The 144,179-nt window shown below is 43.2% G+C and overlaps 2 protein-coding genes and 1 long non-coding RNA gene across 4 annotated transcripts; 1 reads left to right on the top strand and 2 right to left on the bottom strand.

The window, feature by feature from the left end:
- Window positions 1-938: 938 nt before the first annotated feature.
- On the bottom strand, window positions 939-26,072 carry LOC121232899 (protein fem-1 homolog C-like). Of its 2 annotated transcripts, none has more exons than XM_041121396.1 (3): window positions 26,020-26,072; window positions 24,269-24,994; window positions 939-9,656 (listed from the first exon to the last, which is right to left on the bottom strand). In XM_041121396.1, the coding sequence occupies exons 2-3, from the start codon at window positions 24,810-24,812 to the stop codon at window positions 8,347-8,349; spliced, it is 1,854 nt and encodes a 617-aa protein (XP_040977330.1). In that variant the 5' UTR covers window positions 24,813-24,994; window positions 26,020-26,072; the 3' UTR covers window positions 939-8,346. The 2 variants fall into 2 exon arrangements, with proteins under 2 accessions (XP_040977330.1, XP_040977329.1); XM_041121395.1 differs by lacking the exon at window positions 26,020-26,072 and adding an exon at window positions 25,861-25,981.
- A 12,918-nt stretch (window positions 26,073-38,990) lies between these two features.
- Window positions 38,991-116,223, top strand: LOC115336570 (geranylgeranyl transferase type-1 subunit beta-like). The gene is given in 11 exon segments (XM_041121410.1): window positions 38,991-39,223; window positions 51,089-51,101; window positions 51,103-51,208; window positions 76,122-76,189; window positions 86,508-86,659; window positions 90,054-90,186; window positions 91,089-91,134; window positions 110,429-110,613; window positions 110,887-110,995; window positions 115,273-115,404; window positions 115,407-116,223. Coding segments are annotated over 11 exon segments (1,125 nt in total). The 5' UTR covers window positions 38,991-39,089; the 3' UTR covers window positions 115,454-116,223.
- A 901-nt stretch (window positions 116,224-117,124) lies between these two features.
- On the bottom strand, window positions 117,125-125,066 carry LOC121232908. Its single transcript, XR_005931756.1, has 2 exons — window positions 124,821-125,066; window positions 117,125-117,667 (listed from the first exon to the last, which is right to left on the bottom strand). It is a non-coding gene; the product is annotated as an uncharacterized LOC121232908 (long non-coding RNA).
- Between the last annotated feature and the right edge of the window lie 19,113 nt (window positions 125,067-144,179).

The raw sequence follows: 144,179 nt of genomic DNA, 5'->3' as shown, positions 1-144,179 counted from the left end.
CTCCCATGGGAGGGACCCCATGCTGGAGCAGGGGAAGAGCATAAGGAGTCCTCCCTCTGAGGAGGAAGGAGCAGCAGAGACAAGGTGTGATGAACTGACCACAACCCCCATTCCCATGCCCCTGTGCTGCCAGGGGGGAGGAGACAGAGAAAACCAGGAGTGGAGTTGAGCCCAGGAAGAAGGGAGGGGTGGTGGGGGGGAAGGTGTTTTAAGATTTGGTTTTACTGATCATTATCCTGCTCTGATTTGATTGGTAACAAATTAAATTGATTTGGGTCCCCCCCCCCCAAGTTGGGTCTGGTTTTGCCTGTGACCATAATTGGTGAGTGATCCCTCCCTGCCTTTGTGTCGATCCACAAGCCTTTTGTTATATTTTCTCCTCCCTATCCCCCCAGCTGGGCTTAAACCACAACAGCAATGAACTATATACACACATCTTTTGATTTAATACAGGCACACTTGCTGGGCTCTGCCTTGTTAACTGCACTGGAATAGCTTAAGCTTCTTAAGTTGTTGTTTGGTACCCAACATGCGTTCAATTTTAGCTAAGTCCAAGAGGATACCTTTCAGTAGTCTGCAGTGTTTAAGTGCTTGGGCAGGAGACAAAGACTACAAATTATAGGAAGGTTTTTGTTTCTTAAGTTTGGTGGGAGTTTTTTGTTTGGTTGGTTGTTTTTTTTCTATCCTTGATTAATAAAATACCCACCTCCATCCAAAAGCAGCTAACTTCCTCAGTTTGAATAGTAACAGCAACATTCTCAGAACTCAACCATCTGAACAATTATTGAATTGCCTCTCACTGTGAGCTAAGAAATCCTTTATTGGAAGATGCATCATCAGCCATCTTTCAAAGAACATATAATAATAATGAAAGATGTGAACAATGTCACTTGACCTTTTCTTCTTGAGGTCTTCATTCAATTTTTTATAGATAAAGGAAAGGGGTTGTTTCAGTTGTCAAGAAAGAATTCCCAAGTTAAGAAAAGGATGTGCATTCCTTCCCCGTTTCTGAAGTTACTTTCTTGAACAAGAATTTATTCAGCATCAAGTTTTCTGAAATTGTTGCACAATGCCTAGAACATTTTTTGTTTGTTTCTGTCCCTGCTGGAGTATTTCCTCACTTCAGGAGTTCTCTTTTATCTGAGTAGATTGCTGAAGAGCAGACAGTGCAGATTAACTCTGTCTATAAGATACAAAGTTTGTACTGAGAGGCCTTTTATAAAAGACACTTCAGTGAATTCACATCAAGCACAGAAGGAGATCACAGAAGTTTTTAGCACCATGCCAGAGAATGCTTCAATGACTATACATAAGTTCTTAACTACTAGGAAGAGACAAAGCTACCATCTCTACTTTTGTTTCTTTTCCTGGGGTTGAAGTTTGCTAACATTACTGAAGTGTTATTTCAGATTTCTTTTCCAACCTGGGACTTGATGATATGTAAGTACAGACATTGATGCTTTACCTATAGTAGTTGCCTTGCACTGCTTTTTGCCACTGATATAGTAGGGATAGTTCATTTTCCCACTGAGTATTCTTCTAACATCTCGCCACCATCACCCCCCAAATAAAATTTACTATTGCCTTGTAAGTGATCCTGGTTTTGCAGTAGCAGCATGCCCTTCTTTCATCACTGAGAACTTTTCTTCCTGGCTATTTTTTTCTGCCATCATAGAAAAACATCACACTGTTGAAGACTAAATGGAGCAGGGTTCAAGGAGTTAAGAAAGAGTGGCACCCCACCAGCTTGTCTCTGTACCATTTATGATTAGAACAGTACATTCAGACACCTAGACTGGTACTCATCCTAGCTCCCGATCATGGCCCAACTCAAAGCAGGCAGCTGCCTAGATCAACACCCTGCTGCTCACTTCTGGAGAACAGGAGCACCTATTGCATTCTATATAGCTTACTCACCAGATTCACTGCCCCCTGCCCTTATTGATACCACTGATGGAAAGATCAAAGTGTGCAGGAGGGTGATGGCTGCTATGTACAGGGGAAGGAAGGGGCCTTCTAGCAGCAGCATGAAACAGCAACCTGATGGATAAACTAGTGGAACTTGAGAAGACACTGGGGAAGTGACACATTAAAGGCAGATTTTTCAGAAGCCACAAACTGCAAAATCAGCATGTTTGAAAGAACCAAAGCATATGAAAAGGTGCTTAAACAAATGCAAAGCTTTTAAATACCTTCTGCATGGGAGGAAATCTAGTGTTACTGATTCTATGACGAGATTTGCTTAGACTTATAACAGCTTACACCACCAACAATTGCATAGTACTCATCCACAACCTCACCTAAGACAAAATACATTGTGCAGAGTGAATAGGAAAGCCTAAATTTCACACTAATGAGGAGACTAAGCAACAATGTAAGCATCCTTACCTTGTTTAAAGAACCAGACAGATGAATAATAGGCAAGCAAGCTGAACCCTGCATTTCTTCTAATCCTCTTATTTCCTAATACCATTTAGAAATAGCACAAACTGCTTAAGGCATGGTAAGGGCCAAATCTTCCCAAGTGCTTCCCATTTCAACATGGGCTGAGTCAGCCACAGCTGTGGCAGAGGAAGATTAGGAAACAGGAAACACCTGGGAGCAAATGGGAACAGTGAAGAGACAGAGAACACAATGTGAAACAACAATGGAATGGCTAGAAAAGGGTCATCAGAGGTGGGGGGAAATTTGAACTCCTAGGGTTTTATGTATGTTTGAATAGCCACCATTCCTCATCCTCTGCACCAGACTTTCACAAAGAACTGCACATCACTGGCAGAAAGGGGCTGACTTGTTTGGCAGCTGATTCCAACTAGCAGTGTAACACAAGGGCAGATGGAAGAGGCAGAGTGGACAGCTGAGTTCAGTGGGGGTGAAGGCAAGTCATCACAGCTGGAGAAACACTTCTGCACAAAGATAATCAGAGAGAGTTAGAAAATTAATCCCAGGCATGGACAGAGATGACAGATTTTGCAGAGGCATAGTTTAGATAGCCAGCAGACACTTCTGGACTGAACATTTATCATAATCTGCAACTGCAGAGAGATGAATAATGATAGGAAACAAAGAACTTGAATCACAATTAAGAGAATCTGTACTTGATTCATTAAGTCATTCATGTAACAATTATCTTACTGTGAAAGCTCTGGACCAATTATCCTCACACAGTGCCTCATCTTCTTGATGCTGTTTGTTACCAATTAAGAATAAATCTAAATAAACTCTGAAATAAAGTGTACACTGCCTTTTAAGTATGACTACTGTGCATAACTATAAAGATCTCAAAATTCTGATGGTAACGTTTAGAACGTAAGACTTCTGAAGACCTCTTTAATAAGGATCTTGCCATAATTCTCTTATCCTTGGAGTATTTTTTTTTTTCTCTTTTTAAATTATGGAAGCAATAGGGAAGAGACTTCAAAAGCTATACAAAAAATTTAATTTGTCCAACTTCCTTGGAAAATTGTCTGTTGCTTATTTATTACAAGATCTTGCTAGTTACTTTTGTTTATGCTATAAACAAACACTACTATGTTTTAACGGAGTTAATAGCATAACCAACTGCATTTTCTAGAAAAACTGTGAAAGTGTCTCCTGTATCCTCCAGTTTAAGCCTTTTCCTTACTACTGCCCATCACCAGAATTCAAAGGTTTGGCTGGACCATCATTTCATAGTAAGAGAATGAAACATGATAGTCTATTTAAGGTATAATAATTAACAACAAGAAGATCAAAGTCTAAAGCTGCAGCATTCACATTTAACTATTCATACTCAACTGAAAAAGAGGTTTAGCAACCAGCATTACAGTAACCCTAAAGAAAACAAATATATCGACTCAGACAGGTGTTATCCAAAACATATTTTTAATGCAATCTGCATTTAGAGCCTAAAGAGAGTAAGAGCAAAGAAATATATTTGTTATTCCTTTTTTTACATTATCATTGAAGCTAAATTAAAAAAAGAAAATGCAGTATTTTGAATTTATAATTGAAATATTTCAATTACATGGAATTTCCCTGCACAGGAAGTCTTTGTGATAGAATGGAACAGAGTTAGTTAAAAACCAAATGAACAATAACTTTTCATTCTGCTCACTGAGGGTTCAACATTTACTTTCACACCCAAAGCAAAGATTTGAACAATGTAAAACAAACTATATTTAAGTCTAGTATGTCTCCATCATATTCCTCAAAGTTACTTTGAGGCATTAAATACCATTTCATTGTAGTCACAGAACTTAGTGTTAAGTCTTTGTACTCGTATTTGTCAATATTTTAGAGTATAGCAGGCATTCCACTCTAATTCAAAGCATGAGGAAGCTATTTCCAGAGTAGTCATATCCTGACACTATTAACTTGCAGTTGATGCAAAACTGAGGCGGCACATTGTCTTTCCTATTAAGGTTTTTATCCTTTTTTTAATCCTTTAGTAAGAATTTTGCTATGGCATTCCATTCCTTCTATAAGATAGTGTTTTATAGAAGCAGAATGAGTAATTTCAACCAGTTTCAAAACAGTTATTAAAAGAGAACTTTTGGTATTTAGGTAATATATAAAAATACCTCCTATCTAAGGACCGTTGCAGAGTATGCATGGAAAAAATAACCATACTCTTGCCTTGCATTTTAAAAAGTGCCTTTATACCATGTGCTTAACAATCAGAACCTCAGAGACACCACAGACAGCTGGAATCTCGTTACTGACGTAAGCAATATAAAAATAGGAATCTAATTTTAGAATTTGGCAAGAACAGCTTTTTTTTTTTTTAAACCACAATACTTTTCATCTTCCTGGCTGAAATATTTTCAGTAGAAGCCAAAGAAGATTAGAAAGAAGAGTGCTTTGAGTATTTATTAAAAAAAAAAAAAAAAAAAATAATCCAACTTCAGAGATCTCAACAAGCAAGGGGGTATCAGTATCCTTGTCTTTAAAAGTACATACCTGCAAATTATTTAATCAATTTTTAAATCTATTTCACCCCCACAAGGCATACAATTATTTCCTCAATGTTCTCAATATCTTTATGGGTTGGCAGCTCTGAAAAAGCACTTTTAATCAGAAAAAAACAAATGGGAAGAACAGAAAAAGAATGAGTTAATAATATGACAAAAAAGGATAACAGTTCTGTGTGTTCTGAATGCTCTTCAGTTCCTTGTCCTTACTATTGTTTGTGTTCAGCTAGCAACACTACTGCATTTAGTATCAACATGTTTCACTAAAATAATCTTATTCCCATCTCTGAATGGGTAATAAGACTAAGAATTAAAACAAAACAACCAAAAAAAAAAACCCAAAACACACCACACAAACAAAAACCAACCAACCAAAAAAACAAAAAAACCAACCAAACAAAAAAAACCCCCAACTAGTCCAGAAAGTTGGTATCTATACTTAAGTGGAGACATTCCTGGTTTGAATTAGGGGCTGAGGGGGCAAAACTGCTACTACCCATTAGCATTGGCCATAGTGGCACAGACATCTCAGACAGGGCCTACTGTCCTTACCCTCCTTCCCAATCAGCAAATCCTTAACTAATCCCTAACACATTACCCAACATACGCTCTGTACCGATTTCTTTTAAAATGAAGCAAAAATTAAATGGGGGTAACATACACATACAGGGTTAAATAGAAAGTGGAATTAAATGCATTAACTTATCCATCTGGTCACCTAAGCTTGAATATCTGACATCATCACAGTTAAGAATTCAGCAGATAGCCTCATGACCTTGCAAAATTAAATTCTGAATGTAGGTGATAATCTTTAGGATTGATGTGTATTGGCAGATATTTAGACAGAACTACATACAGTAAATCAGTACTTCATAAGTTAAAAATAGAAAACCCCAAAACCTAAGTAGCTAACAATAAGCCCTGTAAGGCCTGGCAATTTTCACTAGATTTACACATATTAGATAGTGATATGCTTTCTATTCTGGGGTGTTTTCCATTCAAAACTTTGCTAACAATAGCAGCACACACTACCATAATTTTTTAGTTCTATTTCTGGACTAATAATCTCTAAGTAACTAACTTTAAACAGGATATTATACAGTTATAAAGACGAATTCAAATCGCAAACACTAAAGAGCAGTACAGATTCCAGAGTATAAAACAGTAATCTAAAAATCCCTTTCTCTGTGACCTATAGAAAGATGACTTTTTTATTACTTGAAGTATAATGCTTTTTATGGCTTGAAGTATAATGTGGACCATTTCTAGCGTGGTATGATTTGATTACACCAACTTACAGAGTAGTAGAGAAGCATATAAAAAATAAGAAATACAAAATCAAACTACTTGTTCTCACAACTGACAACTTGGGTGGCATGTAGTTTAATCATTACAAATCAGAAAAAAAAAATCAGCCAACGTAATAGAAGTTTACTGCTGCACATTTGCAAGAGAAACAAATAAGATTTCCTTATGCTCAGAATTTCATACAATATAGGTATGCCATGGGATAAACAGGTGAAAGTTATTTCAAAATAAGAGTTTGAAAGTGGCAGTATACAAATAGCACTACTTTCAATATATCTTTGTTTAAAAGCATCCAAATATTTTCCCCAAGAACAGCTAAGCTTGTTGGCTCCACACTGTACACTAAGAGAAAACCTGAAACAGCCAAGAAGCAAGGATGATTTTTTTTTATATATATACACTCTTTTATACTCTCAAGACATTCTTCATCACCTTAGTTCACAGAAGAAAAATACTCCAACATCAAATTTAAAAAACCCCTCCTAAATAATTTTTTTCCTTGACTTAATTTGGCTTTTAAATATCTCTATCACCAACAAAAGCCTAAATCAACTTGTTGAGTTTCTGGAGCAAGAAACACATTTACTGCCCATCACTGAAATGAAACATCAAGTCAACAATATCTAATATGCTAGAATACTAAACTGTATTCTACTCAACACAAATTAATTTCACTTAGACATCTGCAGGGCTAATGTGCCATAATAAATTCTACTATTAATCAACAGTAAAGTGTTGAATTATATTAAATACCTGAATCTCACTCTCCTTTATGAAATTCTTTTATAGATTTCTTATCAAGTCAAAAGAGCCCTTTCTGTTGTAAAAGTTAAGCTATTATGCAAATATTATAAAAATAGTTACATTTAATTAGGAGATATATACACAACAGAACTGCTTTTTCTTTAAGTACAGCTGACAGATAAGAGAGATGGAAAAAACATGCATTTATAAAGATATTTAAAACAAAGAGAAAATACTGCTATAGAATTTCTATTACTCTGACATACAGCCACTTACTATGTTATAATGATATTGATGATGCCTATATTTCTGGACTGATAAGCATCGCACCACCAACATGCTTTAGTTTCTTTTGTAGCTAAAGAAGTTGATTTGTAAATTGAAACTATGGCATGCATTTCATCTATTTCTCATTAGAGTGTATCATTGAGTTTGAGGTTCAACTTTAAACAAACTTTACATCTAGTCACATAACCAACACAAGCAAGACATTAGTGCAAAAGGAAAGCTGTCAGTTGTACACGATGAGGACTCTTCCCCTAACTGCATGATGTGAGAACGATTATCAGATTAAAAATTCAAGTAGATTACCATGAGAACAAGAGAGATTTTCTTCTCCCAAATTTAGCACAGATTTCCAAAGGATAAAGAGGAAAGCAACCCTCAGTTACAGCTAGAATAAAAAAGTTAAACCCCAGTTCAGAAAGGTGATATGTAGCTCCAAAATTTGTCATGCTATGAAGGCAGCATTCTCAAAAAGAGCTCCAAACAAAACTGCAAATCAAAATGGGCATTTAAGTTGAAATTGGCCAACTGCTGCATAGAAATATGTTCACACACAACAGTCACATTTAAGTCAGTGCATAGAGAAGATAAAAAGCACTTATGGTAGTTGCAAACGTTAACAAGTCTATACAACTCGCACAGTTTAACAAGTCCATAGAAAAAGAATAGGAGTAGAAATACTCAAGCAAAACAAAAAAAAGATGACCCTCCAACCGTATAAAATCCACACAGTTGTAGTAAAAAGACATCAGTGGAAAATATTCAACTCAGTCCTAAACACCCAACAGGCAAATAAGACCAGGATGGACAAGCCTTTGGCAAACAATTTTAAGAGTCTAAATACAGCACTGCATTTCTAAATAATCCACAAAATATAATAATATGGTATATTCAAATATTGGTTAACCAACTCTGCAGATGCGATGCTAACAACATTTTAGCCAATGAGAGCAAGATAGAGCAAACTAAGGGAATACTGTTATATCGCAATAGTGCTCAAGAAAAAACATTGTCACCAAGTCATGCTTCAACAACAGCACTCTGGGACTGCACACTATTATCTATGGAGCAAAACAAATTTCTCTAGTTTTTCAGGAATGTGCCCTGCATAGCATATGTTATGATTCACTATAACACGAGCAGCAAGACACTGCAATGTAGTATGATTTATAGGCTGGATTAAGTTTTTTGCTATTTTCTTTTCATCCAGCAAATCACTAGCAGTTTGTTTATGCGAGTTTGTGGCATCAAAGTGTGAACCTGACTTGATAAGAAAATTCATGATGCCTGGATGGTTGTTCAGTGCAGCAATATGTAAAGGACTATTGTTATCAGAATCTCTGACATTTATATTAGCACCACATTCCACCAGGATAGCAGTAACTTGTAGAGAGGGGAATTTACAAATTGGGTAGCGACCCACACATGTAGTATTCTTGTCAACAGCAAGGTGAAGTGGACTGAAGTTATTCTTCCCTCTAGGCTGAAGCTTAAGAAACTTGTAAATAGTCTGTTTCTTAAAATGCTCCTGTTCTGAGCTGCAAGGTACTTTTTCCAACAAGCAAATTAAATGCAAAATGATTGAAAGGGCTTTGTTCAGCTGTATTGGATCAGGAGGGCACTGGATTTGTTTCATGGCCCGCTCTATTTCAAGAACACTTTTGCACAGTATACCCATGAGATCATCAAATGTAACAGTAGTGCCTAGCAGGCCTTTTGCCCTGTCCTGCAGCATGAAGGAGAAGAGTTCAGCAAATGATAGTAAACTGCTGGCTGTCATAGGGCTCAGCGGATCTAGATTACTCTGCTGCATGTCCAAAGCATATTTCCATAAGTTGATGCATCGCTTAAAGTTTCCAGAGTCTGCACAGACAGCACCTCTATATCTAATATAGTAGGATGTATCTGGGTGAGAAGGACCAAGAATACGTTCTCTAATTAATAGTGCTTGCATTCTCATCTCATCAGGATCTGCAATAAGATTTTCTAGCTCTTCTGAGCTGTTTACCTCTTTAGCATAATCATAGGCCATAATTAGTGTTTGTGACACAGGTTTGTTCAGGATACTAGTCCTATCACTGTATCTCATTTCCATAGCTCGCTTCCAGTATTTCAAAGCGCCAAGCAGATCTCTCTTTTTGTCCACAAATGTTGCTCCTAGAAGTTCCAGAGCATTTATACATTCTATCTTACTGGTCTGTTCATGTTGGGTCAGAAAGTCCACAATATTTGTGTGGCCTGTCACACTGGCTGACAGAAGGGGAGTCATTCCATAGCCATCCTTTTCCATCTTAGCACAATACTTGAGAAGCATCTTCATGATCTCTAAACTTCCAGATTCTGCACAGTCATGTAATGCAGTATTTCCTACCAAAAGAAGAAAAACAATTACATAAATCATAATCAAATTATAGTCCAAATATCACCACACTAATAGTTAAAAAAAATAAAAATAAAATCTGTTTTGACATCTATAGACTATGAAAAGCTTAAACAACAAGTTAAAACATTCAAGACCTGATTAAAACATCAAGGCTACCAGGCAGTTATACAAATCAAAATGCTTGACATTATTACCCAAAAGAATTAAACAGATTTTAAGGACACTTATGTCTCATTATTCAAAACTTAAACCAGAATTCTCTACTACATGAGCAATTTTGTATCTGCTTTCAAGTATAAAGCAGAAACCTAAGCTTGCCATCTTAAGCAGTTATATTTTCCCTTCTTCCCTTGTCAAATTTCTTTCCTCCCTATCTCCATCCATGATAAAAAAAAACCAAACCAAGATCTGTATAAAAATTAAAGCTGTGCTAACTCAACATTGGCCTTGCTCACCTCTACACTGTACCTCTTCCTCTCTCTTTCATCCAAAGCCTTTGATTAAAGTGTTCCAAGGTAATAATCGTACACAAAGGCAAATACAACTCATCACAACAGGCCCTTCATCTCAGCTGGGGCCTCGGAGACTTCCAGAATATTCTGAGGGACCTGCTTATTTTGTCAAGCCTATGTATACACAGACAAACTATTCTTAGTACTTTTAGGTCTTTATCCTGAAGTCCCACATTAACCCCTCTGCTCAGGATTCCCAAAAGAAAAAAAAAAAAAGCCACCCAAAAAACCACACCCACAAAATCCATAATGCCTTCAACACACAACATGCAGTCATTTGTCTTATCATTTACATTAAGATTATTTCTCATTAAGAGAATGTGCAATGTCACACTAAAGGCATTCAGGTAATGCTCGCACTACGTGGTGAAATTTCCAGCAAGCACTAGTGCCACCTGACTGAAAAACATATTTGCAGCAAATTAAAATGAAAACATTGGACGCCACAGTTAAATACTTAACTACTATGCTTCAAGTAGAAGAAAGTTTTGCTTAAGAACATATATGAGTATTTCACTGGGGGAGACAGGAAGATGGATGACCAATAACTCCCCCCCCTCCCCCCTAACATAATAAAGCCTCTGGTTGATTGCTTTTAAAACTACACAATTTAAACCTAGCTTCTTTTTCATATATAGTACAGATTCAGGCATACCAACTTTTCAGTCTCCCACTACATTAACATAAAAATAATTAACAGCACACCCATGTAAGAATCCCACCCCCCAATTAAAATGTCTTACACCACTAGCCTTGCAAATTCTGGTTTACTGGCCATCAGATGATCAGTATCTTGATATAGAGAACGAACTGCTTATTGCTTAATGATTGTCTCTCTGTAACTTTACATACCAAGGACTGGTGTTTGTCAAGGATAAAGCCTGTCAGAGACTGGTGCTTGGGAATGATGAGCAAGAAGGAACCAAGAACAATCACAAAACTTAATTGTTTGATGAATTTACGATCTTGTTGAGAAGACACAAGTAGATGCCTTGCTTGAATAGATAGGGCCGGAAAAGATAAGAACTCCTGCCTTTGTTCTCATCCTCGTAGATAATTTAGCTTAAACTAGCCATATGGTTTTACACCACTAATGAAAACTTAGATAATAAGAGCACTAACAAGCATTGATGTATCAAAACATGTAAAGGACCATACTGCGCAGAATCACCTGAGGAGGGTCAAGTAGCAGACAAGTGAGGAAGACTATGGAAGACCACCAGAGGACTCCTGAAGACCACCAGAGACCTTCAATGCGCCTGCGTAAAGGACATTTGCATATGCTAATAGTTTCCCGGAAAACTAATGAATATGTATAAGATTTCTTGGAAATCTAGTGAATATGTAAGTAGAACATGGGCCTAATTGTGCAGGTTAAGTACGACAGTGTGCACAATAGGTGGAGCGATCCCCCGTGCATCCAGCGCTGCCAATAAAGAATACCTACTTAATAGTTAATCAAACTATTGTGTTAGTTTCTTTGAATCAATCTGTTACACCATCAGCAAGTTTCCACATTCTCAAATGAGACCTCCTTTTCCAAGGATTCTGTACATTCATAGTCATCTGATTTGGCTTTTTAAAAGTTCAGAGAGAAAGTTTCCTAAAACTTCCTCATTTGCATTTTTGGCAGGCTTTTTTCTATGCCAACAAGACACTGATTTGCAGTGGGCTTTGCTGTTGTATTTCTAGATTTATAACAGAACTGAAGTAAGTAGGGAAACAAAGCAGTAGTCTTAAAATCTTCAGCTGATGTTTGGGAAAAGTGCATTTTTGTAGGTATACAGCCTCCTGATCTCAACAGTTTAGATTTACCTTCATACATTTTCTTAATGTGCCCACCCCCCCCCAGCTCTGATATCTAGAATGTGCAGTTCACTCTTTATATTAGAGTGTTTAGTCAGTAAAACTCAAATCAGTCCCTAAAGCATGCCTGAGACTTGTCATAAAAGCTGAATGCTACATCAAAATAAACTGAAAATAAGATGGAGATAAAGGCTTTCCATTAACAAATTCTTTTTGCCCAGAATGTATTGTTCATGCTGTCTTAAATAGGTTAAATTCAAATGCAAAAATATTTGGAGTTGGTACATGCATATATCTACAAGAAAAACAAAAAAGAGACTCATATTTGTTAAATACATTTCAGAAATAGAAATTTTGTTCCTCGTTCTCATTCCAATTATAAGAATCTGAATTAAGTTTATGCAAATAATCTTGGTATCTTCTAGCTTTTGACTTCACAGCATTCTTATTTCCTTTTTAATGAGAAACTTGGTAAGGGGATATGAAGTCAAAGTTTGATGAAAAAAAACCCCAAAATTCAGAAATATCTGGTGAAACAATGACAACTGTCCTATAAATTCAATACCTACTTGTCACCAGCAGAACCAGATGCTTTAGACCCACAATGCAAACCTCTTATCCTATCTTGAGTTAGATTATCAAGTAGTAGCTTACTTTTATCTTCTGTAGATAAACCACTAGGATGAGAACAAGCATATCCAAGAGTTCTACGAGTTTTAGTATATAGCAGAAGGATGTAGAAACTCAAGGTCTATTTAGATGAAAGGGTTCTAATGGGCACAGAACATTTTGCCTCTTTTCCCCTGCTAGTATTCCAACAATCCTCTCCTCACTTTCTCTTCCTGAAACTTTACATGTAAATTAATCTGCTGCTTCTTCCTTAAACTTGCTTGTGGACCATCAGAGGAAGAATTGACAGCACATTTCAAAACTTGCTTATCGCTCTCAATTCCAGTAACCAGAAAGACAGTAGTAAGGAGGAACAGTAGTTATTCAAGACAAACCAAGTCTCAATCTAAGCACACTGGATAATAAGAATTTAGCTACCACACTAATCAAATTCATACCAAAGGCGTGCAAAAAGCTATTTTCAAAAGATTATGACTAAAGGTTAACAGGTTTTTACAATTACAGTAGAACAGGAACTGTGATCACATTTTGTCCCCTCAAACAATTTTTTAAATGCAAGTTTCAAACATTAAAAAAAATCCAACCCACAAAACATTAGATTGTTTATTAACATACAGTGAGCTTAACTTGCTGTCATGGTTTAACCCCAGCCAGCAACTAAGCACCACGCAGTCACTCGCTCACTCCCCTCCCCACCGAGTGGGATGGGGGAGAAAATCGGAAGGAAAAAGGTAAAACTTGTGGGTTGAGATAAGAACAGTTTAATAGAACAGAAAAGAAGAAACTAATAATGATAGTAATAAAAATAGTGAAATGACAAAAATAATAATAAAAGGATTGGAATATAAAAAACAAGTGATGCACAATGCAATTACTCACCACTCGCTAACTGATGCCCAGTTAGTTCCTGAGCAGCGATCCGCCCCCATCCCCACTCCCCCCCAGTTTATATACTAGATGTGTCATCACATGGTATGGAATACCCTGTTGGCCAATTTGGGTCAGCTGTCCTGGCTGTGTCCCCTCCCACCTTCTTGTGCACCCCAGCCTTCTTGCTGGCTGGGCATGAGAAGCTGAAAAATCCTTGGCTATAGACTAAACATTACTTAGCAACAACTGAAAACATCAGTGTGTTATCAACATTCTTCTCATACTGAATCCAAGACATAGCACTGTACCAGCTACTAGAAAGAAAATTAACTCTATCCCAGCCAAAACCAGGACACTTGCCAAATGTTCTTTTTCCAATACATTTCTGAATAGTGACCAACTATTTTACTATCACTTACAAAAAAAGTAAGTTGAGGAAGACACCCCACACAAAGTAGCACCCAAAATCATCTGTTAGATCAAGACTCATGAAATTAAAACCAGGTCTTAATAGGAAATGATTTTCAGTCTGAAATACCCTAGGCAATCTTTGTCACTAATGGAGCGTTAAGTCAGTGACAGGAACCTTCACCTATAAACTGGTCTGGTCACGCTACAGTTTCTACAGAGACCAACAAAATTTCCAGTTACAGGAACAGATATTTTTCCAAATCTAGGTGGATTAAAAGTTTGGTTTGTCAACTGTAGTTTATTAACTGTAACTCCTTTCTTTATTACAGAAAACTCTTCATACCACCAAATTGACAAGCATGAGGCCTTTAAATTCCTAAAATGGATAGGGATCAAAAGCAGACAAATACACAAAACCAGCTTGCCAATACACAGACACGTTATAAAAGTCACCTTGCTATGCTGGAGAAAGTCTAGTTAAAACTTAAGTATAGCTGTCAAACCAGAAGCAAATACTGACTGGCTCCTCAGGCCATCTGCACTTATGGAACGCTCAGTGATGAAGCCAAAACCAGATCCATCTGGGTGTAGGCTGAGCCACCAGTTAGTGTAGTCAGTTTAGTTCAAGTCCATACTACCTCACTCACAGCAGAGCTCTGAAACACTAGAAAGGTCTTTTAGAGGGTGCCAACTCCAATACCAATCTAGACATGGCCTGGGATGAAAAAGATTCAGAACTACAAGCGTTTGCAGCAATGTATGTCAGAATCTTGCGTTAGCTGGGCAAATTTAACTTTAATATTTAAATTTCAAAATATTAGTGTACATAGCTTCAGTTATATTTGAGGTATTACTTGATTTAAAAAAAATTGAAAACTCTCAAAAATGTTTTATTACAGACCATACTGTACTTGTTAAAATACTAGAGTCATCCTTAGGTCACAACTATTTTATCTTTACATATTATCATTCACAATCCTTTATTTTCTACCTTCAAGTCAATATTTAAGATATTAAGAGAGTCATAACATAAAAGCATATTAAAGACAAACAAATCAAAATGCACTAGTGACAACCAAAGTTCTTACAATTGCTTCACAACTATTGATATACATCTTGCTAGCTTTGACAACAGGATCAATAGCAGCTATTCATATTACACACTGTAGATCCATCACCACATAATGTTGCCCTTTACACTCTTTTATCAGTTACCAGACATGTATGCTATAACACACTGATAGTGCAAAAATTCACACAAATTAAGCTTAGCCATTGTCTGCATAAATTCAGGTACAAACCAACAGCTTATATGTCATTAATTTACAATGCAGCTATGCAGAAGACATGGAAATATTCCTAAGCCACCAAGGATTTTCAGTACTCTCTCTCCACCTGGATCGCCTTCATTAAAAGATTTGCTTTTTTATTAGTATTATAGTTATTTACTCAAACTATGGTTATTAACAGCATATCAGAATTAGGGTAATTTTTTAGCTACTTATATTGTAGTAGGCCTTAGAGACCACAATTATTTCACACAATGCACAAACTAAAAGGAAAGCGATCACCACTAATTTTTAGTGGCTGCACCTCACTTCAGTTTGACTGGATGGAACAGCAGCAGGAAGGAAATATTATAATATAAGCTTCCATAAACTAAAAGTAGACACGGGCAGATAGATGGATATAGAACTGCCAACTTAAAAAAATCCCCCCACCCAACAAAACACACACACATAAAACGCAACCTTAAGAAATAACAAGAATTCCAGTCATCTACCTCGCAATTATCAAGTGTTAAATTTGAGGAAGAATTTAAGAGGACATGGCAGTTAGCCTTGATATCCAACTCAAGAACTATGTTCCACATTACCCATAGATTCAACTGTTCAAATATAAGGATAGCAAATCAACTATTATCCACTTCAAAAATACTATATTGTCTATAGTGACAAGAATAAACAGTGCCTGAACACTATCTATGCAATTCTGCAGTTAAGCCAATCCAATTTTTGTAACAAATTATTTCTTCAGTAAGAAATTAAAATCAACATTATATCTACTGCTGCATTAAAGAGGAAATAGGCTGAAAAGAAGCAAACACTCTTTGAAAGTCATTCTCTTTGATAAGCAGCTAAGAGAAACATATACAGAGATGTTAGTCAAACTTTTAAAGAATTCTTTAAGTTAAAGATGATTATTTCAAAGCAGACTTCATTAAAATTTTCTTAATTCATTTCTAATTCTTAAGTGATCTGCTGAAATTTGATCACATGTAGAAGATAGCTAATATTAGAACATGAGAAACTTCTCATTCTTGCACAAGAACAAAATTGGACTGGAAATATACTAATCATAACACTTCTCTGCTAGAGGAGGTACTGTTATATTGCAATATATTGCATTGTTAATACTGTTTTCTATCTATATAAAACTCTACTATTTGCACTACCTAATAATGTTCTCTAATTAAAAACAAGAGCAAAATGGAATAATCCAAAACTCAAAGACACATTTGGAAAAAAAAAAAACAAACGTTAAACTGATGTCATATTTTCATGTTTCATTCTTTCATTATAGTCCTACTTTAACAGAGGTAGTATAAACATCACAGAACTAATTCCCTAACTATCCAGTCTTACAAAAACAAACAAACAAAAAAAAGGCAGCTCATCTAGGGAGGTGTGTCTAATGAGGTTGTGTCTTTCTATGTCAAAAAGAAATTATTCTCAAAATAGGCTGGTAGCTTGTAACATGGAAAAGAAAGTGAAGCAGTGACACAAAGTGATTTGGCTTGATTTGCAACCAATATTAGCTACATCTACTTCCTAAAACTTGCAAAATGCTTAATCAAATTTCTGGATAGCAAAACTTCTTAAATTTAAAATTTGATTTTTTAAAATATGATAGCAGTGTGATATCATACCAAAGATCTCTTCCCGAAAATACACACTTAGCTGCTGAACTTTACACACTGGTCAATCCTTCAAATTAATTTCTTCTGTGAGGCTGCAAAAATATATACATGTAGTTTATTTTAAACATATAAAAAAAAATATTTAATCACCTTCATAAAATGAAGCTGTTCATAAAACACTGAATTTTTTTTTTTAAGCAGAGCACTTGAAGTAAATAAGTCCTCTAGCAGCTTTACTGATCTTTAAAAAAAAATTTATTGATACATACATACAAATATAGGCAGTGCAAAAGAAAACTGTTTTACATCTCTACATTTAATAAACATGACAAAAGAAAATTAAAGTTATGCCTTCCTTTTAAAAATAAAGTAAAAATTGCAAATAACCGTTATCCTCAACAAGTTGTTCCATGTTCTGTAATGGAATAACTGTTCCCTTGGTCACAAAACTCCTTTTGTTAATAAAGGTTTTGGTAGCAGCAAGGGGGCTAGAGGGGTGGCTTCTAGGGGAAGCTTCTAGCAGCTTCTCACGTGTCCAACAGAGCCAATGCCAGCTGGCTCCAAGACAGACCCGCAGCTAGCCAAAGCCGAGCCAATCAGCGATAGTGGTAGTGCCTCTGCGATAACATATTTAAGAAGGAAAAAAAGAGTTGCTGTGGAACAGAAACTGCAGCCAGAGAAAGGAGTGAGAATATGTGAGAGAAACAACCCTGAAGACCCCCAGGTCAGTGAAGAAGAAGGGGGAGGAGATGCTCCAGGCACCAGAGCAGAGATTCCCCTGCAGCCCATGGTGAAGACCATGGTGAGGCAGGTTGTCCCCCTGCAGCCCATGGAGGTCCATGGTGGAGCAGATATCCACCTGCAGCCTGTGGAGGACCTCACGCCAGAGCAGGCAGGTGCCCGAAGGAGGCTGTGACCCCATGGGAAGCCCACACTGGAGCAGGCTCCTGGCAGGACCTGTGGACCAGTAGAGAGAGGAGCCCACGTTGGAGCAGGTTTTCTGGCAGGACTTGTGACCCTGTGGGGGACCCATGCTGGAGCAGTTTGTGAAGAACTGCAGCCCATGGGAAGGACCCACGCTGGAGAAGTTCGTGGAGGACTGTCTCCTGTGGGAGGGACCCCACACTGGAGCAGGGGAAGAGTGTGAGGAGTCCTCCCCCTGAGGAGGAAGGAGCGGCAGAGACAACGTGTGATGAATTGACCGCAACCCCCATTCCCCATCCCCCTGCGCTGCTGGGGGGGAGGAGATAAAGAATCCAGGAGTGAAGCTGTGCCCAGGAAGAAGGGAAGGGTGGGGGGAAAGTGTTTTAAGATTTGGATTTATTTCTCATTACCCTACTATGGTTGATTGGTAAATTAAGTTAATTTTCCCCAAGTCGAGTCCATTTTGCCCATGATGGCAATTAGTGAGTGATCTCTCCCTGTCCTTATCTTGACCCACAAGCCTTTCATTATATTTTCTCTCCCCTGTCCAGCTGAGGAGGGGAGTGATAGAGTGGCTTTGGTGGGCACCTGGCATCCAGCCAGGGTCAACCTAACACAACTAAACCACGCCGGTCATACAGCAAAGAGTGTGCATCTACATAATCCCCCTACTTCTGGGTCTGCCAAGTCTGTAAAAAAATTCCACCCCCAGTAGGTTTGAGTATTATGCTTTTCAGTTTCCCACATAAATAACACTGAAATAGTGCTAGTCCTTGATATAGTACTACTATATGTATAACCTTGATAAGGTACTCAGAGACTGAGGTCTATATACTTCTAAACTTTCCAAAATGAGCAAGTAAACTGAAGAAGCCTCATCCTCCGCATTATTTTACAAAGCCATTATAATCAAATACTGCACCATAGCTAATGGTATTTAAGAACATCAAGACTTCAAATCATAGCATTATTTTGCATTTTCAAAATACATGATTCCCTCTAACTTTTATGGTCATATGGAGTATGACAGACAACAAAAAATAGGGTTTCCAACCCAACGTTCCTGTGCAGATCTCGAGATACCTAAATGAATGCCTAATCCAGCAGTTCTCAAATTTTCTAATACTGGGGGGGGGAATCAGTCTTTTGGCTAGCAGATGTGTCTGTTAACAACTGAAGGGAGACAGAGGTAGTAAAGACCATCAGTGAAACCCAGGAATATCATCTCAATGAGAAAGAGACCACATTCCAAGCAACTCAGCAATGGAGTTACAAGCCACATTCAGAGAGGGGGAAAAAAAACAAAACAAAAAAAAACCCCCTGCCTTTCAAGTAATTATTTTTGGAAAAAAGAGTCCTTATTCCCTGCACCATTACGTACACACCATCCTGGCTATCAGAGCTTGTGTACTTTATCTATAGTTTAACTTCTTAATTGCAGAAAGAAGGAGAATGAACCTCCATTATTAGAGCAGGTCTGATGGAGAAGGGATAAAGCATAATGCAAAGTATCAAAACACGCATTGTGATTTCTCAAAGTACAAGATCCAAGTATGTCTGGCATTCGACTAGAGGTGTAACATCCCTTTAAAATGGTTTGCACACAAAATATCTCTGTTATGGAAATTAATTTAATTTTAAATAGAAAATCCAATTCCAACAACCACAGTCTCAGGTAGATCACCAACAAATCCCAAATCCGTAATTACGAGGCCCAGCAAAGACTGCTATCGCTTGAATTACAAGAGCAAGCATCTCCCCCACCCTCCCACACCACACAAACACTGACTAGCCAAAAGAAAACTGCACAGAAACACATCAGCAAAACACTGATCAAGACTCCAGAAGTCTATTAACAATGTAAGGGAGCACTAACCTTTAACTACAGATCATTGGCAGGCTTCACAATGCAGCAGAATAGAAAACTGCATGCAGCCAAAATGCAGAATGTTCCTCCTGATCCAAGCACATGAATAGATGGTCTGTACCTCATTCAGAGTTTAGTTCTAGGGTTCTTCCTCCTCATGAAAAAAACTCAGGTTTCTGCTACTACAGTATTATCCGTACTATTCTTTATTTTAAGAGAAATTTTTTTTTTAAATTAAAAAAAAAACCACACAACCAAAAAAAAACTAATTTGCTGTTAGAGACCTCTGTTTCATACCAGTGAAATATATCAAGCCCTGTTAGTTTTAACCTGCAGCTTCTCAAACCAGGAGTAATCTACTGGAAAAGCCTCTGAATTAGGAAGACTATACTGAATTAACTCACATTGGAAGCATTGCTTTAACTACTGTCTGCTTTTCTAAAAAAGTCTTTAATTCTACAGGTATCTTTGCTATTTTCCACAATTCTAAAAGAAAAAAAAAAAAAAAAAAAAAAAGATAAGAGTTTTCTTATCCTGTTGTCATGGTTTAAGCCCAGCCAGTAACAAAGCACCACAAAGCCACTCGCTCACTCCTCCCCCACCCCAGCCCCAGTGGGATGAGGAGGAGAAAATATAAAGAAAAGCTCATGGGTCGAGACAAGGACAGGGAGGGATCACTGACCACTTACGGTCATGGGCAAAAGACAGGCTCAACTTGGGGGAAAAAAAAAAAAAATCAATTTAATTTACTACAATCAAATCAAAACAAGGATACTGAGAAGTAAAACCCAAATCTTAAAACACCTTCCCCCCACCCCTCCATCCTTCCCAGCTCAACTCCACTCCTGGTTTTCTCTACCTCCTCCCCCCCCAGCAGCACAGGGGGACAGGGAATGGGGGGTTTCGGTCAGTTCATCACACCTTGTCTCTGCTGCTCCTTCCTCCTCAGGGGGAGGACTCCTTGCTCTTCCCCTGCTCCAGCATGGGGTCCTTCCCACAGGAGACAGTCCTTCACAAACTTCTCTGGCATGGGTCCTTTCCGCAGGCCGATCTCCTGGCACAAGCTGCTCCAGCGGTGGCTTTCCCATGGAGTCACAGCCATCTTCGGGGGCATCCACCTGCTCCGGCATGGGGTCCTCCACAGGCTGCAGGTGGGCATCTACTCCACCGCTCACCTCCATGGGCTGCAGGGGGACAGCCTGCCATCTCACCACAGGCTGCAGGGGCATCACCTCCTCCTGCAGGGGCATCACCTCCTCCAGCGTACCTCCTCCCCCTCCTTCTTCACTGACCTTCAAATCTGCATAGGTGTTCCTCTCACATTCCAATCCCCTCCCCCACTGTAGGTTCCCCTTCTTAAATATGTTATCCCAGAGGCATTACCACTGTCGATGATGGGCTCTGTCTTGGCCAGAGTGGGTCTGACTTGGAGCCAGGGGAGCTTCTAGCAGCTTCTCACAGGAGCCATCCCTGCAGCCCCCTCCCCTGCTACTAAAACCCCACCACACAAACCCAACACACCTGTTTATCACTGGGGTTTTTTCCTCACTTGCACTGTTCACATGACAAAGTATTAAGAAAATCCTTTGTTTCCATTTCTGTGGCTCATATGTTCTTCATAAAAGTTTGGGGAAAACATAAAAGTCAGATCTGTAAAACAGTGGCAAGAACAAAGACAACTAAATGCTCATATTTTAAATTCAAAACTATTGACCATCTTCTGCAGTATAGCACTTGTCTAACCCCAAACATCTCATTACCTCCTTCTTCACCATCATCTCCTGTTAGATGGTGCTAGACCTATACTTTACATCAGCATAGTATCCTACCTGAATCAGACTCAGAAATCATATTCTAGCTGTACTTTTGCACTTCCACAACTCTCCTTCCAAAACATCTGCATTCTGAATTTCAATAGTCCAAAACACAGTTGCTGGATTATGTCTGTATTTTAGAAGCAGGACTTGACTGCGTGTTTTTAAACTACTCTTTTATACCCCTGCCTCAACTGTCATCCTGGCTTTTAGATCTCTCTGAATTTACCCATTTTGTCATCTCCAAGTATTTGGATTTTTCCCTGGAACTATCAACACCTGAAAACATATTTTCACATTTTTCCCAGCTCTAGAATTCTCCCCATTTTTTAAATGTGAATGAAGTCCTATCTTACAATAAGAAAATCTACTGGAAAAGCCTAAGGGATAGTTTGAGTAATTTTACCCTCTCACTCTTTCCCTGGTTTCAAGAATAGCTGGAAGAGAACCTCTAGTCATCTCCCATAACAGCATTTTTCTAAACACAGTAAAATTACATTAGTTTTGTTCTTATAAGAAGCTTTATATTTTAAAATGCAACAAAATTGACAGTAGCTAAAGCTTTTGCATCTTTCACAGGGCAGTAGGCTTTTCCATGAATGGCCCAGAAAGGGGTCTAGTTTAGATACAAGGATAGCAACAACTTTAACTATTTGAGCAGAGCACTAAGTTCTCTTCATCTCCCTACCACAAGCACCCCTACTCTCTGTCAAGAGTTGTTAGACAACAGGGAAGAGTAGAAACTGAAAGCAATAGACAGAGACTTTGAGGCGGAATATGACAACGTAGAATGAAACCTATTGGAAACATTCATTTTGAAATTAATAGCTAGTGAGCATTCTTGCAAAACAAAGTTCAGAAGGTTAGTTGTTGAGCCTCAGCCATTGCAACACCCATACTGTTGTAATATTTAAGGCTACCAGTTTTGGTCAGTTCTGCCTTTCCACAGCTGACTTTCAGGGTTTATAGCACTTTCTTTCTCTCTTCCTTTAGCTTGTCACTGCTTATTTAGTAACTTCAGAGACCAGACTGCCTCACGATGCCAAAAAAGTATGCTCACATCATATCAGAGAGGAGCATTTGTTTCCAAACACAAAAAGGCAGCGCATACTTGACCAATAGATATATGTATACATGTGCATTTGTACACACTGTAGTCCAAAAGATAAAATGAATTTTTATGAGCTAAAACATATCCAATCCAACTTTTTTTTATTATTCAAAAATAAGGATCAGTTAATACCTTAGGAAGTTTTGCTCATGTGCCTAAGTTGTAAGTCACAGAAACTGAAGGAAGCAGAGAGAAGGAGGAAATAAGATAATAAAAAAACCCAAGAGCAGTGAGAAAATCCTCAGGAGTGCACAGCTGCCATTCAGTCATTTAAACAATAAATAAAAATAAAATTAATGCACTAGTAAAGTGAATAATAAGGATGAGTAAATTAAAGCCTACTCCACTGACACAAAAATGAGGAATAAGAGATCCACAGATTTTTTTCCTGTTACAGCAGATATTTAGCAGCTCTGCTCTGTTCATACCTACCATATAAAGGGATGAGTTTTAAACTAAATATATATTTTCATATTTAGCTTGTTATTCCAAGAACCCAGTCTAGAAACATGACGTTTTTATCCTATCACAAGTCCATGATTCATAGGCAACCTTAAATCCTTACAAATAAAGATTTATTTTGCTCTGCCCACTTCTATGACAAATTTTTAGTTTAGCTTGCTTTATATTAAACCCACATAACTCCATGACTTGCAGAAAAAACGCATATTTAATTGAACAGCTTTTTCAAAGAGATTACTCTCATATTTGGCATTTAACAATATTGTGCAGTAAGCTAAGTACTACAGGTTTTTCTGTCAAAATATACTTGAAGTATATTATACTGTTAAAATTTTAATTAGCCAGAAAAGGGCAACTGAAGTATTATGCTACAGAAAGATTTATTAGCAGATTTATTATTAATAAACATATATAAAAAAAATAAGCTGCTGAGACACAATCCTGGCTCAACAAGCTAAAAAGTTAACTATAACCTGCAATAATCAATATACTTTTTAGGCCAATATCATAATCACATACAAGTTTGAGATGTAACAAAAGCCAGCAATTAGAATAAGAGGTCCACATAAATATGACCACAGCAAAAAGGACATAAGTCTTCACTTCGAACAATGTGTCAGGATAACTGTAAACAGAGGCAAACAGATGTTCTTTGTGATCTGTGCACCACTGGAAATCTTTCTGTTGTGATCACAGTCACATGAAGCTTCATTTCCTTAATTCTAAAATACATTTTTGTTTACCAACATTGAAAAAAGGTCCAAAAGATTCAAGAATTTGAGGGAGAGGAGGAGTAAAGAGCAAAGTGAATTCTTTTCTACATGGGAAATGAATAATCTTCTCCTTTATGCATCTTTCCCTATTCTAGTCTTAGTGGCACAGGCAAATTTTATGTACAGCATGTTTGGTTTGTTAAGAAACAGTATGAAAAACATCCTAAATTTTTACACAATATACGCTCATATATTTATTACTACACAAACCTGCTACAAATAGGAGTTCTCGGCAAAAGTCAATTAACTTTTTGCACATGCATAAATACAAAGTCTTTAGATTAAAATGTATCAATTTAGAATTACATTTTACAGCCAGTATTAAATGAGTATGCTGAAAAAACTTGTAAAAACATAGCTAAATACACTTCATCTCTTACTAGAAAAAACATTCACATTATGAGACTAGAGGAATATTTTTGGATGTCAGTCTCCTAAAGAACACGAGTAACTTCACCCCTATTTACTACAAGAAAAAATGAAACATTGAACTTACCTTTAACACTTTTTCTGTTAACATCAGCTCCTTTTTCAAGTAAATACTGAGCAATTTCTTTGTGGCCTTTGTAACAAGAGATCATCAAGCATGTATGCCCATGACGGTTTGATACTTCCAAGTCTGCTTTGTGCTCCACAAGATATTTTACTATTTCCAGGTGACCATCAAAACAGGCAGCTCTAAGCGGAGTTGAATTTGTTAGAGTTGTGTTGTTAACAGATGCACCATGATCTAACAGACACTGAACCACCTTCAAGTGGCCAGCAGCTGATGCTGCCCATAATGGCGGAGCTCCCTCAATGGTCTCACCATCAAAATTAACCAAACCACCAATTTCTATAGAAGCAGAGCAATAGTCCAACAAGTATTCCACCAAGTCAACGTGCCCATAACGGGCTGCCATCAAAAGTGGTGTGGCACCATTGGTTTTTTCTGACATTAGTAAGGCCACCTCTTCTCTGGTTTTGCTTGCCAGTAACTTGGAAAGGAGCCGCAGCTTGCCATCACGAGCTGCATTGAACACTGCTGTCTTTAGATCCATTTAGTCTGTACCTCTATTTCCTGAAGGATACACACCTGCCTTTTTCAGAGTCGCAAACAAAAGCTTATTAGAAACACACAGCCCAAACAGAGCATCCCCAACTTTTTCTCAGATCAGGCAGATGGGACAACACGGAGACTCTGAACGAGGTCCTGACAAAGCACAGGCTGCACTTGATAAGTCTGCAAAAGAAGAGAATTCTGGATGTTTTTACCTTCTACTTCTCAAAAAAGTATATACAATTACATTTTTCTACAGCTATACTCAAACAAACCACTGGTTGTGGTGCACCAACATCCAGCTGCCTTCCATAAGGACTTCCCTGGACTGCACAGTGCCCCTTAAGGAAAGATGTTGAGCAAGAAGCCAGACCCTAGCAGTGCGCTATCCGTACCATTTGCAGGAAAACACTTTCCCCTCACAACATAACAAACCGTACACTTGTATCAACTTCTGCTTTTAAGCACAGCCTAAGCAAAGAACCATTAGCCCCCCCCCCATCCCCTCAGGTCCTCTGCGGAGCCCCACGCTCACAGACACGCGCCCCCGTGCTACCTCCACCCTACTGGCAAGGGAGCAAATTCAGAGCCTGAACGGAAAGACAAAACACGTCCTTGCCACAGTCGTTTGATTTAGTATCAGACACCGCCGAAACCCTGAACTTGCTCTTCCACCACAACCACCCTCAGCCTGCCCAAAGGCCCCCCCGACCTACAAATCTCCTCCTTCAAGACCACACTATGTTTGCCTCCCACCCCAAAGCCACCTACTCCCCCAGGATTATCCCCCCATGCCTCCCTTCAGATCGCCCCCCTCTTTTCCACCCCTAGTCCAACAACCACCCGCCCCCACCTCTGGGCAACCCCCCCATACCACCCCAGGGTCCCCAAAAACCCCTTCCCAGCTCCCTCAGAGACGCTTCCCACACGACCGCTGCGACAGAGTGGCTGGCCTCCACCGCCTACCCGGAGACGGAGAGGCGGCGGCAGCACCACCACCACCACCCAGAGAACATATCGGCGAGGAAGGACCCAAGGGCGCGGGCTACCTTCCCAGGACGCCACCGGCTCTCTCCCGCCGAAGCCACCCTCCCGCGGAAGCACCCGCCACCTCCCGCACTCCGCCCAGCTGCTCCATAACAAACCAGTTCCCACAGCGACTAGCTTCCTCCACCACCAGCCCTACACCTGGGCGCAACGGAACCTACCAATCATATCCCGGCCACCGCCAGGCCCAATGAGAAACACGCCTGAGCGCTGTTAGCCACTCGGAGCAGGGTGGGGGGAGGGATTACGCCGCCGCTCAAGCTACGCTGAGAGGGGGGCGGTGCTGGCGTGCGGTGGTGATGCGGTAGCTGTCCGCTAGGGAGAGGGGGGGCGGGTGAGTCCCCTCGCACCACCATCCGCTATAGTGCGGGTGAGCTGGCAAAATGCAGCGGGGAGGAGGTGGGTTTTGGTTAGCTGTGGTGTGTGGGGATCAGGTAGGGGGTTTCCTTTTCTTCAGCTCGTGCCTTATTTTCCTTTCTCTAGAATAAACAAAGGGCGGAGCAGCGCTACAGCGGAGCGTGCACCGGTGGGGAGGGATGTCGCAGGGGTGAGGGGGCAGCGGGGGTGAACAGTACCGGGGGAGGGGCGCTTCCACGGAGAGCAGCAAAACCCCGCGGGGCTGCAGGAGGAAAACCCTCACGGCCGGCTATGTGTGGATCTGCTCAGCAGCTCTGGGCAATAAACCCGTTCCTTGCAGAGGAATGCAAAAACTGCCCAGTCTGGAGAAAGAAAAGTGGGTGTTTCCTCAGAAATAGATTGGTTTACTGCTGAATTGAAAGGGGGTAATTAGATGCTCCTTCATTTAGTGGGAGAGGTGGCCATGAAGGCCTGCAGCACCTGCAGCTCGTAGGCAGACCTTCCCTGCCCACCCGTGATGTAGGCCAGGGTGAGGGGCTGGTGTGGGGGCTCCAGTGTCTTGCTGTGCCTGTGGGGAGGGATGGGAGCCCCAATGCCCTTGTCACAAAAACTCGCAACTGGCCTGTGCCAACTGAGGAGAGAGGCCAGGACTCAAAGTATAGAATTACAAGGGTAAATATTTATTTATGTGCATGAGGTGTCTCAGCCAAATTGGGGCACCCCAAATGTGGTTTTACACAGGGTTCTTATAGCCTTCAAACATTCAGGTACAACATGATTTGATTAATCACTAACACACACACTACCCATTACTAATCATAGTGAAATTTTGCAAAGCAACTATATTTTTGCAGCATTTTTGCTGCTTGCCTATTGATCCAGATGTCCCTGGAGTCAGTCTTGCTATAGTTACTTAGCTATGATGCCAGACAATGCTGGGAGGATTTCAAAGATGTGTTAGAGGGGCTAGGATGCTGGCGTTATCTTGGTTGTCCAGGGGTATCCTTTATCCTTCATGGACAGCTCTAAGCTTCCAAGAAGCAAAGTCCTTATTTCCAGGGCCAGGCTGTCCTTTAGTTTGTTTTACTTAAGCATGAACAATACCAAAGTCTCCAGTAAAATTCCACTACCTCATTACATTACAGTGTATGTGAACCAATATATATATTAACAAAGTTAATACACTTTCATACTACAAAGACTGGTTGATAGAATAGTTAGGGAAGGGAATTTTCATAACAGTCCCTCCTTTTCTTTTGACCATCAGGTTCACTTTATATTATCTATTATTTTAGTAGTAAGTTGAGTGCATAAGGTAATACAACACTGCAAATACACCTATATAATTACAAAGCAAAATAAGATACTGAATACAACAGCCAAAATCCTTTTAGTTCACAGTCCTATACTTATGTCTGGGAGCCAAGAGCTTAACCACCTGAATAGATTTAGGGGAGATTCCTGTCTTACTTTATGTAAGACTTTTAAATTAGTTCTATATTGTTTATATTAGTTTCAATTGTCTTGTCTTCATTGACGTAAAACCAGCAGCTATTATTCAATAATGTACATATCCTGTTCTGTGCTGCTAATAGGTTGTCTAAGGCCAATTGATTCTGTATTACCATTTCTGATAATAATTTGATTTTTTTCTGTAGGGCTATGTCCTGGGTTCAGCTGGGATAGAGTTAATTTTTACAGGAACCTGGGAGGTGGGGGGGCATAGCCGGGGCAGCTGACCTGAACTAGCCAAGGAGCTATTCCATACCATGTGACATCATGCCCAGTATATATATGGGGAGTGGGCCGGGGGGAGGGCTCTCCTGCTCTCGACTTTCGGTGGGGGAAGTGGCGGAGCGTCGGGTCCCGGGTGGTGAGCAGTTGCACTGTGCATCACTCTTTTCTGTATACTCTTTCATTAGTACCGTCGTTGTTGTTGTAATTTTTTTTTGCGTTGTCCCAGTAAACTGCCCTTATCTCAACCCTCGAGGTTCCAGTTTTTTTTCTTTTCTCTCCTCCGTCTCCCCCCTATCCCACCGGAGGGGGGCGGGAGGAGTGAGCGAGCGGCTGCGTGGTCCTTTGTTACCGGCTGGGCTGAAACCAGGACAGGCTACAATATTATATGCATTTTAATTAATGCACCTAGAATACACTTCTCGTCCCAGGTTTAGGGTAAATACTTAAATGCACTTTCTCCACATATCCAATATTGCCCTGGTAGTTGTGTTAATAGGGTAGTATAATCCTCAAATAAATCTTAATCATGTAAGCTATTTCGTGCAAAAGGGTTAGCATGTGCTGGATCTGGTTGTTTAGGTAAACCAGTAAGGCTCGGACCTAGATTACATGACTCGGAGCAATCAGGATCTCATAGGTCCATAGTGAAAACCAAAATTTTACAGTTTTCTTCAGTTTGGTTATTGCTTCCTATAGAATACCAAGTTAATTTATCTGTGAATATGCACATTGTTTCGGATTTTGCAGAGCCTGATAAACTCCATCCCAGAACAAATCTACAATATGATGTCTCATTATAATAGGTTTCGTGTAAGGGTTTTTTAAACTATTATTAGTAAGAAAAAAACCAGCATATTGTAACAAAGACAATTACACTCTAATTTTAAGTAAGGATATAGTTCACTCCATGTGCAATTCATAAGTATCAAATTACTTTCTACTTTCTTGTTGGTGTATTTTAAGCAAGGTTAGCAAGTCCACAGCCAATCCACTAGCTCCGTGTAAATTCCCAGCCATGGGTAATTTTGTCTCTGCAGTGGTAGATATTTTCTTGGTGGCAGAAGGGTTTCCTGGTTCCAATTCTAGATTGGTTGCAGCTTTCAGGTGGGAGTGACGGATCCAAGTCGATTTTTCTTCCACCTTTACTTCTGAGAAAGGTTAGCAATACCAAAAATGGTCTCTGCCACCAAGGAGATAAGTTATCCTTTCTTTTCTGTACTTTTACCCAAACATAATTTCCTATATTGAAGGGTGCAGAGCCCCTTCTAGAGGAACTGGTTGTACTAGTGTTACCAAAATCCAGAATAAAACTCCTTAACACCAATGTGAAGTTAAGAAGCAGGCACTTTGTTTATTGCAGCGCTGGGGACACGGGGGATCGCTCCTCCAAAGGCGTGTCCAATTTAGTATCAAAATTCATCAGTTTTTATAAACTTTTTCTGTCAGGTCATTGTTACATAAGCTCTTTACATAAAAATGCATACTATGCTCGCTCTTAAATTTAACCTTTATAATGATTGGTCCTTTGATTATATAACCTTATCAATATTCTTATTTAAAAACAATCATTGGTCAGTTACACTTAGCTCTACTGATTGGAATCTTCGATACTCAGATCGAGATGGGAAGGGTAAGGGGGTTTCCAAGCAGCAAACTGGTGTCCATGACGGTTTCCTTAGTTTCTTCAAACAAAACATAGAAAACCCAGTAACTTCCTGGTGAGGTTTCTATGGTTAGCTATTTCAAACTTTAACAATATTAAGGTTCCTATAGTCACACATAACACAGTTCCTAAAGTTTCTATGGCTACATTTCAAACTTAACAATCCTATACATTATGCTTCACAATTTTACTTCTTAATCAAACCTAACTCTTCTATGTGATTAAATTTTGATTTCTTTATCAGAATATTTGCAACACTAGCTGTGCCTGGGCCTGATTGTATTTTAATAATTTCTGAACCTTGTTGTGCGATTTGGTATGCTACTTACATAGAACTTGCTTAGCATTACTTGCTTAGCATTAGTAGCTAAATTTCCTGAAGCCTAGACCACAAACTGTGAACTTTCACCTACATATGTTGAACTTTTACCTAGTGTCATGGTTTAACCCCATCCAGCAACTAAGCACCATGCAGCCGCTCACTCACTCCCCCCCCACCCAGTGGGATGGGGGAGAGAATCGGAAGGAAAAAGGTAAAACTTGTGGGTTGAGATAAGAACAGTTTAATAGAACAGAAAAGAAGAAACTGATAATGATAATAAAATGACAATAATAATAATAAAAGGATTGGAATATACAAATGATGTACAATGCAATTGCTCACCACTCGCCAACTGATGCCCAGTTAGTTCCTGAGCAGCGATCCCCTCCAGGCCAACTCCCCCCAGTTTATATACTAGACATGATGTCACATGGTATGGAATACCCCTTTGGCCACTTTGGATCAGCTGCCCTGGCTGCGTCCCCTCCCAACTTCTTGTGCCCCTCCAGCCTTCTTGCTGGCTGGGCATGAGAAGCTGAAAAATCCTTGACATTAGTCTAAACACTACTTAGCAAAAACTGAAAACATCAGTGTGTTATCAACATTCTTCTCATACTGAATCCAAGACATAGCACTGTACCAGCTACTAGAAAGAAAATTAACTCTATCCCAGCCAAAACAAGGACAATATCCACCCCTTATTCTATACCATTGACGTCATGCTCAGTTCCCATACTTTCCAATATATCCTAATCAATCACCATCACCTTTTCTGTCATTTGATATATATCTATACACACACACAGATATCATTCCCTTAGTCTAAGGGCCATCTCTATAAAATGTTCGTTGAGTTCATTTAGTCCTGTGATGAGAATAGTTCATTACTGCTTGCGACTGATTTCTGCTTTTATAATTACCCATCTCTGTAAATAGCAACCTGAACATCTGGATGGTATTACCTCTGATTAATTACCACTTTTATCCTTGTCCACCTCTATAGATAGCAACATGAACATCTGGACAATATTTTATTGTGTGCTGACTGGACGTGGTTCATTTCTCAGTCACACCCGGAACACCTGGCCAGTGTTCCGGATGGGATTGATAAAGGGAGCATAACAGTCTGCACATTCACACTGCCAAAAAGACTTATGTAAGATATTTGTTACTTACTATAAAAACCAGGAAACTCTTGCGCTGACAACTGAAGACTCACCTACGGGTGGACACACCGCTTCCCAATTACCGAGGATCTCCAGGGGCCGGCTGCTGAGGGGTGTCGTGGTTTCAGCCCAGCCGGTAACAAAGGACCCACGCAGCCGCTCGCTCACTCCTCCCGCCCCCTCCGGTGGGATAGGGGGGAGACGGAGGAGAGAAAAGAAAAAAAACCCTGGAACCTCGAGGGTTGAGATAAGGGCAGTTTACTGGGACAACGCAAAAAAAAGTTACAACAATAACAACGGTATTAATGAAAGAGTATACAAAAAAAAGTGATGCACAGTGCAACTGCTCACCACCCGGGACCCGACACTCCGCCACTTCCCCCACCGAAAGTCGAGAGAGAGAGAGCAGGAGAGCCCTCCCCCCGGCCCACTCCCCATTTATATACTGAGCATGATGTCACATGGTATGGAATAGCTCCTTGGCTAGTTCAGGTCAGCTGCCCCGGCTATGCCCCCCCACCTCCCAGGTTCCTGTAAAAATTAACTCTATCCCAGCTGAACCCAGGACATTATCCACCCCTTATTCTATACCATTTACATCATGCCCAGATCTTACATTTTCCAATCAACCACTACCACTTTCCTTGTCTTATATATATATACATATGTATATGGACCCCCCCCACACACACACACATACAAATAGTATTCCCTTAGTCGATGGGTTATCCCTCCAATGTGTCCATCAATTTTATTTAGTCCATGACTTTGGGGCTCCATCTGTTGTAACACTTCTTCAGGATAAGAGAGATGGTGTGAGGTGTTGGGTTGTTGTATGCTGTCTCTGGAACTTCTGGCTGGTACATTTGATGCAACCCACACCCTTGGTCTGCAAGTTGAAGATGTTGATCTTGAGGAAATTGCTGGGCGCCAGTTCAAGTTCTATCACTGTTGTACTTGGCTCAGTTTCAAAGTCTATTCTTCAGTCATTTGGGTAATTCTTACAGTAATACCCTTGATATGGCATATAGACACTATAGATACAATGACATACATTGGCAGGTTATTTAGCGGTTAAATATCATACAGCCTAGTTCACTGGCTATTCTCTCCCAAAATCAAATCTCCCTGAGGTACACATCGAACTTCCCCATCCTTCTGCATCACCCACCAGGTGTACCCAGGTCCCTGAGCAAAAACAACCCCTTGGATGGGTTTGTCTCTGCGTGAGGGAGGACTAACCCAGACTGTCTTTCCTAACATACTCCTCATGCGCGCTACAGGGACTTTATCTCCTTCTACAGTATGTGGAAGTCTTGGTTGGGCGGGGCCCGCCCGATTGGTGGATCCTCTAGTATTAACTAACCAGGTGGCTTTTGTTAAATGTGTATCCCAATGTTTGAAAGTTCCACCCCCCATTGCTCTCAATGTAGTTTTCAGCAGTCTGTTCGTTTCATTCGATTTTTTCCGGAGGCTGGTGCGTGATAAGGGATGTGATATACCCACTCAATGCCATGTTCTTTGGCCCAGGTGTCTATGAGGTTGTTTCGGAAGTGAGTCCCGTTGTCTGACTCGATTCTTTCTGGGGTGCCGTGTTGCCATAAGACTTTCTCTTCAAGGCCCAGGATAGTGTTCTGGGCAGTGGCGTGGGACACAGGATATGTTTCCAGCCATCCAGTGGTTGCTTCCACCATTGTAAGCACATGGCACTTGCCTTGGCGGGTTCGTGGGAGTGTGATATAGTCAATCTGCCAGGCCTCCCGCTGTTTATATTTCAGCCATCGCCCTCCATACCACAGGGGTTTCAGTCGCTTGGCTTGCTTAATTGCAGCACGTTTCACATTCATGGATAACCTGTGCGATAGTGTCCATGGTTAAGTCCACCCCTCGATCACGAGCCCATCTATATGTTGCATCTCTTCCCTGATGGCCCGAGGTATCATGGGCCCACTGAGCCATAAATAGCTCACCCCTACGTTGCCAGTCCAGGTCCACCTGAGACACTTCAATCTTGGCGGCCTGATCTGCCTGCTGGTTGTTTTGATGTTCTTCAGTGGCCCGACTCTTGGGTACATGAGCATCTACGTGGCGTACTTTTACCACTAGCTTCTCTAGCCGAACAGCAATATCTTGCCACAGTGCGGCAGCCCAGATGAGTTTACCTCTGCGCTGCCAGTTGCTCTTCTTCCATTGCTGTAGCCACCCCCATAGGGCATTTGCCACCATCCATGAGTCGGTATAGAGATAGAGCACTGGCCACTTCTCTCTTTCAGCAATGTCTAACGCTACCTGGATGGCTTTCACCTCTGCAAACTGGCTCGATTCACCTTCTCCTTCAGCAGTTTCTGCGACTAGTCGTGTAGGACTCCATACAGCAGCCTTCCACCTCCGATGTTTTCCCACAATGCGACAGGATCCGTCAGTGAACAGGGCATATTGCCTCTCATTTTCTGGCAGTTTATTATACAGCGGGGCCTCTTCAGCCCGTGTCACCTCCTCCTCTGGCGACATTCCAAAATTTTTGCCTTCTGGCCAGTCCGTGATCACTTCCACAATTCCTGGGCGACTGGGGTTTCCTATGCGAGCCCGTTGTGTGATCAGTGCGACCCACTTACTCCACGTGGCATCAGTTGCATGATGTGTAGAGGAGACCCTCCCTTTGAACATCCAGCCCAGCACTGGCAGTCGGGGTGCTAAGAGGAGCTGTGTTTCAGTACCAACCACTTCTGAGGCGGCTCGAACTCCTTCATATGCTGCCAATATCTCTTTTTCAGTTGGAGTGTAGCGAGCCTCGGATCCTCTGTATCCCCGACTCCAAAACCCCAGGGGTCGGCCTCGGGTCTCCCCAGGTGCTTTCTGCCAGAGGCTCCAGGTAGGGCCATTCTCCCCAGCTGCAGTGTAGAGCACATTTATAACATCTTGTCCTGCCCGGACTGGCCCAAGAGCTACTGCATGAACAATCTCCCGCTTAATTTGTTCAAAAGCTTGTCGTTGCTCAGGCCCCCATTTAAAATCATTCTTCTTCCGGGTAACTTGGTAGAGAGGACTTACAATTTGACTGTAATTTGGAATATGCATTCTCCAAAAGCCCACAACACCTAAGAAAGCTTGTGTTTCCTTTTTATTAGTCGATGGGGACATAGCTGCTATTTTGTTGATCACGTCCATAGGGATCTGACGACGCCCGTCTTGCCATTTCACTCCTAAGAACTGGATCTCCTGTGCAGGTCCCTTGACCTTCCTTTCTTTTATGGCAAAACCAGCCTTCAAAAGGATTTGGATTATTTTCTTCCCTTTCTCAAAAACTTCTTCTGCCGTGTTGCCCCATACGATGATGTCATCAATGTATTGCAGGTGCTCTGGAGCTTCACCTTTTTCCAGTGCAGCCTGGATCAGTCCATGGCAAATAGTGGGGCTGTGTTTCCACCCCTGGGGCAGTCGATTCCAGGTGTACTGGACGCCCCTCCAAGTAAAGGCAAACTGTGGCCTGCACTCCGCTGCCAAAGGAATGGAAAAAAAATGCATTAGCAATGTCAGTTGTGGCATACCACTTAGCTGCCTTTGATTCCAGTTCATATTGAAGCTCTAACATATCTGGCACAGCAGCGCTCAGCGGTGGCGTGACTTCATTCAGCCCACGATAATCTACTGTTAGTCTCCACTCCCCATTAGATTTCCGCATGGGCCATATGGGACTATTAAAGGGTGAGTGAGTCTTGCTGATCACTCCTTGACTCTCCAACTGGCAAATCAGCTTATGGATGGGGATCAGGGAATCTCGGTTGGTGCGATATTGCCGCCGGTGCACCGTCGTGGTAGCAATTGGCACCTGTTGTTCTTCAACCTTCAGCAACCCCACAGCCGAAGGGTCTTGAGAGAGACCAGGCAGGGTAGACAGCTGTTCAATCTCCTCTGTCTCCAATGCAGCTATACCAAAAGCCCAACGGTACCCTTTTGGGTCCTTGAAATACCCCCTCCTGAGATAATCTATACCAAGGATGCACGGGGCCTCTGGGCCAGTTGCAATGGGGTGTTTATGCCACTCATTCCCGGTTAGACTCATTTCAGCTTCCAATACGGTTAGCTCTTGGGATCCCCCTGTCACACCAGAGATACAGATGGGTTCTGCCCCTTTATAACTTGATGGCATTAGGGTGCATTGTGCACCAGTGTCTACTAGAGCCTTATATTCCTGTGGGTCTGATGTGCCAGGCCATCGAATCCACACTGTCCAGTAGACTCGGTTGTCCCTCTCCTCCACCTGGCTGGAGGCAGGGCCCCTCTAATCCTGGTTAGAATATTCGTTACTCACTTTTCGCACACGTGGATCAGAAGTCCCTTCAAGAGGATCAGAAATAAGATCAGCCCTTCTACTCTGTTTGGAAACTGGAGCGGCATTTTTCCTGGTAGAATCCCCTTTTGTGGTGTTTTTTCCTCGCAATTCACATACCCTTGCATCTAGGACCGAGGTGGGTTTTCCATCCCATTTCCTCATGTCCTCTTCATGATCACATAGGTAAAACCACAGGGCACCTCGCGGTGTGTGCCTTCTATATTCTTTCTCTTGGGCAGAGGAACGCTCAGCCCTAATAGCTGAGACATTGGTCTGTACAGGTGGGGAGTAGGACATATCCTCTTTGAATTGCTAGAAATCCCGGGACAGCCTCTCCACAGCCGAAATGCAGGCTTGTAGGGAGGAGGAGAGATTTTCTTTGTATTGCCGGAGTTGGTGAGCCATTTCATCCACCGTCGGTGCCTCTTTGTCTTTCCAGGTCATTATTGCCAGTGGGCTGGGATAGGATGATGGCGCGCTCCGTACAAACTTCCGCCACATGGGTCGTGTGCATTGGACTTCGTCTGGATCTTTGGGCAATTGTGGGTTGTTTGGGTCATAATAAATTGTCTCTAGCATGGCTAATTCCCTCAGATATTGGATACCTCTCTCCATGGTGGTCCACTTGCCTGGTTGACATATAACATCGTCCTTGAAGGGGTACCTTTCCTTCACGCTTGACAGGAGTCGCCTCCAGAGGCTGAGGGCTTGTCCCCCTTTTCCAATTGCCTTGTCAATGCCACCTTCCCTGGCAAGCGATCCCAGCTGCTTGGCTTCCCTGCCTTCTAATTCCAAGCTATTAGCCCCATTGTCCCAGCATTGGAGCAGCCAGGTGATAATGTGCTCACCTGGATGATGGCTGAAATCTTTTTGCATACCCCACAGTTCACTCAGGGATAGGGATCGGGTGATTACCTCTGGTTCTGCCTCTTCCTCCTGTTCTCGTGATGACCCTGGTTCACCTTCATCCTTCGCTAAGCAAACTGATTTTTTTGTATGTTTCTTCTTCTGTATGGGGGCAACTGATAGCGGTACGGGTTGGTTCTCTGGTTCAGCTGTAGTGCCTGTCGCCGGGGTTGGAGGGGCTGCAGTGCCTGTCGCCTTGTTGTTAGATCCAGAGACCTTCTCTTCCCCTTGAGGGTACTGAGTGGTGTTGAACAGGGCTCGATAGGCATGGGCCAGGCCCCAGCACGTTGCAGTGATTTGTGTCTCTCTGGAGTTGCCAGGGTGACAGCATGCTTTTTCCAAATATTTTATTAGTTCTTCTGGATCGTGCACTTGTTCAGGGGTGAATTTCCAAAACATTGGAGGTGCCCGCTGTCCTAGGTACTTGCCCATTCTACCCCACACACCCTGCCACTCATAATTATCCAGCCTCGGGGCAGACCTCTGGGTGATCTTCTTAAATAGTTGTTTAACCTTAAACAAGAGCTGAACCACATTCAGGAGCATGCTAGTTCCTAGCAAGAGGACCACGCTGGTTTCAACATCCCAAGGGTATTCAAATTTTTCCAAATTCTCAAACGCTATTGTAATTAGACTGGAGGAGAAGGGAAAGGGGAAGAAAGGTACCCCACCCATAGATTGGCTCTCCGAGGAGGAGAGGTAAAGGGTGTAATTATTAATAGTTTCCCACAGATGCCTCCCGAAGTATAGAGGTGACGACAATGCTGAGTACAAATACTGGATTAGTCCCACGACCGACAATTTTATCATACCATAAGCCAGTATTACACAATATATAAAGGCAAAAACCTTAATCCATCTCCCATGGATGATAAGCAGCAGCACAGGGACTACATACAGCAAGTGAGGTGATACATAACTGTCCTCGTTTCAGCTGGGATAGAGTTGTCTTCCTAGTAGCTGGTACGGTGCTATGTTTTGAGTTCAGCATGCGAAGAATGTTGATAACACTGATGTTTTCAGTTGTTGCTAAGTAATGTTTAGACTAATGTCAAGGCTTCTCAAGCCCAGCCAGCGAGAAAGCTGGAGGGGCACAAGAAATTGGCACAGGAACAGCCAGGGCACCTGACCCAAACTGGCCAACAAGGTATTCCATACCATGTGACGTCACATCTAGTATAGAAACTAGGGGGAGTGGGGGCGGGGGGGATCGTCGCTCAGGGACTAGCTGGGTGTTGGTCGGCGGGTGGTGAGCAATTGCACTGTGCATCATTTGTACATTCCAATCCTTTCATTATTGCTGTTGTCATTTTATTAGTGTTATCATTATCATTATTAGTTTCTTCTTTTCTGTTCTATTAAACCGTTCTTATCTCAACCCGTGGGTTTTGCTTCATTTTCCCGATTTTCTCCCCCATCCCACTGGGTGGGTGGGGGAGTGATTGAGCAGCTGGGTGGTGCTTAGTTGCTGGCTGGGGTTAAACCACGACAATAACAGAAGTTTAAAAATGAGCGCCACAACTCTAAGAGCTCATAAATCGACATTGTGACCAGCAAATGACTGCTGAATGCAGATACATAAGTAATGAAAGCAAGCAGTTGCTGCCGCTCTTAATGCCATGGAATAAAAGCTTCTGCTATGTTTCCTGTGGTAGTGTGGGCAAAAGTCTCCTTCTCACTAGGTAGATTTGTTTGCTTTGCACTTATCTAAATGATAAAGATCTAATGTGCATATATAATTCATTCTGTGATTGATCAAACAGAACAAATTTCTTTTGTCTGTTTTACTGTAAGGTTGAAATTCATGTAGCCAGAGACCTGTCCAGGGTTTGCAGGCCTATCAAGAGCTGGGAGGAATGCAGAAAAGAGATTGGACCAACACATTCAGAACCACTCTTACATATTCCTTATCGTTAAGGAGGAGAACAATGGACACATACCATTATAAAGATAGTGATTTATAAACATTTTTTTTTTATAGGCCTATCTTTTTTTTATCTGCCTATCATTTTTACAGGATGATGATTTCCTTGCATATGAAGTGGCCAACTGTCTTCAGGAGTTTTCATAAAATTTGCTTTATCCAATGACATATATTACCTTTGTATTTTGTGATTGTTTTATTTCAACTGTTTTTTGTTACATTATTAATGTTTTCATCATGACATATATTTCAGTTTGTATTAAAAGTTTTTCACTATAAATCAGCTTTTTTTTTATACTCCTCCTTGAATTTCAGATTGGTATATGAGAAATAGTAACCCTGATTTTATTTGCTCCTATTAACCCTTATGAATGTCGATGGAAGTATTGTATGCAATTTGCTACACAGTAAATTATTTCCTGAGACACGCATAATTAGTTCAAGTTACTGGATTTACCTGCAGGATATCACCAGATGTAATAAAACAATACATAGTCATTTTACCTAACAGTATCTCGGGCACGTATTGAGCTGACTGGGAGCTCTTGCAGGCTGACAGGGTGCCGTTACGAAGTAAGCAGTTACTCTCTCCCCCTCCCCGTCATTCCGGGGTGAGGTGGACCCAGAGAGCCCCCGCGTGGGAGCTGAGCCACTGAGGGAGGTGCAGCTGCCCAGCCTAGGTCTGTGGGGAGAGCTGGCAGACGATACTGGGGCAGTCCCCAAGAGAGCTTCACGCCCAGCGGGCGGGACCGGCGCCTGGTTGTGTCCCGCGGCAGCCGCACATGACGCAGGTTGTGCGCGCCGGCCACGGGCGGGGGGTAAGATGGCGGTAGCGCGGCTGTCGCTGAACTTGGGGGAGGTGGAGCGGCTGGACTTCCTGAAAGAACGGCATGTTTGTTTTTTCCAGCGTTGTCTCCAGATCCTGCCCGAGCGGTACTCGTTCCTGGAGACCAGCAGGTATGCTCGGCAGGCCGGGCTGATGGGGCTTTGGCGCGTTCCCGTCGCTCTCGGGCCTCGCGGTGGAAAGGCAGGACAGACCCAGTTTCCTTTTTCCTGGCGTCCTCCGCCAGCCTCAGAGAGTCGGGGGGAGTCTTTTCTCTCTCAGGGGCGGTTGCGTTTGACAGGAAATCATTCCTGGAGACTTGTCTGCTCGCCCGCCCCGGCTCCCCTCGAGATGGTAGCACTGGCGAAGCAGCTGTGGGCAGGATACAGGATCTCACTGTCGGTAGTCTTAGCCGGCGCAGCGGTGGTCAAAATTAATGCCTTCTCTAGAAAACTCTCCACCAGCAGATAGTTCACAAAAATGTAAGTTTATGTAGAAGTTTAGTCTGTGCTCAGTTAAACTTCCTTATATGCATGAGAAAAAAAACCCCATTTATTAATCCTTCTAATCTATTTTTAGTCTAGTGCTTCATTCTTTTAATCCACCCTGAAAGCCGATTTTAAAATAAATTACTTAAGTTGCCTGTAGTTCAAAGTCAGCATGCAGAATACTGTTATGTAACAGAAATCGTTTATATCTTCATTAGCTAGTACAAGTGTTAAAACATGTTACTGGTAATAGTGAAATATGCCCCTTACTTTAAAGTAGACAGACACTTGTCCATGTAGTGGATTCAGAATGCATTTATTTCAGATTCTTAATGTCTTCATGTAAGCTAATAAGTTATTTCTGATGCAACTTGACAGTTAAATTATTGACTATCTTGTGCATTTAATAAAAACTTGGAGATGTGTAAAGGATTCAATATTTTATTCAATCAATAGTCATCACATTTTTTTCACTTTGTAATTTCTTGGAAGTCGTACATACTGTGAAGAATGCTTAATGACTTTGATCAAGTCCTCCTGTTAAATGAAGCTTTCCTTCAGTTGAACATACAGACACCTGGCAAAAACCATGTGTTTCTTCAGTTATGAAGATTAGTATGGATATAGTGTTAAAGCAGTGTGTGAAATAACACATGGCTTTATATTAAAAAAATTATACATTTTGATCTTAAGTAATGCATTAATTCATTAAGCCTTAGCCTGTTTCAGTATACTTTGTTATTTTAAATGGCATGAAGAAGTCTTAGCATGCTATACACTAGTTTTATTTAGGCATTAAAGTTATAATAAATTTAATACACGAATCTATTAAAATCATAGCCAGGAGGGCTAAACATGGCCACATAATATGAAGTGGAGAAAACATTCATCATTCTGGTGTGGAAAATCCAAACTAAAACAAGATAAGATGATAAGAAGACTAAATCCTTCTTGGAATCTTACAGCAAACTATTTTCTCCTCCATTTTAAATAAATATATATAGGTGCCTGACAAATTTTTATAAAGACCGACCATAACCATTTTTTTCAGTGTACTTCCATAATTTTTCAACACCTTGTTAAAGTTTTAGGAGGGTTCTTCCAATCCTGTTATTTCACTACAGTTATGTTTGTTTAGGTGGTGTAACGGAGATCCTTTCCAATCTCTAAACTGAAATACCAGACCAGATTACAAGTAAAATATAATTTGATCTTCCAAACTTAACATTTGCAGTACTTGAAGTAATGAAGGCAAAACATGCCCTGGGTTGTATAGTCACAAGATCAAGGGATGTGATTATCCCACTCTATTTGGTACTTGTTATGTCACACCTGGAATACTGCATACATTTTTGCTCCCCCAGTTCAACAGAGATACTGAAAAATTGGAGGGTCCAGCAGAGGAGGGCTGCCAAGATGATAAGAGGGTTGGAAAAATTGACATATGAAGAAAAGCTAGAGAAATGGGATTTGCTCAGCCTAGAGAAGAGAGGGCTCAGGGAAGATCTAAATCAGAGTCTTTCACTACCTAAAAAGTAGTTGAAGAGAAAGATGGAGGTGCTTCCTTCACAAGGGAATGCAGTGACAGGACAAGAGGCAACAGGGATGAGTTGCTTTTGGGGAAATTCTGTCTGGATATAAGAAAAATGTTCTTCACCATGAGAGCAGTTAATCACTGGAATAGGTTGCCCAGAGAGGAGTCTCCCTTAAAGACTTGGCTGAATGGGGCCCTGGGTAACCTAATTTAAGGCCCTGTTTTCAACAGAAGGTGGGACCAGGTGATCTCCAGAGGTCTCTGCCAGCCTAGACATTTCTATTCCATGATTTACATTACCAAGCTGTCACAGTTTGCCACTGAGCTAAAGCAGAGGCTCTAGTTTACATGGCATCTTCCCTAATCTTATTGAATAACGCTAATAATAATACTAATTGTTTTCATATCTCTTTTGAAATTAATGAGCTATCTGAGCTTAAATTTAATGTGTGGTCATAGTAGCCATGATACATTAAATAATCAGTGCCCAGTGAATTGTATATAATTGTTGTGCAACACTGAAAAAACCCTAAGTTTTCTGAAAATTGGAACCGTCAGTTTGAAGCTATTTCAGGACTCCTTAATTTTTGGCCAGTTGGCATAGTCAAATTTAAATCTTCAATTAGAATAAAAATCATGGTCATCTAAATTCATGCATTTGTTTAAGTCATGACATTTTTACTCACCCAGAGATTCTTGAGTTCTAATATACTGATTTTTAGATCAATGTTCTGCAGATATACATATGTCTCTGTTAACAAATTATAAGCAGGTGATTGCACCACAAGTGTCATCCCTAGTTTGACCTTGAGGGCACAAAGTTGGCCTTTTTGACAAGTTCAATGTCACTGAGTTCAGCAAACCTCCTGACCTGGTATTGCTGGAGAAAGAAATGCTGTCATCCTTTCATTCTTACCTCCCTTGTTCCTCCATTTCTGTGGTTCCATTGTGACCCAGATTGGGGAACTCAACTAAATTACAGAGAAACTTTTAATAATAATAATAATAATAATAATAATAATAATAATAATAATAATAATTTGTCAGTGAGATTAGGTTTGGTTCACTGCACTGCAGCAGAAACAATGCATTTGTTGTAACAAGGCAAGGTGGCAGAGGATGAAGTATTTTCAGCACAGTGCTGGTCCATTCTAACTAGTTTGTCAAACACTAAGGGAGTTGGTACAACTATAACAACAGCTGTCCTGGCTGTGTTCCCTCACAACCTCTTACTCACACTACTTGCTGGGGAGGGAAAAAGAGTGAGGAAAAAGAGAAAGCCTTGATGCTGTGCAAGTACTATTCAGCAATAGCTAAAACATTGGTGTGTTGCCAACACTGTTTTAGCCACAAACCCAAAACACAGCACCATACAGGTTGCTATGAAGAAAGTTAAGTCCATCCCAGCCAGATCCAATGTAATCTTCTTCACTGAAATTATTGGTCCAAAGCCCTCATGATTATTTTTATCTGTAGTTGCTGCATGCAACATCAGTGACAGTAGATTTTCAGTAATCTGGTCTGTAGTCTCATATACTATCAGTCATACTATGAGGTTTGGCAGGAGAATTCAACTCTCCTGGTCTCTAAAATCTTTCAGATTGTGATATTTCATGATGCTCTTCGTAGCATGATTATTCAGCTTCTCAAATCAGTCACTTGAAAAGGTTTTTGAATTCTGAGAAACTATAGTCTGTACTTGGCTGAAGATCAAGAGGTCTGAATCTGCCATCAGAAATCTCTTTATTTGCTTATCTTGGAGGGGACCTTAAGACCCAGGATATCTGTTACGTAAGCTTTCAATAGGTCAATTAAAAAATAAACTTCAGATGTCAAACTTTGATGCTTGACTTCCTAAATTAATACATGTTGTTTTGGGTTAAACCTGGTAGGCAGCTAAGCCCCACACAGCCGCTCACTCGTTCCCCCCCTCAGTGGGATGGGGAAGAGAATCAGAAAGGCAAAAGTGTGAAAAGTCATGAGTTGAGATAAAGACAGTTTAATAGGGAAAGCAAAAGCTGTGCGTGCAAGCAAAGCAAAATAAGGAATTCATTCACTACTTCCCCTTGGCAGGCAGGTGTTCAGCCATTTCCAGGAAAGCAGGGCTTCATTGTGCGTAACAGTTACTTGGGAAGACAGGTGCCATAACTCTGAACGTCCCCCCCTTCCTCCTTCTTCCCCCAGCTTTTTATTGCTGAGTGTGATGTCATATGGTCTGTAATATCCCTTTGGTCAGTTGGGGTCAGCTGTCCCAGCTGTGTCCCCTCCCAACTTCTTGTGCACCCCCAGCCTCCTCGCTGGTGGGGTGGTGTGAGAAGCAGAAAAGGCCTTGACTCTCTGTAAGCACTGCTCAGCAATAACTGAAATATCCATGTGTTATCAACAGTTTTGGTCCCAAATTCAAAGCACAGCACCATACATGCTGCTATGAAGAAAATTAACTCCCTCCCAGCCAGACCCAGTACACACATGCAGTAACTATAGTTGTTGTAGAAGGCATGAAGAAAAGGTACAGCAATAGTGATACCAGACTTGGGGGTTGTGTTAAAAAGGGCTGCTCTCTCTCTGAATTGTTCTATATGAAGTTTTTTAATTTCATGCTATGTGTCAGATAAGGTGCTGATAACAGTCTTGGTTAGTCTTAGAACACGCATCTGTTAATTCTCTGTGAGGCAAGATAGCATATGAAGTAAAATGTAGTATGTAGATGGCTGTATGAGGAGTGCACTGTGTTCAGTGTTGCCTGGATGTTTTTGCCCATCATATGTGAATTCCAGTACTCTGTGTACAGTCAGTTTCTTAATGCTGCTGGTTACAGTTAACACAGAGAATCAGCTTTGATTAAACTGAAACCTAATTATACATAAAACCATTTTCTACATTCATTTATCTGATGTATGTATTTTTTGGTATAGGTCAGGTATATTGTTTTGTCTTTTGTATGCACAGTCTTGTGTTTTTGGGCCTAGTTTACAGCAGTTCCTAGTGCTGAAATTGGCATGGTGTTTGCACCTCTTTGGAAGTAGCTTAGCTGGGTAACAGTGTGAAAATGCCTTTAAATATTTGCAGTCAAAGATTGTCAAACTTAGTATTTGTGAAAATTGGAACATATCATATGCAAGGTTTCAAAAATTTACTGTAGGTGAACTATCTTTTATTTTTTTTTCTTGTGTTTCTTAAAAAGTAGTGGTTTTGCTCAAAGTAGTGGGTTATTGTCCAGAGTCTGATTTTGGGTTACACATATCTGATCTATGGCAAAAGTTGATATAAGCCTTGAAGTGTTAAGCTTACACTTTAAAAAGACAATTTTGCAGCCATCAGATCATGTGTCCTAGTTTCAGCTGGGATAGAGTTAATTGTCTTCCTAGTAGCTGGTACGGTGCTATGTTTTGAGTTCAGCATGAGAAGAATGTTGATAACACTGATGTTTTCAGTTGTTGCTAGTAGTGTTTAGACTAATGTCAAGGATTTTTCAGCTTCTCAAGCCCAGCCAGCGAGAAAGCTGGAGGGGCACAAGAAGTTGGCACAGGACACAGCCAGGGCACCTGACCCAAACTGGCCAATGGGGTATTCCATACCATGTGATGTCACATCTAGTATAGAAACTGGGGGGAGTGGGGGCGGGGGGGATCGCCGCTGGGGGACTAGCTGGGTGTTGATCGGCGGGTGGTGAGCAATTGCACTGCGCATCATTTGTACATTCCAATCCTTTCATTATTGCTGTTGTCATTTTATTAGTGCTATCATTATCATTATTAGTTTCTTCTTTTCTGTTCTATTAAACCGTTCTTATCTCAACCCGTGGGTTTTGCTTCATTTTCCCGATTTTCTCCCCCATCCCACTGGGTGGGTGGGGGAGTGAGTGAGCGGCTGCGTGGTGCTTAGTTGCTGGCTGGGGTTAAACCACGACAGTCCATTTTGGCGCCCAACGTGGGGCACGAAGGGTTGAGATAACAAAAAACCTGACCAGAGCTTGTTAAAACAAATTTGTTATAAGCATTCATTATATTGGTCTAATAGTCGCTGGTCATTATGTTGATTTATGTGTTCTTAGAGTTGTTGCTCTGGTTTTTAAAGTTCTGTTATGTATCACCTCGCTTGCTGTATGTAGTCCCTCTTCTGCTGCTTATCATCCGTGGGAGGTGGATTAAGGCTTTCGCTTTGATGTATTGTATAACACTGGTTTATGGTATGATCAAGTCATCAGTTGTGGGATTATTCCGGTATTTGCACTCAGCATTGTCACCTCTATACTTTGGGAGCCATCTGTGGGAAACTATTAATAATTATACCATTTACCTTTCCTCCTTGGAAAACCAGTCTATGGGTGGGGTACCTTTCTTCCCTTTTCCCTTCTCCTTCAGTCCAGTTACAATGGTGTTTGAGAATTTTGAAAAAGTTGAATACTCTTGGGATGTTGAGACCAGCACGGTCCTAGCCCTACTGCTGGGAATTAGCATGCTCCTGAATGTGGTTCAGCTCTTGTTTAAGGTTAAACAACTATTTAAGAAGATCACCCAGAGGTCTGCCCCGAGGCTGGATAATTATGAGTGGCAGGGTGTGTGGGGTAGTATTGGCAAGTACCTAGAAAAGTGGGCTCCTCCAATGTTTTGGAAATTCACCCCTGAACAAGTGCAGAATCCAGAAGAACTAGTAAAATATTTGGAAAAGGTATGCTGTCACCCCGGCAGCTCCAGAGAGATACAAATCTCTGCAACGTGCTGGGGCCTGGCCCATGCCTATCGAGCCCTGTTGACACCACTCAGCACCCTCAAGAGGAAGAGAAGGTCTCTGGACCTAACAACAAAACGATGAGCACTGCGGTCACCCAAACCCCGGCAATGGGCGCTGCGGCCCCTCCAGCCCCGGCGACGAGCATTGCGGCCACCCAGACCTTGGTGACAGGCACCGCGACCCCTCCAGCCCCAGTGACGAGAACTGTGGCTACCCAAACCTCAGCAACAGGCACTGCAGCCCCTCCAGCCGCGGCAATGAGCACAGCAGCTACCCAAACCTTGGCAACGGGCACTGCGGTCCCTCCAGCCCCAGCGACAAGCACTGCTGCTACCCAAACCTTGGCGACAGACGCTGCGGTTATCCAAAGCCCGGTGAGCGATACTGCAACTGAACCAGTGGACCAGCCTGCATCAGTATCAGTTGCCCCTGTACAGAAAAAGAAATATACAAAAAAATCAGCTCGCTTAGAAAAGGATGAAGGTGAACCAGGGTCATCACGGGAACAGGAGGAAGAGGCAGAACCAGAGGTAATAACCCAGTCCCTATACTTGAGTGACCTGCGGGATATGCGAAAAGATTTTGGCTGCCGTATAGGTGAGCATATTATCACCTGGCTCCTCCGATGCTGGGACAATGGGGCTAATAGCTTGGAATTAGAAGGCAGGGAAGCCAAGCAGCTGGGATCGCTTGCCAGGGAAGGTGGCATTGATAAGGCAATTGGAAAAGGGACACAAGCCATCAGCCTCTGGAGGCGACTCCTGTCAAGTGTGAAGGAAAGGTACCCCTTTAAGGAAGATGTTATATGTCAATCAAGCAAGTGGACAACCATGGAAAAAGGTATCCAATATCTGAGAGAATTAGCCATGCTAGAGACGATTCATTATGACCTGGACAACCCACAATTACCCAAAGATCCAGATGAAGTCCAATGCACACGACCCATGTGGCGGAAGTTTGTACGGAGCGCACCATTGTCCTATGCCAACTCACTGGCACTAATGACCTGGAAAGACGAAGAGGCACCAACAGTGGATGAAGTGGCTTGCCAACTCCGTCAATACGAAGAAAATCTCTCCTCCTCCCTACAAGCCTGCATTTCGGCTGTGGAGAAGCTGTCCGAGGATTTCCAGCAATTCAAAGAAGATATGTCCTATTGCCCACCTGTACAGACCAATGTCTCAGCTATTAGGGCTGAGCGTTCCTCTGCCCAAGAGAAAGAATATAGAAGGTACACACCGCGAGGTGCCCTGTGGTTTTACCTATGTGATCATGGAGAGGACATGAGGAAATGGGATGGAAAACCTACCTCGGTCCTAAATGCACGGGTACGTGAGCTGCGAGGAAAAACCACCACAAAAGGGGATTCTCCCAGGAAAAATGCCGCTCCAGTTTCCAAACAGAGTAGAAGGGCTGATCTTATTTCTGATCCTCTTGAAGGGACTTCTGAGCCAATGTTACAAGAAGTCTCAGAGTACTGAATACTCTGGCCAGAATTAGAGGGGGCCCTGCCTCCAGCCAGGTGGAGGAAAGGGATAACCGGGTCTATTGGTCTGTGTGGATTCGATGGCCTGGCACGTTAGACCCACAGGAGTACAAGGCTCTAGTAGACACCGGCGCACAGTGTACTCTAATGCCATCAAGTTATAAAGGGGCAGAACCCATCTGTATCTCTGGTGTGACAGGGGGATCCCAAGAGTTAACTGTATTGGAAGCTGAAGTAAGCCTAACTGGGAATGAATGGCAGAAAACACCCCCTTGTGACTGGCCCAGAGGCTCCGTGTATCCTTGGCATAGACTATCTCAGGAGAGGGTATTTTAAGGACCCAAAGGGGGTATCAATGGGCTTTTGGTATAGCTGCCTTGGAGACGGAGGGCACGGAACAGCTGTCTACCCTGCCTGGTCTCTCTCAAGACCCTTCGACTGTGGGGTTGCTGAAGGTTGAAGAACAACAAGTGCCAATTGCTACCACGACGGTGCACCGGCGGCAATATCGCACCAACCGAGACTCTCTGATTCCCATCCACAAGCTGATTCGCCAACTGGAGAGCCAAGGAGTGATCAGCAAAACTCGCTCACCCTTTAATAGTCCCATATGGCCAGTGCGAAAGTCTAACGGGGAGTGGAGACTAACAGTTCACTATCGCGTTAAACCACGACATCATGCTTAAATAATATTTTTGGCTTAAATGATATTTTTGTTCCATGTAGAAATGTTTTCTATGCAGCATAGTTTTTTGGCTTTCTGTACTCAGAAACTTTATTTCTAATAATAATAAAGAGAGATTTTAGAATTAAGTGATTACAAATGTCATGGTTTAACCCCAGCCAGCAGCTAAGCACCACGCAGCCGCTCACTCACTCCCCCCCCACCCAGTGGGATGGGGGAGAAAAATCGGTAAAAGAAGTAAAACTCGTTGGTTGAGATAAGAACGGTTTAATAGAACAGAAAAGAAGAAACTAATAATGATAATGATAACACTAATAAAATGACAACAGTAATAATGAAAGGATTGGAATGTACAAATGATGCGCAGTGCAATTGCTCACCACCCGCCGATCAACACCCAGCTAGTCCCCGAGCAGGGATCCCCCCCGCCCCCACTCCCCCCAGTTTCTATACTAGATGTGACATCACATGGTATGGAATACCCCGTTAGCCAGTTTGGGTCAGGTGCCCTGGCTGTGTCCTGTGCCAACTTCTTGTGCCCCTCCAGCTTTCTCGCTGGCTGGGCTTGAGAAGCTGAAAAATCCTTGACTTAGTCTAAACATTACTTAGCAACAACTGAAAACACCAGTGTGTTATCAACATTCTTCTCATACTGAACTCAAAACATAGCACCTTACCAGCTACTAGGAAGACAATTAACTCTATCCCAGCTGAAACCAGGAGAACAAAATAAGTGTATACTTTTTTTTGACCATAAATACCTGCACTAGTGGAGATGCATGCTATTCTGTGTTTGAAATTTTCAACAAGGACCTTAGAGTTGCGTGGAATGTTTTTTTGAAGAGGGAATGTTAGTGTCAGAATCCATGCAGATTATAGATTAAAATCTATTTTTTGTAAGAATGGTACAAAGAAGCAATACAAAAACTCGGGGTTGAAGTAAAAGATACCATGAAATCAAGTAACCTCAGTGTAACAAGTTACCATTTTTCAAATGAGTTGTGATCACTGTTTGTGGTATGTAATGCTAGGTGATATCAGTTGTGAAATAGAAGTTGGCTTAAAAAACTGCTTGTGACTGGCCACATGATTATTGTAACAGCAGATCAGCCCACTGATAGGGATGTCATGCTTTGTAGGGTGTGCCATTGTGTTTGAGATATGTGTCTGCTGCATCATTGTTTGGCTGCTGTGTTTTAATTAGCAGAATCATTTTAAGGTGTATTTTGGGCTGACTCACATCACCATTTTTTCTTGGCCTTAGCATTTGTGGCTCTGGTGCAGAACCACAGGCAGAAATTAGATGGTTATAGAGGCTTCTGTCCACGTCTGTCCTGAACTTCTTCAGAGTTTCCTACTCCTGATACTCAGGGTGGTCAGGAGGCCTGTGAGGTAACTGTAAATTATAACTTAGTCTCCTAAGGAAAGCTGGCATTGACTTTTGGTTTTCCTTAGCATGCTAAGCTGTAGTTTCTGTCTATTCAACAGCTGTTTCACAATCAGTTTATCTGTTGGTCAAACAGAGCAAGAATTTAAAGAAGGATAGGCAGATACAACTGTGAGTGGCAAAATGTACATTCAGCTAATTTTAATCTGAGTCAGAACTTCCATGGTACTGTTGCATGAATGTTTTCCTACCCCAGTGCTGCTGTTTTGGTGCTTTTTCAGTGCAACTGATACAACTTCTTGAGGGGCTATGCTATAAGCCTGTTATAAAAACAACCCTCCCAAACTAAGGGGTTGGTTTACTGTGTAGCCTTATAAACAGTTACAATAGCACAAATTTAAGGAAGGAAATGAGCTATGAGCAAGAAAGAACTTCAGCATGTGTGGTAGGTTGACCCTGGCCAGCAGCCAAACACCCACCCTGCCTTTCGCTCACTCCCCTCTCCTGGGGGACAGGGAGATAAATGGAAGGTGAAAAGACTTGTGGATCAAGATAATGACAGTTTTAATAAGAAAAGCAAAAGCTGTGTGTGCAAGCAAAGCAAAAAGAGGAATTAATTCCCTACTTCCCATCGGCAGGCAGATGTCCAGCCACTTCCTGGGAAGTAGGGTCTCAGCACACGTAAGGGTTGCTTGGGAGGACAAATGCCATAACCACAAATGTCCCTGCATCCTCTTCCTTCCTTTCCCTGAGCTTTTATTGCTGAGTGCGATGTCATGTGATATGGAATAGCCCTTTGGTCAGTTGGGGTCAGCTGTCCCAGCTGTGTCCCCTCCCAACCTCTTGTTCACCCCCAGCATACTGGCCTTTGGGGGCAGAGGGGGAGAGAAGGCTTTGTGCATGCACTGGTCAGCAGTAGCCAAAACACTGGTGTGTTATCAACACTGTTTTAGCCACAAATGCAAAACACAGCACCATATGGGCTACTATGGAGAAAGTTAACTGCATAACTTCATCCCAGCCAGACCCAGTACAGCATGCTAGCTACTACAGACTTCACTTCCCATGTTGGATACTTAGATTTGACTTGCTTAATTTTAGATGTTTAATTAAGTTATTCATCTAGTCTCCTTTGTATCCAATGACAAGAAATAAGTACCTCTAGATGGTAATTCATTGTATGTGCCTATTGATACATTGATTGGTTATAAAGGAAGCCTTGCTATTTGACACCTAACTTCTAAGCATCTGAAATTGGATTTAGGACACAGTGAGAGGCAGCTTACTTCAGTTCAGGGTTACCTTGCACTTACTGCATATTGATAAGATTGTTCATGTAAGAATTCATTACAGAACTAGTGTTCCATATGTTAATAACCTAGTTTGCCTTGTATTGACTTTTTCAGGTAAGCAGGCTCTTAGGTTAATGTCTGAATTGGCATCTCATTACTATATAAAAGAAGAGATGGCATATAATAAGAGCTTTGTTGAGATGGAGAAATCCTTAAAGTATAAAGAACATAATTTTTTCCAGTAGATAAATTTCATGCTTTCTGAGCTAGACTCAGTATGATGTACCACTCTCAAAGGCTGAGAATTCATAGATATTTCTGTTTCTTCAACCATTTGTTAATCTCCCAATGATATTTATGGTGGGAAGTGTAAGTCTTATCTTTTTCTTTTAGGTTGACAATTACGTTTTTTCGCACTCTCTGGTCTGGATATGTTGGATTCCTTAGATGTGGTGAACAAAGACGATATAATAGAATGGATATATTCCCTGCAGGTCCTTCCCACAGAAGACAGTGAGTGAGTTTTTAGTTTGGTTTTTTTTTTTTTTTTAATTAATATTAACGTCTTTACTTTTGCTTTCTACTTGGGGAATAGTGTATTGCTCTTAGTTTTTATAAAATACAAGCTTGACCTTCCTGAGGTGGTTGTCCTGATAATTTCTGATAGCAGTATGTCTAGCAATTCCTAGAAATATACCCCTCTAATGAAATAAGGCTAAAAGTGATTAGTTTAGCTTTTTTTATGTGTTCAAGGTGAAGCTATGAAATTAATTTGAAGACAAGACAATATAAAATACTTAAGAAGTTGTTCCACCTTTGAGCATCTTCTCAGAGAATTTTTTCACCTGTTTCTAAAAGAAATGCATATGCCATATAGATATTACAAGTCTATTAATGATTATATTGACTTCTGCTAATTGTAGCTATGCCAGGAGCTATAAGCACAGATGTGACTTTTAGAAAAAAGGGAGGTGTAAGGTTAAGAAGCAAAAGGGATAAACACAGTTCCCACTTTATAATGAAAAAAATATTCTTTAGATCTGTGAAGGTTAAATTTACCTAATGTTTTTAGAAGGAGTAATACTGTTGCTCTGTCCTAGCTGTCCTCAGATTGGAAGGTTCATATGTCCTGGGTTCAGCTGGGATAGAGTTAATTTTTACAGGAACCTGGGAGGTGGGGGGGGCATAGCCGGGGCAGCTGACCTGAACTAGCCAAGGAGCTATTCCATACCATGTGACATCATGCCCAGTATATATATGGGGAGTGGGCCGGGGGGAGGGTGCTCTCTCTCTCGACTTTCGGTGGGGGAAGTGGTTGGAGCGTCGGGTCCCGGGTGGTGAGCAGTTGCACTGTGCATCACTCCTTTTTTTGTATACTCTTTCATTAGTACCGTTGTTGTTGTTGTAACTTTTTTTGCGTTGTCCCAGTAAACTGCCCTTATCTCAACCCTCGAGGTTCCAGGTTTTTTTCCTTTTCTCTCCTCCGTCTCCCCCCTATCCCACCGGAGGGGGGCAGGAGGAGTGAGCGAGCGGCTGCGTGGTCCTTTGTTACCGGCTGGGCTGAAACCACGACACTTACAAACCATCAGATCTGTTCCAGACATTAGCTCTAATAGATTTTGATTTCTTGTGCTGTATTTCAGAACTGATTACAGAAAATTAAGGGGTTTGGATCACATAATTCTTCCTACAGGTCTTTTATTTATGAGAAGGTTCCTGTCACTTAGCACTAAGAAAATTTTCCAGGGTATATATGCTTTTTTTTTTCAGGAGTTGTATACTTTCTGATCTATATCCCTGTCTTCAGGAGTGTATTCTGGAAGAACAGTCAACTTTGCAAGAAGAGAGATTAGAATAGGCATTTTCTTGTTTGTTTGTCTTTGATAGTATGCTGTAATTCTCAGTAAGTGTCCCATCACCCCACCTCCCAGCCAATATTTGGGATAGTCACATCATTATCAAGGGCCTTCTAGGGATGACGGTATATATCTGTCATGGTTTAACCCCAGCCAGCAACTAAGCACCACGCAGCCACTCACTCACTTCCCCCCCACCCAGTGGGATGGGGGAGGGAATCGGAAAAAAAAGTAAAACTCATGGGTTAAGATAAGAACAGTTTAATAGAACAGAAAAGAAGAAACTAATAATGATAACACTAATAAAATGATAATAGTAATAATAAAAGGATTGGAATATGCAAGTGATGCACAATGCAATTGCTCACCACTCGCCGACCGATGCCCAGTTAGTTCCCGAGCAGCGATCCCCCCAGCCAACTCCCCCCAGTTTATATACTAGATGTGTCATCACATGGTATGGAATACCCCATTGGCCACTTTGGGTCAGGTGCCCTGGCTGTGTCCCCTCCCAACTTCTTGTGCCCCTCCAGCCTTCTTGCTGGCTGGGCATCAGAAGCTGAAAAATCCTTGACTTTAGACTAAACACTACTTAGCAACTACTGAAAAAATCAGTGTGTTATCAACATTCTTCTCATACTGAACCCAAAACATAGCACTGTACCAGCTACTAGGAAGACAATTAACTATCCCAGCTGAAACCAGGACAATATCTTAGCATGCAGCAGAGGCTAAAGATCCAGGGCACAGCTAGGACATGCTATCTTTTTTTTGTTGTTGTGGTTTTTTGTTTTCCTGGCTCTCATACTATCATAATATTACAGGACAGTAGTTTTAGGGAGGATGCCTATGGCAGTGCATTCTATGCTTATAAATAATAAATCCCTCATTTCTCCAGCAGACCAACCTTCACTCCAATCCTGTATCTTGATATCACATCATAAGAACACTTTTTTTGTTAAGCTATCTTCCTTTTGGTATTAACACTACTCTTTATCTGGTCCCTTGACCCCTAAAATTTCAGCATTATTTTATTCCATTTTTATTTCATCTGATGGACAATAGATGAATTAAAATGTAAATGATACCAACAACAACAAATTGGATGCTGGATGATTAAATGTTCAGAATGGAGTGCACATCCTCCTTTAATGTCTACTTTCAATAAAATGCACTGACTCTGGTTTTTAATTCTGGATGTGTGCAATATTTGCTATATGGCAGCCTCCCACCAGTAAAGCTCTGACTGTCTTTTGGCCTGTTTGAAGAAGTAGCTAAACTGTGATAGGCTGCAGCACTTGAGGTTTTTGGTTTCAACATGTTTTTGTACATATCTGGTTAAAGGGAATATTTGCCAGCTTGATGCATCAGAATCTTTCCTGGAAAAAATCTGACTCTACTTTTAAAGAAATATATTATTGAAGCTTCTTTGACATGGATGCTGATATATCCCTCTTTCTGGGGAAAATTGATTTTTAAGCATCTAAATTCTAACACTGATGTATCGTGTAGTTTCTAGAATAAGGGAATTCCAATAATCTTGCCTTAAGGAACTGCATTGCACTTGATGTAAGCCTTCATTACTTTTGGTTCTGTCACTGAAAACCAATGGACTTATATTTAAATTGGAATATGTTTTTAGCTCATCTTGGTTCTTTGGTTTTGATTGCATCACTGGATGAATTCCTAAAAGGAACAAAAAGAGAATTCCTGTAATTCTTACTGGAAAATTTTCTCTACTGTTCATGTTACTCTCTCCAAAGCTTCCATATCAGTAGTACTTCACTTGATTATTAGGCACTTTTAAACGTGGCAAGTTCAAATTATTTTGAGAACTACTAATACTTTACAATGGGTTTCCAATGGATTGGAGACAGAACAGTCGATACTCTACAAAGTTAATTTCTGTTTACTTTTGCCAATAACTATTATAGTAGGGTATTATAGAACCTGGTAGAAAATTCAGAATTTGAATTTTTAGAATACTTATTGTTATAATCTCAAAATACACTGTGATAGTATTAAGTAATATGTTTGTATATACTAATATGGGAAGATCTTGGTCTAGCTCAGTAAGAAAGCGTGCACACACACACTTTGTGAACCTAATGGAAATGCACTAAAGGAAGCTAAAGCTTAAGGTCCATCAGGATAGACTATATTCTTCTGTGGTTTTACTGTAAATGTGAAATATAGGAGAATCAAAAAAGTAATACCATAATTAATTTCAGGTCAAGTGTTTTAGAGCCTGACTCAATACCTGTTGTAATTTGGAGAGAGTGGCATGTGTCGTGGTTTAACCCCAGCCAGCAACTAAGCACCACACAGCCACTCACTCACTCCCCCCACCCAGTGGGATGGGGGAGAGAATCAAAAAAAAAGTAAAACTCGTGAGTTGAGATAAAGACAGTTTAATAGGGCACAAAGGAAGATGATGATGATAATAATATACAAAACAAGTGATGCACAATGCAGTTGCTCACCACTTGCTGACCGATGCCCAGTCAGTTCCCGAGGAGCGATCCGCCCCTCCCAGGCCAACTCCCCCCAGTTTATATACTGGGCATGATGTCATATGGTATGGAATATTCCTTTGGCCACTTTGGGTCAGCTGCCCTGGCTGTGTCCCCTCCCAACTTCTTGTGCCCCTCCAGCCTTCTTGCTGGCTGGGCATGAGAAGCTGAAAAATCCTTGACGTTAGACTAAACATTACTTAGCAACAACTGAAAACATCAGTGTTATCAACATTCTTCACATACTGAACCCAAAACATAGTACTATACCAGCTACTAGAAAGAAAATTAACTATCTCAGCTGAAACCAGGACAGCATGTCACACATCAGCTGACTCTCACACAAACCTAACAATCTTAGCTGGATGTTTGGTTTCCTTGGTGTCTTCTACTTATTTGAAAGGACTATGTCATTTGGTTTGTGTGGCAAGGTTTTGGTAGCAGGGGGGCTACAGCGGTGGCTTGTGTGAGAAGCTGCTGGAAGCTTCCCCTATGTCTGATAGAGCCAATGCCAACCAGCTCCAAGACGGATCCGCCGCTGGCTAGGGCTGAGCCACTCAGCGATGGTGGTAGCACCTCTGGGATAACATATTTAAGAAGGGGAAAAAAACCCTCTGCAACAGAAACTGCAGCCAGAGAGAGGAGTGAGAATATGTGAGAAACAACCCTGCAGACACCAAGGTCAGTGAAGAAGGAGGGGGAGGAGGAGTTCCAGGCACCGGAGCAGAGATTCCCCTGCAGCTCATGGTGAAGACCATGGTGAGGCAGGTTGTCCCCCTGCAGCCCATGAAGGTTAATGGTGGAGCAGATATCCACCTGCAGCCTGTGGAGGACCCAATGCCAGAGCAGGTGGATGCCCCCAAAGGAGGCTGTAACCCCGTGGGAAGCCCGCACTGGAGCAGGCTCCTGGCAGGACCTGTGGAGAGAGGAGTCCATGCTGGAGCAGGTTTTCTGGCAGGAATTGTGACCCCATGGGGGACCCACACTGGAGCAGTCTGTTCCTGAAGGACTGCACGCCGTGGAAAGGACCCATGCTGGAGCAGATCATGAAGAACTGTAGCCCGTGGGAAGGACTCACGTTGGAGAAGTTCGTGGAGGACTGTCTCCTGTGGGAGGGACCCCACGCTGGAGCAGGGGAAGTGTGATGAGTCCTGCCCCTGAGGAGGAAGGAGCGCCAGAGACAACGTGTGATTAATTGACCGCAACTGCCATTCCTCGTCCCCCTGTGCTGCCTGGGGGGGAGGAAGTAGAGAAAATTGAGAGTAAAGTTAAGCCTGGGAAGAAGGGAGGGGTGAGGGGAATGTGTTTTTCAGATTTGCCTTTATTTCTCATTATCCTACTCTCATTTGATTGGCAATAAATTAAATTAATTTTTTTCCCCAAGTCGAGTCTGTTTTGCCCGTGATGGTAATTGAATGATCTCTCCCTGTCCTTATCTCGACCCATGAGCTTTTCGTTATATTTTCTCTCCTCTCTCCAGCTGAGGAGGGGTGTGATAGAGTGGCTTTGGTGGGCACCTGGCATCCAGCCAGGGTCAACCTACCACACTTTTGCCAAATATTTTGGTTTTTACTTCCATAGCTTTTGGCCATTGCTACCTTTCTTTCATGTTTAGTAAAAGCTCTGCCTCGTTACATGGCTAATAGCATGTGTTTGTTTTGTTTATGTGTTGAAGGGGAAATTCTAATTTTAACTGCTCAGCAGTGGTAATTTGTGACTGAGGAATGATCTGGCATGGAGGGCAAGAAGGCATTAAACTGTCTGGAAGCAGGAATGCCAGAGACAGAATGACTCCTTGCAAGGGAGTGAAGTTTCCCTGGGTGATGAAATAAGAAACAGCCCTAGCATTGTCTTGTATCCATCCTGGAATGCCAGTGTTCAGGGGCCACCTTTGGGCAGCAGAGCTGGGCTGAGTGATGGACTCAGGGCCCAGCTGAGGTGCCCCATGCAACCACTCAGGGGATTGGTGCTGGTGCAAGTGTATATAAGGAATCTTCTTGTGATGAATCTTTGCAGACTCCTTGTAGAACCGCTTATGGTTGTAGGACTGTTACGGAGGCTCACACAATCAAATCCATCAGGTGTTAAAATTCAGATTTATTCTTCAGCAAGAAGTTAGTTAAAACTCCGGTAACATTAGTAAACCACAAGCTCAATGATGTAAGGGGAATTAGTACTACACAGCCGACTTAAGAATTCTTAAGTTTTAAAAACGATGACTCAAACTGCACATATCACTCACCTAAAAGATGAGGGCTCTCAACCTTGAGGAGTTACCTAGGGCAGCATCCCAACCCAAGGGGAGAGTCCCCGACTGCAGAACTGCTGCTCTGAGGAGGACTGACTCAAAATGTCCTCCAGCGGGACCCTGTTTATACCCTTGTCGAATCTGATCTGTGGTCATTTTAATCCCCATTGGCTAAAAGGTCAACACTTCCGTGTTGGATTGGTCAGTTCAATTTTCAACCTGCAGCCTCTAGGGTTTGGGGTTTTTTTTCCTCTCCTCCCTGCCTGGAGAAGTTTCATTTCCTGTCGGGGCGGGTGTACCTGTCAGAAGGACTCTGCCCAATGCATTGTTCATTATTTTTTTCTTTTATATTTAAGCACAAGTGTGTGTTTAATTCGCCTCGAAGGATACCATAAAAATTCCCCAACAGTGTTCATTGTAGTAAGACTAAACTGTGTTTCCTTTTAGAAGGACACTGAAATTTTGAAAAATCCTCCTTTTCTTTTTCATTAGGAGGGGGGCTGTGCTCTTTTACAAGCCTTATTAGAAATTATATCTTTGGAATAAGACATATTTCTTAGTGTCAGTAAAATTAGAAAAGGATTGACAAAAGACCCTGTTTCAACTCCTTGTTCTTCAGATTCTTGTCATGTTATAACTTTACTGTTTTCCCTCTCATAAAGCAGCTCCTAGAGAGAATTTCAAATTTATTATAAGTATCTTAAAGCACAACTCTTAGCAATGTGAGAAAGAGGTATCCCAGTTGTTCCTTGCAGGTCACATGTAAAACCACTTCAGTACTTTTAAAAGATTGTGAATCCAGAGCTCTGGGCTGAAATAATGTAATTACAGACCTACAGTGGATGTAGGTTCCTTGGCCATATTCATCTGCCATCCTCCCCTATAGCAACACTGGCACTTGTTTGACCCTGCTGGGAGCTGGTTTAGCTTGCTGAAGCGGCAGAAAAACGTGTATTTATTTATCTGTCAGAAAGGTTAGCTTTGTGTTGCCTTTGTGAACTGAAGTGGCTGGGAATGCTAGTGCCAGCCCAGTGGGGAAGAGGGAACAAGATTACATACTTTGACAGCTGGATGTTTCACTGGCTTTGCTATACTAAGAAACTGCACCCTAAGTAAAGCTGAGACATCTTTCACTTCCTGGTCTGAACCCCCAGGATCCATGCATTAGCAGGCTGAAAACTGCTGCTCTAGACCAGAGACCTAAAACATTTGTGGGTTGTTTTTTGGTTTGTTTTGGTTTTTTTTGCAAAGATTGAATTCAGATTTGTAATAATGCTGCTTTTTTTTCTCCTTTGCTTGTGCACTAAAAAAAATGGGGAAAATGTCATTGACTGTTTTTGAGATCCTAGTTACATTTGAGCTTTCTGATCATCAATTTCTTAAGCAGAAATATGAATTCTCCTCTAACTTAACCTTTTTTAATGGCTGGATTTGAAGTATTTATCTGGATGTGTAGCGGATTGCTGTTTTAAAGAATGTAACTTTACATTTTATGATACATTCTAGTGCTTTGATTTATAAGAATAATCTATTTTTTAGCCCTAGTTCAGTAAGAATTGCTCATGTTTACTTTTATCTGGGTATACTATGTCAGCCTGTGTTAAAGCTATGACTTCTTCATGTATTTTAAGCTATTGATGGTGTATTTAAAATTACTCCTGTACTTAGCAAAATAAGAAAAGCCTAGGAACCAGAGGAATGCATACATTCCCTGAAGGGGAAGAAGTAGTGGTAGAAGTTACCACTCTTCCCATCAAAGGTTAATCATAAAAGTCACATAACAGAAATGTCCTTTCTCTAACATAAGAGATCCTAGGATAAACCTTCTGTGGTCATCACTTGGAGCTCTGTTATACATCATAAAGACTTTCTGATCTACACTGAAGTAACGTGACTTTCTTCAAGGTAAAATTTCAACTCTTGATATAAACGTGGAGTCTTTTGACATGGGAAAAGGGTCACGTTTATTTAGTTCTGTTGTCAAATAAGACAAGTTTTCCCAGTTTTTTTTGTTATGCTTTCAACAGTCATACAGTGATTGATAAAATGTTTATTACTTTTTGTTGTATATTAAGCTCTTTCAGAAAGTGGTTGTTGTGGTTTAACCCCAGCCAGCAACTAAGCACCACACGGCCGCTCACTCACTCCTCCCCGCCATGGTGGGATGGGGAGGAGAATTGAAAGAAAAAGGTAAAACCTTGTGGGTTGAGATAAGGACAGTTTAATAGGACAACACAAGGAGAGAAGAAGTAATAATAACAATAATACTAATAAAAGAATGTATAAAGCGAGTGATGCACAATGCAATTGCTCACCACCCAGAACCTGATGCTCAGCCCGTTCCTGAGCCGCGATCCCTCCTCCTCCCCCCCCCAGCTCCCCTAGTTATATACTGAGCATGACATCATATGGTATGGAATATCCCCTTGGCTAGTTCTAGTCAGCTGTCCTGGCTGTGCCTCCTTCCAGCTTCTTGTGAAAATTAACTCTATCCTAGCCAAACCCAGGACAGTGGTTAAATATGCTTAACTCTGAAAGTGAATGCTAGGTGGTACCATTTCATAACTGCATTTATATGTGATGCTTCAACTGACTATGCAGGTGCTGAACTTGTCACTTCATCATTTTTTTACAAGGGGCATCAGTATCCTTTTAATTCGGGTATGTTTCTGGAATACATTTAATTTTTAAAGTTATTTCTCATTCTGACTAGCTGTTTGCAATTCAAGAAAGTAGGAAAGAGTTGATTAGCACTACTAAGCTATTACATGAGATAAGAAGTACAAGTAGCCTGCAATAAAGGAGTAAAACCAACTTCACTGAAAGTGAGGTGATGTGCATAAACTGAAAGATGAAAGATGGGTCTTTCTCATTAAATAAATGTTTCCCTTTTAGATTTGAACTTGTATGTACACAGGAAGCTTTAAAAAAAAAAAATAGAGAGAGAGACATGACATCAATGTGCCAGAATCATCTGCTTAGAAATGGGCTGTTTTCACTTCCCATGTAGGATTTCAGATGAGCATTCTATTTTTAAATTCAAGAATTGCAGCTATAACTTTAGCAATTCACTTCTAATCCTGAAGCTCTAGGAAGCATTTATTGCATGCACATTAACAACAAAGTTCTTTTATTTGGAGAAGGAGATAAAGCTTCCCTTTGGAGATTATGTAGTAGTGAGGACACTGAAGAGTCATGTTGTTCTTTGTGGACCTGAGACTGTGTTTCTCCTAGGAGCCAGTGTGTAAACTCTGGGATTAAAGACCAGAATTCACTTAAATAAATAGACAAAATAAGTTTTAAATCAATTATAGCAATACAGTTAAAAATCCAGCATTTGAAAATTACCAATTATGAGATTTGGTTGATAACAGTTCAGTAGTATAAGAAAAGTTTTAAAACATTACACAAAAATTGAGCAGCTAAAGGGAATAATAGATTCTGATTTCATTCAAGTACTTTATTTTAATCACACTTTTTAATGGTAGCTGTCGTGTAAGAAGGGAATTGAGGTAACCCACTAACAGCATGCCTGCACTTGGGTCTCGTACTGCCATTTTTACTTTGGTAATGAATTGTAAACTACAGTCTAAAAGGCAGATGCTGGGGTTGAACCCTTCCAGGATGAATCCTTCCATCTAGCAATGAGAAGCTGAGTTCTGCTTAACTGAAGAGCTGTCCTCATTGTAGCACGTTTTTATTTGCAGCGGGCCACAACAGCTATGTACCAGTAGGCTTACAACTGTTTTCTAGGTGAAGGATTTCCACATCTGTGCCTTTCTTTTAAATTTATTTTGTAGTTTGCATAAGTGCATTTGACACAGATTAAATTGTGCCCATTGCCTCTTGTCCTGTCACTGGACACAATTGAGAAGAGCCTGACTCCGTCTTCTTTGAACCCTCCCTTCAGGTATTTGCACACATTGATGAGATCTCCCCCCCTCCCCCGAGCCTTCTCTTCTCTAGGCTAAACAGTCCCAGCAATCTCAGCCTTCCCTCATAGGCGAGATGCTCCAGTCCCTTAATCATCTTCATGGCCCTGTGCTGGGCTCTCTCCATTATGTCATAGAATCATAGAATCATGGAATGGTTTGGGTTGGAAGGGACCTTAAAGACCAGTCTAGTTCCAACCCCCCTGCCATGGGCAGGGACACCTTCCACTAGACCAGGTTGCTCAAAGCCCCATCCAACCTAGCCTTGAATACTTCCAGGGAGGGGGCATCCACAACCTCTCTGGACAACCTGTTCCAGTGCCTCACCACCTTCACAGTGAAGAATTTCTTCCTTACATCTAATCTAAAGCTACCCTCTTTCAGTTTAAAGCCATTACCCCTTTGTTGCGTTAAAGGGTAAAGAAGTTTGGCAGAAAATAAACCCCCTTGCGTTCCAGCTTATCCTCAGAGGGGCTGGGGGCGGCTAGGTTTAATTTCTGAGTGATGTCCAATTCAACGCTATAAGTCCGGTCATGTTCAATATGCTGAACTATCGTGATTACGGATGCACTAATAGCATACTGCACTCTCGGCTTAGCCACGTTCAACGCACTAGGATTACCAGACTCAGGGAGTTTGGTTGCGTTAACGAACTATCACAACTAGATTAATGAGCAGCGCAGTTTATTAAAGCAACAGTACAGGTTCTTTTGGATTGCTGGTGATAAATACACTGTCTGCAAAGCATGTGCAAATAATAATACAGTTGACTACAGGCACACTAAATTATGGAAAAACTCTATAGAGATTTCTAAGTTTTCCAAGGAAGCACTCGGTATAACTGAGGGTTCGAATCTTACCCAATAGGCGTCCCTATGGGGCGGAAGAGAGGTTCAGCCCACCGGCTGATCCCAGAAGTCAGCGATGCCCTCCCGACTTGTCTACGATGGTGTCTTCCCTAGCATTCCTCCTCTCTTAAGCCCTTTTATAGTTTCTTATTTTTTAGGTGGAGCTTGAGTGACTCTAGTCATACATACCTTTACTTTGATTGGTATAAAGTTCTCTCGCTTTACTTTTAAAGGTACATGCTAGAGAAAATTCAGAGTGCATGCTCAGTGAGGGGTGGTCACACCTTGGAGGCAGGTAGCTTTTGGGATGGAGATGTGTTTTGGTATTATAATGAGATTATAATGAGCAAAGTTCACCCAGAGAACATGATTTAGCATGTCACTACTCCAGAACTGGGCACTTGTGATATAAATCAGAAGTAAGGCTATAGCGTTGACAGAACCCCATTGTTTCACTTCCTTGCTTCAGTGGATTCAATGCAGGGACCTTCCATTCTTGTTCCAGTAGTTCCAGTTCCCCATCCCTGCAGTGATATCACAGAGCCTGGCTGCGGTGTCTCCACTCCACTTCACCCTCCGTGTTGTTTCTCTTAGATTCAGCATACCAAGCTCCCCTGGTGTTGCTAACATCTCAGGTTGCAGGTTATGTTGCTTAGGGAATTATTATGAAACAGATTTCTTGCATATCCACATATCCACTGCATTCCACCCTGGAGGTTTACCTTCCCTTAAGGGGGGGGGTGTCATATCGATAAGTCACCTCCAGCAATCATTCCACACCCTTGTCCTATCACTAAATGTCCTTGTAAAAAGTCCCTCTCCGGCTTTCTTGTAGGCCCCCTTTAGGTATTGGAAGGCTGCTATAAGGTCTTTCTGGAGCCTTCTCTTCTCCAGGCTGAACAACCCCAACTCTCTCAGCCTGTCTTCATAGGAGAGGTGCCCCATCCCTCTGATCATCTTCAAGGCCCTCCTCTGGACTCGCTCCAACAGGTCCATGTCCTTCTTATGTTGGGGGCCTTTCATGGTTTAACCCCAGCCGGCAACTAAGCACCATGCAGCTGCTCACTCGCCTCCCTCACAGTGGGATGGGGGAGAGAATCAGAAGGGTAAAAGTGAGAAACTCGTGGGCTACAAAATAGTAGGTAGCTTTACAAACCTCCTGATGTGGTGGGTCGACCTTGGCTAGCCACCAGGTGCCCACCAAGCTGCTCTATCACTCCCCCTCCTCAGCTGGACAGGGGAGAGAAAATATAACGAAAGGCTCATGGGTCAACATAAGGACAGGAGAGATCACTCGCCAATTACCATCACAGGCAAAACAGGCTCAACTCAGGGAAATTAATTTAATTTATTACCAATCAAATCAGAGTAGGATAATGAGAAATAAGAACAAATCTAAAAACACCTTCCCCCCACCCATCCCTTCTTCCCGGGTGTCATGGTTTAACCCCAGCCGGCAACTAAGCACCATGCAGCCGCTCACTCGCCTCCCTCACAGTGGGATGGGGGAGAGAATCAGAAGGTTAAAAGTGTGAAAACTCGTGGGCTGAGATAAAGACAGTTTAATAGGTAAAGCAAAAGCCACGCACACAAGCAAAGCAAAACAAGGAATTCATTCACTACTTCCCATCGGCAGGCAGGTGTTCAGCCATCTCCAGGAAAGCAGGGCTCCATCATGCGTAACGGTTACTTGGGAAGACAAATGCCACCACTCCAAACATCCCCCCTTCCTTCTTCTTCCACCAGCTTTATATACTGAGCATGACGTCATATGGTCTGGAATATCCCTTTGGTCAGTTGGGGTCAGCTGTCCCAACTGTGTCTCCTCCCAACTTCTTGTGCACCCCCAGCCTACTCGCTGGTGGGGTGGGGTGAGAAGCAGAAAAGGCCTTGACTCTGTGTAAGCACTGCTCAGCAGTAACAAAAACATCTCAGCATTATCAACATTGTTTTCAGCACAAATCCAAAGCATAGCCCCACACTAGCTACTATGAAGAAAAGTAACTGTATCCCAGGCAAAACCAGCACAGAGCCCCAGAGCTGAACCCCAGAGCTGAACGCATGTCCATGTCTCTCTTGTACTGGGGAGTCCAGAACTGGACACAGGACTCCAGGTGTAGCCTCACCAGCACTGAGTAGAGGGGAAGGATCACCTCCCTTGATCAGCTGGCAACAAATCCAGGAATGTGAAAGCAAAAAAGTATCTGAAATTAGTAAGCAGGATCCAAGACTGAAAAGAAATCTTCAAGAAAAACCAGAGGGCAAAGAGGATGAGGTGAAAGAGAAGAGGAGAAGTACAGAGAAAAAAGACAGAGAGGAACATAAGACATACATTGGTGCCTGGGGTTGTTCCTCCCCAGGTGCAGGACTTGGCACTTCCCCTTGTTGAACTGTATGAGGTTCCTGTCAGCCCATTTCTCCAGCCTGTTGAGGTCCCTCTGGATGGCAGCACGACCCTCTGGCATATCAGCCGCTCCTCCCAGTTTTGCTAAGGGTACACTCTGCCCCATCATTCAGTTCATTAATGAAGATGTTAAATGGGATTGGATCTAGTATTGACCCCTGGGGTACACCACTGATTACTGGCCTCCAACTAGACTTCCATGGTTTCCGGAATTAGCTACTTCATCACCTTCCCAGTGATCAAGGTAAGGCTGACCAACCTGTACTTCCCTGGGTCCTCCTTCTTGCCTTCCTTGAAGATAGGAGGGACATTTTCTTTCCTCCAGTCTTTGGGCACTTCTCCCAGTCACCATGATTGATCAAAGATTATCGAGAGTGGCCTCGTGATGACATCAGCCAGCTCCCTCAGCACTCGTGGGTGCATCCTGTCAGGGCCTATGGACTTATGTCCAGTTTGCTTAAGTAGTCCCTGACCTGATCCTCTTCCACCAAGGGTACATCTTCCTTGCTCCAGCCTTTCCCCCTTGTCTTTAGGGCCTGGGATTTCTGAAAGCCAGTCTTGCTACTAAAGACTGAGGTAAAGAAGGCATTCAGTACCTCAGCCTTTTCCATGTTCTGTGTCACCAGGTGTCCCGCCTCATTCAGCAGTGGGCCCACATTTTTCCTAGTCTTCCTTTTGTCTCCTATGTACTTATAGAAGCCCTTCTTGTTGCCTTTGACATCACTTGCCAGATTTAACTCCAGGTGGGCTTTAGCTTTCCTAACCTAATCCTTACATGCTTGGACAATGTTTCTGTATTCCTCCAAGGTTACCCATCCTTGCTTCCACCTTCTGTATGCTTGCTTTTGGTGTTTGAGTTTGGCTAGGAGCTCCTTCTTCATCCATGCAGGCCTCCTGGCATTTTTGTCTGACTTCCTATTTGTAGGGATGGACTGCTCTTGAGCTTGGAGCAGGTGACCCTTGAATAGTAACCAGCTTTCTTGGGCCCCCCTTCCCTCCAGGGCCTTATCCCATGGGACTCTTCCAAGCAGATTTTTGAAGAGGTCAAAGTCTGCCCTCCTCATGTCCAGGTGTCATGGTTTCAGCCCAGCCAGTAACAAAGGACCACGCAGCCGCTCGCTCACTCCTCCCGCCCCCCTCCGGTGGGATAGGGAGGAGACGGAGGAGAGAAAAGAAAAAAACCTGGAACCTCGAAGGTTGAGATAAGGGCAGTTTACTGTGACAACACAAAAAAAAAAGGTTACAACAACAACAACAGTACTAATGAAAGACTATACAAAACGAGCAATGCACAGTGCAACTGCTCACCATCCGGAACCCGACACGCCGCCACTTCCCCCACCGAGAGTCGAGAGCACCCCCCGGCCCGCTCCCCATTTATATACTGAGCATGATGTCACATGGTATGGAATAGCTCCTTGGCTAGTTCAGGTCAGCTGCCCCGGCTATGCCCCCCCACCTCCCAGGTTCCTGTAAAAAATTAACTCTATCCCAGCTGAACCCAGGACATTATCCACCCCTTATTCTATACCATCTACATCATGCCCAGATCTTACATTTTCCAATCAACCACTACCACTTTCCTTGTCTTATATATATATGTATATGGACACCCCCCCCCCCCCCCCAAATAATATTCCCTTAGTTGATGGGCTATCCCTCCAATGTGTCCATCAATTTTATTTAGTCCATGACTTTGAGGCTCCATCTGTTCTAACAGTTCTTCAGGATAGGAGAGATGGTGTGAGGTGTTGGGTTGTTGTATGCTGTCTCTGGAACTTCTGGCTGGTACATTTGATGCAACCCACACCCTTGGTCTGCAGGTCGAAGATGTTGATCTTGAGGAAATTGCTGGGCGCCAGTTCAAGTTCTATCACTGTTGTTCTTGGCTCAGTTTCAAAGTCCATTCTTCAGTCATTTGGGTAATTCTTACAGTAATACCCTTGATATGGCATATAGACACTATAGATACAATGACATACATTGGCAGGTTATTTAGCAGTTAAATATCATACAGCCTAGTTCACTGGCTATTCTCTCCCAAAATCAAATCTCCCTGAGGTACACATCGAACTTCCCCATCCTTCTGCATCACCCACCAGGTGTACCCAGGTCCCTGAGCAAAAACAACCCCTTGGATGGGTTGTCTCTGCGTGAGGGAGGACTAACCCAGACTGTCTTTCCTAACATACTCCTCATGCGCGCTACAGGGACTTTATCCCCTTCTACAGTATGTGGAAGTCTTGGTTGGGCGGGGCCAGCCCGATTGGTGGATCCTCTAGTATTAACTAACCAGGTGGCTTTTGTTAAATGTGTATCCCAAAGTTTGAAAGTTCCACCCCCCATTGCTCTCAATGTAGTTTTCAGCAGTCCATTGTATCGTTCGATTTTTTCCGGAGGCTGGTGCGTGATAAGGGATGTGATATACCCACTCAATGCCATGTTCTTTGGCCCAGGTGTCTATGAGGTTGTTTCGGAAGTGAGTCCCGTTGTCTGACTCGATTCTTTCTGGGGTGCCGTGTTGCCATAAGACTTTCTCTTCAAGGCCCAGGATAGTGTTCTGGGCAGTGGCGTGGAACACAGGATATGTTTCCAGCCATCCAGTGGTTGCTTCCACCATTGTAAGCACATGGCACTTGCCTTGGCGGGTTCGTGGGAGTGTGATATAGTCAACCTGCCAGGCTTCCCCATATTTATATTTCAGCGATCGCCCTCCATACGACAGGGGTTTTAGCTGCTTGGCTTGCTTAATTGCAGCACGTTTCACATTCATGGATAACCTGTGCGATAGTGTCCATGGTCAAGTCCACCCCTCGATCACGAGCCCATCTATATGTTGCATCTCTTCCCTGATGGCCCGAGGTATCATGGGCCCACTGAGCCATAAATAGCTCACCCTTACGTTGCCAGTCCAGGTCCACCTGAGACACTTCAATCTTGGCGGCCTGATCTGCCTGCTGGTTGTTTTGATGTTCTTCAGTGGCCCGACTCTTGGGTACGTGAGCATCTGCGTGACGTACTTTTACAACCAGATTCTCTATCTGAACAGCAAAATCTTGCCACACTGCGGCAGCCCAAATGGGTTTACCTCTGTGCTGCCAGTTGCTCTTCTTCCATTGCTGTAGCCACCCATGAATATCCAGCTTTGGGGCAGATCTCTGGGTGGTACTCTTAAAGAGCCTTTTTGTAGCCCTAAACAAGACCTGAAACATATTCAGGAGGCATAGCACTAACAGCACACTGGCTTGTGCATCCCAAGGATATTCAAAGTTCTCAAAAGCTGTTGTAAGTAGTCGGAAGGAGAGAAGGGAGGCGAATGGACAGGGGGAAGTATCCCCCCCGACTTCCCCATGGTTTGGGTGTATGTAATTACCAATAAAATCCGATAGAAGGTGCCCAAAGTATGGAAATGATATCACTGCCTCATACAGATACCAGTTTAACCTCATGACCAGTGATGTAATCATTTCACAAGTCGACATTGCCCAGTACAGCAAAATGATAATCCCAATCACTCTCCCAGAGGTGAGAAACGTAACTACAGGCAATACATAGGGCATATAAGAACTTACAAAACACCACCATGTAAACAAATGAACCAACATTGTGACTAACATCTATTTATCTAATATAAGAAATGCGTGTGACAAATTTGTTTCAACACACTCTGGCCAGATCTGTCGTTATCTCAACCCTTCGTGCCCCACGTTGGGCGCCAAAAAGGACTGTCGTGGTTTCAGCCCAGCCGGTAACAAAGGACCACGCAGCCGCTCGCTCACTCCTCCCGCCCCCCTCCGGTGGGATAGGGGGGAGACGGAGGAGAGAAAAGAAAAAAACCTGGAACCTCGAGGGTTGAGGTAAGGGCAGTTTACTGGGACAACACAAAAAAAGGTTACAACAACAACAACAACAACAGTACTAATGAAAGAGTATACAAAAGGAGTGATGCACAGTGCAACTGCTCACCACCCGGAACCCGACGCTCCGCCACTTCCCCCACCGAGAGTCGAGAGGGCTCCCCTCAGCCCGCTCCCCATTTATATACTGAGCATGATGTCACATGGTATGGAATAGCTCCTTGGCTAGTTCAGGTCAGCTGCCCCGGCTATGCCCCCCCACCTCCCAGGTTCCTGTAAAAATTAACTCTATCCCAGCTGAACCCAGGACACCCTGTCACACCAGAAATACAGATGGGTTCTGCCCCTTTATAACTTGATGGCATTAGAGTACACTGTGTGCCGGTGTCTACTAGAGCCTTGTACTCCTGTGGGTCTAACATGCCAGGCCATCGAATCCACACTGTCCAGTAGACTCGGTTGTCCCTCTCCTCCACCTGGCTGGAGGCAGGGCCCCTCTAATCCTGGTTAGAATATTCGTTACTCACTTTTCGCACACGTGGATCAGAAGTCCCTTCAAGAGGATCAGAAGTAAGATCAGCCCTTCTACTGTCTTTGGAAACTGGAGCGACATTTTTCCTGGTAGAATCCCCTTTTGTGGTGTTTTTTCCTCGCAATTCACATACCCTTGCATCTAGGACCGAGGTGGGTTTTCCATCCCATTTCCTCATGTCCTCTTCATGATCACATAGGTAAAACCACAGGGCACCTCGCGGTGTGTGCCTTCTATATTCTTTCTCTTGGGCAGAGGAACGCTCAGCCCTAATAGCTGAGACATTGGTCTGTACAGGTGGGGAGTAGGACATATCCTCTTTGAATTGCTAGAAATCCCGGGACAGCCTCTCCACAGCCGAAATGCAGGCTTGTAGGGAGGAGGAGAGATTTTCTTTGTATTGCCGGAGTTGGTGAGCCATTTCATCCACCGTCGGTGCCTCTTTGTCTTTCCAGGTCATTATTGCCAGTGGGCTGGGATAGGATGATGGCGCGCTCCGTACAAACTTCCGCCACATGGGTCGTGTGCATTGGACTTCGTCTGGATCTTTGGGCAATTGTGGGTTGTTTGGGTCATAATAAATTGTCTCTAGCATGGCTAATTCCCTCAGATATTGGATACCTCTCTCCATGGTGGTCCACTTGCCTGGTTGACATATAACATCGTCCTTGAAGGGGTACCTTTCCTTCACGCTTGACAGGAGTCGCCTCCAGAGGCTGAGGGCTTGTCCCCCTTTTCCAATTGCCTTGTCAATGCCACCTTCCCTGGCAAGCGATCCCAGCTGCTTGGCTTCCCTGCCTTCTAATTCCAAGCTATTAGCCCCATTGTCCCAGCATTGGAGCAGCCAGGTGATAATGTGCTCACCTGGATGATGGCTGAAATCTTTTTGCATACCCCACAGTTCACTCAGGGATAGGGATCGGGTGATTACCTCTGGTTCTGCCTCTTCCTCCTGTTCTCGTGATGACCCTGGTTCACCTTCATCCTTCGCTAAGCAAACTGATTTTTTTGTATGTTTCTTCTTCTGTATGGGGGCAACTGATAGCGGTACGGGTTGGTTCTCTGGTTCAGCTGTAGTGCCTGTCGCCGGGGTTGGAGGGGCTGCAGTGCCTGTCGCCTTGTTGTTAGATCCAGAGACCTTCTCTTCCCCTTGAGGGTACTGAGTGGTGTTGAACAGGGCTCGATAGGCATGGGCCAGGCCCCAGCACGTTGCAGTGATTTGTGTCTCTCTGGAGTTGCCAGGGTGACAGCATGCTTTTTCCAAATATTTTATTAGTTCTTCTGGATCGTGCACTTGTTCAGGGGTGAATTTCCAAAACATTGGAGGTGCCCGCTGTCCTAGGTACTTGCCCATTCTACCCCACACACCCTGCCACTCATAATTATCCAGCCTCGGGGCAGACCTCTGGGTGATCTTCTTAAATAGTTGTTTAACCTTAAACAAGAGCTGAACCACATTCAGGAGCATGCTAGTTCCTAGCAAGAGGACCACGCTGGTTTCAACATCCCAAGGGTATTCAAATTTTTCCAAATTCTCAAACGCTATTGTAATTAGACTGGAGGAGAAGGGAAAGCGGAAGAAAGGTGTCCCGCCCATAGATTGGCTCTCCGAGGAGGAGAGGTAAAGGGTGTAATTATTAATAGTTTCCCACAGATGCCTCCCGAAGTATAGAGGTGACGACAATGCTGAGTACAAATACCGGATTAGTCCCATGACCGATAATTTTATCATACCATTGTTATGGATGCACGCACAACCAAATCCAACAGGCGTTAAAAGTCAGATTTATTGTGCATTCAAAAAGTTAGTTAGAACTCCAATAACATTTTATAAACCACATGCTCAATGATGTAATGGGAATTAGTACTATACAGCCAACTTAAGAATCCTTAAGATTCAAAAGTGATGACTCAAAATGCGCATATCACTCACCTAAAAGCTGAGGGCTCTCTCCCTCGAGGAGTTACCTCGGGCAGTGTCCCGACCCAAGGGGGAGTCCCCGACTGCAGACCTGCTGCTCCGAGGAGGACTGATTCCAACATGTCCTCCGGCAGGACCCCGTTTATACCCCTGTCGAATCTGATCTGTGGTCATTTAATCCCTATTTGCCAAAAGGTCACCTCAGTGTACCTGGCACGTCTCGATTGGTCTGTTCAACTTTCAACCTGCAGCCTCTAGGGTTTAGGTTTTTTTTCCTCTTCCTCCTGCCTGGAGAAGTTTCATTTCCTGCTGGGTGGGGGGGTGGTGGGAGTGTACTGCCACAACCATAAGCCAGTATTACAGAGTACATCAAAGTGAAAGCCTTAATCCACCTCCCACTCATGATAAGCAGCGGCACAGGGACTACATACAGCAAGTGAGGTGATATATAACAGAACTTTAAAAACGAGAGCAACAACTCTAAGAGGTCATAAATCGACATAGTGACCAGCGACTATTAGACCAATGTAATGAATGCTTGTAACAAATTCATTTTAACAAGCTCTGGTCAGGTTTGTCGCTATCTCAACCCTTTGTGCCCCACGTTGGGCGCCAAAATGGAATGTCGTGGTTTAACCCCAGCCAGCAACTAAGCACTGCGGGAGCATAATCATGGACTCAACGACAGATCAATATGATCATAGTTGAAGATCCTTTACTAGAGCATCAGACATCATTTTATACATTGGTTACATCCGTACATGTGTTTAGCTATTTTACTATTGGTTACACACATTATTCACGCACTGTCCACGCACCTAGTTACACTTAATGATTGGTTATATCAACACTGTACATGCGCATAAAGATAAGACATAATTGGTTATACTAATTAAAACATACGAGACTTGTCTCAGTCTAATTGGTCAAGATAAACTGCCGAATTGAGGTTCTTTGTGCCAATTTCCCTTTATCATGGAATGTGCACCTGTGTTCTTCTAATTGATATCTTTCTTATTTTTGTCTTCTTGTTTATTCTGTTCAAGGCCTTCTAAAGGCGTCTGGACTGCTCTTGTGACCATTAGCTAAATATGTTCCCACAATGCACCTGTATTGGCTTTGTGTGGCAAGGTTTTGGTAGCGGGGGGGGGGGGTGTTACAGGGGTGGCTTCTGTAAGAAGTTGCTGGAAACTTCCCCTGTGTTCGAGAGAGAGCCAATACCAGCCGGCTCTAAAGACGGACCCGCCGCCAGCCAAGGCCGAGCCAATCAGTGATAGTGGTAACGCCTCTGTGATAACATTTTTAAGAAGGAAAAAGTTGGGACAGGCAGAATTCGGCAGCCGGAGAGAGGAGTGAGAACATGTAAGAGAAACAACCCTGCGGACACCAAGGTCAGTGAAGAAGGAGGGGGAGGAGATGCTCCAGGCGCCGGAGCAGAGATTCCCCTGCAGCCCGTGGTGAAGACCATGGTGAGGCAGGCTGTCCCCCTGCAGCCCGGGGAGGTCCACGGTGGAGCGGAGGTCCACGGTGGAGCAGATATCCACCTGTAGCCCGTGGAGGACCCCACGCCGGAGCAGGTGGGTTCCTGAAGGAGGCTGTGACCCCCGTGGGAACCCCGCGCTGGAGCAGGCTCCTGGCAGGACCTGCGGATCTGTGGAGAGAGGTGCCCACGGAGCAGGTTTTCTGGCAGGACTTGTGACCCCGTGGGGGACCCACGCTGGAGCAGTGTGCTCCTGAAGGACTGCACACCGTGGAAAGGACCCATGCTGGAGCAGTTCGTGAAGAACTGGGGCCCGTGGGAAGGGCCCACGTTGGAGAAGTTCGTGGAGGACTGTCTCCCGTGGGAGGGACCCCACGCTGGAGCAGGGAAGAGTGTGATGAGTCCTCCCCCTGAGGAGGATGAAGCGGCAGAAAACAACGTGTGATGAACTGACCGTAAACCCCATCCCCGTCCCCCTGTGCCGCTGGGGGGGTTGGTAGAGAAGCCGGGAGTGAAGTTGTGCCCGGGAAGAAGGGAGGGGTGGAGGGAAGTTGTTCTGAGATTTGGTTTTATATCTCATTACTCTACTCTGGTTGATTTGTAATAAGTGAGTTAATTTTCCCCAAGTTGAGTCTGTTTTGCCCGTGACGGTAAGTGGTGAGTGATCTCTCTCCTGTCCTTATCTCGACCCACAAGCTCTTTGTTATATTTTCTCTCCCCTGTCCAGCTGAGGAGGGGGAGTGATAGAACGGCTTTGGTGGGCACCTGGCAACCAGCCAGGGTCAACCCGTCACAGCACCACGCAGCCGCTCACTCATTTCCTCCCACCCAGTTGGATGGGGGAGAGAATCGGAAAAAAAGGTAAAACTCGTGGGTTGAGATAAGAACGGTTTAATAGAACAGAAAAGAAGAAACTAATAATGATAATGATAACACTAATAAAATGACAACAGTAGTAATAAAAGGACTGGAATGTACAAATGATGCGCAGTGCAATTGCTCACCACCCACCAATCGATGCCCAATTAGTCCCCAAGTGGCGATTCCCCTGCCCCCACTCCCCCCAGTTTATATACTAGGCATGATGTCACATGGTATGGAATACCCCATTGGCCACTTCGGGTCAGGTGCCCTGGCTGCGTCCTGTGCCAACTTCTTGTGCCCCTCCAGCTTTCTTGCTGGCTGGGCATGAGAAGCTGAAAAATCCTTGACGTTAGACTAAACATTACTTAGCAACAACTGAAAACATCAGTGTTTTCAACATTCTTCTCATACTGAACTCAAAACATAGCACTATACCAGCTACTAGGAAGACAATCAACTCTATCCTACCTGAAACCAGGACAAACCCAAACCCCTGTTGCCAATACCAGCTCCGCAGCCAACTATTTACCTGCATTATCAGTGCCCTGCTCCTCACACCCTTTCCCCTCACCAGCAGGATAGAGGAGAACACCACCTGGGCCCCCATGCCCCTTACTACCGCCCCCCAGAGCTCTGTAGTTGCTTTTGATACTCTCCAGTTTGCCCCTGGCTGTAACATTTGTGCCCACATGGAAGAACAGCAGGGGGTGGTAATCAGAGGGTCATACGAGCTTTGGCATTCCCTCTACAACATCCTGGATCCGGGTCCCCACCAGGCAGCAAACCTCTCTAGATGACAGGTTGGGTTGACAGATGGATTCCTCTGTCCCCCTCAGCGGGGATGACTTGCTGCTTCTTCTTGGTGGTCTTGCATGGTTTGGGGGTCAGGTGTCCCAGATCCTTTGCTTGAAGGCACATCTGGCTCCTTTTCAGTTTTGCAGCCTAGGGCTTGGAGGGCTTCATCTGCCATCTGAAGCTCCACCTGCATTGAAGCCTCTACCCTAGCAGGGACAGCTGCTCCAACACGTGCTGGGGAAAACTGCCCTGTGGTGAGTCACCACTATAGCTGAGACTGTTTACACTGGTACGAATTCAGCTGAGGTCCCCTTCTTTGAGCCTTTTCACTTTGTTGGTATGACTAGAAGATAGCAGGTTTTAATGCATGACAAACTGACTTCATTACACTTGTCATTAAAAAACCCCTTTTGTTTGAAAGGTATATGGTGGAGGGAAGTAGAGAATTGCAGGTGTTTTCTTCTGAGTCCTGGTTTCAGCTGGGATAGAGTTAATTGTCTTCCTAGTAGCTGGTACAGTGCTATGTTTTGAGTTCAGTATGAGAATAATGTTGATAACACTGATGTTTTCAGTTGTTGCTAAGTAATGTTTAGTCCAACGTCAAGGATTTTTCAGCTTCTCATGCCCAGCCAGCAAGAAAGCTGGAGGGGCACAAGAAGTTGGCACAGGACACAGCCAGGGCAGCTGACCCAAAGTGGCCAACGGGGTATTCCATACCATGTGATGACACATCTAGTATAGAAACTGGGGGAGTGGGGGTGGGGGGGGATTGCTGCTCGGGGACTAACTGGGCGTCGATCAGCAGGTGGTGAGCAATTGCACTGCGCATCATTTGTATATTCCAATCCTTTTATTATTACTGCTGTCATTTTATTAGTGTTATCATTATCATTATTAGTTTCTTCTTTTCTGTTCTATTAAACCGTTCTTATCTCAACCCACGAGTTTTACCTTTTTTTCCGATTTTCTCCCCCATCCCACTGGGTGGGGGGGGAGTGAGTGAGCGGCTGCGTGGTGCTTAGTTGCTGGCTGGGGTTAAACCACGACATTCTGTTGAATGATAGTTCACTCCATGGAAGTTAGATTCAAAGACTGTCTGATAGAGAAATTGCACACTGTAATTGCATAGAAACTTGTATCAGTCGAAGTAATTCAAATTTAGATGTTGCATATATGCAGAATGTATTTTAAGTTAGAAGTTAATGTGTTGATAAATTACACTACAGTTTATGTACCACATTGCTTAATGATCTTTTTTAGGGCTTTCAACATTATAACTATTTTTCTTCACTTAGTCTGGTGCAATTTTCCCTAATTTAGGTTTGAGGCTGAAGTTAGGGGTAGGGGAAGAGAATTTAAGAACACCCTAGTGCTGATGATTTAGAGTACTCATTAGGCTTTTAGCTTTGGATGTTGAGGAGTGAAGCAGTTGAGTTGTTGCAGTGCAGAAACAGATTTGAGCTCTGGAAACCTGTACTTGGCTCTAGACAGTATGCGGTACACACTTCTCTGTGCTACATGCTCAGATACGATGACACATTTAAAACAAGTCACATATGAATCACTGAAAGAAATGTTTGATTGGTAAAATGTTTTTGTGCCTGAATTTTAGGTGGCAGAGGAATAGCTCCATTAAAAATTTGTCTTTCACATCGTTTTAAGTATTTCATTCTGACTGTATCAAGTTAAATCACTACTAGCTTAAAACTGTAAATTGTTTGTCCTTGTACATGTTGCAAAGTATTTTAAAACAATTCTTTTTAGGAACAGATAGTATTACCAGGCAGGAATCTAGAGAGGAGAAAAAAAATCTGTTAACTCTGAGCACTTTCCAGGGGAGTCATTTTTTAAAGATTTTTGAGAGCATGGAAGACAATTGTATGCTGGTATGAACAATATATTTCCACCAAATAAAAAATGGCTTGCTTGTCATTACACCAGGACCCAGTTTGCTTGTGGTTTTCTTTGTTGTTTTTTTTTTTTATTTTAATTTTTTTTCCTTTTCATAATGGTAACAAGCTGAGGTTGGGAATATACTGAAAGGACACATACAAATACTGGTAATACTGCAAATGGTGTTGAACTAACAGGTTTTGATCTTGACTGGAGAATTATGGTTTACAATGAATGTTTCAGCAAAGCAAATTAGTTGACTCTATTTTTCTTCCTTTTCCAGGCTCAAATTTAAATCGCTGTGGATTCAGAGGCTCTTCATATTTAGGGATGCCATTCAATCCATCCAAGGTTAGTTAAGTGTTGGGGAAAAAGATTTTCAATTAAGCAGTAAATGATCATGTGTCTTTTTTATAATATTACCTACAGAATTGTGGAAATCTGGGAAACAGGGTTTTTTTGCACTGTTAGTATACTGAAACAATTGAAGAGATTTTAAAAAAACGTGCAGTACTCTTAAAATGGTACTGCTTGTGTTTCTGGGGGCAGTGACATAGAAACTGTGGCTTCTCTTAGTGCACTTATCTGATCTATAATTGGGGAGGGGAAACTTCTCCAGGTCAACAACTGTCTGTGGACCTGGAAGTGAAGGGCAGAACAGCTCTGTATCAGGTAGTACAGCACATGCTGTTCTTCAGTGTTCCTCTTCCTTTGATGAAATATGGGGTGGTTTGATTGTACCTGGTATCCATTCAAAAAGGCAAGGCTCTGCTCATCCCAGTCTGTGGTGGAAGATCATAAGAGAGGATGCTTTTAAACCTATGGAACTTGCGGAGGCACAGGACAACACACACAGACCAATGTGATCAGGTGAAGTCCACTTTACTAGAGCATCAGACATCATTTTATACATTAGTTACATCTGTACATGCGTTTAGCTATTTTACTATTGGTTGCACACATTATTCACGCACTGTCCACGCGTCTAGTTACACTTAATGATTGGTTATATCAACACTGTACACGCGCATAAACATAAAACATAATTGGTTATACTAACTAAAACATGCGAGACTTGTCTCAGTCTAATTGGTCAAGATAAACTGCCGAGTTGAGGTTGTTTGTGCCAAGTTCTCTTTATCGTGGAATGCGCACCTGTGTTTTTTCTAATTGGTATCTTTCTTATTTTTGTCTTCTGTTTATTCTGTTCAAGGCCTTCTAAAGGCGTCTGGAATGCTCTTGTGACCATTAGCTAAAAATGTTTCACAACAGGAACTGAGGTTCAAGAGAATTAAGTCTGTATAGGAAAAGAAAATGTCCTTAATACAGGGGAGAAAGGAGGTGAACAGAGGCTGCTAAAGATGATACAGAAGGCCTGATAGGGTTGGAAGATGGAAATAGGGGCCAGTGTGCAGGAAGGATTGTGAAAAAGATATAGAAGTTCTGTGCTGTGTTTGAGGATGAAAAGGCAAATCTCCTCACTAAAGAGTAGATGAAACATCTGAAGAGCCCTAAATCATGACCAAGTATTTGATTTTTCTAGAGGACAGATAACAAGAAAATTTTAGATATGAGTTTATGAATACTGGGATATGAAATTGAAAGCAAGGATGGACATCTGATATGGTTATGACTGTAGATGAGTGTGAAAATGCTTGAACTAGCTCGAATATGAAGGTAGTACAGCATCTTGTTTTGACCTAATTTTTATTTATTCTAACAGCACAGCTTTACGTTTCTGAGTAGCTTGTGGGAATGTTAATCTACTCTAGAGTAATAACCACTTAATGCCTCTTCTTGTCAGCGAAGTATTTATAGTAGTAATATTTAGAAGTTATGCTTTATAACAAGGGAAAAAATAATTATAAAGACAATTCTGTATGTCTCTACATCAGGTGCTACAGCAGTGTGTGACAGACAAGGTAATATCTCTCTTGGTTTGCTTTGGTATTTACCCCTTTTTACACTAGAGATGGTGTCTGCAGTGAGCTTCAATTGTAGCAGTAAGATGAATTAATCATCTGTTTTAATTGGAATTCACCTCAGTGACAATCCTACCTCCAACTGGGCTTGAAGGAAAGAAGGAAATCTTCTGCTTAAAACAAAATCTAAAACAATTTGGGATCTCTACTGGTGACTTATTGGGATACTTTATTAAAAAATAAAGCTTAAAGGCAAAACAGCAGACTATAATTTCAGTATGGTGGTAGTTTAAAAAAAAAAAAGTTTTAATCGGAAAGAAGCTGGTTGTCTTCCTTTTGATAAGTCACCTAAAGAAGTTGAGGTTGTAAGGCTATTATTGTGGTATAATTGTTATAAAATTAATAAAGACATAATTTTTCAAAGCAAGATAATAAAAATGTATCAGTCATGTTTTCCCAAAGGTCTGGTGGATCAGTGCCATGCCATGTAGTACATTAAAAGGAGTATATACTTTTGGAAAACTTTTTCAAATCTTCCCCAGTGCATAAAGCTTGAAGAATCAGTTTTGCCACGATAGTCAGCTGTTAGTCTCCACTCCCCATTAGACTTTTGCACTGGCCATATGGGACTATTAAAGGGTGAGCGAGTTTTGCTGATCACTCCTTGGCTCTCCAGGCGACAAATCAACTTGTGGATGGGAATCAGAGAGTCTCAGTTGGTGCGATATTGCCGCCGGTGCACCGTTGTGGTAGCAATTGGCACTCTTTCTTCAACCCCAGCAACCCCTCAACCGAAGGGTCTTGAGAGAGACCAGGCAGGGTAGACAGCTGTTCAATTCCCTCCGTCTCCAAGGCAGCTATACCAAAAGCCCACCGATACCGCTTTGGGTCCTTAAAATACCCTCTCCTGAGGTAGTCTATGCCAAGGATGCATGGAGCCTCTGGACCAGTCACAACGGTGTTTTTGTGCCACTCATTCCCAGTTAGGCTTACTTTCAGCTTCCAATACAGTTAACTCTTGGGATCCCCCTGTCACACCAGAAATACAGATGGGTTCTGCCCCTTTATAACTTGATGGCATTAGAGTACACTGTGTGCCGGTGTCTACTAGAGCCTTGTACTCCTGTGGGTCTAACATGCCAGGCCATCGAATCCACACTGTCCAATAGACCCGGTTATACCTCTCCTCCACCTGGCTGGAGGCAGGGCCCCTCTAATTCTGGCCAGAGTATCCATTACCCCACTTCTCGTAAATTTGGCTCAGAAGTCCCTTCAAGAGGATCAGAAGTAAGATCAGCCCTTCTACTGTCTTTGGAAACTGGAGTGGCATTTTTCCTGGGAGAATCCCCTTTTGTGGTGTTTTTTCCTCGCAATTCACATACCCTTGCATCTAGGACCGAGGTGGGTTTTCCATCCCATTTCCTCATGTCCTCTTCATGATCACATAGGTAAAACCACAGGGCACCTCGCGGTGTGTACCTTCTATATTCTTTCTCTTGGGCAGAGGAACGCTCAGCCCTAATAGCTGAGACATTGGTCTGTACAGGTGGGGAGTAGGACATATCCTCTTTGAATTGCTAGAAATCCCGGGACAGCCTCTCCACAGCCGAAATGCAGGCTTGTAGGGAGGAGGAGAGATTTTCTTTGTATTGCCGGAGTTGGTGAGCCATTTCATCCACCGTCGGTGCCTCTTTGTCTTTCCAGGTCATTATTGCCAGTGGGCTGGGATAGGATGATGGCGCGCTCCGTACAAACTTCCGCCACATGGGTCGTGTGCATTGGACTTCGTCTGGATCTTTGGGCAATTGTGGGTTGTTTGGGTCATAATAAATTGTCTCTAGCATGGCTAATTCCCTCAGATATTGGATACCTCTCTCCATGGTGGTCCACTTGCCTGGTTGACATATAACATCGTCCTTGAAGGGGTACCTTTCCTTCACGCTTGACAGGAGTCGCCTCCAGAGGCTGAGGGCTTGTCCCCCTTTTCCAATTGCCTTGTCAATGCCACCTTCCCTGGCAAGCGATCCCAGCTGCTTGGCTTCCCTGCCTTCTAATTCCAAGCTATTAGCCCCATTGTCCCAGCATTGGAGCAGCCAGGTGATAATGTGCTCACCTGGATGATGGCTGAAATCTTTTTGCATACCCCACAGTTCACTCAGGGATAGGGATCGGGTGATTACCTCTGGTTCTGCCTCTTCCTCCTGTTCTCGTGATGACCCTGGTTCACCTTCATCCTTCGCTAAGCAAACTGATTTTTTTGTATGTTTCTTCTTCTGTATGGGGGCAACTGATAGCGGTACGGGTTGGTTCTCTGGTTCAGCTGTAGTGCCTGTCGCCGGGGTTGGAGGGGCTGCAGTGCCTGTCGCCTTGTTGTTAGATCCAGAGACCTTCTCTTCCCCTTGAGGGTACTGAGTGGTGTTGAACAGGGCTCGATAGGCATGGGCCAGGCCCCAGCACGTTGCAGTGATTTGTGTCTCTCTGGAGTTGCCAGGGTGACAGCATGCTTTTTCCAAATATTTTATTAGTTCTTCTGGATCGTGCACTTGTTCAGGGGTGAATTTCCAAAACATTGGAGGTGCCCGCTGTCCTAGGTACTTGCCCATTCTACCCCACACACCCTGCCACTCATAATTATCCAGCCTCGGGGCAGACCTCTGGGTGATCTTCTTAAATAGTTGTTTAACCTTAAACAAGAGCTGAACCACATTCAGGAGCATGCTAGTTCCTAGCAAGAGGACCACGCTGGTTTCAACATCCCAAGGGTATTCAAATTTTTCCAAATTCTCAAACGCTATTGTAATTAGACTGGAGGAGAAGGGAAAGCAGAAGAAAGGTGTCCCGCCCATAGATTGGCTCTCCGAGGAGGAGAGGTAAAGGGTGTAATTATTAATAGTTTCCCACAGATGCCTCCCGAAGTATAGAGGTGACGACAATGCTGAGTACAAATACTGGATTAGTCCCATGACCGATAATTTTATCATACCATAAGCCAATATTACACAGTACATCAAAGCGAAAGCCTTAATCCACCTCCCACGGATGATAAGCAGCAGCACAGGGACTACATACAGCAAGTGAGGTGATACATAACAGAACTTTAAAAATGAGTGCCACATCTCTAAGAGCTCATAAACCTACATTATGACTAGCGACTATTAAACTAATATAATGAATGCTTGTAACAAATTCGTTTTAACATGCCCTGGTCAGGTTTGTCTTTATCTCAACCCTTTGTGCCCCACGTTGGGTGCCAAAATGGAATGTCGTGGTTTAACCCCAGCCAACAACTAAGCACCACGCAGCTGCTCACTCACTTCCCCCCCCACCCAGTGGGATGGGGGAGGGCATCAGGAAAAAAAAGGTAAAACTTGTGGGTTGAGATAAGAACAGTTTAATAGAACAGAAAGGAAGAAACTAATAATGATAATAATAATAACAATAATAAAATAACAATAATAATAATAAAAGGATTGGAATGTACAAATGATGCACAATGCAATCGCTCACCACTCTGAACCAATGCCCAGTTAGTTCCCGAGTAGCAATCCCCGCCCAGGCCAACTCCTCCCAGTTTATATACTAGATGTGATGTCACATGGTATGGAATATCCCTTTGGGTCAGCTGCCCTGGCTGCGTCCCCTCCCAACTTCTTGTGCCCCTCCAGCCTTCTGGCTGGCTGGGCATGAGAAGCTGAAAAATCCTTGCCTTAGTATAAACACTACTTAGCAACAGATGAAAATATCAGTGTGTTATCAACATTCTTCTCATACTGAACCCAAGACATAGCACTGTACCAGCTATTCGGAAGAAAGTTAACTGTATCCCAGCTGAAACCAGAATGTGGGCCTTTATTCCATGAAGCCAGACTACAGCTAGCACAAATTCTGAAATGCACATAGTGTCGTCACTGGGACTTCAGCACTAATTGTTCTGCTCTCCAGACAGATTCCTGTTGCACTGCATTACTCCTTAATTTAGACATAACCTTAGTGGGTCACATTCATTTCCTGTGTGTGTTTAGTCTAAATGTTTCACAGTCCATAGGCAGTTTAACACCGTTCTTGTTCCTCATTTTTGAGATTTTAACTGGTGTCTGTCTTAAAATAATTTTGGTTACCTGTGTGTCATTGGCCCATGAAGCTCATGGTTTGAGATGATGGCAGCAGCGTTTTGGGTTTTTTTTTGGTTTGGTTTTTATGACTAGCCTAAGAATTGGATTACTTGTTGCTGCTATTCCTTTGGTCTGCAATGTCTATGAAGCAGAAATAGATCAATTTAACCAGAAGTAGCTTTATTCATAGTACAGAACTTAATCAGCAGCTTATTTTAACCAAGCATGAAGGTGCCCATTTAAAATCAGTTGCTTTGACTATGGTGTCTTTGATAAATTCAGAGTAGACTTTTACGCCGTGTCTGAATTACTTTGTCCTACGTAGCAGACGTGGTTTAACAATGGGTTTTTCTATTAAATACACATAATGTTTAAATGCCTTTGATATCCAACATAAGTCAAGAAACTTAAAAGTCAGCAGTCTTGTAGTTCAGGTATTTTTCTTGCATTTCATTTACATACAGAAAAAAAAGTGCACTTTTGTACTTGAAAACATTTTATTGGGGGGAGATGAAATTATTTTTACCTTAAACAGTCACTTCTGTAGTCTCAAGGGTACAAAAATAGAATTTGCAGTTGGAATGTACTATGTTTCTAGATATTCCTGAAGAGGGCTTTTTTGTTGTTGTTGGGTTTTGTTTTCTTTTTTTTTGGGTGGTGGGTTTTTTTTTTTTTCCCTTTTCTTTCAAGAATTCAGAGACCTATGCCAGAAAAAGCATTTGGGAGCTTCTGAGGAGGGTTCATCTTTGCTTATGTAAGTTTGAATTTTAAAGTTACTTTAGAAAAAAAAAAAATGAAGTCCTTCTTCAAGTGCATATGATCATTTTTTCTATAGTTTGGTAAAGGGAAGGAATGTTGTTAGATAATTTTGAAAAATATTTTAAATATTAAAAAAACAAACCCTCCAAAAACCTAAGCCCTGCTCAAGGTTATCTAGCTCAATACAAGGGTATACATACGTGTAATGGAGCCATTGATTAGTCTTACTTTAATCACAAAAGACTTTCTCCCATCCATACAAATTTTGGAAGCATTAGCAACTATCTTACAAAACCTTTAAAACTTCTTGTAATCTTTTCCTTTTGGAAAAAATATTTAACTTATACTTTGTGGCATAAAATTGTCACAGGACCAGTTTCTACAAATTTAATGACTTCCCATTTAATTTTTTACCTCTTTATATGCAAAAAAAGGTAAATTTTTTCTTTTTTTGTCTGGAATATCTAGTTCTTCTAAATGATGTCCCCTCAAAGAAATCCTGTTATTCGGGCCCAGGTGTGTTAGTTGAATTAGCGTGTGAAGTATATATTGTTATGTGTAGGTAAAACATAGTATGTGATGAGTTGTATCATGACAAGCTTGAAATAATTCCATGGAGCCTAGAGCAGACTAGGAGATAAATTGAATTCTAGTGCACTTAAAATTTGAACAAATTATATTTGTTTTACATGAAAAAAAAAGAAAAAAGCATGTATGGTAAACAAAGATCTGTTAGGCTCTCAAAAACTCCCAAAACCCTAGAGTAAGTTTACATGTGAAACTTCATCTTGGCCTTTGTGAGTATGCTTTGTAATAATTTGTTTATATGATCTCATACTTGATTCTGAATCTTCTGTGTTTAATTTTATTGAAATATTTTATAGTTTGCTAGTAGGGGTGGAGCACAAAGTTTTATACACCTCAGGGGTTGCTGAAATCCTGTATTTGGAAAAACAGTATGCTACCCACACATGTTGAAATGTTTGCATGGAAAAGAAAGAGGAGATAAAATTTGTACATTGTCTAGATACTGTAGGGATTGATACTGTTTTGTTGGGGGGCTGTTATTTTGTATCATGAGCATACATATGTGCTTCTAACACTTCTGTAATCTGTTTTTATTGCAGCAAATAACAGTGTAAAAGAAATACCTGCATTCACACAAAAAATAAAGACCCAGTTATTTTAATATGTTTGTAGGCTACCAAAGCTTTGCAGACAATATGGATGTGTGTGTATATAGAAAAGTACAATTTAGAGAAAGCAGGAATTTTCAGTTACTTTGTGTTGACACAGTGTGAAAAATTGCCACTTAAAGGGGAATATTCTTTTGAGATTTACAGATGCCTTAGAAAATTTATTGAATATCCAAGCACCTTCATAGTAGTTGACATTTGGATAGAATTTCTGTAACCATGGTTTTAAAAACTCAAGCCTGAATTTCCTTAGCGTGATTCTCATTTGCTTAGTAAATATAATCTTCCTCTGGAAATAAATAGAATTTTCAAAATTAAAATTGAACTGTTTCACTATATCTACTCTGCTCTTGTGAGACCCCACCTGGAGTACTGCATCTAGCTCTGGGGGTCCCCAGAGCATCAAGAAAAAGAAGAAATCTTGAAGGAGAAAGAATTCAGAAAAAATGCTCAAGAAAATGTCTTTGTCTTGAAGAAGCTCAGAAGCAAAAAGCAGAAGAAAGGAAAAGACCTTATTGTGGCCTTTCAGTACTTAAAGGGGGCTTATAAGAAAGATGGAGAAAGACTTTTTACCAGGGACTGTAGTGACAGGACAAGGAGCAATGGTTTTAAATTGACAGAGAGTAGATTTAGATTGGACATAAGGAAGACATTTTTTACGATGAGGGTGGTGGGACACTGGAACAGGTTGCCCAGAGAAGTTGTGGATGCCCCATCCCTGGCAGTGTTCAAGGCCAGGTTGGATGGGGCTTTGAGCAACCTGATCTAGTGATCATCTAAGTTGGACCTAGATAATCTTTAAAGGTCCCTTCTGACCCAAACCATTGTATGATTCTGTGTTTGGAAACTTAGTTTTCTTCATAGTTGCTGATGTGACTTTTTGTAGGTGGTTGGTACTAAATATCGAAGAACCTTTCCAGATTTTTTTCATCTGCTAATGTGTGTCATGTATTTCATTTGACAAAATATGTGAGAAGAATTTTTAGCTACTGAGCTGGGACACTGAGAATCCTTTAGAGCCAGAATTGGTTCAAATTTGGATTTTCAGGAGAGACTTGCTTTGTTTAAAAGTAAATTAATTGATTACATGAAACTGAAGACTTTTCTGTGACAGAGCAAGTTTGTATCACTCTCTCTATATGGATCTTTAGAGTGAAAATCTACATTTCAAATGTGTTGATACATCACAAGGGTTAAGCTGCTTATAATAAAATTATGGTATGATAGGCCAAGTCGTTCCTTCAGAGATTAGAGCCTGTCATCCACCCAAGAAAAACTTGTTTCACAACTGCAATAGTTCTCCAATCCATTTGAGTATGCAGTTGTCCTCCATCTATGGGGTGCCCCGTGGGGAAGTGTGTCTGGGGACCGGGGAGCATGCAGGGGAAGAGAGAGTGATGGGAGCACTGGCTCAGGGACAGGAGTGGGAGCCAGCTATGACTGCTGAAGTTTTTGCCCCACTTCTTGACAGAGACCCTGGGGCCAGAAATGAGGGAGAGGAGGGGTGGCTCTTGGCACTCCCCTGTTCCCCTTCTCTGTTGTGTAGCTAGAGCCTTTTCAGTGCTGTTGCAGCCACTTTCACCTTGTTTTGTGCCTGCCTACCGCAATGTGATTCCTAGTGTGAGAACAGTGGGCAATAGGTATTTTATCCTAGCTTCTTATTTAAAATAACGTTTTCTGGCTTGGGAAACAAGCATGATTTGGCCTGAAAAATACTGTGTACCCATAACATAATCTCATTTAACTTTTTTTTGTACTGCTTTTTGCATGTGTTTTTAATATGAATTGCAAATAAAAATGACAATTGACATAATCCTAGTAAAATGTGCTTTAAAAACTTGTCTGTCTTTGCTGCTCAGTACAGAAATAGCTCTTTTATCCTCTTTAAGAAAAAAAAAAGTCATCTTCCAGTTGTTCCAAGTTGATCCATCCTCAGTACCATCCTAAGTATCCAAAGTCATCTTGTTACATGTGGTTTGTGTTGTCATGCATCGGTACAGTCCAGCATGTACCTATAAAATATCACAAGGAAAAATAATAATTTTAGGACAGCTGTATCAATCTCCTCCTTTTTGGTTTTGTACCATGTAACTAGTCAACATTTAACTCTCATTTTAGCTTCCTAGTTGACTTTATTTGTTATACAAATAGTTTTGTTTAAACTCTGATTATTTTTTTATAATATAGATGAAAGTAGATGAGGAGCTAATTTGTTTTCCCTTCAACTGACAGAGAGATTACCAATAATCCCTCACACTACTTTCTACTTGTAGATCATTAAGTTCTAAAATTTTTGCAAAAGGAGCCTGTAGAGGTATGACTATTTAACAGAGAGTTCCCCTGGCTGCCAGGGAACTAATGCCCAGTAGTATGTCACAATAAACTTAGATATGGTTCAGCACATTTGATTCTTTTTGCTTAACTCTTGCATGAATATCAGTGTTGGCATAGTCCTGTTCCAAAGCTTCCTACTGATGAGCTGTTTACAAGTGTAGCAGAGCTGTGCAGTAATTTAGTTTCATCCAGAAAAGTTGAGTGGGATGTGTTCAGTCTAGCCATAATTAGTGAAGGAAAATGAACTTTGCTTATCTCTTTAATAATAAAAAATGAATATGTGATTGTAATATAAGTTCTTATGATGTGGGTTTTTTTTCTTTCTTTCTTTCTTTTTTCCCTTAAGGGTCCTGGTATGTCTCATCCCTATGATAGTGGGCACATAGCAATGACTTACACAGGTCTTTCATGTCTGGTTATTCTTGGAGATGATTTAAGTCGAGTAAATAAAGATGCCTTACTGGCAGGACTGAGAGCTCTCCAGCTGGAGGATGGAAGGTAAAAGATATAAAATATCTTACAACTCTCTGGAAGGTTAATAGAAAACCCAAGTGTAGAATTGAACATAATACATACTTTTATGAAAATAGTTGTATAATATTTTCTTTCTATCAGAAAATATTTTGGTGGGGATAAGCAATAGAACAACATGCTAGTTTACAGGACCAAAGAGCACTTTATGTCCAGAGTTGCTTTCATACTGAAGAATGATGATGTTTGCTTACAGCTGTGTACTTAGATTTTACTGAATATCATTTTTTAAAGAGTACTTTAAGAAATGCATAAACTATAGAAATCTTATTCCTGAAGAAATTATGTTTCACTTCATAATGAAATTGCTGTCCCCATTTACTAGCTATGAAAGCCTTTGTTTTGGTCAAATGGCTTTGTATTGCCTAGAAGTCTCCTATAATTAAAACTTTTTTTTTAAATGGAGCATAACTATTAAAATGCAGTGTTATATGTGTAGGTTTTTAAAAAAAAAAACAACCCAAAACCAAACACCTCCCCCCTCTAGAATGTTCTAAATGTAAGTAGCAAATATGAACTATATGATCTACAATTTCCTGTTACTTACAGCAACAGACTGACCTTAATGGGCTAATTTCTAATGTATGTATACATGGATTTGTTTGTCTACTTCCATTTGCAGCATCTTCTAGCATGTGGGGGTGCTTTTACCACTGCTGTATGCATTCCTATTATATGTTGTACCATTTTTGTTGTTAAAGTTTATTCAAGAGGAAGGAGTTAGGGATGAGTTGCTCCAAACCCACTAGCATCTTGAAGCGGTTGCTTGTCATCATGCCCAATTACAATAATAAACTGCACACAGTTAACCTGTTCTACATGTTTGTATCATGTATGGTTTTAATGTACAGACTGATACCTCTTATACTTGATCCTGTATTTTGTATTCCCTGCTAAGAGTGCCAGCTAGCCACCAGAGGGAAAGGAGAGTGCTTTGCACCTCTCTGGGGTAGAATTGCTACTTGAGCGGAAGTCAACTTCTAGTATGACAGACATTTTCATACCTATTAAAACAACTTTTACTGCACCAAAGCGGAAAGGATGCACAAAGGCTGGAACCTGACCTAACATCTTGTCCAGATGGAAACAGCAAGCGAGCTGAATGAGGGAAAGAGAAACTTTTCTGGTGTTACCCTACTATAAGTATACTAGACTTACTTTTTATTTCTTCACCTATATCTTCTATTAACTAAAAAAAATGTAATTATATTGTCTCTTTTTAAATGTCATGAATAAATGTGTATATTTGCATTTCTACTTTACCTTGTGTATTGGCTTTGCATGGCAAGGTTTTGGTAGTGGGAAGCTACAGGGGTGGCTTCTGTGAGAAGATGCCAGAAGCTTCCCCTTTGTCCGACAGAACCAATGCCAGCTGGCTCCAAGACGGACCCGCCACTGGCCAGGGGTGAGCCAATCAGCGATGGTGGTAGCGCCTCTGTGATAACATATTTAAGAAGGGGAAAAAAAACCTGCAGCTGGAGACAGAAGTGAGAATATGTGAGAGAAACAAGCCCACAGACACCAAGGTCAGTGAAGAAGGAGGGAGAGGAGGTGCTCCAGGCACTGGAGCAGAGATTCCCCTGCAGCCCGTGGTGAAGACCATGGTGAGGCAGGCTGTCCCCCTGCAGCCCATGGAGGTCCACAGTGGAGCAGATATCCACCTGCAGCCTTTGGAGGACCCCATGCTGGAGCAGGTGGATGCGCCCGAAGGCGTGACCCCATGGAGAGCCCGCACTGGAGCAGGCTCCTGGCAGGACCTGTGGATCCGTGGAGAGAGGAGCCCACGCTGGAGCAGGTTTTCTGGCAGGACTTGTGACCTCGCAGGGGACCCACGCTGGAGCAGTGTGCTCCTGAAGGACTGCACGCCGTGGAAAGGACCCATGCTGGAGCAGTTCGTGAGGAACTGCAGCCCATGGGAAGGACCCACGTTGGAGAAGTTCGTGGAGGACTGTCTCCCATGGGTGGGACACCACGCTGGAGCAGGGGAAGAGTGTGAGGAGTCCTGCCCCTGAAGAGGATGAAGCAGCAGAGACAACGTGTGATGAATTGACTGCAACTGCCATTCCCCGTCCCCCTGCACCGCTCGGGGGAGGAAGTAGAGAAAATCTGGAGTAAAGTTAAGCCTGGGAAGAAGGGAGGGGTGGGGGGAAGGTAATTGATTGGTAATAAATTAAATTAATTTTTTTCCCCAGGTCGAGTCTGTTTTGCCCGTGATGGTAATTGCTGAGTTGTGTCCCTGTCTTTACCTCGACCCATGAGCCTTTTGTTATATTTTCTCTCCCCTGTCCAGCTGAGGAGGGGGAGTGATAAGAGTAGCTTTGGTGGGCACCTGACATCTAGCCAGGGTCAACCCACCACACCTTGGTTTAATGTAATTTGAAGTATCTGGATAACATACAAGGAACTTGTTACCTAAGGATGGGATGAAGTTGTAAACCACAGCACTGGCACATCTTAAGTGTCCTGGTTCCCGAGAATATCCTTTACTACATCCAAGAGTAATGGAGTGGATCCCCATTTGAGCTGCAGAGAGCAGGACCTGGCAACCTTGAGGTTAGGAGAGATGAAACTATCTCCCAGTAGGTGTTGGAGGCTTTTGTATGCAACAAGATGGAGTACATACCTGAATCCCAGGGTCAAAGGGGGAGTGTCACAGTAGTGCTTGAAAGACTGTCCTATGTAAAAATATTCTAACTAGCTCTTTGAACCAAATGGAGGCTTATCAGGAAGCAAATCACAGCATCAGTCATCTTTTTAAGGGTCTCTGAGAGAACACCAGATTGTATCTAGATAATCTAGATATAACAACTTTAAAATCTTTTCAGAGTTTGGAAAGAATCTAACCATTAGAAACAAAAAAAAATGGATTGCAAGTAATTTTCACCATTTATATTAGAAATTGTAATGATAACAATTACATTTATACATACATGGGAATCTGATCCTAAAGTTGGGCAGGAAAGCCATGTGAGCTATGAAGATTTCTAGGGAGGAAAAGAATTCTGCTAAGAATAGTAAATTCTACAATGGTAACTCATACATCAGTGTATACTGTGATACGTGAAAGAATGTAAACATTAACATATTTGGATAAATAAAGACCAGTGTCATGACATTACTGGAAATAAGGTTATCCAAGCCCCTAAATGTTAATAGTTGTATTCATTTTGCTTAGCTTGTTTAGAATCACATATTCTGAAAAGAAAATCTAATGTAGGTTTAGGTTACATTCATGTGAATACTATAAATAGAAGTAACTAACTTATTTTAAAAGGAAAAATAATGCAATTCCTAAAATGCTTTTCATATTTTCTAATGTAATAGGCTATAAAATGTATAATGAAAGAAACCTTTCTTTCAGTTTCTGTGCTGTGCTGGAAGGGAGTGAGAATGATATGAGGTTTGTGTACTGTGCTTCCTGCATCTGCTACATGCTCGATAACTGGTCAGGCATGGATACAAAAAAAGCGGTAGACTACATTAGAAGAAGTATGGTAAGTATTCCCAAAGTGTTATTTCTCAATGCATTTTCAAGTTAATAGCTTTAGTTCTTTACTATGACTAAAAGTCTATCCATCCAAATAGAAATATTACAGTAATTTGTTTCTTTTCTATTCCTACTTCAATGAGTTGAAAATGAAAAGTACATTCCTTTTGTATTTATATTTCATTGTAATGTTTGTACTAGCAAAGTAATCATACTGGTTGTGTACGTTTGCTGCAAGTTAAATTAAATCTCATCTTTTTTCTTTGAAATTCAATTTAAAATTGAAAGCAAGTTTTTAAAAATTGAAGTTCTGATTCCTGAAGGAATAGTATGCTTAGTATGTTGTTGCTTCTGCCCCCCCCCCGCCCCGCCAGTCTTCAGTTTTTGAAAGGCTGATGCTCCATACTTTGAAAGGCTCTTGCTCCATACTAAAGCATTTCTTGTGCTTCAGCACTGTACATACAGTAGTACCCTACATTATGCCTTCATGTACATTAACCATCTTTTGGATTAGAGACAGATTTCATTTATGCACTTCAATTTTGTTTGGAATTATGTATCCATTTTCCCTTTTTAGGCCCAAAAATTGCAGGGCTTTTTAAATGGTTATCTACACTGCACATTTTCCCTTTTTGGCAAAGAAATTTTTACCTAATTCCAGACTTTTAACATATATCACAACTGAAATGAACTCTATGCCCTTTGATTGAAGAAAAAAGTAATAAAAACTGCCTGTATTGAAAAAGCACTGATTTATGCCAAGAGCTTTTTGAGACATAGGTTCAGAATTTAACTAGATTAAAATGGTGGAATGGTCTGATAATAATTTTGCTAATAAACTGATAAATTGTAATGTCTGTAAAAGTGATTTCACTCTAAAGTAACTGGTTTGTGGATTTCTTTCTTTAGTCTTATGAAAATGGCCTGGCACAAGGAGCTGGACTGGAATCTCATGGTAAGAATGTTAACATATGTTATGTTCTATACCCATTTTTAAGACTGGAATTGAGAAATGCTGTAAGAAGTGCAGGGTATGTCATGCTTTTCCTTCTTTTCTGGTTTAAGGAAGTGGGAAGAAGAGGAACAAATCCAAAACATGCCTCAGAATATGATGTCTTCCTCTTAGTTCCAGATTAATATCAGACCAGATGGGCTCTTAATATATCAACTCTGTTATTCTTACCTCATGAACGTTTTGTTGAAAGGCGTTGGCTGTAGTTCTCATCTCTTGCTGACAGAGGCTGTAGTTCTCGTCTCTTGCTGACAGAGCAACCTGTTTCCACATGTACCATTGGTATTTTGTGGATTTATCTGAAGAGATCTTGTGCAATGCACTTGATAATTTCCAGTTTCAGCAGATATCAGTAAAGCCTAGAAACATTTACTCTGCTAGTGGTCAGCATCCATTGGGGGCTCAAATCTTGAAGCTGCAGTTAATTTTTGTAAATAGGTGGTAAGGGATTTTAGGAGCAGTTGCCTCCATGAGTAGCTCCAGCCTAGGACTTCCTCCTGCCTGGTCACTGGAGCCCAGCCCAGTGTGCCTGGGGACCCAGGGTCTCTGCCCAGGCTGAGAGACAGGGCTGCTGCTTTCCTGCTTGCAGGTTCAACCAGTAGCAAAGTTGAGCACCTATCCAAGACACACACACACAGGGGACACACACACACATCTTCTCTGTAAAAAAGATGAAGAAGTGTTCTCAGTTCAGTTAATGTACATCACAGGAAGCTTTCTGGCAGACCACTATATACTGGTTAGGAACATAGTTTTCTTCAAATGTTCTTTTTCATAGATTTAAAGTCAGTCAGATTCATGCGCTGTTCATTGATGACATAAGCCTGCATATTGGAATGAACAAGATTTTATACTATTAATCACATTTGTATTGCTTTTAATGCCTGAGTGTCCCGATCCAATGTCGGGGAAGGTTTCAATATGATCCCAAGAGCGAGATTAAGACACAAACGAGGTCAAATGCCATTTACCCAAAAGAGTTTTTATTATCCAAAGTATCAAAAGTAGAAAATAGCAGCGATAGGATAGAATGGAAGAAAAGGCAGAAATCAAGCAAGCAGTCGGGATAGAGTTGCAAGGATAGTCACCACCATAGATCCAGCAGCGTCCCGTTGGTCCTCAGTCTTCAATTCTTCGGTGGTGGGTGCACACCACGGCTTGTCTCCTCGGTTTTATAGGGCATATTTCAATGATGCATGCACATATGTATTGTTCATGCACTGTTCACACGCTGCAGGTTTCGTCTATCACACGACCTTTGCATGATCAACACCAGAAAACAGTATCTTATCTCAAAGACTACAGTTTCCGTGAGAATGGTAGCCTCCACATTCTTACATGCTTGTTGGCTTCAGCCTGTTTCCTCTCCTGGATGCCTCAGTGGCCTAGTAATTGTCCTTATGGACAGAGGAATGTCCTGCTTAGGCCATCTCAGAGACAAAGGGCTCGAGATAAGCAGTCCACAATTCTTGAGATGAATGGCTTGAGAAGTCTCTCACACCTAACAAGCTTTGAGACAAACAGCTCAAGATAACAATTCAGTCTCTCATGCCACCCCGTGGCTCAAAGATTGCTTCGGGACCCATGGTGGTTTTGAGAAAACATAGCCATATAGAAAAGCCAGAAAAGAGCATTTCATACAATCTGTATTACCGATGGCATGGTTCGACATACAGCACGAATTTGTTTAACACCGTCAGGTGAAACAGTAGTTACAAATTGCATATTAGTTACAACATGTTGAATCAATTGTATAAAACATGGAATGATATATGGTAAGAACAACAACATGGCGAAACCACACAACAAGTATAATAGGATTCGCTTAACCCATGGACCACCAGAGAGCCAGGAAAACATATCAATGTCCCAGCCTTTCCATGTCTGGACAGGAACATGGGCCAGCTTTCCTATTCCTGCGGTAATTTGCTTAACAATTTTCCCGCTGTCATCAATTTTTAAACAACAGTTAGAATCATTTAGTTTACCACAAACACCTCCTTCCTCAGCTAGCAGGTAGTCGAGAACCATGCGATGTTGTAATATTGCTGTTCGCATTTGTGTGGCTTGATCCGCGAATAGATCAAGGGCACGGGCTGTCTCGTTAGTAATGATCTCTAGGACAGCTTGTAACCGGATGATGCGATTTAGATTATAGATAGGTTCTCGAGCACCGCTAACCCACTCATTGGGGTTCCAGGTGGCAGGTCCATAATGTTGTATAATACATTGAGGGGTCCACTCGTCTTTGCCCCAGGTTTGACCACTCCCACCTGCTATAGAGGTATCAATGGATTGCCGATATCGATTGAGATCATCATATACCTTTAACACCCAGTCCATCCCCTTCATCCTCCGGGAGCAGAAAAAACAAGGGGCGAATTACTCCCACATAACACACTCCAGTCCAATTTGCTGGTAGCAGTTTGTAGGCCCGTTGGCCACACACCCAATAGTGACCCTTTAAGGCTCGTGCACCATTTTCAAACCAACTGGTAGGTGTCCGTGGTGATTGGAAATATGTTGAATTACCTACTCCTAGAGGATGATCTGACGGACCGTTCATCAACAACCTGTCCACGGTTTTTCCCACTTCTTCTGTGGTGCCCCAACAGATAGGAAGTCCATCCGGACCTATACTCAAATGTCCCTGACAGTGGTCTTTATTATCACTTGACCACCAAATTTGAGTCCCATCAGGGAGACGAGAATACGTTTTATCAGTGAGTCTGCATTTCCAGGCACCAGAACCACGGTGCCAAAAGCACGTAACATTAAGACGGTTATTAGACTGATTAGCGGAAGACCAAAAATGGGAAAACTGTTTCCTGTGCCCTGTTTGATTCACCCAGGCCCATCCGGGCCAGCGAGGTACAAAATTTGGGGAACTGGAACTCAAGAGGCGACAATATGCCTGGTTGTCCCCTTCTGGCAGTGACACGGCTGCCCTATGGTTTGAACAATCAATTGGTCTACAACCGTCAGTGAGGCAATGGTTGTCATAAGTATAGGTCCAGTTGCACTTGCTATTTCCCATGGGAATACCATCTTTCTGTGTTCGGTTCAGACAATATTCGCCTTGGGCTGGGTATCGTATTGTCCAGGGCTGTGTGTCTTTACCCCAGTAAGAATCATTTTTGACCTCACTGTAATTACTCACTAACCATTTTGGGGAAATAGGGACAGCAGTCCATGGCCAGCTTTCCAAACCTAAGGGCCCACCACATACCCAACAATTAGTCAGATTAAAAGTGTTGGCCACTTGCTGGCCTAGAGCCATAAATTCATTTTGCCACCCCAAGCCAAAGAGGGGGTCACAGGAGTTTCCCCAGATATTAAAGGCAGCGACAATGGTCGACCAAAACAACGTCTGCGGTAGTATGCCAAGCATCCTATAAATATTAACAAAGCAATCACTGATAAAACTACACAGACGATCAACAGCTTCATGTATTCCTTCAGGCAGGCTCCAGAGTCTTCACCTGAAAGAGAAAAGAAAAACAGACTTGGTTTGTTCTAAGGAACCGGAAGCAAATTGTTATTAGAAGGATGGAATAATCCACCTGGTACTGATTTTATGTTCTTTTCCATGAGCATCTTTTGCTTTCCAAGCATATTTATTCATCGGGGTTTCCAGTACCAGAGGTATGGCTCCCACCATGGGGAGTTCAGCTAAGACTGGTGGATACTGTTCCGCACAGAGGCTCTCTGGGCCACCCCGTCAGGGGACAGAGTTTCTGCTAAAACTGTTTTGGTTACTTTAAACGGGCCTCTAAGCACTATAGGCTGCTGTCGAATAGTCCATTCAGCCTCTCTCAAGGCTAAACTGACTACAAACAAATCTTTCTCCCAAGCAGTATATCTTTTTTTCCGCATCCTTAAAACTGCGAGAATAGAACCCAATAGGTCGAGTGGGTCCTTCGGGGCCCTTTTGCCATAAATGTATTGATAGCCCGCTCTTGGCAAATCCCCATTCAATATGGACAGGGTCTGTGGGGTGAATAGGACCAAGAGCTTGATGGGCAGTTGATTCAAAAACTAGCAACTGCAATGCCTCTTCGTGGGGTTTAGTCCATTCCTACTGAGCCCCTTTTCGCAACAAGTCATACAGGGGTCTTGCAATAATTGAAAAATCAGGGATGTTTCCTCCAAAACACAAGTAATCCTAGTACGTGCTGCAAATCCTTTTTTGACTCTGGCATTTTAATCTGATCCAATGAGGAAAGGGTGTTGGGGGGATACATGTCATCCCTCCCTTCCACCAAATTCCGAAAAACTTTATTTCGCTTGAGGGTGTTTGTATTTTCTCTAGTGGAATATTCAGCCCCAAGCTTTCCAAGTGAGAAATTATATTATCCTGAGTTTTCTGAACCTTTTCTGTTTCATCCACACCCACAAGAATGTCATCAATATACTGATAAACACTGACCCCCTCCTCTGTGTGTATTACTTCTAGCTCCTGCACTAACGCATGATGGGCTAGAGTGGGGGAATGCTTGTATCCTTGTGGGAGTCAGGTAAAAGTAAATTGCTGACCCTCCCAAGTAAATGCAAAGCGGTCTTGATCCTCTGTTTGCAGGGGGACCATAAAAAACCATATCTTTAACATCCACTGTTGCCATAATCGGGTGGGCTCGTTCCTGGACTGTAGCTGTAAACTCAGCAATATTCTGATACCGAAATGCCGGTTGAAGAAACTCTCTAAGACTTATTTTGGAGTTTTAGAAAGCAGGCATTCTTTATTGCAGCGCTGGATGCACGGGGGATAGTTCCACCTAGCGTGCATACCACAGCTTTAGCACTAACAGGTTATATAGAATAACTAATTGCATATTAATCAGATTAGTATTGTGATGGGTTGACCCTGGCTGGTTGCCAGGTGCCCACCAAAGCCGTTCTATCACTCCCCCTCCTCAGCTGGACAGGGGAGAGAAAATATAACAAAGAGCTTGTGGGTCGAGATAAGGACAGGAGAGAGATCACTCACCACTTACCGTCACGGGCAAAACAGACTCAACTTGGGGAAAATTAACTCACTTTATTACAAATCAACCAGAGCAGAGTAATGAGAAATAAAACCAAATCTCAGAACACCTTCCCCCCACCCCTCCCTTCTTCCCGGGCACAACTTCACTCCCGGCTTCTCTACCAACCCCCCCAGCGGCACAGGGGGACGGGGAATGGGGTTTACGGTCAGTTCATCACACGTTGTTTTCTGCCGCTTCATCCTCCTCAGGGGCAGGACTCATCACACTCTTCCCCTGCTCCAGCGTGGGGTCCCTCCCACGGGAGACAGTCCTCCACGAACTTCTCCAACGTGGGTCCTTCCCACGGGCCCCAGTTCTTCACGAACTGCTCCAGCATGGGTCCTTTCCACGGTGTGCAGTCCTGCAGGAGCACACTGCTCCAGCGTGGGTCCCCCACGGGGTCACAAGTCCTGCCAGAAAACCTGCTCCGTGGGCTCCTCTCTCCACAGATCTGCAGGTCCTGCCAGGAGCCTGCTCCAGCGCGGGGTTCCCACGGGGTCACAGCCTCCTTCAGGAACCCACCTGCTCCGGCGTGGGGTCCTCCACGGGCTGCAGGTGGATATCTGCTCCACCGTGGACCTCCAGGGACTGCAGGGGGACAGCCTGCCTCACCATGGTCTTCACCACGGGCTGCAGGGGAATCTCTGCTCCGGCACCTGGAGCACCTCCTCCCCCTCCTTCTTCACTGACCTTGGTGTCCACAGGGTTGTTTCTCTTACATGTTCTCACTCCTCTCTCCGGCTGCCGAATTCTGCCTGTCCCAACTTTTTTTCCTTCTTAAAAATGTTATCACAGAGGCATTACCACTATCGCTGATTGGCTCGGCCTTGGCCGGCGGCGGGTCCGTCTTAGAGCCGGCTGGTATTGGCTCTCTCTCGAACACAGGGGAAGCTTCCAGCAGCTTCTTACAGAAGCCACCCCTGTAACCCCCCCCCCCCCGCTACCAAAACCTTGCCACACAAAGCCAATACAAGTATACATATACATAAAAATGATTGCAACTGATTATCTTAGTACTGCCTACATCCGATCACGCGCAATGAAGGATCCATTTGAGTCGAAGGGCTGCTTTTGCGACCACCGACCCATTTGAAGTTCTTGTTGGCTGTCCTTGAAGTCTTTGTTCTTGTCCTTGTTCTTTGATCTTGAAGCTTAACGCAGTTTCAATCACATGTGGTCTGTTTCAACATTGTTCTCATCTAGCGTACAGGAACATCTAGTCATAAGAGCCAAGAACTGCCAAACTTATGAGTAACTACCTCTACTAGTTAATTGCTTGGCTATACTTTTGTCTATTGTTTCAATCACAGTGTTAGGATAAGATTTCTAATAATTATTTACCAAATCTCACTTTTACAGTCACCTAGCAGCAAAACCAGTTTCCACGGCTGGTACAAAATATTAAAACCATCAAAATATTTAGACATACCATACAGAATGTATGGAAATATGCTATCAGTTCGGTACCGCAACTGTCAATGGACCGGTATTCGCATTAAGTCTGCAATAATCTACAGTCAATCTCCACTTGCCATTAGGTTTTCGCACTGGCCACACCGGGGAGTTAAAAGGAGAATGGGTTGGAATCACAATACCCTGTCCCTTTAAGTCCTCTAACACAGGCGCTATTCCCTCTCTGGCCGCCAGGGGTATCGGGTAGGGCTTAACATTTGTAAGCTTTGAAGGGGGAAGCAGCGGCGCAGCTTGTTACAGCCGAATATCTATTGTGGGAGAGCCAAATGACCACTGTCTCCCTTTATTATCAATCCAAGTTTTTTCCCTTTAAAACATCGAGTCCTAAAAGGTTAAGTGGAAACTCCCCCACAACCATTGTCACTGTAGTGGCAGTATCTTCTCCTGGCAAACGCAGGCTGACCATTGCTAATGCCTGTGGCTGAACAATGCCGAATGCATCTGCCACAAAAAGTCGCTGTTTGGAGGGTGTAATTCCGCAGTTAGCAGCGTCTTTGGTCTTAATAGCTGAAATCTGAGCTCCGGTATCTACCAAAAAGGTGACCGGGACTTGTCTTGGCCCTACAATGCCTGTAATTAGTAAATCACCCTGGATGTTTTCAGTGAGCTGTGTGATATACATCCAACCTTCGCCCCCCCCCCTCACCACTGAAAGGCGAAGGATCTAGTTTCCCGCAGGTTTTTGGGTGGCATTTGGTTCTGATAAATCAATCAGGGAGGGTGTGCTGGGAGTAGTATTCTCAAAATCCACTTTTCTATTTGCTGATTTACCAGGCCACCCTGTTACCAATTTTTCCAATTTGTCTGTTGGCATCCCGTCCATTAAGTCACACAGGATCCCCTTCTGGTATCCCTGTGCCCACAGTCTATTACGTTTGTTCAGGATATCTCTCCCCTCCAGCGATTTAGCAAGGGGTGTTCTCTTATCACTCCCAGGGCACGGAACTATTTTTACTTCAGCCCGCCTCAAGCCCCTGGAGTCTGTTTTGGTGGCTGGAGGGTTAATGGGACCATACTTGCCCCCGTAATTAATTAATTCCTAGGCCACTTCTCCCCAAGTCCCCATTTTCTTATCTGGGGATCCGTGGTGCCGATCAGGCGTGAATCCTCCTAAAGCAGCCGCAATACTCTCGCCCTGGGGCATCGCCTGTATCTTTCCTTGTAATGTATACCAATCGGTTTCAGAGAATCAGGGAGTCCCGTATAAGGGGAGTCATTCGCTCAGGATCCACCGACATCATCATTGGGGACTCCTGCCTAGGCTCCAGTTTTCGATCATACATCATTTGCAGACAAGCTGCCTTTTGCACACTCTCCACTAACTGATCAACAGTCCCCATTATCGCGAGGGGATCCCCCCTCTCCAAGGGGTTCAAGCCCCCGCCCAATAGGCTGCCCGTTGGGTTAAAGACCAGGGGGCACGGTGATTCCCAGTAGTTAAAAACACTCCCGGTCCCCAATACCCTTCCGCCTCCTTTTCACTTAACAGAATCTGGTCCCCCCCCCGACAACGATACTCTCCACACATACTCCGTTTCTGACTCCTTAGGGGTTCGGCCAAATTCCTTTTTTAGTTTTGCCAACTCAGTGGCAGTATAGGGGACCTCTTTAGTTGTAACTCGGGGGAACTGGTCCTGCTCATCATCATAAATATATTCAGTTTTGACTAAGGGTCGCAATGAAGGCAGCTCCAACTTCTCCACTCTCTCTTTTGCTGCCTGCAGGTCCTTAAAGGGGTAGCCAATTTTTGATCTTGGAGGAATTTCCTCACGGACAGAATCCGCAAGGAGCAGCTCCTTAAGAGCAATTTGCAAATGTTTCACTTGGTTCTTCTCTGCTTCAAGTTGTGCTTTTAATCCCGCCACTTGTCCCATAAGGGACTGAACAAGATTTTGGAGGGATTCAATAATTTGAGATTCTGCAGTGAGGTGGCAATCCCTATCCTCCACTGCTACAGCCAGACTGGCACCGAGAACGGCACAGACAATTGCTTTTCCTTTCCCTGACCGCACTCTAGCATCTTTCTGTAAAGCGACCATCCGATCAACAACGCTCTGCAGATTATACCAATTTCCCTGAGCCCAGTCTACCCCAGGCACAGAGGGTCGCGCTTTATGTTTTTCTAAAAAATGAAACAAAACTTCTTTCCCCAAAGGGGCAATTTTGCTATCACTCATCTTATACAAAGCAGGGAAGCAGTCGTCTCAGGAAGGCAGCACATAAAGTTTCAAACACAACACAACACAAGCCTGCTCCCCTTACGTTCCTGAGAGGTCTCACATATTTGAGAAACAGTACGGCACTCTCATCTGAAGGGATCCTGTCCGTGACTCCAATTTAAATGTCCCGATCCAATGTCGGGGAAGGTTTCGATATGATCCCAAGAGCGAGATTAAGACACAAACGAGGTCAAATGCCATATACCCAAAAGAGTTTTTATTATCCAAAGTATCAAAAGTAGAAAATAGCAGCGATAGGATAGAATGGAAGAAAAGGCAGAAATCAAGCAAGCAGTCGGGATAGAGTTGCAAGGATAGTCACCACCATAGATCCAGCAGCGTCCCGTTGGTCCTCAGTCTTCAATTCTTCGGTGGTGGGTGCACACCACGGCTTGTCTCCTCGGTTTTATAGGGCATATTTCGATGATGCATGCACATATGTATTGTTCATGCACTGTTCACACGCTGCAGGTTTCGTCTATCACACGACCTTTGCATGATCAACACCAGAAAACAGTATCTTATCTCAAAGACTACAGTTTCCGTGAGAATGGTAGCCTCCACATTCTTACATGCTTGTTGGCTTCAGCCTGTTTCCTCTCCTGGATGCCTCAGTGGCCTAGTAATTGTCCTTATGGACAGAGGAATGTCCTGCTTAGGCCATCTCAGAGACAAAGGGCTCGAGATAAGCAGTCCACAATTCTTGAGATGAATGGCTTGAGAAGTCTCTCACACCTAACAAGCTTTGAGACAAACAGCTCAAGATAACAATTCAGTCTCTCACACTGAGCTAACCTGTTTAATGTTAGCTAATATGTTACTATTCTGCCCTGTGGTATAGCCACACTCTCAGGCCTAAATTACTATAGGATATGGTCAGTTTATATATTGTGTAGTTGTGGTAGGTTGACCCTGGCTGGATGCCAGGTGCCCACCAAAGCCACTCTATCACTCCCCTCCTCAGCTGGATGGGGGAGAGAAAATATAGCAAAAGGCTCATGGATCGAGAAAAGGACAGGGAGAGATCACTCAACCAATTACCATCACGGGGCAAAACAGACTCAACTTGGGGAAAATTAACTTAATTTGTTGCCAACCAACCAGAGGAGGGTAATGAGAAATAAAACCAAATCTTTAAAACACCCTCCCCCCACCCCTCCCTTCTTCCCGGACACAACTTCACTCCCGAATTCTCTACCTACTCCCCCCAGCGGCACAAGGGGACAGGGAATGGGGTTACGATCAGTTCATCACACGTTGTCTCTGCCACTCCATCCTCTTCAGGGGCAGGACTCCTCACACTCTTCCGCTGCTCCAGCATGGTGTCCCACCCATGGGAGACAGTCCTCCATGAACTTCTCCAACGTGGGTCCTTCCCACGGGCCCCAGTTCTTCATGATCTGCTCCAGCATGGGTCCCTTCCATGGTGTGCAGTCCTTCAGGAGCACACTGTTCCAGCGTGGGTCCCCCATGGGATCACAAGTCCTGCCAGAAAACCTGCTCCAATGTGGGCTCCTCTCTTTCCAGAGATCTGCAGGTCCTGCAAGGACCCTACTCCAGCGCAGGCTTCCCACGGCATCACAGCCTCCTTCGGGTGCATCCACCTGCTCCGGCGTTGGGTCCTCCAAAGGCTGCAGGTGGATATCTGCTCCACTGTGGACCTCCATGGGCTGCAGGGGGACAGCCTGCCTCACCATGGTCTTCACCACGGGCTGCAGGGGAATCACTGCTCCGGCGCCTGGAGCATCTCCTCCCCCTCCTTCTGCACTGACCTTGGTGTCTGCAGGGCTGTTTCTCTTACATGTTTTCACTCCTCTCTCCGGCTGCAGTTTCTGTGCTGCTGCAAATTTTTTCCTTCTTAAATATGTTATCACAGAGGCACTATCACTTTCACTGATTGGCTCGGCCTTGGCTGGCGGCGGGTCTGTCTTGGAGCTGGCTGGCATTGGCTCTGTCGGACATAGGGGAAGCTTCTCACAGAAGCCACCCCTGTACCCCCCTGTCACGACCCAGACTGGACAGACCAAGGAGTCGTGTTTAATTCGAAATTCCCTTGTGCTAAATTAAGGTGAAACGACACCAAACGATCAGTTAAAGATTTTATTCATGACAGAAGCAAACTGAACTGGGGAGGCGTGGTACTAGGTGGCAGGGTTTCTCACAACAGGAATTAGCATGGGACTACTTCTGTAAACCATGTAACCCGTGGTAACCATGTACATCAATTCAGGGAATAAGGAGATCCCTCCCGTTGAGTCACGAGGTTCAGAGCAGACCCCCTTGCTTTCCAGACTCCTCCTCAGAGAAGGGCCCAGGGGCGGCTGGATCCACTCTTAGTCTCCGACTTGGTCAATAGTTTATATCTTGAAACGGATGAGGTGTAGGGATTGTGGAAAAGGAAAGAGAGAAGAAGACAGAGAGAGAAAAAGGAAGAGAGATTTCACCGGTCCTGGGTCCAGCGTTGGTTCAGTCAGCCGAGGTGTCCAGTCAGCTGAGGGGTCCAGTCCCGGTGGGCTTGCGCGCCCGGGGCTTCAGTTTGTGTCCTTTTATCATCTTTGCCCCTCCTTCGGGCAGGCTAATGAGCAGTTTGTGAGCCTTTGGGCTTGGGGGTCATTTGTGGAGCAACTTCTCCTTCCCTGCAGACACTGCCATTGTTTGATCTTTGTATCAGAACAGCTTATCAGAACAGGGAGCTGCCCACCCTCCAGCATGCCCTCCCCCTCCTGTTGCTGATGTCTGAGCTGATGGCCTTTTCACCTTGGTTCCCTGCTGTGCAGGGTTTGTCTTTAAGCAGAACTTGCCCCACCACAATGTTTGAGACATTAACTCTTTCAGTCTCTCACACCCGTGGGTTGCAGTCCTTGAGGATAAGACTGCTCCAGTGTGGGTCCTTCACGGGCTGCAGTTCCTGCCAGGAGCATGCTCCAGCATGGGCTCTCCACAGGTTGCAGCTTCCTGCAGAGCATATCCATATCTGCTCTGGCATAGTTCTTTCCACTGGCTGCAGGGGGACAACCTGCTTCACCATGGTCTTTTCCACGGCCTGCAGGGGAATCTCTGCTCCAGCACCTGGAGCACCTCCTCCCCCTCCTTCTTCACTGACTTTAATGTCTGCAGGGTTGTTTTTCATGCTTTGTTTTTCTTCCTTCCTCCTCTCTCACAACTGCTGTGCAATGTTTTTTACCCTTTCTTAAATATGTTATCACAGAGGTTGTAGAATTATAGAATAGTTTAGGTTGGAAAAGACCCTTAAGATCATGGAGTCCAACTGTAAACCTAACACTGCCAAGTCCACCACTAAACCCTAAGCACCACACCTACATGTCTTAAATACCTCCAGGGATGGTGACTCAACCACTTCCCTGGGCAGCCTGTTCCAATGCTTGACAATCCTTTCAGTGAAGAAATTTTTCCTAATATCCAATCTAAACCTCCCCTGGTGCAACTTGAGGCCATTTCCTCTCATCCTATCACTTGTTACTTGGGGAAAGAGACTGACACCCACCTTGCTACTTTCAGGTAGTTGTAGAGAGTGATAAGGTCTCCCCTGAGCCTCCTTTTCTCCAGGCTAAACAACCCCAGTTCCCTCAGCCACTCCTCATAAGACTTGTGCTCTAGACCCTTCACTAACTTCATTGCCCTTCTTTGGACACGCTCCAGCACCTCAATGTCTTTCCTGTAGTGAGGGGCCCAAAACTGAACACAGTACTCGAGGTGCAGCCTCACCAGTGCCGAGTACAGGGGGACGATCACTTCCCTAGTCCTGCTGGCCACACTATTTCCGATACAGGCCAGGATGCTATTGGCCTTTTTGGCCACCTGGGCACACTACTGGCTCATATTCAGCTGGCTGTTGACCAGCACCCCCAGGTCCTTTTACGCCGGGCAGCTCTCCAGCTGCTCTTCCCCAAGCCTGTAGCATTGCATGGGGTTGTTGTGACCCAAGTGCAGGACCCGGCACTTGGCCTTGTTGAACCTCATACAATTGGCCTCGGCCCATCAATCCATCCTGTCCAGATCCCTCTGTAGAGCCTTCCTACCCTCAAGCAGATCAACCCTGCCTCCCAACTTGGTGTCGTCTGCAAACTTACTGAGGGTGCACTCACTCCCCTCGTCCAGATCATTGATAAAGATATTAAACAGAACTGGCCCCAATACTGAGCCCTGGGGAACACCACTTGTGACTGGCCGCCAACTGGATTTAACTCCAACTTCTCAGGACGATGACTCAGGTTTGCTGATTCCCAGGTCAGGATTAAGGTGAAACAACACCAGGGATCCTTTAACTCACAAAACTCAACTTTTATTTGCTCACAACAAGAATTGGTATGCTCACAACAAGAATTGGCATGAAACTATGCCAGTGAACTGTGTAACATGCTAACTGTACAACACCAAACATATACTACAGGCCTTGTTTATTTGGGGATCAGTTCAGGGAAGACAATAAGGAGAGCCTTCCCATTGAGTCACGAGGTTCAGTGTAGACCCCCTTGCTTTCTAGACTCCCTCTCAGAGAGGAGCCTAGGGGTGGCTGGATCCACTCCTAGTCCCAGACTTGGTCAACAGTTTATGTCTAAAGGGATGAGGTGTAGCAATTACGGAAAAAAAAAAGGAGCGAGAGAGAAGAGAGAGAAAAGAGAAAGATTTCACCAGTCCTGGGTCCAGTGTTGGTTCAGTCAGCCGAGGGGTCCAGTCAGCAGAAGGGTCCAGTTCCAGTGGGCATGCATACGTGGGGCTTCAGTTTGTGTCCCTTTATAATCTCCTTGCCCCCTCCTTTGGGCGGGCACTCGAACTCATTAGGCTAATTAGTTCTCATGCACGGTTTGTGCTTCCAGAACCTTCGGGAAATGGGTGGGTGGGCTTGGGGGGGTCGTTTGGGGAGCAACTTCTCCTTCCCTGCAAGTACGACTGTTCTTTGACCTTTGGCCATATATGGTGAGCTGCCCTGCTCAGCGTATCAGAACACAGAACAGGGAATCCAGCATGCCCTCCCTGCCCTGTTGCCTGCCTGTGGTTCCTTGCTGTGCAGCGTTTGTTGTTATGCAGAGTTCCTCTTTAAGCAGAACTTGCCCCACCACAATGTTTGAGACATTAACTCCTTTGGTCTCTGACACTCCATTCACCACAACTCTTTGGGTCCAGCCATCCAGCCAGGTTTTTACCCAGCAAAGAGTATGCCCATCCAAGCCATGAGCAGCCAGTTTCTCCAAGAGAATGCTGTGGGAAACGGTTTCAAAGGTTTTACTGAAGTCCAGGTAAACAACATCCACAGCCTTTCCCTCATCCACTATAGCAGGTCATCTTGTCATAGAAGATCAGGTTAGTCAAGCAGGACCTGCCTTTCATAAACCCATGCTGACTGGGCCTGATCACCTGCTTGTCCTGTACGTGCCATGTGATGGCACTCAAGATGATCTGCTCCATAACCTTCCCCGGCACCAAGGTCAGACTGACAGGCCTGTAGTTCCCTGGATCCTCCCAGCCATTCTTGTAGATGGGCATCACATTTGCTAACCTCCAGTCAACTGGGACCTCCCCGGTTAGCCAGGACTGCTGATAAATGATGGAAAGTGGCTTGGTGAGCACTTTCACCAGCTCCCTCCGTACCCTTGGCTAGATCCCATCTGGCCCCATAGACTTGTGTATGTCTAAATGGCATAGCAGGTCGCTAACCATTTCCCCTTGGATTATGGGGGCTTCATCCTGCTCCTTGTCCCTGTCTTCCAGCTCAGGGGGCTGGGTACCCCGAGAACAACTGGTCTTACTATTAAAGACTGAGGCAAAGAAGGCATTAAGTACCTCAGCCTTTTCCTCATCCTTTGTCACTATGTTTCCCCCCACATCCAATAAAGGATGGAGATTCTCCTTAGCCCTCCTTTTGTTGTTAATGTATTTACAGAAACATTTTTTATTGTCTTTTACAGCAGTAGCCAGATTAAGTTCTAGTTGGGCTTTGGCCCTTCTAATTTTCTCCTGCATAACCTCATGACATCTTTGAAGTCCTCCTGAGTTGCCTGCCCCTTCTTCCAAAGGTCATAAACTCTCTTTTTTTTTTCCTGAGTTCCAGCCAAAGCTCTCTGTTCAGCTAGGCCGGTCTTCTTCCCCAACAGCTTGTCTTTTGGCACATAGGGATGGCCTGCTCCTGTGCCTTTAAGATTTCCTTCTTGAAGAATGTCCAGCCTTCCTGGACTCCTTTGCCCTTCAGGACTGCCTCCCAAAGGACTCTGTCAACCAGTGTCCGAAAAAGGCCAGAGTCTGCCCTCCAGAAGTCCAAGGTGGCAGTTTTGCTGACCCCCCTCCTTACTTCTCCGAGAATCAAAAACTTTATCATTTCATGATGGTGCCACCAGCTTCACTGATTAGCCAGTGGTGGATCCGTTACAGAGCTGGCTGGAAATGATTCTGTCCAGCACAGGGGCAGCCCCTGATCTCTTGTCATAGAGGCCACCCCTGCAGCCCCCCTGCTACCAAGACCTTGCCACATACAACCAATATATGTGGTAGAGATAGTTCACTAGTGAAGGCACACACACAACATTCTTTAAATTCACAAGCACATGCACATTTGCGGATTCCCCAAGTACCAGCGCAGCCCCTCTGTACGTCTGTGTCACCCAACGCTACACAGACAGGCAGGTTCTTTTAAGGATCCTTGGTAGAATGAAAATTGGCCACAGGGTTGTAGTTATATTTAGAGCTTTATTATTACATAACGATTTTAGTAATCAGCGTAGCTTATCATTACCTGGAATTTCTAGCAATTAGTATAGCTTTACTATTACCTAAAATTTCAGTTACCTAGACTTTTCAGTCACCTTGACCCTCTGCAGATCACGTCAAATTCTTAATAATCATCATGCAATACAATAATCATAATCTAGACTCTGACTTTAAAAAAGTAGACGAGTCATTCACTCAATCCTCGGAGGAGGAAGAATGATGGAGGCGGTGTCACGATACTCTAGCCAACAGTGAGGGTGTTCCCCTTTCCCCCTCCATCACAGTGCAGGCATCCTCTGTATCACACCAGGAAGCATGAAGGCCTTAGCAGACTAGCTGCTGTTAGATGTCCTTCAAAAGCCTTTTGGATAAGCTGATATATTTATATCTCTCCATCTGGGAGTTTAGTCTTTTCCATTTCCATAAGTTAGTGGATTCTGAAGAGGCTGCCAGACAATAAATATGCAAGAATTTTGTCTGCAAGAGACAGCAAGCTGCAGATGGCAATGGCTGCATAATGATCTTTATCTCTTCCTGTCCATTGTGTCCTGTTTACCTGTTGCTCTCCCTTCGACCTAATGGTGCTTCTCCCAGCATACATCAGGTCTTAGCATGAGCTGTGTGTTAGCCAAAATCTGAGCAAGAGTTGAGTGAACAGTCACAGGAGGCATTCCTGACCACTGGGGGATCATGGGTATTGCCATCCAGAATATCTCATGTGCTGTTACGCTTCCCTATTCCATAATGGGTGTCACCATATCCTGGCAACAATGCTGTACCAGGTGTCAGGAGCAGGGGCCACTGGTCACACCCTGGTAGCACTGCCCAGACCCCAGGCCCTCTTACTTGCTTCATAGGTTCCCTACTTGCTGGCTTGTCCAGCTTGATGCTTGCTAGCAAACATGCACGCACTCACATGCTTATCCCTCAGGCACTCCACATTCACAAGTTCCCCTTGAATATCATCACAGTCCCTCTGCCTGATACTCCTGCCCAGACCCAGGGCTTCCTACTTGCTGGCTAGTCCAGCTTGAAGTTTGCTAGCAAATACACACGCACACCCCATGCACCACCAGATTTGGGGAAATACAGACACTCAGCCCCCCCCCCCCCAGCAGCCAGCACCAGGCACATGGACTGTGACTTGTGGTCCTGCTCCAGCCACTGGTGCTGAGACCCTCACTCACCTCACTAAGTCTGGTCCCTCCCAGTAGCTGTTTTTTTGGGATACACCTCATTCCTGCCCCAGTGGCTGGTGGCCAAGAGCCCCACCCGCTCCAGTAGCTGACACCATACCCCAGAGGCACCTACAGCCCTGGTCTGACTCCTCCAGTAGCTGGCACCAAATCAACTCACACAGGTCTCCCCAGTAGCTGACACTTAATCCTTGCAGCACACATGCACATGTGATAGAGAGAGTTTATGCAGAGAGCTAGTTAGGAAAGGATTTAATAAGAAGATAGGACAGACTGCAGCAATCAGACGCAGGGCTCAGTCAGACAAGTGTATTGACCTGTACCGTTTTAGACGTGACCAGTCCTTTTTATACCCTTTTCTGTCTACTCCCATTTCGTTCCTCCCTGCTCCCCTGTCATGACCCAGACTGGACAGACCAGGGAGTCATGTTGAATTCAGAATTCCCTCAGGCTAAATTAAGATGAAACAACACCAAACTATCAGTTAAAAATTTTATTCATGACAGAAGCAAACTGAACTGGGGAAGTGTGATAGTAGGTCGTGGGGTTTCTCACAAAAGGAATTGGCATGAGACTACTTCTGTAAACCATGTAACACATGGTAACCATATACATCAATTCAGGGAATAAGGAGAACCTTCCCATTGAGTCACAAGGTTTGGAGCAGACCCCCTTGCTTTCTAGACTCCCTCTCAGAGAGGAGCCTAGGGGCGGCTGGATCCACTCTTAGTCCCAGACTTGGTCAACAGGTTTACGTCTTAAAGGGATGAGGTGTAGGGATTACGGAAAAAGGAAAAGGAAAGAGAGAACAAAACAGAAAGAGAAAAAGGAAGAGAAAAAGATTTCACCAGTCCTGGGTCCAGCATTGTCTCTGTCAGCAGAGGGGTCCAGTTCCGGTGGGCTTGCACACCTGGGGCTTCAGTTTGTGTCCTTTTATAATCTCCTTGCCCCTCCTTCAGGCGGGCATTCGAACTCATTAGGCTAATTAGGTAGGCTTGGGAGTCGTTTGGGGAGTAACTTCTCCTTCCCTGCAGAGGTAACCATTGTTTGATCTTTATATCAGAACAGGGAGCTGCGCATCCTCCAGCATGCCCTCCCTGCCCTGTTGCTGATGTCTGCACCTTGGATCCTTGCTGTGCAGTGTTTGTTGTTATGCAGAGTTCCTCTTTAAGCAGAACTTGCCCCACCACAATGTTTGAGACATTAACTCTTTCAGTCTCTCACATCTCCCCCTGCACATTCCCTCTTCTGTTTGCATAGTTCCACGGACCTCCCTTCCAACATCCTGGACCCTCAAGTTTGCATCCTTATCAGTTGCAAAGTCCAAGTTTGCCTGTGGTTCCCTGATAGCCCATCAATTAGTGTGACTGACCTGGTTTGTTTCCTGTCTTTGTCTCCATTGTGTTTGCCTGTCAGGTTTGTGTGTCTATGTTTTGTTTATGGCTTCCCCCCTTTTCCTCATTTGACAAGGTCCTTGATCATATAATCTGAATGGAATAAATATTCCCATACTCCACGTATCTTTACCAATTAGTATGACTGACCTGGTTTGGTTCTCGTCACTGCCTCCCTTATTGTTTGTTGGTTAGGTTTGTTTCTCTCTATATTTTCTTGTTTATGGCTTTCCCCTTTTTCTTAATATCCCCTTTTGCATTGAAAAGGCCCTTGACCAGATACCCTTAAAGGAACAGACTCTCTTTCCTTTCACACACTGTTACAATACTGGCACTCACGCAGATATGAACAGCACAGACAACCTGATGCTGTTCCTCATCTCCAGTTGATCAAGATAGTCGGTCCATCCAGCAGCTGGCCCCTAGACCCCTGACAAAGTTGAAAAATTTAAATTATACCCCTACATATTTTAAAATGTAGTTAAATAAGTTGCTGTAGAATGCTAATGATAACAAATATCATTACTTCAGTATCCTTCCTGCATTTCAACATCAGAATGAAAAATAATCCTAGATTTTCTAGTGTCATAATAGTGTAACAGTGGATCTTGTTCCCCATGTCTTGTATCAACAGCTTACTTCCAGGCTGTAATTATATGATTACAGGTAATAGAATGAGCTTTGATGGGTTTTTAAAAGTGATGGCAATGATACACGGACAGAGAATATGAGTTTCTCTTCTAATTTCAAATTTTACCTTGCAGTTTCCTTAGCAATAAAAAAAATCCTTAGAAGCATAATTTGTGTGTTTGCTACAACCATGGGAATCCTCCAGTTTTTTCATAGCATTAACCACGTATTTTGGATTGGGGGGGGGTTGTTTTGGGGTTTTGTTTTTTTTTGCTTACTGCTTGTCAGACACTTACCCTTCAGTTTATTTTTCTTCTCTGGGGAGTTGTGTCTGTGACTGCCTTTGGCATCTCTGCTTCAGTCTGATAGTCTGGTTGCTGGTTTCCCATTAGCTCTCTTGTGCAAGTAACATATCAAGAAATGTCTTCTGTTGCATTACCATTTACTCATTCCTGTTGTACCCTTTTTAGAAATCCATTGATATTACCCTAGTTAAAATTCTGATCGAGATCATACAGGCTTCAGTGAAAATCTGAGTATCTTAAAACATTGCATAAACAACTGTTTCCTCATAGGTGGTTCTACATTTTGTGGTATTGCATCACTGTGTTTGATGGGTAAACTGGAGGAAGTTTTTTCAGAAAAAGAACTGAACAGGATAAGAAGGTGGTGTATAATGAGACAACAGAATGGCTACAATGGACGACCCAACAAACCTGTAGATACCTGCTATTCCTTTTGGGTGGGAGCAACTTTGAAGGTAGTGTGCAGAAAACCTACAGGATAGTTACTGACTTGTTTTGATTTCTTTAACCATCTTGTTTTACTTGGAAAAATTACATATTTGGCACAAGTACAAGAATATGCAAAGATCACTATAAAAGGTTTTTATCTTAAAAAAATGCAGGATAAGGAGGTTTAACAGATTAGTGCTATATTGCACTACTTATCTATGTAAATAGACATTATATTTTAATATTTAAAAATATACTCAAGTTTAGTATATTACTGTAACATTCTAACTCCTTTTCAGCTCTTGAACATATTCCAATATACAAATTTTGAGAGAAACCGCAATTACATCCTGTCAACTCAAGATCGTCTTGTTGGTGGATTTGCCAAATGGCCAGATAGCCATCCAGGTAAATTTACTTCTCAAAATTATGGTGAGTGTCTTTTAAGCTACAAATATATTCCAGCAGTCAAATATCTGAGAGGTGTAAGAGAGGTTTTTTTTCCCCAGTCTCCTTCAAATAATGGAAAAAACCCCAAACCTTAAAATATGAGATTTTCATGATTTAGAGGGAAAGGGATATAGTTTTTCCTTGTTAAGCATCAGAGCAAGTGAGCTGCTGTCATTTAGGCTATCACCAAAACAGTATCACTGTCTGTTTAGAGCTGGACAAGCTTTTCCATATGTGTTTAACCATTCTAATTAAAAATCATACTGTGCAGTGGATTTCTTTGTAAAGGGTCTGAGTAAAATATTTCAGAATGTTTATTTCCTTAAGAAATGAGTCCTTTGAGCTTATTCAGAAATCTTTGATGTATTTAAAAATACTCAACTCAGTTTAGATGATAGTTACATATTATGATTTACAGATTGTAATTACACATAGAAATTATACATAGTATATCTGAAATAGTTATTGGTTGCATTTTGGAAGTGGAAACTGATAATTTGAAAAGATGCTAGAATTCAAAAGAGATACTGTAAAGATATGAAAACAAACTTTGTTCCAGTAGTAATGTTCAGTGGCATTTTGTACAGAGAAGATAAACAGTCCATAAACTCACCAAACAAGATAAAAACATAGTTATAATAAAGGAGGAGACTGTTCAGAATCTGCACAGAGATATTTCAGCATGGCATCATTTCATTTTGAAGAACAGTTGACAATTTGTCAGAGTGGACTCACACTGATAATATAGTGCTCATGACATGCTTCCCCCCCCGAAAACCAGTTTAGGATTCCTGATGACTAGCTATATTTGGTGTACATTATGTAGACCAATCAGTATCACTTTGAGGAAATATTTGTTTGTCTTGATGAGCTGTGTACTTAGGAGGTTAGGAAGAAAAACAGCATGTTTAAAACCCCAGTCATGTAAAAAGTTCCTCAACCTGTCTTTTAAGATAGTTTGATATAAGATTTGAGGAAGGCAAGACTACTAATAAAGCTGTTTGCTTTGATTTGTATGGTGTTCCTGTCCGTACACTACTGTTTCCTATAAAGCAAGCTTTTCCTGTCTCTCAAACTTTCTTTTGAGAGTAAGCTACTTTTTAACTTGAATGCTCTGGCTGGCCACAGAAATGGAACAAGAAGATTGAACTAGAGTACTAAGGATTAACTAGATTGCTGCTTTATGAATGTACAGAAGTTTTGCTGGTATGTCAGTTTTTTTCTAGCTCTGACAATTTATAGAATATGTCTTATAAGATTGCATATCTTCTGGGAAAAACTTGTTTGGTGTTTCCTTTGGTACTGTTGAATTTTAATGGTGTAGGATTTTTACAGAAAAAACAAATCAGTTTATACTTTTGTGATAGGTGGGTTTATTGCAGTGTTCTTTCCTCAGGCAGATGGTGACATAATTCTGTGTTCATGTTTTGAAGAAAAGTAGTAAAAAAGTTAATGCAGTTTTAATCTGAAGAATGACTGTAAATGCAGCATAATTTTATTTTTTTTATGGATCTGTAGTTTCAATGCCATATATACACAGCTGAGCTTCCTACAAGATCAGTCTACTATCTGAAAGCCAAGCTGTCTTTTTGAATGCAATAAAGATTTCCCACTTTATTAATGTGAAGTGTCTGTGCAGCTCCATTTTTTTCAGAAGCCTACTGATGGTTAAATGTACACAGTCCTCTTGACTTTCATGTAAATGCAAAATGTGAAGATAATGAGACTGGTATGGGTCATGTCACAAATGAGTTAATAGTTCTGTTGAGGTTGAATAAAGACAGAAATGATTCATTCTCTTTGAAGCATTTAGCTTTTGTAAAGCTGAGACTAGTGGCCTCAGTTTGGTTTTGTTGCAAAACATGTGTGACAGAATATGCCAGGGAAAGGTTGCAAAATAAGCATATGCAATTTTTTCATAGGTGCTTTCTAAAATAGATTCAGTATTTGAACTTCTGTAGCTCCTACTTTATGCAAAAAGCTCTGTTTAAATATTACATGGACTACCAAAATTGCAAGTAACTTTTCACAACTGATGATTCAGGAAAATATTATTTTGTAGTCCTGATGTTCCCATGGTAACAGATGTTAATACGTTGTTGGTTTTAGAGGTAGCAGTGTTTCTTGATTTAAAATAGTGTTTGGACCAGTGTGCTTGTTGAGCAGTGATCTTAGAAAACTATTTCTTGCCTTTGAAAATCAATCTGAAAAGTCAAAAGTCTTTTAAATGCTAGTAATCCTCTGAAACCATGAGCATACCAAAGTGAATCGCAAAAAGACTATTGTTTAGTTTTTAGTAGTCTCTACAGATAAGCATCCACATAGGGTTGTCAAACGCAGAAAAGGCTATCAGAAGTTTCCTGATAAAAAGCAGTTAGATCTGCTATCTTATGTTAATGATACTTATTACAAATATTAAACCCACAAACATTAGGGTTCTACAGAGCTGGGGATTTTGTTAGAACACATACCTAAGTAAGTAATTAATTAATTTTTTTCTAGATTTTAGCATAAATCATGATAAGATTTAAATAAATTTAAATAGATTTCTCTTAAACTACTAGATGTACTGCTAATGCATCTCACTTGATATCTTTAAATGATATACAATACAAAAGAATTGGAAACGTGAATTACAGGTGACGCAAAAGAAAGATTAAAATATCTAACATGATAAAAAGAGAAGGAGAGGATGAAAATGAGTGTGCACATTTACTAAATGTAAAACACTGAAGTGAGATTTGCACTAGTAGAAGTATAAATCCACCCTATATTTTTGTTTGTTTTTAAGACAGCTGCTCCGTAGTTGTGAGATTGTGTACTGCCATGTATTTGTGAGTTGCTCATGAAACAAAACATTTGGACCTATGTTTTTCAGCCTTGAAAAGCCTTGCACTTTTTATAGCTTTAGAGAGGAGTGCACAGGCTGCATAGGTGTGTTATGGCTACAATGGAGTTGTGTATTAAGTTGTTATGGATTTGCACAAGTGTAGAACTTTGTGGTTCAACTCACCAAATATCCCTATATAGGTAATTAGGTTTGTATATGGAGTTTAGTGAGTATCAATACAGCTTTCCACAGGAGTTAATATACTATATTTCCTGAAGTTGAGCTTTCCTTGCCTGACATACTTTCTGCAAGGTCTAATAGGGACTATATCTACCAAATGTGCTTTTGTCTGCATGTTAATGGTGATAAGCAGAAGCCATCTTTCAGAGAAGGCATCTGGCTAGCAAGACTCTAGCCATATAACTTCTTGTAATATCATTTTAGTCAGATATGAAATTAGTGATACCTCCAAAAGATTACCAAGTGTTGAGAATTTGGAAGGGACACATTAAGGTCACATCCTCTTTCCATCTTTAGGCTGTGATTTCTTGGGTGGATAATCCAACCTAATGGGTTATTGTTGCCCAGAGAGGGCAGGCTCACTCCTCTTCCTCCCAGCTTCCTTAAGTACAGCTGCACGTCCTTTCCCCTTTTTGCACTAGATTTGGTGTATATTGAACACTTCTGCAAACCAGTTTAATTCACTAAAATGTCAGAAAGCTGTCCAATTTTTCCTGCTCGGGTTAGTTTTCTTCCATGTTTTCTGAATTACTTTAAGTCATGGAGGGTGTTGAGCAAGCTCTAGTGCTGGTATAAGATAGGCAGCAGGAGAGCTGTGGGATGGGGAAATAAGAGCATCTCATCTCTGCTGATCAAGCTACTTCATGAATTCATATCCTTAGGGTATTTTCTCTGGAAGGGGGGAGATTAAGGAAAGTAATGTTTTTTTTCATACTTCTAAATCTTGCTGTTTGGCTACTGGTGCTAATTTTGGTGTTTCAATAGTCAGCTGTCCACTAAGTAGCCAGCTATCCACCTGACCTTTCATTTGCAAAAAAAATTCCTTCACATTGTGTGTGTGGGAAGATTTACTCTGTTGAAGGAAATGTATTTACAGCTCCTCAAATGATTTTGCTGTTTGGCCTGGGAATTCAGAAGAAATTAAGTAGTGGGCAAGAATTGTTATAAAATAAAACAGACTCTAGTCTTGGAGATTGCACACCATCATTTCATGCTGGAGGGTTTGGGCAGAAATTCTTCTCTTGTTTCAAATCTTAAGTTTAAAATGTAGCATCTGTTTGTTTTCCTTGGTTGTAATTATTCAGGGGTTTTGGAATCCAGGAACAGATGGCTGTTACAGCCTGACAGAAACAATATTCTTTTTCATTTTCTGTCCTGCTTTCAGATGCTTTACATGCCTACTTTGGGATTTGTGGCTTGTCGTTAATTGGAGAAACTGGTATTTGCAAAGTTCATCCTGCCCTGAATATAAGCACAAGAACCTCAGAGCACCTTCACCATCTCCATCAGATCTGGAAAACAAGGACTCTAAACAGTGTTCAGACAACACGCACATCTCTACATGAATGATTTAGACTTGATTTTAGTTCTGATAGCATAATTGTATCCCAAGTTTAAAAGCCATGTATAACCAGTGTGCTCTTTTAAGTGCTTAAGTCATACAATCAGATCTGTGTTGCTGGCATCATTTTGATAGGTAATTGCCTCCAGACAGTTATTCTGCACCGAGGGAAAAGGAAATATTTTGGATATATAGAAGTTTGTCACCACAGATGGTAAAGAGATCTTCAAATGGCTTTACTTCTAAGAAATACCTTGAGGCAATTGAATTTAATTTTTATTTTTTATTTTTAAAATTTGTGCATACTGTGTCAAAATATATAATGGGAAAGTATTTTCAAAATCTGTTTACATATCATACAGTATAGCACAGAACCTTGAAGTTCTTTATTACATTAATGACTGACATTTTGGGGGAAAGAATCTCCCATATTAAGTCTCAGTTAAAAGTTACCTTTTATCATCTATTTTCAGATTCCATAAACTTTGTTTTTTTTTTAAGTAGATACAAATAAAATTATTTTATTTAATATACTGGACTTTTAAAGTTGTGTGGCCTTACTAAATGTATTTCATAATTCTACTGATTAGCTTCTATACAGATGCAGTGAATCATTAGCCAGACACAGTGTTTTGGACTGAAATATTCTCTTCATGGGATATTAATGAGAGTGCAGTGTATTGATGTATAGCATTAAGAGATATTCAGCACAGAATAGCTGTGTGTGAGAGAAGCATTAGAACCTCATGAGGTTCAACAAGGCCAAGTGCAAGGTCCTGCACCTGGGTCAGGGCAATCCCCAGTATCAATGCAGACTGGCTGGTGAATTGATTGACAGCAGCCCTGCGGAGAAGGACTTGGGGATACTGGTGGATGAAAGATTGGACATGAGCCGGCAATGTGCACTTGCAGCCCAGAAAGCCAACTGTATCCTGGGCTGCATCAAAAGAAGTGTGGCCAGCAGGTCAAGGGAGGTGATTCTCCCCCTCCGCTCTGGTGAGACCCCACCTGTAGTGCTGCATCCAGCTCTGGAGTCCTCAATACAAGAAAGACATGGACCTGTTGGAGTGGGTCCAGAGGAGGGCCACGAAAACAATCAGAGGGCTGGAATACTTCTCCTATGAAGAAAGCCTGAGAGAGTTGGGATTGTTCAGCTTGGAGAAGAGAAGGCTCCGGGGAGACCTTATTGCAGCCTTTCAATATATAAAGGGGGCTTATAAGAAAGATGGAAAAAGACTTTTTACCAGGGACTGTAGCAATAGGACAAGGGGTAATGGTTTTAAACTAAAAGAGGGTAGATTCAGACTAGATATAAGGAAGAATTTTTTTATGATGAGGGGTGGTGGAACACTGAAACAGGTTGCCCAGACAGGTTGTGGATGTCCCATCCCTGGAAACATTCAAGGTCAGGTTGGATGGGGGTCTGAGCAACCTGATCTAGTAGAAGATGTCCCCGCTCATTGCCAGGGGTTTGGACTAGATGACCTTTAAAGCTCCCTTCCAACCCAAACCATTCTATGAGTCTATGAAGCCCCCTGCGCTGCTTGGGGTTGGGCAGGGGGAGGAGGTAGAGGAGTTGGGAATTAAGGAGCAAAGTTGAGCCAGTGAAGAAGGGGAGTGCGGGTGTGTGGGTCAGCACAGGCAGGATGCAGGAACAACCACAAAACCACGGATAAAATGCAAAGAGTAAATTTATTCTTGTTGCCTTGCCAACTGGGGGATCCCCGAAGCAGCACTCAGGTAGAGGCACACAAGTGGGAATGCAGGCACCGCAGAGCTCAGTCCATGCTAGAGAATCACCAAACCTGCTGTTTTCGCCTGTTTCTTAGGGATTCGCATAGGTGTAGTTTTCCACTGTGCTTTGGGCCTTTCCCACAGCAGGGCAGAAATCTCAAGCATGTTCAGCAGGGTGCCTCTAAGTCTATCACAGGCCTATGTTATCTAAACACAGATGTTCTACTTGTCAAACACACAAGGATAAACAACAATTACAATGATATATGCATTTTTCTAGACCCCAGCTGCAAGTCACTTGAGCATGTTTACAATCCTCCTTGCCAATCTTCGGTTATTATCCCACATTCCACCCCCTTGCTCAAGGGACCACTTCTGCTGGGGCTGGCAAAGCTGGAGGTGTCCATTTGGGCTTGCGGGGTGTAGGGCAGGGTAATTTACAGAAGCATGTAATAAACACATATAGAAAAAGGAATAAACATATCTGTCCTAGTTTCAGCTGGGATAGAGTTAACTGTCTTCCTAGTAGCTGGTACGGTGCTATGTTTTGAGTTCAGTATGAGAAGAATGTTGATAACACACTGATGTTTTCAGTTGTTGCTAAGTAGTGTTTAGACTAATGTCAAGGATTTTTCAGGTTCTCATGCCCAGCCAGCGAGAAAGCTGGAGGGGCACAAGAAGTTGGCACAGGACACAGCCAGGACACCTGACCCAAAGTGGCCAACAGGGTATTCCATACCATATGACGTCCCATCTAGTATAGGAACTGGGAAGTGTGGGGGGGGAATCGTCGCTGGGGGACTAGCTGGGTGTTGGTCGGCGGGTGGTGAGCAATTGCACTGCGCATCATTTGTACATTCCAATCCTTTCATTATTGCTGTTGTCATTTTATTAGTGTTATCATTATCATTATTAGTTTCTTCTTTTCTGTTCTATTAAACTGTTCTTATCTCAACCCGTGGGTTTTGCTTCTTTTTCCCGATTTTCTCCCCCATCCCACTGGGTGGAGGGGGAGTGAGTGAGCGGCTGCGTGGTGCTTAGTTGCTGGCTGGGGTTAAACCACGACAGTCCCTTTTGGCGCCCAATGTGGGGCATGAAGGGTTGAGATAATGACAAACCTGACCAGAGCTCGTTAAAACAAATTTGTTATAAGCATTCATTATATTGGTCTAATAGTCGCTGGTCATGATGTTGATTTATGTGTCCTTAAAGTTGTTGCTCTGGTTTTTAAAGTTCTGTTATGTATCATCTCGCTTGCTGTATGTAGTCCCTCTTCTGCTGCTTATCATCCGTGGGAGGTGGATTAAGGTTTTCGCTTTGATGTATTGTATAACACTGGTTTATGGTATGATCAAGTCATCGGTTGTGGGATTATTCCGGTATTTGCACTCAGCATTGTCACCTCTATACTCCGGGAGCCATCTGTGGGAAACTATTAATAATTACACCATTTACCTTTCCTCCTTGGAAAACCAGTCTAAGGGTGGGGTACCTTTCTTCCCCTCTCCTTTCTCCTTCAGTCCAGTTACAATGGTGTTTGAGAATTTTGAAAAATTTGAATACCCTTGGGATGTTGATACCAGCACGGTCCTAGCCCTACTGCTGGGAATTAGCATGCTCCTGAATGTGGTTCAGCTCTTGTTTAAGGTTAAACAACTATTTAAGAAGATCACCCAGAGGTCTGCCCCGAGGCTGGATAATTATGAGTGGCAGGGTGTGTGGGGTAGTATGGGCAAGTACCTAGAAAAGTGGGCTCCTCCAATGTTTTGGAAATTCACCCCTGAACAAGTGCAGAATCCAGAAGAACTAGTAAAATATTTGGAAAAGGTATGCTGTCACCCCGGCAGCTCCAGAGAGATACAAATCTCTGCAACGTGCTGGGGCCTGGCCCATGCCTATCGAGCCCTGTTTGACACCACTCAGCACCCTCAAGAGGAAGAGAAGGTCTCTGGACCTAACAACAAAACGATGAGCACTGCGGTCACTCAAACCCCGGCGATGGGCGCTGCGGCCCCTCCAGCCCTGGCAACGAGCATTGCGGCCACCCAGACCTTGGTGACAGGCACTGCGACCCCTCCAGCCCCGGTGACGAGAACTGTGGCTACCCAAACCTCAGCAACAGGCACTGCAGCCCCTCCAGCCGCGGCAATGAGCACTGCTGCTACCCAAACCTTGGCGACAGACGCTACGCTTATCCAAAACCCGGCGAGCGATACTGCAACTGAACCAGCGGATCAACCTGCACCAGTATCAGTTGCCCCCGTAGAGAAAAAGAAATATACAAAAAAATCAGCTTGCTTAGCAAAGGATGAAGGTGAACCAGGGTCATCGTGGGAACAGGAGGAAGAGGCAGAACCAGAGGTAATAACCCGGTCCCTATCCTTGAGTGAGCTGCGGGATATGCGAAAAGATTTTGGCCGCCGTATAGGTGAGCATATTATCACCTGGCTTCTCCGATGCTGGGACAATGGGGCTAATAGCTTGGAATTAGAAGGTAGGGAAGCCAAGCAGCTGGGATCGCTTGCCAGGGAAGGTGGCATTGACAAGGCAATTGGAAGAGGAACACAAGCCATTAGCCTCTGGAGGCAACTCCTGTCAAGTGTGAAGGAAAGGTACCCCTTTAAGGAAGATGTTATATGTCAATCAAGCAAGTGGACAACCATGGAAAGAGTTATCCAATATCTGAGGGAATTAGCTGTGCTAGAGACGATTCATCATGACCCGGACAACCCACAATTACCCAAAGATCCAGATGAAGTCACATGCACACGACCCATGTGGCGGAAATTTGTACGAAGCGCACCATCGTCCTATGCCAACTCACTGGCACTAATGACCTGGAAAGACGAAGAGGCACCGACAGTGGATGAAGTGGCTCGCCAACTCCGTCAATATGAAGAAAATCTCTCCTCCTCCCTACAAGCCTGCATTTTGGCTGTGGAGAAGCTGTCCGAGGATTTCCAGCAATTCAAAGAGGATATGTCCTACTCCCCACCTGTAAGGACCAATGTCTCAGCTATTAGGGGTGAGCGTTCCTCTGCCCAAGAGAGAGAATATAGAAGGTACACACCGCGAGGTGCCCTGTGGTTTTACCTATGTGATCATGGAGAGGACATGAGGAAATGGGATGGAAAACCTACCTCGGTCCTAAATGCACGGGTACGTGAGCTGCGAGGAAAAACCACCACAAAAGGGGATTCTACTAGGAAAAATGCTGCTCCAGTTTCCAAACAGAGTAGAAGGGCTGATCTTATTTCTGATCCTCTTGAAGGGACTTCTGAGCCAATTTTACGAGAAGTGAATACCGGATACTCTGGCCAGAATTAGAGGGGCCCTGCCTCCAGCCAGGTGGAGGAAAGGGATAACCGGGTCTATTGGACTGTGTGGATTCGATGGCCTGGCACGTTAGACCCACAGGAGTATAAGGCTCTAGTAGACACCGGCGCACAGTGTACTCTAATGCCATCAAGTTATAAAGGGGCAGAACCCATTTGTATTTCTGGTGTGACAGGGGGATCCCAAGAGTTAACTGTATTGGAAGCTGAAGCAAGCCTAACTGGGAATGAATGGCAGAAACACCCCCTTGTGACTGGCCCAGAGGCTCCGTGTATCCTTGGCATAGACTATCTCAGGAGGGGGTATTTTAAGGACCCAAAGGGGTATCGATGGGCTTTTGGTATAGCTGCCTTGGAGACGGAGGGCACGGAACAGCTGTCTACCCTGCCTGGTCTCTCTCAAGACCCTTCGGCTGTGGGGTTGCTGAAGGTTGAAGAACAACAGGTGCCAATTGCTACCACGACGGTGCACCGGCGGCAATATGGCACCAACCGAGACTCTCTGATTCCCATCCACAAGCTGATTCGCCAACTGGAGAGCCAAGGAGTGATCAGCAAAACTCGCTCACCCTTTAATAGTCCCATATGGCCAGTGCGAAAGTCTAATGGGGAGTGGAGACTAACAGTTGACTGTTGTGGCCTGAATGAAGTTACGCCACCGCTGAGTGCTGCCGTTCCAGATATGCTAGAACTTCAATACGAACTAGAGTCAAAGGCAGCCAAGTGGTATGCCACAATTGACATTGCTAATGCATTTCTCTCAATCCTTCTGGCAGCAGAGTGTCGTCCACAATTTGCCTTTACTTGGAGGGGTGTCCAGTACACTTGGAATCAATTGCCCCAGGGGTGGAAACACAGCCTCACCATTTGCCATGGACTAATCAGGACTGCACTGGAAAAAGGTGAAGCTCCGGAACACCTGCAATATATTGATGACATCATCGTATGGGGCAACACAGCAGAAGAAGTTTTTGAGAAAGGGAAGAAAATAATCCAAATCCTTCTGAAAGCCGGTGTTGCCATAAAAGAAAGGAAGGTCAAGGGACCTGCACAGGAGATCCAGTTCTTAGGAATAAAATGGCAAGATGGGCGTCGTCAGATCCCTATGGACGTGATCAACAAAATAGCAGCTATGTCCCCACCGACTAATAAAAAGGAAACACAAGCTTTCTTAGGTGTTGTGGGTTTTTGGAGAATGCATATTCCACATTACAGTCTGATTGTAAGTCCTCTCTACCAAGTGACCCGGAAGAAGAATGATTTTAAATGGGGGCCTGAGCAACGACAAGCTTTTGAACAAATTAAGCGGGAGATTGTTCATGCAGTAGCTCTTGGGCCAGTCCGGGCAGGACAAGATGTTATAAATGTGCTCTACACTGCAGCTGGGGAGAATGGCCCTACCTGGAGCCTCTGGCAGAAAGCACCTGGGGAGACCCGAGGCCGACCCCTGGGGTTTTGGAGTCGGGGATACAGAGGATCCGAGGCTCGCTACACTCCAACTGAAAAAGAGATATTGGCAGCATATGAAGGAGTTCGAGCTGCCTCAGAAGTGGTTGGTACTGAAACACAGCTCCTCTTAGCACCCCGACTGCCAGTGCTGGGCTGGATGTTCAAAGGGAGGGTCTCCTCTACACATCATGCAACTGATGCCACGTGGAGTAAGTGGGTCGCACTGATCACACAACGGGCTCGCATAGGAAACCCCAGTCGCCCAGGAATTGTGGAAGTGATCACGGACTGGCTAGAAGGCAAAAATTTTGGAATGTCGCCAGAGGAGGAGGTGACACATGCTGCTGAGGCCCCGCTGTATAATAAACTGCCAGAAAATGAGACGCAATATACCCTGTTCACTGACGGATCCTGTTGCATTGTAGGAAGGCATGGGAGGTGGAAGGCTGCTGTATGGAGTCCTACACAACAAGTCGCAGAAACTGCTGAAGGACAAGGTGAATCGAGTCAGTTTGCAGAGGTGAAAGCCCTCCAGGTAGCGTTAGACATTGCTGAAAGAGAAAAGTGGCCAGTGCTCTATCTCTATACTGACTCATGGATGGTGGCAAATGCCCTATGGGGGTGGTTACAGCAATGGAAGAAGAGCAACTGGCAGCGCAGAGGTAAACCCATCTGGGCTGTCGCACTGTGGCAAGATATTGCGTCCCGGCTAGAGAATCTGGTTGTAAAAGTACGTCATGTAGATGCTCATGTACCCAAGAGTCGGGCCACTGAAGAACATCAAAACAACCAACAGGTGGATCAGGCTGCCAAGATTGAAGTGTCTCAGGTGGACCTGGACTGGCAACATAAGGGTGAGCTATTTATGGCTCAGTGGGCCCATGATGCTTCAGGCCATCAGGGAAGAGATGCAACATATAGATGGGCTCGTGACCAAGGGGTGGACTTGACCATGGACACTATCGCACAGATTATCCATGAATGTGAAACATGTGCTGCAATTAAGCAAGCCAAGCGACTGAAACCCCTGTCGTATGGAGGGCGATGGCTGAAATATAAACAGCGGGAGGCCTGGCAGATTGACTATATCACACTCCCACAAACTCACCAAGGCAAGCTCTATGTGCTCACAATGGTGGAAGCAACCACTGGATGGCTGGAAACATATTCTGTACCCCATGCCACCGCCCGGAACACTATCCTGGGCCTTGAAAAGCAGGTCTTGTGGCGACATGGCACCCCAGAGAGAAATGAGTCAGACAACGGGACTCATTTCCGAAACAACCTCATAGACACCTGGGCCAAAGAGCATGGCATTGAGTGGGTGTATCACATCCCCTATCATGCACCAGCCTCCAAGAAAATCGAACAATACAGTGGACTGTTAAAGACTACATTGAGAGCAATGGGGGGTGGAACTTTCAAACATTGGGATACACATTTAGCAAAAGCCACCTGGTTAGTCAACACCAGAGGATCTGCCAATCAGGGTGGCCCTGCCCAGTCAGAATTTTTACGTACTGTAGAAGGGGATAAAGTCCCTGTATTGCACATGAAGAATATGTTAGGAAAGACAGTCTGGGTTACTCCTGCCTCAGGCAAAGGTAAACACATTCGTGGGATTGCTTTTGCTCAAGGGCCTGGGTGCACTTGGTGGGTGATGCGAAAAGATGGGGAAGTCCAATGTGTGCCTCAAGGGGATTTGATTTTAGGTGAGAATAGCCAATGAATTAAACTGTATCATATTAGTTGCCATATAACCCTGCTACTGTATGTTATCATTACTATAATTGTTATATGCTATATCCATAGTACTATAGTAAGAATCACTTAGATCAAGCAAGAAAGAACTGTGATAAAACTGAGCAAAGCACAGTAGTGATGGAACCAGAACTGACTCCAGCATGCAACAATCCAACGGTGCACACCATCCTCCTGCTGCGTCCAATGTTACCCGCTTGCCATACCGCACTGAAGCCCAATTCTGCTCTACCGACTGAGAGGACTTTGCACCATCCCTCCTGCCCAGAAAGACTGGTATGACAGATGGAGCCCAGAGTCAGGAACTAAATGAACTCAATGAACATTTTATGAACATAACCCATAAACTAAAGGAATGATATCTCTGTGTATGTATACATATATATATATATATTTATCATTGTTCATATGTCTCAAAGGGATGGAAAAGGTGATGATGATTGACGAGGATGTAACTAAAGGTATGGGAACTGAGCATGACGTCAATGGTATAGAATAAGGGGTGGTCCTGGTTTCAGCTGGGATAGAGTTAACTGTCTTCCTAGTAGCTGGTGCGGTGCTATGTTTTGAGTTCAGTATGTGAAGAATGTTGATAACACTGATGTTTTCAGTTGCTGCTCAGTAGTGTTTAGACTAAAGTCAAGGATTTTTCAGCTTCTCATGCCCAGCCAGCGAGAAAGCTGGAGGGGCACAAGAAGTTGGCACAGGACACAGCCAGGGCACCTGACCCAAAGTGGCCAATGGGGTATTCCATACCATGTGACGTCCCATCTAGTATAGGAACTGGGAAGTGTGGGGGGGAATCGTCGCTGGGGGACTAGCTGGGTGTTGGTCGGCGGGTGGTGAGCAATTGCACTGCGCATCATTTGTACATTCCAATCCTTTCATTATTACTGTTGTCATTTTATTAGTGTTATCATTATCATTATTAGTTTCTTCTTTTCTGTTCTATTAAACTGTTCTTATCTCAACCCGTGGGTTTTGCTTCTTTTTCCCGATTTTCTCCCCCATCCCACTGGGTGGGGGGGAGTGAGTGAGTGGCTGCGTGGTGCTTTGTTGCTGGCTGGGGTTAAACCACGACAATATCCCTACCATAATGCTTTGAATCAGGTGTCCCACCCATCCTGTCAGGGAATTAAACCACTCAGCTAGCCAGGCACCACCAGTAGATTGTTTCATTTGATGCATTAAGTCCTGAAGATGTTGAATGTCATCCTCTATGCTGGTTGATTCATCAGTTATGTTGTAGCAACACATGCCTTCAAAATCGGAGCAGTGTTTATGGTGTCGAAGGAGGAAATAGTCCACCGGCAATTGATTTTGTAATGCTCCTTGGCATACAGCCATTACCTACTCGGAAAGAATAGCAATGAGGAACATTAATATCAAAAGCACTTAGCATAGTATAATTCTGTAATACAGCTACTGGGGTTGGCAGGCCAATGAAACATATTGTCAAAAGATCTGCAGCTGTTAATCCTCTCTCAATACAAAAGGCAGATCAGTTAGTTAAAGTACAGGCTAACAAAATCTAAGTATTTACATTTTGATCTCATGGAATTGTATCCAGGGCATGTGCCTGTAGTACAAGACTACAAAGCACGATGAGCCAGCCTGTGATAGGAGAGGAAAACAGGAGTGTCGTCTCCTTCCAATAATACATATGCCATTGCTCCAGTTCCTTCAGCTAATATCACTCTGGGTTTGATAACCTGATGTGGGGTAATTGCCCACACAGATTGGAGAGCTATGGCTTGTGCTTTTTCAGACTGAACTTCAATTTGATGTTGGGTTCGCGACACCAATAACACCATTCCAATGCTATCTCCTCTAGATAAGGCACAGGTATTTGTCAAAGATACCTGAAATACAAGAACTCGAGAATCTGATATCAACAGAGGATGTAAAATAAGAGGAGAAGTTGGGATACAGAACCATGCGTCATTCTCAGGGGTTATTATATGAATCTTCACGCCTAGACTAATAGGTTGCGGTCCTACCACGCAATCCATCAGTGTAAACAATTCCATTTCCCCTGTAGTTAATATTTTGGGAGAAATACCATCTGGAAGAATTTCAATCCTCACCATGTTTTGTACTGGAGGTGTTGTAATACGATCATAGGGTGTTTGATTATGAATATTCCGGCTGTTTAACAAAAAAACTGCTTTAGTAAGATGTGAACTCCAATGTTGTAAAGTTTTAGTACTGGTTAGCTTTTTTAATTGTTCCTTCAACATCCCATTCATTCTTTCAATCAAGCCATTAGCTTGGGGATGGTAGGCATTGTGGAATATCCAATCTATCCCTAGCCCTTGAGCCCAATCAAGGGCTCCAAGCGGAACACCACTTGGAACACCAAGTGTTCCTTGGTCACTTTGTATTTGGTGAGGAGGTCCGTATTGATGAATGAGTTGTTCTAGTGCTTCAATTGTGTTATGTTGATTAGCATACTTGGTGGGTTTAGCAAAAAACAGTCCTGACACTGTATCCACAGCAGTGAATACATATCGCCACCCCTTCAACAGGGGCAGGGGGCCCATGTAATTGACCTGCCAGGTATTTAAGGCCCACTGACCCTGTTTTCCCCATGGCCTATATAATGCCCTTAAATGTAGCTGCGTACAAGTAGTACAATTATGTGCACATGTTTTATAAATATGTAATGGCAGAGGGGTTTGATTGTGAGCAATATCCCATGTGCACACAGTATAAGCTGATCGATGTCCACAAGCTATATGCGCATTTATAGCTTGAGCATTGTTGCATTAAAGGGTAAAGGAAGTTTGGCAGAAAATAAACCCCCTTGCGCTCCAGCTTATCCTCATATGTCAGAGGGGCTGGGGGTGGCTAGGTTTAATTTCTGAGTAATGTCCAATTCAGCGCTATAAGTCTGGTCGCATTCAATATGCTGAACTATCACAATTACGGATGCACTAATAGTGTACTGCACTCTTGGCTTAGCCGCGTTCAACACATGAGAATTACCAGACTCAGGGAGTTTGGTTGCGTTAACGAACTATCACGACTAGATTAATGAGCAGCACAGTTTATTAAAGCAACAGTACAGGTTCTTTTGGATTGTCAGTGATAAATACACTGTCTGCAAAGCACGTGCAAATGATAATACAGTTGACTACAAGCACATAAAATTATGAAAGAAAAGAGCTCTTAAAGAATTCTAAGTTTCCCAGGGAAGCACTCGGTACAACCAAGTGTTTGAATCTCACCCAATAGGTATCCCTATAGGGGGAAAGAGAGGTTCAGCCCGTCGACTGATCCCAGAAGTCAGTGATGTCCTCCTGACTTGTCTATGATGGTATCTTCCCTAATAGTCTTCCTCTTTTCACCCAAGTAGCCAAATTTGGAAACCAAGATGTTAACCAAGAAAAGGTATCAGAAAATCCCCAAGATGTATCATGTCTTTGAATTTGTTGCATCGTGGCACTAACTTCCCAAATTTTTTGGACATCTGTCATTAATTCTCCTGATCGATCAGTATACATACAACAGCTGGTATTTAAGACAGTGCAAACTCCACCTTGTGAAGCCAGAATCATGTCTAAGGCCATTCGGTTTTGAATAGTCATTTTTGAAAGTTCGGTTACCTCTTTCTGGAGAGTAGAAAGACCATGTGCAGTTGAATTTGCTAATTTTTCAATTTCCCCAGAGACATTTAAGACTGCTTTCTCTAATTCACTCACTCCCAGAGATGGAATCAGCCATCTAACAAATGAATGAAATCCTGTTGGCCTTTCAATCAAGGGATTTAGTGTTCTCCGAATTCGAGTCAAAAAGGTTCTATGCCATGTTGCAGTTGAGACAGTTTTTGGGTGAATTTCTAAATCTGTAGACATAACTTCTAGGGGTACAAATTCCTCCCCAGATTGGAGGCAGAGCTTTGTAAGCTTTGTTTCCACATAACCAAAAAATACCCAAGTCCTCAGGTGCTCGCCAACTTAAATGCAATCCTGAGGTAATAGAAGTCATGTTTTGACATTGGGTCCAATTTCCCACAAATGAATGATTTTTGCATAAGCGTTGGTTATCAACACTTGGGGGATAACATCTCTGTACACAATAGACTTGTGTATAGTCTCCTGAATTTGATACTTTAATTTCCCAAATTTGTTCTTCATAAGATTCAGAAAAAGTAGTGTTATACCAGTACTTTTTTCAATTTGCACTTCTAGGGATTGGAATTCCTACTAATTGAAATCCTTGATTCACTGTTTTTGGTAAAAACAACACAAATCCAACATTCACTTAAATTTAGATTATCAGTAAAAGATTTCATCAGTGACACGTGCATATTATTGGTCCAGGCATTTTCTACTTGGTGAACATCCCTAGGTTTCCACACCAACTGTTTTGACACATTCAGAGAAGACATGTTATGATATGAATGGGAATAACCCATGTGATGGTGCCAGAAATTCCCCCCAAAATCAAGTTTCCAATTGATTATTACAACCCTGAATTTAAAAGAAAAATGATTGCTCGATAAATAGAATCGATGACAGCACCAGTCTCCATTATCATAAATTTTCCACATTTGATGGTCAAAGCACCATGTCCCAATTCTCCATGTTGGTTCCTGAAGGTGAATATGATATACAGGATAAGTTCTTGGAATGCCACGTCCCCACCGCCGTTTAAGAAAGCCATAGTTGTCGGACCAAGTATCCCATAAATCGTCACATCTACTTCTAACATTGGCACAGAATTCGAGAGAATTGAAATAAATAAGGCCTCTCGTTGTGGTCCTCGGATGACTACTTGAAAAAATGACCTGTCCAAGCTTTCCCTGTAAGCCTGTAATTTGGCCCGAAAGTTGAGAAGAACAATCACTATATGTAATAACAGTTCTTATTGGTATGGACATCTCGATAGCGCAATGCAAATTTTGTCCACAAGGTGTCACTCCAGGGTAAAATACAAACAAATACAAAAAAGAGTAATACTTTACAATTGTCCATTACGCTTCAGGTTCTTTGCGGGCATGTGAATGATGAATCCAATTTTCTTTCCCCGATACCTTAATGGCATAAAAAGAAGTTAGTAAAACAGTATAGGGTCCTTCCTATTTTGGTTCAAATCTGTTCTTTCTTTTGAAATTCTTTATATAAACTTTATCCCCTGGTTGTATATCATGAACTTGAATTTCAGGGCTTATTCCCTGATACCAATAGGCATGATTACGCATTTGGGAAAAAGAATTTTGTAAATACAAAAGATATTGTGTTACCTGTTCATCTCCATCCAGAAGGCTAGTTTTTGCTGGCACATACGTACCTGGAACAGCAAGTATTCTCCCAAAAAGAATTTCAGCTGGACAAACTCCAATTGGTTGCCTCGGAGTATTTCTAATATCCCACAAAACCAAATTTAGAGCCTCAGGCCATTTCAAACCAGTTTGTTTACATACTTTCACTAACTTTTCTTTTAATGTTCTATTCTTTCGTTCTACCTGTCCAGATGATTCCGGGTGATGTGGAGTATGAAATCTATTGAAAATTCCTAAAGAATTATAAATCTGTATCAGAATAGCAGCTGTAAAATGACTCCCTTGATCTGTATCAATCACTTCAGGCACTCCATACCTTGGAATGATCTCTTTCAACAAGACTTTTACCACTGCCTTTGAATCATTTTTCCTAGTCGGGAAAGCCTCCACCCATCCTGATAACTGATCAACAATCACTAACATGTAAGAGTACCCCATTGTTTTTGGCATATCTGCATAATCAATTTGGAGTTTTTGAAAAGGAAAGGTGGCTGGTGGTCTTTTCCCAGCGGGAGGTTTAATTCGCACTGAGCACAATTATGGTTATCTTTTTCTCCATCAGAAGGTAAAGGCATTAAAGTTGCAGGGTTTAGAGTGTTGCACCTTTCCAATTTCAAATTATCAGCCAATAAAAAAATTATTTCATATCTATGTGCTTGTTGTGGAGACAAAGCTTTCTCCGCATATTGCTTTAACAAAATTTCTACCTCGTGAGGTACACAAACAGTTAGTGGATGACCTAAAACAATTGTTCTAGTTTTCTCAACCATTTCAGCTGCAGCTGCTATTGCTCTGATACAAAAAGGAGTTCCTTTAGTCACTGGATCCAATGTAGAAGAAAAATAAGCAACAGGTCTCTCATGCGGTCCTAAAGCTTGTACTAATACTCCCTTTGCAACCCCTTTTGCTTCATCACAATATAATCTAAAAGGTTTTGAATAATCAGGAAGCCCCAATGCCAGGGCAGATAAGAGTGCAGCCTTTAAAGTACAAAAGGCTTTCTCCCTCTCAGTACCCCAAGTGATTGGTTCTATTTCCTCATTTTGGGTTGCTTCATGCAAAGGTTTAGCTATTTCACTAAATCCCAGTATCCAAGGACGGCAAAATCCTACCTGTCCCAAGAATCCTCTCAACTGTTTCTTCGTCACTGGCCTCGGTATTTCTTGAATTGCTCGGACTCTTTCATGATCCACTTCTCGTACTCCGGGCTTTAATATAAATCCTAAATATTTTACTTGCTGTTTGCAAAACTGCAACTTAGATGGAGATGCACGGTGTCCTTTTTTAACAAGTTGAATACACAGATATTCAGTATCTCGAATACAATCATTCTCAGTTTTACTTGCCAATAACAAATCATCAACATATTGCACCAGGACAGATTTTCTTGGAAAAACTAAATCTTGTAAATAATTCTGAAAAAAAATCATTGGTGAACTAGTAAAACCTTGTGGTAACCTAGTCCAAGTAAGTTGCTTCCCTTGCCAAGTAAAAGCAAAAATTGGTTGGCTTTCTTCAGCAATTGGAATACTAAAGAAAGCTCCAGTAAGATTAAGCACTGTAAAATACTGCACCCATACTGGAATCTGGGTTAAAATCAAACTAGGATCTGGTACCACAGGGTGTGGGGCAATTACATGCTCATTTACTGCTCGTAAATCTTGAACAAATCTATATTCGGGATCTCCATCCTTATCCATTCTATGTTTGCTTACTGGCAAAATTGGGGTATTATAGGGACTACGACACTCTCTCAAAATCCCTTTTTCCTAAAAGTGCACAATTTGCTTTTCAATGCTGGGAATGGCTTCATTTATAATTGGATATTGCCAAATTGATGGAGGGGTCCCTCCTTTTGTTTTTATCTCAACTGGTTCAGCAGATTTTAATAATCCTACTTCATCCCCTGATGTACTCCAAAGTTCTCTGGGAACTCCAGCTAATTCAGGTGGTATTTTTGAATCACTATGTTTTTGTTCTTTAAATTCAATTACTTCAGAACCCATTATAATTAATTGGATTCCTGTAGGTGCCAAAGAGATAAACATACCAAATTCCTGCAAAAGGTCTCGTCCCAGCAGAGAAACGGGAGAGTTTGGAGAAATTACAAATCTTCCCCAAACTAATTTTCCATTCAAAACAACTGGCAGAGGAGTAGACAAATATTTTATCTCTTCCCCTACCACCCCCTTTATGGTTCCATTGTTCCTCTTTTTTTTTTTTTTTTTTTTTTTAGTTCCCAGAGAAGAGGAATACCATTCTTTACTGCGAATGAGGTCGTGGTGGTCTGTCAGGTGGGGGTCCTCCTTGGGTTACAACAGGTCTCAGTGGGCACTCTTTTTGTATATGTCCTAAATTTCCACAATAAAAACACTCTGGAGAGTTAGCATATTAGAGAAACAGGAGGGGCTCTACCTTGCGCCCCTCTTCCCCTAAATCTTCCCCGAGTGAATCCTCGAATAAATCCCCGACCTCTCATTCATGGATTAAAATTCTGAGTAATTGCTGCTGCTAACAATCCAATTTCTCTCTCCTTCTCTTTCCATTCTTCTTTTAATTTCTCCTCTTCCTGTTTTTGTTTCTCTTCAACTCTTCCATCAAAAACAAAGGCAGTAATACTTAGAATTTTAGCTAATGTCTCACCCTGCCAGCCTGGGATATGTTTCCTGAAATATTTACTTATGTCTGGAGCAGATTGATCTACAAAAACACTAATAGCTAAAGGCTCCTGGAAATTGTCACGGGTCATGCCCCCATATTTCATCAAAGTTGCTTTCAATCGTCCCCAGTAATCACTTGGATGTTCATCAGGTTTCTGCCTACATTCTAAAACCTTTTTCTAATTAGTTACTCTCTCACCAGCTTGGCGAACTGCCTCTATTAATTGTTGAATGGCAGTTTGATGACCCCTAGCTCCTTCTGTGGTTGTAAGATTCCATTGTGGATCTTGTTCAGGCCATGGGTTTAACCCCTGGCCTCTCTGAGCAATTTCTCTGCGGGAGCATAATAATGGACTCAACGACAGATCAATATGATCATAGTTGAAGACCCTTTACTAGAGCATCAGACATCATTTTTATACATTGGTTACATCCATACATGCGTTTAGCTATTTTACTATTGGTTACACACATTATTCACGCGCTGTCCACGCGCCTAGTTACACTTAATGATTGGTTATATCAACACTGTACATGCGCATAAACATAAGACATAATTGGTTATACTAAAACATGCAAGACTTGTCTCAGTCTAATTGGTCAAGATAAACTGCCGAATTGAGGTTCTTTGTGCCAAGTTCCCTTTATCGTGGAATGCGCACCTGTGTTCTTCTAATTGGCATCTTTCTTTTTTTGTCTTCTTGTTTATTCTGTTCAAGGCCTTCTAAAGGCGTCTGGAATGCTCTTGCGACCGTTAGCTAAATATATGTCCACAATTCCCCCTTTTTTGTTTTCCGTCAATTAACACAGCCTTACTTGATCTATCAATTAATTTTTAAACACATTGCAACATACAAGGCACACAAAATATAAAAAAACCACTACGAGATAAATCAAAACTATCTTAAAAAAGGGATTGTTCGGTGTTGCTGTACGGAGGCATAAGCAATCTTGTCCGGTCACGTCAGCCAGGGTCATCCAGATGTTTTCTTTGGCTTGCGGCAGTATCCATGACTACGTCCCTCCAAGGACTGTGAGGAAGATGGACCATCCGTACATTCTTGTGCCATCTTGCTCCGCAAGCTCAGCCCAGCAATCGGTAGGTGCCAGCTTTACGTGGGCGTCCCCATGGAGGCAACGGTGGCCTTGCTGTACACCAGCCCGATGCTCTTCGGAAAATTTATACATTTGCAGAGGAACGGATTTCAGCACACGTGGCCAGCGGGTGCCAAAATTCGCCTCAGTTGCAACATGGGGAGCCTATGACGCATGCGCTCGCTGGCCAGGCGCGCTGCACGAGTCATAGCCATCTTGTCTATTGGTTCATGGGCTTTGTGATGCGGTTGCAATGCACAGAGAATCTTGACCTGCTATGTTGGCCAAGGTGACCTACAAGATAACAAACAATTATATACAAACTGCAGTGACGACAAATGGGACAAAGTTGACCACTAGCTCTCGTTGTCTCCCTTATCCCCTGGGTCGTCTGTTGTGGTGTTCCTCCCATTCACAGTGGCAGAAGATTTCCACGGTTTTACCAAGCGAGCCGGTACCCACTTTGGTCCAGAATCTGTAATGACACACATATATCCTCTACTGGTTACTTGTACTTCTGCTGGGCCCATCCACTGTCCCCTGTTCAAATCCTTATACATTACTTTAATTCCTGTTGTTTTTACTGTTGATAAATCATTGCTCAAGGCACTGCTATGAATTACCATGGGAGGGTTATCGGCGTTGCCTGCTAACCGCAAAAAATTGAGTACATATAAAACTTTCCAAATTCTTTCTTGTGGGGAGAGACCTATTTCCCCCTTTTTTTGTTTAGCTAACAGTCCTTTAATTACCTGATGTGCCCTTTCGATAATAGCTTGACCTGTTGGAGAGTGTGAAATGCCTGTGTGGTGTTGAACCCCCCACTGTTGACAAAACTCTGCCAAGGTATGAGAAGTGTATGCAGGTCCGTTATCTGTTTTTATGGCTTGAGGAACACCCATAATCGCAAAACATCCTCTTAGGTGTTTTCTTACATGTTTTGCTGATTCACCTGTCAATGGCGTGGCCCAAATAACCGAAGAAAAAATATCTATGGATACGTGTAAATACTTTAGCCTGCCAAACTCAGCAATATGAGTGACATCCATTTGCCATAATTGAAGAGGCCGCAAGCCTCGAGGATTTACTCCTAAGCCAATGCCAAAACCAATCTGTTGGCAATCAGGACAAGATTGTACTATGCCTTGTGCATCTGCTAATGAAATAGCAAACTGACGAGAAAGCACCTTTGCACTTTGGTGGAAAAAGGCATGTGATAGTCGGGCTTGCTCAAAACTATTCACCGGTGGTCCTGTCCACATTGGGGCTGCTAGCATGTCGGCTCGTTCGTTTCCTTGCACTAGGCCTCCTTGTAGTCCAGAATGACTGCGAATGTGTGTAATAAAATACGCTACATTACGTTGATTCAACAATGACAAAAGTTCACGGAAAAGACCCGACAGGACAACATTATTTAATTCTTTTAGAACTGCATGTTCCAACCTTTGAACTACTCCCACAACATAAAGAGAATCAGACACTATATTTAATGGTACTTCTGTCCATTGTGAAAAGACCCAAACTACAGCTTTGAGTTACTGTAAAAGCAAACTTCTCTTGATAACGGTATAGTAAAAAAACCCACAATCTTTCAGATCAATAATCAACATGTTCCAATCTACTGGAATCATTACCAGGGAGGGCAATCCAGGTTGTAAGGCTTCCATACCATGCATTACTGCATTGATCACATGTAGATCGTGCAACAAACGCCATTTCCCATTTTTCTTTGGGATGGTAAAAATTTGGGTATTCCATGGGCTAGTAGAGGGAACTATATGTCCTGCCTCTAGCTGCTCTTGTACTAACTCTTGAATCTTGGACAGCTTTTCTGCATTGAACGGCCATTGATCAACCCATACCGGTGTTTCAGTTTTCCATCTCAGTTTTAGGATTGGCTGTCCTTCAATGGCCGTGATTAAAAACCCTGAGTTGTCAGCCTCGCACCCAGTTGACTCAAGATGTCTCGCCCAATCAATGCGATGGGAACGTTCAAAATGTATGGTCATGTTTTCACCTCAGAGCCGTCAGAAAAACAGAAATTTAAATGCTCTTTGCTCACACTAGTGGATTGCATCCCACCAATTCCGTAAATCCCTTCAGTGGTGTGTATTAGCTGCCATTCATTAAGCCATTTACTTCTGGGAATTACGGTAACATCTGCTCCCGTATCAATGATCATTTTTAAAACAATGGTTTTGTTTTTTGGTCCCATAATTCTCACTGTCTCCTCTGGTTTTGACTTTTGAATATTTAAGGCCAATAGCACTGCAGGTGAACCAGAGGATCCAAAACCTGCATCTCCTCGCAAAAGTTCGCCAGATTTTGGTACTCGGGATTCAAACGGAACTAACTGCGCTATGCGTGGACCTTTCGCAATATTCACGGGTGGCGTTATTGTTTGGACCATGATCATGATCACACCAGTGTAATCAGCATCAATTACGCCTGGTAAGACAAAAATCCCCTGTCAAGATGTTGACGATCGCCCCAACAATATCACACATAATCCATGACCAAGAGGTCCTTTCATGTTTGATGGAATGCAATGCACCTTTGTGTCCAACAAAGTTACTTCTACTGCTGTTGCCACGTCCACTCCGGCACTTCCTGCTGTGGCGGAGGGGACGCTGTCCAGACACCCTGTATTTGTGTTGTAGCGCGTGGGGATCTTGCGCTCAGTTGGGAGTTTCCCAAAACTCTGCCGCTGACATGATACTTCGATTTACATTCTTTAGTCATGTGGCCTCTTTTCCCACATTGATCGCATGGTGTTTCACCAGAGACTTTACCACAAACTTTACATTGCGCCTTAAAATGCCCTGGCTTTCCACAATTAAAACATTTCTTTCCTCCTGGCCTTCCCCCACTTTTTGTTTGTTTGCAGCACATGCAGAAGCAAAAAGAGCAGCTTTCCCTTGTTCACCCATATGGTCGCAAGCTTCTAACATCTCACTAACAGTAACATGTGGGAGAATTTGTGGGAGAAATTGTGGGAGGACGAAGGAAACTGCACAAGGCACAACTGTTGTTGTAAGTTTGCTAACTGCACAAAGGCACAATTATTATGAGCTTGCTGAAGAATGCACAAAAAGTAGAACAAGGTCGGGCGTACGTGACTGATAACAGGAGGGCGATGTGACTGAAGACAGAGTGCAAGACAGCATGCAGGCGGAGGAAACTATTCGCGTGATTAGAGGACTTTATGCAATTAGACTATTGTTTAAGCGCGTGAACGGCACATGTTAACCAATCAACAAATGGCTTATGCGTGAGTAGATACTAGAAACATATATAACCGAGTGTTGCGCAGTTAATAAACGGAGAAATCGTTTGATCCACAGTATCTGTGTTGGTCCGTTTTCTCCCCAGGGCGAGTCCCTGGCAATGTGTCGTTTTCCCTAGATTGTCGCAGCGGAGAAAGTGCGACAAGTGGTGACCCCGACACGGAGTGTGCGAGTGTTTTGTCTGGCCAGGCGATTGGAAGAGAGCCCTCGGGGCGATCCTGCCGGTGACGATGGCATCCATCGGAACAATTATTAAGGTATTAAAGGGGGTAGGCAGGGATGTGGACTGTGGAGTGCATACGGCTCCAGTCACGAGTCTCATCCAGTGGATGATACAATGGGGCTTCATAGTAAAGCCGGGAGAGATATTTGACGCGTCGCGGCTGCGGGCTGCGCGTGAGGAGTTGGTGGAGGAGTGTTTGAGTGGAAAGAAAGGAGCTGCGGATAAGCTCGCAGCTCTTGGTTCAGTGTTGACCGTATTGAGGAAGGGGAGAGAGGCAAAGGCGGTTTGGATGGCGGCTACAGTGGTGTTGCGCAGAGAGGCGAGTAGAGAGGTGCTTGATTTGTTAGAGGTACAGGCTGACAAAGAGAGTAAAGGTGTTACTGGAGTCGGAGGTGAGGAGATGTTGGAAAAACAAGTAGAGAGACTGGAAAAAGCGGAGGATGCTCCGGACGCCTTGGCGTTTCCAGTCTCTCGTGGGCAATCAGAGGATTCTTTTTTTGGCTATCCACCCCTTCCCCCGCCAGGATTGTTTTCACATGAGGCAGAGGAGCCCTCTAAGTATGTCCCGCCAGCGAGTAGTACGACCACAGGTCCTAGTGCACCTCCGATGTCTATGAGGGAGGTAGATTCGGATGAAAAAGAACGTTGCATTAGAAAGAAATTGCAAGCAGAAGCAGTTCCATTGCCGGACTCGGATGAGGAGAGTCCACCGAATGCAAAACAGAATCAGATCACTGACGTAATGGAGGTTTTGACGAAATTTAACAATTTAGTGGTGACTATTGAACAGACAGTACAGCATGCTCAAAGCGTTGTAGATCGTGCGGCACAACCTGTGGTGTTTACGGATTGGAAGTTAATAGCAAAAAATTGTGTTGTAGAGGGTGTGGATTTCAAACTTTCAGATGAAGGGGGAGTATTAGCGTGTCCGTTGTTAATCACTCAAGATGGACCTAGATGGCAACCATTAGATTACAAATTAGTAAAGGAATGGCAGACGAGCTGTAGAGATGATGGATTGAATGGCCCAAGGACACGAGCTCTGTTAGATGTGATTTATGCTCAGCCGTTACTGCCCTTTGATTCGAGACAGCTGGCGCGTGCAGCACTTAGGGCACCTTTGATGTGCCTCTGGGAGCAGGCGTTTAAAGAGGAAGCAGAAGCGGTTGTTTTGGACGCTCTTACTCCAGGACACGATTTAGCAGGGATCTCTATGGCGCAGTTAACGGGGACCGGAGATCATGCATCCCCTCAAAATCAGGCCGGTTTGCGAGGTCAGGTGATAACAGCTTCTTCAAAGTGTGCTAGAAATGCATTTATGAAGGTCAGTGAGTTTGAAAAGAAGAGTCCCGTATACAAAGGTTATTCAGAGACTTAATGAACCATATCAGGATTTCTTAGAGCGTTTGCAAAAGGCGGTGGAGGTAGCAGACAGACCGGATGAGGTTAAGCCAGTTCTTGCGAAAGAATTAGCTCGTACACAAGCAAATGACCAGACAAGGCAAATTTTATCGCAATTGCCAGCAAAAGCTTCAGTAGCAGATATGATTAAATGGGTGTGTCCTGGGTTCAGCTGGGATAGAGTTAATTTTTACAGGAACCTGGGAGGTGGGGGGGCATAGCCAGGGCAGCTGACCTGAACTAGCCAAGGAGCTATTCCATACCATGTGACATCATGCTCAGTATATAAATGGGGAGTGGGCCGGGGGGAGGGCTCTCCTCCTGCTCTCTCTCTCTCTTTCGACTTTCGGTGGGGGAAGTGGCGGAGCGTCGGGTCCCGGGTGGTGAGCAGTTGCACTGTGCATCACTCTTTTCTGTATACTCTTTCATTAGTACCGTCGTTGTTGTTGTAATTTTTTTTGCGTTGTCACAGTAAACTGCCCTTATCTCAACCCTCGAGGTTCCAGTTTTTTTTCCTTTTCTCTCCTCCGTCTCCCCCCTATCCCACCGGAGGGGGGCGGGAGGAGTGAGCGAGCGGCTGCGTGGTCCTTTGTTACCGGCTGGGCTGAAACCACGACAGTCCTTTTTGGCGCCCAACGTGGGGCACGAAGGGTTGAGATAACGACAGGTCTGGCTAGAGCGTGTTGAAACAAATTTGTCATACGCATTCCTTATATTAGATAAATAGATGTTAGTCACAATGTTGATTAATTTGTTTACATGGTGGCGTTTTGTAAGTTCTTATATGCCCTATGTATTGCCTGTAGTTACGTTTCTCACCTCTGGGAGAGTGATTGGGATTATCATTTTGCTGTACTGGGCAATGTCGACTTGTGAAATGATTACATCACTGGTCATGAGGTTAAGCTGGTATCTGTATGAGGCAGTGATATCATTTCCATACTTTGGGCACCTTCTATCGGATTTTATTGGTAATTACAGCCAATCCATGGGGAAGTTAGGGGGAGATACTTCCCCCCGTCCGTTCGCCTCCCTTCTCTCCTTCCGACTAATTACAACAGCTTTTGAGAACTTTGAATATCCTTGGGATGCACAAGCCAGTGTGCTGTTAGTGCTATGCCTCCTGAATATGTTTCAGGTCTTGTTTAGGGCTACAAAAAGGTTTTTTAAGAATACCACCCAGAGATCTGCCCCAAAGCTGGATATTCATGGGTGGCACGGCATGTGGGAGGATATGGGCAGGTATCTAGAGAACTTCTCACCCCCAGTGGCTTGGAAGTTCACTCCCGAACAACTACAGAACCCTCATGAAGTGGTAGAATATTTGAAAGAAAAATGCTGTGGCTATTCCAAAGACGTACAACTCGCTGCACTGTGCTGGGCCCTGGCCAGTATCTACCAAACACTGCTTGATATTAGGCAGCACCCTCAGGGAGAAAAGGGGGAAAAGATGGAAAACAGGACAGCAGGCACCGTGGCTACCCCAACCCCGACAGCAGGCACCGTGGCTACCCCTACCCCGGCAACAGGCAGCGCGGCTACCCCAACCGCAGTGACAGATACTGCAGCTAAACCAGAGAACCAACCTGTGCCAGTATCAGTCGCCCCTGTACAGAAAAAGAAACACACAAAGAAATCAGTTCGCACAGTGAGAGATGAAGATGAACCAGGGTCATCACGAGAACAGGAGGAAGAGGCAGAACCTGAAATAATCACCCGATCTCTATCCCTGAGTGAGTTGCGTGACATGCGAAAAGATTTTAGCCGCCACCCAGGTGAGCACATTGTTACCTGGCTGCTCCGATGCTGGGATAATGGGGCTAGTAGTGTGGAATTAGAGGGTAAGGAAGCCAAGCAGTTGGGATCTCTGTCTAGGGAAGGGGGCATCGACAAGGCGATTGGGAGAAAAACACAAGTCCTCAGCCTCTGGAGGCAACTTCTGTTAGGTGTAAAGTAAAGATACCCCTTCAAGGATGAAGTTATATGTCACCAAGGCAAGTGGATGACCATGGAGAGAGGTATCCAGTACCTGAGGGAATTAGCCGTGCTGGAGGTGATTTATAATGATCCAGAAAATGCGCAGTCACCCATAGACCCAGATGAAGTCCAATGCACACAACCCATGTGGCGGAAGTTTCTACGAAGTGCACCACCAACCTATGCCAACTCATTGGCAGTAATGTCCTGGAAAGAAGGCCATGGACAAACGGTGGATGAATTGGCTGTCCAACTCCGGCAATACGAAGGAAGTCTCTCTTCCTCCCTACGGGCCTGTGTCTCGGCTGTAGAGGAATTGTCCCGAGAGTTCCAGCAATTCAAAGTGGATATGTCTTCCTCCCCACCTGTACAGGCCCGCATCGCAGGTATTGGGAGTAAGCATTCCTCTGCCCAAGAGAGAGGAGAGAGAAAGTACACACGACGGGCTAACCTGTGGTTTTACCTGCGTGACCATGGAGAGGACATGAGGAAGTGGGATGGAGAACCTACCTCAGTCCTGGATGCACGGGTACGGGAGTTGCGAGAAAAAGCAACCAGAAAAGAGGATTCTTCTTGGAAAACTGCTGCTCCAGTTTCCTGTGAGCAGTCCCCCAGATGCAGTAGATGGGCTGATCACATTTCTGATCCGCTTGAAGGGACTTCCGATTCACGTGTGCGAAAAGTAATAAATATTCTAACCAGGATTAGAGAGGCCCTGCCTCCAGCCAGGTGGAGGAGAGGGACAACCGAGTCTACTGGACAGTGTGGATTCGATGGCCTGGCACATCACACCCACAGGAATATAAGGCTCTAGTGGACACTGGTGCACAATGCACCCCAATGCCATCAAGTTATAAAGGGGCAGAACCCATCTGTATCTCTGGTGTGACAGGGGGATCCCAAGGGCTAACCGTATTGGAAGCTGAAATGAGTCTAACCGGGAATGAGTGGCATAAACACCCCATTGCAACTGGCCCAGAGGCCCTGTGCATCCTTGGTATAGATTATCTCAGGAGGGGATATTTCAAGGACCCAAAAGGGTACCGTTGGGCTTTTGGTATAGCTGCATTGGAGACGGAGGAGATTGAACAGCTGTCTACCCTGCCTGGTCTCTCTCAAGACCCTTCGGCTCTGGGGTTGCTGAAGGTTGAAGAACAACAGGTGCCAATTGCTACCACGACGGTGCACCGGCGGCAATATGGCACCAACCGAGATTCCCTGATCCCCAACCATAAGCTGATTTGCCAATTGGAGAGTCAAGGAGTGATCAGCAAGACTCACTCACCCTTTAATAGACCCATATGGCCCGTGCGGAAATCTAATGGGGAATGGACACTAACAGTAGATTATCGTGGCCTGAATGAAGTCATGCCACCTCTGAGTGCTGCTGTGCCAGATATGTTAGAGCTTCAATATGAACTGGAATCAAAGGCAGCTAAGTGGTATGCCACAATTGACATTGCTAACGCGTTTTTTTCCATTCCTTTGGCAGCGGAGTGCAGGCCACAGTTTGCCTTTACTTGGAGGGGCGTCCAGTACACCTGGAATCGACTGCCCCAGGGGTGGAAACACAGCCCCACTATTTGCCATGGACTGATCCAGGCTGCACTGGAAAAAGGTGAAGCTCCAGAGCACCTGCAATACATTGATGACATCATCGTATGGGGCAACACGGCAGAAGAAGTTTTTGAGAAAGGGAAGAAAATAATCCAAATCCTTTTGAAGGCTGGTTTTGCCATAAAAGAAAGGAAGGTCAAGGGACCTGCACAGGAGATCCAGTTCTTAGGAGTAAAATGGCAAGATGGGCGTCGTCAGATCCCTATGGACGTGATCAACAAAATAGCAGCTATGTCCCCACCGACTAATAAAAAGGAAACACAAGCTTTCTTAGGTGTTGTGGGCTTTTGGAGAATGCATATTCCACATTACAGTCTGATTGTAAGTCCTCTCTACCAAGTGACCCGGAAGAAGAATGATTTTAAATGGGGGCCTGAGCAACGACAAGCTTTTGAACAAATTAAGCGGGAGATTGTTCATGCAGTAGCTCTTGGGCCAGTCCGGGCAGGACAAGATGTTATAAATGTGCTCTACACTGCAGCTGGGGAGAATGGCCCTACGTGGAGCCTCTGGCAGAAAGCACCTGGGGAGACCCGAGGCCGACCCCTGGGGTTTTGGAGTCGGGGATACAGAGGATCCGAGGCTCGCTATACTCCAACTGAAAAAGAGATATTGGCAGCATATGAAGGAGTTCAAGCTGCCTCAGAAGTGGTTGGTACTGAAACACAGCTCCTCTTAGCACCCCGACTGCCAGTGCTGGGCTGGATGTTCAAAGGGAGGGTCTCCTCTACACATCACACGACTGATGCCACGTGGAGTAAGTGGGCCGCACTGATCACACAACGGGCTCGCATAGGAAACCCCAGTCGCCCAGGAATTGTGGAAGTGATCATGGACTGGCCAGAAGGCAAAAATTTTGGAATGTCGCCAGAGGAGGAGGTGACACATGCTGAAGAGGCCCCGCTGTATAATAAACTGCCAGAAAATGAGACGCAATATACCCTGTTCACTGATGGGTCCTGTCGCATTGTGGGAAAACATCGGAGGTGGAAGGCTGCTGTATGGAGTCCTACACGACAAGTCGCAGAAACTGCTGAAGGACAAGGTGAATCGAGCCAGTTTGCAGAGGTGAAAGCCATCCAGCTAGCGTTAGACATTGCTGAAAGAGAGAAGTGGCCAGTGCTCTATCTCTATACCGACTCATGGATGGTGGCAAATGCCCTATGGGGGTGGCTACAGCAATGGAAGAAGAGCAATTGGCAGCGCAGAGGTAAACTCATCTGGGCTGCCGCACTGTGGCAAGATATTGCTGTTCGGCTAGAGAAGCTAGTGGTAAAAGTACGCCACGTAGATGCTCATGTACCCAAGAGTCGGGCCACTGAAGAACATCAAAACAACCAACAGGCGGATCAGGCTGCCAAGATTGAAGTGGCTCAGGCGGACCTGGACTGGCAACATAAGGGTGAGCTATTTATGGCTCAGTGGGCCCATGATACCTCGGGCCATCAGGGAAGAGATGCAACATATAGATGGGCTCGTGATCGAGGGGTGGACTTAACCACGGACACTATCGCACAGGTTATCCATGAATGTGAAACATGTGCTGCAATTAAGCAAGCCAAGCAGCTAAAACCCCTGTCGTATGGAGGGCGATCGCTGAAATATAAATATGGGGAAGCCTGGCAGGTTGACTATATCACACTCCCACGAACCCGCCAAGGCAAGTGCCATGTGCTTACAATGGTGGAAGCAACCACTGGATGGCTGGAAACATATCCTGTGTCCCACGCCACTGCCCAGAACACTATCCTGGGCCTTGAAGAGAAAGTCTTATGGCAACACGGTACCCCAGAAAGAATCGAGTCAGACAACGGGACTCACTTCCGAAACAACCTCATAGACACCTGGGCCAAAGAACATGGCATTGAGTGGGTATATCACATCCCTTATCACGCACCAGCCTCTGGAAAAATCGAACGATACAATGGACTGTTAAAGACTACATTGAGAGCAATGGGGGGTGGAACTTTCAAACAGTGGGATACACATTTAACAAAAGCCACCTGGTTAGTTAATACTAGAGGATCCACCAATCGGGCGGGCCCCGCCCAACCAAGACTTCCACATACTGTAGAAGGGGATAAAGTTCCTGTAGTGCACATGAGGAGTATGTTAGGAAAGACAGTCTGGGTTAGTCCTCCCTCACGCAGAGACAAACCCATCCAAGGGTTTGTTTTTGCTCAGGGACCTGGGTACACCTGGTGGGTGATGCAGAAGGATGGGGAAGTTCGATGTGTACCTCAGGGAGATTTGATTTTGGGAGAGAATAGCCAGTGAACTAGGCTGTATGATATTTAACTGCTAAATAACCTGCCAATGTATGTCATTGTATCTATAGTGTCTATATGCCATATCAAGGGTATTACTGTAAGAATTACCCAAATGACTGAAGGATGGACTTTGAAACTGAGCCAAGAACAACAGTGATAGAACTTGAACTGGCGCCCAGCAATTTCCTCAAGATCAACATCTTCGACCTGCAGACCAAGGGTGTGGGTTGCATCAAATGTACCAGCCAGAAGTTCCAGAGACAGCATACAACAACCCAACACCTCACACCATCTCTCTTATCCTGAAGAAGTGTTACAACAGATGGAGCCCCAAAGTCATGGACTAAATAAAATTGATGGACACATTGGAGGGATAACCCATTGACTAAGGGAATACTATTTGTATGTGTGTGTGTGGGGGGGGTCCATATACATATATATATATGTATATATATATAAGACAAGGAAAGTGGTAGTGGTTGATTGGAAAATGTAAGATCTGGGCATGATGTAAATGGTATAGAATAAGGGGTGGATAATGTCCTGGGTTCAGCTGGGATAGAGTTAATTTTTACAGGAACCTGGGAGGTGGGGGGGGGGGCATAGCCGGGGCAGCTGACCTGAACTAGCCAAG

The sequence above is a fragment of the Aquila chrysaetos genome (assembly GCF_900496995.4).
Source record: "Aquila chrysaetos chrysaetos chromosome W unlocalized genomic scaffold, bAquChr1.4 W_unloc_1, whole genome shotgun sequence".
Lineage (NCBI taxonomy): Eukaryota > Metazoa > Chordata > Aves > Accipitriformes > Accipitridae > Aquila > Aquila chrysaetos.
The sequence above is the reverse complement of the archived record's forward strand: the minus strand, read 5'-3'. Positions and strand labels throughout refer to the sequence as shown.

What these genes read in the sequence shown, in the direction of transcription:
- LOC121232899 (XM_041121396.1), bottom strand. Translation starts at nt 24,812, where the DNA reads ATGGATCTAAAGACAGCAGTGTTCAATGCAGCTCGTGATGGCAAGCTG. An exon ending in TAACAGAAAAAGTGTTAAAG is followed by an intron (nt 9,657 to 24,268) that starts GTAAGTTCAATG and finishes TTCTTTTGGTAG; the next exon opens with GAAATACTGCATTACATGAC.